At 40.0% G+C, this 143336-nt stretch overlaps 12 protein-coding genes and 3 long non-coding RNA genes across 19 annotated transcripts in view; 2 read left to right on the top strand and 13 right to left on the bottom strand.

Annotated features, from left to right (window-relative positions):
* Nucleotides 1-9190: 9190 nt before the first annotated feature.
* On the bottom strand, nt 9191-11011 carry LOC101483910 (chemerin-like receptor 1). The gene is made up of 2 exons (XM_004541569.4): nt 10908-11011; nt 9191-10807 (listed from the first exon to the last, which is right to left on the bottom strand). Exons 1-2 carry the CDS (start codon nt 10915-10917, stop codon nt 9732-9734), a joined length of 1086 nt encoding a protein of 361 aa, XP_004541626.1. The 5' UTR covers nt 10918-11011; the 3' UTR covers nt 9191-9731.
* An 11727-nt stretch (nt 11012-22738) lies between these two features.
* On the bottom strand, nt 22739-28190 carry LOC101470556 (chemerin-like receptor 1). The gene is made up of 2 exons (XM_012924073.4): nt 28175-28190; nt 22739-24577 (listed from the first exon to the last, which is right to left on the bottom strand). Exons 1-2 carry the CDS (start codon nt 28182-28184, stop codon nt 23499-23501), a joined length of 1089 nt encoding a protein of 362 aa, XP_012779527.2. The 5' UTR covers nt 28185-28190; the 3' UTR covers nt 22739-23498.
* A 12105-nt stretch (nt 28191-40295) lies between these two features.
* Nucleotides 40296-41821, bottom strand: LOC106676100 (formyl peptide receptor 2-like). The gene is made up of 2 exons (XM_014412036.3): nt 41812-41821; nt 40296-41419 (listed from the first exon to the last, which is right to left on the bottom strand). The coding sequence occupies exons 1-2, from the start codon at nt 41819-41821 to the stop codon at nt 40347-40349; spliced, it is 1083 nt and encodes a 360-aa protein (XP_014267522.2). The 3' UTR covers nt 40296-40346.
* Nucleotides 41822-55739: 13918 nt separating this feature from the next.
* On the bottom strand, nt 55740-57281 carry LOC112431649 (formyl peptide receptor 2-like). The gene is made up of 2 exons (XM_024800313.2): nt 57272-57281; nt 55740-56879 (listed from the first exon to the last, which is right to left on the bottom strand). The coding sequence occupies exons 1-2, from the start codon at nt 57279-57281 to the stop codon at nt 55807-55809; spliced, it is 1083 nt and encodes a 360-aa protein (XP_024656081.2). The 3' UTR covers nt 55740-55806.
* Nucleotides 57282-59051: 1770 nt separating this feature from the next.
* On the bottom strand, nt 59052-61650 carry LOC112432093 (chemerin-like receptor 1). Its single transcript, XM_024800730.2, has 2 exons — nt 61525-61650; nt 59052-60873 (listed from the first exon to the last, which is right to left on the bottom strand). The coding sequence occupies exons 1-2, from the start codon at nt 61532-61534 to the stop codon at nt 59825-59827; spliced, it is 1059 nt and encodes a 352-aa protein (XP_024656498.2). The 5' UTR covers nt 61535-61650; the 3' UTR covers nt 59052-59824.
* A 3790-nt stretch (nt 61651-65440) lies between these two features.
* On the bottom strand, nt 65441-66409 carry LOC143421068 (uncharacterized). Its single transcript, XR_013100797.1, has 2 exons — nt 65701-66409; nt 65441-65611 (listed from the first exon to the last, which is right to left on the bottom strand). It is a non-coding gene; the product is annotated as an uncharacterized LOC143421068 (long non-coding RNA).
* Nucleotides 66410-67838: 1429 nt separating this feature from the next.
* Nucleotides 67839-69602, bottom strand: LOC101471719 (chemerin-like receptor 1). Its single transcript, XM_004541697.3, has 2 exons — nt 69593-69602; nt 67839-69303 (listed from the first exon to the last, which is right to left on the bottom strand). Exons 1-2 carry the CDS (start codon nt 69600-69602, stop codon nt 68252-68254), a joined length of 1062 nt encoding a protein of 353 aa, XP_004541754.3. The 3' UTR covers nt 67839-68251.
* Nucleotides 69603-70179: 577 nt separating this feature from the next.
* Nucleotides 70180-72025, bottom strand: LOC101484182 (chymotrypsin-like protease CTRL-1). The gene is made up of 7 exons (XM_004541570.5): nt 71917-72025; nt 71549-71652; nt 71344-71423; nt 71182-71263; nt 70902-71082; nt 70571-70701; nt 70180-70375 (listed from the first exon to the last, which is right to left on the bottom strand). The coding sequence occupies exons 1-7, from the start codon at nt 71960-71962 to the stop codon at nt 70214-70216; spliced, it is 786 nt and encodes a 261-aa protein (XP_004541627.3). The 5' UTR covers nt 71963-72025; the 3' UTR covers nt 70180-70213.
* A 468-nt stretch (nt 72026-72493) lies between these two features.
* Nucleotides 72494-77041, bottom strand: hsc70 (heat shock cognate 70). The gene is made up of 9 exons (XM_004541571.5): nt 76894-77041; nt 75554-75758; nt 75188-75393; nt 74721-74873; nt 74093-74648; nt 73771-73973; nt 73451-73649; nt 73107-73339; nt 72494-72915 (listed from the first exon to the last, which is right to left on the bottom strand). Exons 2-9 carry the CDS (start codon nt 75756-75758, stop codon nt 72721-72723), a joined length of 1950 nt encoding a protein of 649 aa, XP_004541628.1. The 5' UTR covers nt 76894-77041; the 3' UTR covers nt 72494-72720.
* A 970-nt stretch (nt 77042-78011) lies between these two features.
* si:dkey-238d18.4 (TBC1 domain family member 15) lies at nt 78012-91068 on the bottom strand. 2 transcript variants are annotated; one of them, XM_076889913.1, is made up of 10 exons: nt 90553-91068; nt 89195-89380; nt 88941-89059; nt 88548-88651; nt 80196-80263; nt 79928-80074; nt 79402-79492; nt 79100-79248; nt 78857-78995; nt 78012-78772 (listed from the first exon to the last, which is right to left on the bottom strand). In XM_076889913.1, the coding sequence occupies exons 1-10, from the start codon at nt 90758-90760 to the stop codon at nt 78604-78606; spliced, it is 1380 nt and encodes a 459-aa protein (XP_076746028.1). In that variant the 5' UTR covers nt 90761-91068; the 3' UTR covers nt 78012-78603. The 2 variants fall into 2 exon arrangements, with proteins under 2 accessions (XP_076746028.1, XP_004541629.4); XM_004541572.5 differs by having other exon boundaries at nt 78857-78998; nt 90553-91067.
* A 2103-nt stretch (nt 91069-93171) lies between these two features.
* LOC101485021 (uncharacterized) lies at nt 93172-96199 on the top strand. The gene is made up of 9 exons (XM_004541573.4): nt 93172-93254; nt 93390-93450; nt 93725-94111; nt 94208-94228; nt 94321-94371; nt 94455-94575; nt 94920-94994; nt 95254-95332; nt 95434-96199. The coding sequence occupies exons 2-9, from the start codon at nt 93390-93392 to the stop codon at nt 95506-95508; spliced, it is 870 nt and encodes a 289-aa protein (XP_004541630.3). The 5' UTR covers nt 93172-93254; the 3' UTR covers nt 95509-96199.
* A 1950-nt stretch (nt 96200-98149) lies between these two features.
* LOC101485316 (uncharacterized) lies at nt 98150-100896 on the top strand. The gene is made up of 4 exons (XR_190941.3): nt 98150-98239; nt 98357-98409; nt 98501-98834; nt 98921-100896. It is a non-coding gene; the product is annotated as an uncharacterized LOC101485316 (long non-coding RNA).
* Nucleotides 100897-101710: 814 nt separating this feature from the next.
* On the bottom strand, nt 101711-102593 carry LOC143421067 (uncharacterized). The gene is made up of 3 exons (XR_013100796.1): nt 102292-102593; nt 102070-102143; nt 101711-101846 (listed from the first exon to the last, which is right to left on the bottom strand). It is a non-coding gene; the product is annotated as an uncharacterized LOC143421067 (long non-coding RNA).
* Nucleotides 102594-120255: 17662 nt separating this feature from the next.
* On the bottom strand, nt 120256-123106 carry LOC112429707 (E3 SUMO-protein ligase ZBED1). Its single transcript, XM_076889907.1, has 3 exons — nt 121723-123106; nt 121275-121425; nt 120256-121169 (listed from the first exon to the last, which is right to left on the bottom strand). Exons 1-3 carry the CDS (start codon nt 122991-122993, stop codon nt 120723-120725), a joined length of 1869 nt encoding a protein of 622 aa, XP_076746022.1. The 5' UTR covers nt 122994-123106; the 3' UTR covers nt 120256-120722.
* Nucleotides 123107-132068: 8962 nt separating this feature from the next.
* LOC101485496 (sialic acid-binding Ig-like lectin 14) overlaps nt 132069-143336 on the bottom strand; it is a 17506-nt gene continuing 6238 nt past the window's right edge. Inside the window, exons 2-10 of one of the 4 annotated variants that reach the window (XM_076889910.1) lie at nt 143157-143332; nt 142598-142960; nt 141692-141982; nt 136015-136263; nt 135255-135515; nt 135060-135150; nt 132595-132684; nt 132426-132489; nt 132069-132333 (exon numbers count right to left, since the gene is read on the bottom strand). In XM_076889910.1, the coding sequence (XP_076746025.1) occupies nt 132298-132333; nt 132426-132489; nt 132595-132684; nt 135060-135150; nt 135255-135515; nt 136015-136263; nt 141692-141982; nt 142598-142960; nt 143157-143202 (1491 nt within the window). In that variant the 5' untranslated portion in view covers nt 143203-143332 and the 3' untranslated portion in view covers nt 132069-132297. Of the gene's footprint in view, nt 132334-132425; nt 132490-132594; nt 132688-135059; nt 135151-135254; nt 135516-136014; nt 136264-141691; nt 141983-142597; nt 142961-143156 lie in introns of all 4 variants that reach the window. The other 3 variants (XM_076889909.1, XM_076889908.1, XM_024804212.2) reach the window with 3 other exon arrangements.

The raw sequence follows: 143336 nt of genomic DNA, 5'->3' as shown, positions 1-143336 counted from the left end.
ATATACTGGGGAGCTTCACCGTGCAGAGCTCTAAAAGTTACAACTAAAATTTTAAAATGAACCCTAAAATTTACAGGCAACCAATGAAGAGAAGCCAAAACTGGAGTAATGTGTGTTTGTAGCAGTTAAAAGTCTTGCTGCTGCATTCTGTACAGACTGAAGGCGATCCAGAGCTGATTTGTTGAGACACGTAAAAAGACCGTTAAAATAATCCAAACGAGAAGAGATAAAAGCATGAATAATCATCCCAAGTTCTGCCTTTGACACCAGTAGCCTGAGTTTAGAAATGTTTCTTAGATGATAAAAACAGTTCTGGACAAGTTGTTTACAGTGTTTCTCAAGAGACATTGAACTGTCAAATAAAACACCTAAGTTTCTGAGACTTGACTGAAGTGAAGGGTCTAAAAAACTGATATGCTGCCTAATTTCTGAGAGCATGTAATCAGGTGCAATAATCAAAGTTTCACTTGCTAATTATAAACTCAGTTTATCAAAGCACCAAACCCCAGCACTCTGTGAGGCTGCCACTATTAACTGTCAGTACAAATAGTAACATCCAGTAAAATATTGATTCTGTATGGAAGTACTCATGAATGTGCTGCATATTCTGCATGTGTTTGTAGATTAGCTATAAGTGATAATTTGGTTAATCCCATTTTGCAGGTAGTACATGCTGACATGCATGGATCAGGACTGAATAGAGGCAGAACAGTCTATTGAAGGTAGTGAGGGGTTGTCTAATGGCACATTAGAAAAAGTGAAGTGTAATGTCCAAGTTAATGCTCATAGTTTGTTAATCTTTAACAAATAAAACCATATAAAATAGGGTTACGGTTAAAACAAATCACACCGACGATGAGGTGTGAACAAAACTAAACAATTTTTTATGCAAATTTACAATTTGGACATAAGTTCACAGGCATGATGGACTGAAGAAAACAAACGAGAGAAGGTTTATGGAACATTTCTTGTATTGTTATAGGACATACTATAAGTGTCTTATGACACACTGCAGTGACAACCTTGTACTGGTTAATTGGGAAACAGAGTGGAATCCACTGCAATCCTGTATTAAAGAAGATGCATATGAATCCATGTGGCAAAAACACAACTTTGTTTTAAAATGTACTTTCCTAGTTAAGTGAAATATTTATTCTCTCATGATGTTTGGTTTAAAGTTGGTTGTGAATTTGATGTTGTAAAATATTTTACAACTGTGCTGTAGAGGCTCACATGAAGCTATGGACTTGAAAATTGAGAAAGTTGATGGTGAAGCCACAAAGATTTTGATACGCTTTATTGCCAAAAGTATTTGTAAAGTGTAATCAAATGAAAAAGTCTCTTTATAAAACTAGTTTTATTAGTTTTAATCTTTTAATTTTATGCATCAATCATAAATTAAATTATATGCAACATTCTCTGACTGGAAGAAATTTGTTTAACATTTAAACCTATTTTCAAATAGATGCAAGTAAAACACAGTAGAAAATAAATAAAATTAAAGATTTAGCCGTCCTGTTGCTTTATTTTCACCTGTATAGCAGAAGTGGCGCAGGCGGATGTTTGCCACAGCGGTCACTGGAAGGATTTGGGGGTTTCTCTGTGAATTTCCCATTCCGTGGTAGCGTACTCTGTGCTGGCTTGGAAATTTAGTTTTTTTTTTTGCTGTACAAAGTTTTCTTCCCATGCAGTGTACAGCGGATGCTAATGTTTTTGTCACTTTTTATGGAATCAAACTCAAAATAAGGTCAGTACTTCCACGCTTTAACCCTTTAAGACCTACCATAGAACCAAGTCCGCCAGAGCTTATATTATATTTTTACATGCTGTGGAGCCATTTTTGGGAGCATTTCAAGTTGCTATACTGTGGCCTATACGGTGGCCCCTAGAGACAAAGCACGTACAAACTCCAAAACACTTGCAAACTCCAAAACACTTGCAAACTCAAAAACACGTACAAACTCCAAAACACTTGCAAAATCCAAAACACTTGCAAACTCCAAAACACATGCAAATTCCAAAACACATGCAAACTCCAAAACACATGCAAATTCCAAAACACTTGCAAACTCCAAAACACATGCAAATTCCAAAACACATGCAAACTCCAAAACACTTGCAAACTAAAAAACACATGCAAAATCCAAAACACGTACAAACTTCAAAACACTTGCAAAATCCAAAACACTTGCAAACTCAAAAACACGTACAAACTCCAAAACACTTGCAAACTCCAAAACACATTTAAATTCCAAAACACTTGCAAAATCCAAAACACATGCAAATTCCAAAACACATGCAAAATCCAAAACACGTACAAACTCAAAAACACGTACAAACTCCAAAACACATGCAAATTCCAAAACACATGCAAATTCCAAAACACTTGCAAACTCAAAAACACGTACAAACTCCAAAACACTTGCAAACTCCAAAACACATGCAAATTCCAAAACACTTGCAAAATCCAAAACACATGCAAATTCCAAAACACATGCAAAATCCAAAACACTTGCAAACTCAAAAACACGTACAAACTCCAAAACACTTGCAAACTCCAAAACACATGCAAATTCCAAAACACTTGCAAACTCCAAAACACATGCAAATTCCAAAACACATGCAAAATCCAAAACACGTACAAACTCCAAAACACTTGCAAAATCCAAAACACTTGCAAACTCCAAAACACATGCAAATTCCAAAACACTTGCAAACTCCAAAACACATGCAAATTCCAAAACACTTGCAAACTCCAAAACACATGCAAATTCCAAAACACATGCAAACTCCAAAACACTTGCAAACTAAAAAACACATGCAAAATCCAAAACACGTACAAACTCCAAAACACTTGCAAAATCCAAAACACATGCAAACTCCAAAACACTTGCAAAATCCAAAACACTTGCAAACTCAAAAACACGTACAAACTCCAAAACACTTGCAAAATCCAAAACACTTGCAAACTCAAAAACACATGCAAACTCCAAAACACGTACAAACTCCAAAACACTTGCAAAATCCAAAACACTTGCAAAATCCAAAACACAACGGAAGTGCTCCAGGATGCTAGGGGCAGTGTTGAGCTTTTGTTACCTAGTAACTACACAAGCCAGGAAGTACCAATGACCGGATTTGGGGTTTGCAGCCTTAAAGGCCGCATTTTAAGGCCGATTACGTCACAGCGACAAGAGAAGGCTTTCCCAATTCAAAGGCTGCTCTACATGCGGCCCTCAAATGCGTCCTTAATTTCCCTGAATTTTAAGGATGGGTCGGTGTAGCCTTCATGGCCCAACATATCCCAGATTTCATAGCGCGGCGGTAGTGTGGATAATTTTGCCGAAAAAAAACGGTGGAAGCGGAGCGGAGGAAGAGTAAACTTTCAGAAGTAAGTACTGAATATTATGTCACTTATTTATGCGCAAATATTTTTTTAATGAAGAACATTAAACCATTATTGTTGGCCACATGTTGGGAAAGTTATGTGACATTAGCAATGTCTGTACTTTCAGAATTAACTTGGTTTTAAAGCCTTTACTTTAAAAAAATATATATATAGTCGACCTTAATCTTACAGAGATTGTGATGATTTTGTGGATAATTAAAGTCAGTCATATATCCACAAACACAACAAGCTGAAAGTCAGTGATGTTGCTCGGTTTGCAGTCCTGAATATCACGGCACAAGCAGGATCCACTGCACTGTTAATGTTAGCTATGTTATATTGCTGCCTCTGTTCGGTGGTGTCGAGCCAAACGGACTTTAACGTGTGTTTGAACGAGCTGACGGTTCACTCGTGAAGCTGAAAGAAAGATGCTTTAATCACAGGAGTCACACGTGTGTTCACTGTACCATCTGGGAACTCCTCTTGTTTCGTAATAACACAAACACTAAATCCTCCTTCTTTTGTGCTGTTTTGTAGCAGTGTGTACACCTGAGACTTTCACCTGTCTGTCTGTCCTGCACTCGCTCTCTGTTTCTTTCTCTCTGATTGTGTAATAAAAGTATGAACATGTGTTTATAAGTCACACTTGTGTTTGAATCCTGCAGCTTATCACACATTTGATTTCCATGTGTGACAACTGCAAATGTCCAGAGTGAGGACAGACTGAGGGACCCACTGCTGCACATCATCTGTGAGGCTTTGCACCCCTGATGATCCACCAGGACAAACTCAGCAGTGTGTGAGGAAGAGGAGGAGGAAGAGCCAGCAGCAGCTGACAGATGGAGAGAATAGACAGACTGTTCCCTGTTTGTGAAGGACTGCTAGAAAAGTTTAACATAACTAACTGTCTGTGCTGAATCAGTCTTATTAGGTAATGTTCAAATCATTTTATCATTCCAGTGTTTTCAGTGTGGGAGAAAGTACTCAGGGCCTTCAAGTTACACACTATGAAAGGCAGCAACAAGTTTAATATTCAGAAACCTAAAGTATGTATCAGCAGCAGAATGGACCTAAAAATAAATGTTTGTTTCAGTTCTATGAAGCTTTGAGTATTTTGGATTAGTAGCACTGCTGTGTTTGTTGCATCATATTGCTGTAATTGTTTATATGCTTTATATATTCTGAGGTAAGTTGATCTATAGTGTTACATCATATTCTATAAGGATGTTATGTGTTTGTATACTTTCTGCCCAGTTTGACCCATTTAGCAGAAGCCAGCCTGTTTAAGGTTCTGATATCTATTCTGTATGACTTAAAGCAGTGATGACATGGTCTGATTTTCTCACCCAATAGTAGACTGATATTTAATACATCAGTCTACTCTTCATTCTATCAGAAACAGTTATCACAGCTCGTACATTTGCTTTTTACACATATATGTAAGCATTGAGCCAAATTTAGAAATGCCAACATACTGAAGGAACAACATTTGTCTCTTATATATGATACACCTATATATGCACTGTCAAAGATACTTGTCTTTGAGTGAAGATTTAAGGTGATAAGACATATAAATAACTGCAACTTGAATCTGTACTGAAGCTCAGTATTTGACACAGAGTTCATGTTCACTGCTGTAATAGCTAATAATGATTAATATAATAACTATAATATTGGCCATATTATATTTACATTACCAAAGTGATATGACTTTAGTCTCATGAACAACATGAGCTAATTGTTATTTACTAACTAATCTTGAAATAACTGTTCAGTACAGAAATGAAGCCCAAAAATCATGTTTTACTGTCCTGTGGTCTCAGCCTCAGATACTTATCAAATCACACAAAGCTCTTGTAGAAACAAACAAACAAACAAATGAACAAAATATGTTCTCCCTCATTTCTGTCAAACCAAGTTGTATGACACGTTTCCAGCGGTTAGTATCATGGTTGCTAGGCAACCTGGGAAGCGCGACGGAGACTAGACCGTCCCATACAGACAAACTTGCCGTTTATTTTGCAAATCGAGCTCAACACTGCCCCTAGCGTCCTGGAGCACTTCCGTTGTGTTTTGGAATTTGCATGTGTTTTTGAGTTTGTTCCCGTTCCTGTCAGCGGAGATCGCATTGACCACCGATGCTTCGGATGTAGCAGTGGGCGCCGTGTTGGAACAACGCGTCTCCAGCATCTGGCAGCCCCTTGCCTTTTTCAGTAGCACGCTCCGTGATACGGAGCGCAAGTACAGTGTTTTTGACAGAGAGTTACTGGCTCTGCATCTCGCGACGCAACATTTTCGATTTTTCCTCGAGGGCCACAATTTTACCGCATATGTTGACCATAAGCCTCTGACTTTTGCCATGTCCAAGGTTTCTGATCCTTGAAGCGCGCGCCAGCAGTGGTAGTTTTTGGCAATATCAGAGTTTACCATGGACATTCGGCACGTGGCTGATAAATCCAACCAGGTCGCTGATTGCCTGTCCCGCGCGCTGATCTCGCCAGTGTATGTTGGTGTCGACTACGCCGCCATGGTTGCAGACCAGAGTGCCGACCGGGACGTCCTCGCCCTTCGGTCCTCGCAGACTGTCCCCATGCTGGAAGACATGCCAGTGTGGGATGGTGGTCCGCGTTTGCTGTGCGATGTGTCTACAGGTCGCCTGCACCCCATTGTTCCTCTTTTGTGGCACTGTCGTGTTTTCGACTCCATACATGCTCTCTCTCACCCGGGCGTCCGCGCTTTGGTCAAGCTGGTCAGTGACAAGTTTGTTTGGCTGGGCCTGCGGAAAGCGGTAAAGAGTTGGGCTGCTACATGCGTTCCATGCCAATGCTCGAAGGTCCACAGGCACACTCAAGCGCCCCTGAAACCTTTCCGCATTCCTGGTAGGTGTTTCGAACATGTGCACTCCGATTTGGTCGGACTGCTCCCATAGTCGCAGGGTTTCACACACCTTTTGACTGTGGTGGATTGCACCACCAGGTGGCCGGAGGTGGTTCCCCTGGCTTTCACAACAGCTGAGGTGGTGGCCAGAGCGTTCGTGTCCATGTGGGTTTCTTGTTTTGGTCCCCCCGCTGACATTACCTCGGACAGAGGCCCTCAGTTCATGTTGGAACTTTGGTCCGCCATGGCTGACGGCCCGGGGGTCAAGGTCCATGGCATGGTATACCACCTGCAGGCTAACGGGATGTGCGAGCGGTTTCACCGGTCGCTCAAGGTCGCACTCCATGCTTCCTTAACGAGTGGTAACTGGGTCGACCGTCTGCCTTGGGTTTTGTTGGGGTTGTGCGGCACGGTTAAGGAGGACCTCGGGGTTTCTCCCGCTGAACTGGTCCTTGGGCAACCCCTCCGCGTCCCCGGGGAATTTTTGCCTGAGAGCCCCCACCCATGTTTTGATGTCTCGGTGCTGGCTCTCCGCCCCCCTGGAGCCCCCTTTTCTGTCCCTGGTCTCGTGCACCAATGCCTACCAGATGTTTTTGTTGGAATCTTCTCCTTTTGTTTTTGTTTGGCATGACGCCCATCAACCCCCTTTGCGTTTGCTTTATGACGGCCTGTTTCGGGTTATTGCACCAGGTCCCAATTATTTTGTTTTGGATTTTGGGGGCTGGCAGGAGGTAGTTTCAGTGTTCAGCCTGCACACGTTCTGCAGGATGCTCCTGTGGTGCCGGCCTGGGCCCCCCGCCGCGGCCGCCCACCTGCTGCCGGAACATTGGACTCTGACCCTCCTTCTTAGATTGCTCCGTGCCCGCTGGCACTTGTGTAGCCGGCGGAGGGTTTGGCCTGTCTTTCCCGGCCTGGTGAACCCACAGCCAGTTCTTGGACTTCCTGTTTCAGCCATTCTGGACGATTAAGCCCCGGGTCCTGGACTAGTGGACTGTTGTTTGGGTGTTTGGAGGGGGCATGTGTGACAACCCACTAGAGGGTTCCACTCACACCCAAGCTGGGAGGAAGGGTTCTGCTGTGTTTGGGCACAATATGCTCAGTTCATGTTTGGAGGTGAATAAAGTTGGAGTGTAAAACTAGAGCTCCTGTGTCGTGTGTCACATGCCTCCATAGTAACAATAGAAAGCCCAGGATGTCCCCTTGATCATAGCAGGACTTGTAAAGATTAGATAATTGGTGCTTGGTGTAGTGGTCTCAGACTCAGACAGAGGACAAAGTCTAATTGTTGGTTTTAGATGGAGATAATGTACTAAATCTCACGTTTTACTGGACTTTTGACTTTTTTGTCAAGGTCAATTAAGATCAAACTTCTATTCTTTTCTTTTACTCCGCTACAAACTTTGTAAAGTAGGCTATGTTTAAAAAGAACAAAACAAAAACAAATATTTAAAAATTACAGCACTATTTCCTTAAAAGTAAATGCTGCCCAGAGAGTGAACTGCGTTGGTGGAAGGGTGTGTTCTTGAAGTGCTTCTTGTATTTCTCTTCCAAGGAATCTGACTTTCTTGTAATGTTTTGCCGTTGATCAAGGGATCTTGAGCAATAGTTCTTCAGCCTTCCTGAAGGTTTTCCTTTTGACATCAGCTGCTTTTTCATTCACTTTCAGTTCAGTCCTTGTAGCTGATCATTTTCAGAGGATTTTTTAAAGCCATTTAACACTGACATATGAGTAAGATAGTAAGATAGTAAGTAAGATATGATAAGTATAAAAATGCATCTAGCTCAAGGAATGAATGAGTGTTGTGTCAACACATAACAGACAACTTAGCAACGGACTCATTTTAAATTGTTCCTTTCAGTTTGCAATTTGTTATTAGCAGACTCACAAAAACATAATTTGTTTTCATTTCTTTTGTTGGCTCTGTGAAAAAATGTCAATGATGACACAGTTTGACATTCATAAAATTGCATTTTTGTGTGCTTAAAAAATGAGGAACCGGAAAAGAAGTAGCAGGCCTACAGACTATTTGCAGTCAAATAGTGTAGTACTCTCTTTCAGTACTACAAAAAGTATCTGAAAGTCATGTCCTTAAGAGTTAGGAGAAAAAACAAGCATTTAATTGACACAAAACATTAGACATGCATCTGGCCCTTCAGCTGACCCATCTACTGCTCATGATGAAGGCTCATCAAGGTGGCTGTCAAGAAGCCACTTTTAAGGTAGGGAAACAGGGAAAAATAGCTGAGGAATGCTGAATTACACAAGGACTGGACTGAAAGATCCATCAAAAGCCACACCTCATTAAAACCACTGAAGAACTGTGCATTGCATTGTCACAGGAATGTGTGTATGATTGATGTGAGTGATTTATAACATATATAAAATGTTTTTACACTCCTTCTTCTTACTTCCTTTTATACTGCTAGAATTGCAGCTAGTAGAAGAAAGGACACAAATGATGAAGACCAGTTCAGAAATGTATGTTAAGTGCAGTGTAGTGTAGGCAAAGTGATAAATATATCAGTATAATATATAGCAATATATTGTATAATTTTACAGTTCTGCAGAATCTACTGGATATAAATCATAGAAAGTTTTGATGATGCTGACTTGGCAAATAACCTTGCTTACCTCTGGAAATCCTTAGTGAAAACCAAACATTACTGATATTTACTATGGCTTTTACAGTTCAATATCTTTCCTCATGAAAGGCAAACTTTTAGCAACTTTTTTAGTAAGAACATTTAGAGTGAATAGTGTAATTACTACTGCTCTGATATTGAGTCCCAGAGTGAGAAAGGCCTGTACAGTATATGCGTGCAGCAAGATACCTAGAACTAGCTGAGTGAATCTGTGGTTCATTTCCTGCACTTCATAGTTATTTAGATAGTGTGTTCCAAGTCAAATATAGAACACTGTGACATCCTGTTAGATCAGAGGTGAAGCAGTGTGTATGTCAGGTTTGTCATGAAGACAGACAAAAGCATTTAATCGGCATGTTTTTATTCACAGGTTAAAAATACATAGAGACCAATAAATGTTGAGTCTCTGACAGTGTAATAGATGCAGATACTAATAAACATGGTTTAACAAGCTCGAAGATGAAAAAGTTATGTACACAAATAGAAATCTTACCAAATGTAATCTTGAAAACCCTTAAAAAACACATTTCATGTAACATTGGTTGTTTTAATCAGTAAATCAATAATCACAACTTTAAGCTGAAGCAAAGCCACAAAGGGTTTCTGTTACTGTGACTAATCAGAAAAGTCGTAACATTTCTTTCTTACACTTGGAGGGAGCACAGCGAGATACTCCCTGCAACAGTAAGAACAATTTATAACAAAGTAACAATTTAACACACACTTTTTAATATCTATGCATGACTGCACTGTGTCAGTCAATTTGACACGAACAATTAAAAAAGATTTTTTTTTTCAGTTGAAATTACCTGATGTTGAAATCTTATTCAGTGCTCGGTGTCTCCTGAGTGACGATCACTTTGCTTTCTGTGAAGGATTTCAAATCAGCCGTGTCAGTCCTCTTTGAAGTTGCAGCAGCTTCTGACTTTTGGGCAGTATTTGAAAAGGTTGACATGGAGCGAGTGGACAAGAACGACATGTGGTCCTCTGCCAGAGCACTCTCAAGTACAAAACATACGGACTGCCGAAGCTTCTTCATGAATTCTTCACACATGAAAACATAAAGGATGGGGTTCAGGCAGCTGTTCAGAAAAGCCAGACTCAAAGTCAGAGAACCCATGATTCTAACAATGTTCCTGAGGTCTGGGTTAGTCACAGCCTTTATTTCTATAAAACTGCAAACATGGAAGGGCAACCAGCAGATGAAGAATGCAAAAATGATGGAGAAAATGATTCGGCGAGATCTGCGTCTCCTTGTTCTTGACATGCGCATTGCACGTATGCCTATGGCCACATAAGACACAAATATGACCAGGAATGGGATCACAAAGCCCATAACAAAGCGAAAAATGTGGAGACTCCATTTCTGTTCATGTGTCATAGAATAACCACAGGAATGTGCCCCATTGTATTCCACAACAGTGCGAAAAGTGGCATAAGGAGTGCTGCAGATCGCAGCAGTCACCCAGATACCAACACATATGAGCCGAGCTTTGCAGACTGTGCGCTTGTTGTGTGCCCACACCACCACCCAGATGGACAAACAACGATCCAAACTCATAGCTGTCAGAGTAAAAATGCTGGCAAACATGTTGACTAAAGTGACAAAGTTGTTGAGCTTGCACATGAATTGTCCAAAAGGCCATCGGTGACTCTGAGAGAGAGAAATGATCGAGAAAATCAGGAAGGCCGTGAAGAGGAAGTCAGCTATGGCCAGGTTGAGAAACCAAACTGTCTCCACTGTTTTCTTCATTTTTAACCCCGTCACATAGATAACCAGAGCATTGCCCAAAGTTCCAACTATAAATATCACACAGTAGATGAGAATGGAGGCTGTTTGTATGTGTCTCAAAGCTGATTCCAGTCCATGTGATGGATTTGCAGCCGAACTAATGTTACCTAAAACAAAAATCACTTTATTCAGTTTATCAAAAGTTCATATTATCTTTTAGCTGACATAGTTTAAAAGAAATGCTAATGTATGTCGAAAGTTTCTCACCAGACCCCATGTTCCTTTTAGCTGAGAGAGTCGGTCTTTAATCTACACTCGTCTCTGTCTTTTACTGCTTTTATTTGCTGCCATTACTCCTCCCTCTCAGTTTATGCAAAAGAGAAGAGAAACATCTCAGAATATGCTCATGCAGCAGGAAAGGCTGAGTGATATATTTGCTGGATATTATTTAATATTTCCATGATTAAACTGAAAGGTTGAACAAATCTTGGAAGAGCAGTATTTATTTCACTAAGAGTGTTATCATATTTCACTGAGAAATTATTTGTAGTTACATATATTTTATTAATGTTTTCCTGGAAACATTGCTGGAAACACCTTTTAGAGGTGTGAAAAATTAAAAAAAATAAAAGAGGTGTGAAATTAGAGGTGTGAACGTGCGAAGTCTCTGACTGATCAACTTAAACAGTCATGTGTACTAACAAGTCAAGGCAGTGCAGTCAACTGCTGCTTTTCCCACTCTGACCCCCAGTTGGTGCACCTGACTCAGTAACAACAGACTTTGGTGTGCCTAGCAAGACATGCTAAGGTACTAGCTACGATAACTATTGTTAAATGTCAAAGTCTGGCATTGGGCTCCAAGCCTCTGCCTGCCTTTGATGGTGGCCTATAGGCATTAAGCAAGTATAGGACAAAAGCACCAACAGGTCAATAATTAGATAAATAAATAAATACACAACATAGATCATCTTGTTAAATATGGACGGGTGACTCCTTAAAAGTGTTCACCTAAGCAAATACACATTTACCAAGAACTTTACACAGCATTATGACATCATTATTCTCTATGCATCTCAAGCTTCACCCAAGATAAATGCAAACAGCTTCATAGAAAGGTGGAAGTGAAACAGACAAGATGCATCAATGCTATTTCTCTAAAAGTATTCACTCACCCATCCAAATCATTGAATTTAGGTGTTTCGATCACTTTCATGTCAACAGTGTATATAATCAAGCAGGTAGCCATGCAGACTGCTTCAGCAAACATTTGTGAAAGAAAGTGTAGCTTTCAGGAGCTCAGGGAATTCCAGTGTGGTACCAGACTAGAATGCTACAAACTACTAACAAGTTCAGTCATGAAATTTCCTCATTACTAAACATTCCAGAGTCAGCTGTTTGTGGTATTATAATAAAGTTTAAGGGACAACAGCAACTCAGCCATAAAGTTGTAGGCAACGGAAAATCACACAGTGGGGTCAGTGTATGCTGAGGCAATTGGTGTGTAGAAGTCACTTTCTGCAGAATCAGTTGCTGCAGACGTTGAAACTTCACATGGGCTCCAGATGAGCTCAAAAACAGCACATAGAGAGCTCCATGGAATTTCCATGGCTGAGCAGCTACTTCCAGGCCTTAGATCACCGAGCACAATGGACAGCATTAGATGCAGTGCGGTAAAGTAGGCTGGCACTAGATTCTAAAGCAGTGAAGACTTGTGATAAGGTTTCTTAAAGGGACTCACACACAGGCCAGGTTTTCCTTAGGTGAAAGATAGTGCATTTATTTACAGTGAACACAACACCAAGTGAATATACACAATGTGCAGGGGAAAGGGGTCCGTGGGGAAACAGGTTGGGAAGAGGTGCTCCACACCTTCTGTACAAAACTCCAACTCCTTCTCCACTGCCACTCCTCTCGTAGTCCATAATCAGGTTCCAGAAAAGATCTACACACACAAAAGGTCCGGTTAGCAGGATAGTCACAACACGCACAGATACACAGGTTCAGATTTGCAGGTTTGACTGACGCCGATAGCTCAACGATTCAGCGAAGACTAGCGCAGATCCGCCATCTTAAATAGCAATCAGCTGGGATCAGCGACCGGTGTGGTGATGAGAGCAGGTGTGTGGGCCAGCAGCGGGAGCCCGTAATGAGCATCGCTGCGGCGAAAGACAGAGAGCGAGAGCGGGAGAGGAAGGAGGGAGAGAGTAAAAAACAGAAACAACTATGTTGCCTAATGGAGAGTCGACCAGCGAGGCACAAGGACCATGACAACTTGTTCTCTGGAGTGACCAATCACACCTCTCCATTTGGAAATTCCACTGACAAATCTGGGTTTGGTGGTTCCCAGGTAAATGCTACTTGTCTGATTGCATTGCAGCAAGTGTAAAGTTTGGTGTGAGCCAGGATTTCTCATCCTAATAAATCTGCTTCTGGAAGAATGGCCAAAACTTCCCATAAACACACTCCTAAACCTTGTGGATAGCTTTCCCTGAAGATTTGTAGGGTGGACCTGCTTCATATTAAACCTTATAGTTTGAAGAATGCGATGTCACTCGAGTTAGGGGTTTACAGAGAATACTTTTGGCAATGTAATGTATTAAAATCTTTCCGGCTTAACCCTCACCTTTCTGAATTCTGGCACCTTGTGACCAAAGTCCATAACGTCATGTGAACCTCTGCAGCACACTTGAAATATACTTTACAACATCAAATTCACTATCAACTTTAAACCTGAAAGAATAAATGTTTCACTTAACTATGAAACTACAATTCACTAGCTGGGCCCACGTCCTCATTTTAGGTTTGACAGCGTTTTAGTAGGTAAAGGTGAATGGCTTTGACATGAATTAAGCTGCAGTTTGGGGAAGGCCTCGAAGGGGACTGGCGATGTCTCCCGGGCCTGGCAGATCCCCATGTACTAAATAGAAGCGAAGAAGTTAAAGAATAGAGAACAAGGAGGGAGGGAGGGTGGGGCACGTAAACGAGAATGATCAGCTTGCAGAACTGGGGGAACCTATATAGATGACAGCCGGAAGGAGCGTGTTTGGAGGCATGGTCCTGCTCCTGAAATTCCGATACATAATCTCCAATAAACTGACAACATTGACAAACATTGATCCCTACTGCAACTCCCAGAAGTGTAACAATGACATCACAATTCTATTCCCCAGCACCTTCCTCTCCTACACGCTCTCTTACGGTGTGTTCACCCCGAACGCGATAGACGCGAACGAAAACGCCCCAAACGGCCCTAATTTGACGCGTGCACATTCGCACCTCAACGCGTGTCCAAGAAAAATCCATCGCGCCTCAAAATTGCATACTTTGACGCGCGTGAACCGGAAATGTGGGAGGGATGTGGGAGGAAGTTGTGCCAGACCGGTATCTTTGTCAGCTGTCGAGCTAGCGTTTGAAGAGAGAGTCTCCCTTCTCTATTTACTGTGGAGAGCAGAGCAGCAGCGTTAAGGACGTCCTCGCCGTACCTGGGTCCATCAGGTCCTCCAGACGCGTGAGCAGTTTGGTGAGTTTCAACACTTGCTCCAGGAGCTGCGCCTGGATGACGGCCGACTTCAGCGATATCGCCGTCTTCCCCTCGCCCAGTTTGAGGACCTGCTGTCCCGTGTTTGTCCAAGAATCGCCCGCCTAGACACCAACTACAGGCGCTCAATCCCACCTGCAGAGCGCCTGTCCGTCTGCCTGAGGTTAGTAAAAGTGTTTAATACGGTAATCCTTTATTGATACCTGTGCTAATATGCTAAACTATCGTTTATAGACTGCTAACATGGATGTGCTATGCTATCAATGAATGCCGTTGGTGTTTACTGATAGCAAACTGTGGTACGGAGACGACTGTTTATAATATTTCTAGTGATACTCGAAAGGTCTCATCAAGTCCTGATTTAATTCAATTTATGCTGTTATCAGTGTTTGCATTGATAGCATGGCTGTGGTGTCATACGTATGCTCTCGGTGTTTGCTGATATCAAACTGGTATTAGGACCACTGTAGGTTAATCTTTGTAGTGATACTCACTCCTTTTTTTATTTAGACCTGGTTTAATTCTGGGATAGTTGAATATTTGTATATAATCCCTGCAGCTGTCAGACTATAACAGGGGTCACCAGCCTTTATTAAAACAGAGTTATATAAAACTGAACAGTTTGGTTCATCTTTAGTTACATGGTTCTATCTTGATAAGATATGTCTTATCACAGATTAATTTTTCAAAAATATTAATGATTTAAGCAAGGAAAGGGTTACATGTCAACACACAACTCTTTATTTCTATTAATGTCTAACTTCATTCCTACCTGATTGACATGTTTAGGAATTATGCGTGATTGGCACACTGTAGTGGCAAAAGTTGCTACCAATCAAATTATGATATGTTAAAGTTAAACAAACAAAACACAACTGTTTTATCCTTGTAATTACAAAATGTTTTATGTAAGATTTAAGTTTTGTGATTTAAATCTGACATCACAAAAGTATTTTGGAATTTGAATAATGTATTTTGTAACTGCAGTACACATAATACTAATTTTGAACAATTTTGTCCAGGTTCCTTGTCACCGGGGACTCCTTCACGACCAAGCGTTCAGTTACAGAGTTGGTGTGTCCACGGTGAGCCAGATCATCCCCCAGGTAGCGACGGCCATCTGGGACTGTCTAGTGGACGACTTCATGGCTGTGCCTTCACCTGGAGACTGGCGGTCCATCACAGAGGGATTCCAGGAGCGCTGGAACTTTCCTCTCTGCTGTGGAGCTCTGGATGGGAAGCACGTCCAGACAAAGGCACCCATATATCATATAGGAGACACACACATTGATATACACTAAATATTTATTTCATTTCTTTTTTTGTGGTGCCCAAATTGATGCACCTGCTCGATTTTGTTTAAACAATTATTGCACACTTTCTGTAAATCCAGTAAACTTCTTTTCACTTTTCAAATATCACTGTGTGTCTCCTGTATGATATATTTAACTGACATTTTTTATTGTAACAACGAACGATTTATACAGGAAAATAATGTCTATTAACAAGGTTGCCCAAACTTTTGCATCCCACTGTATTGGTATATTCTGTCATTAGTATAATATGAAATAAATTCTACATGTGTCAAGTCGTGTGCCAACATTTGCTGTGTAGTAGAACTGAGACATTCGTCATTATAAAAATTTATTTGAAGTAATATTAAAATTCTCAAACAGAAAAACATTAAACATAAATATATAAAATATAAGAATTTACAGAGAGACAGGAATAAAAAGGACCAGCTGCTCTCCAGAGCAGGAACAAGGCTGAGGAGGAAATGCTCCATTGAAGACTGGTGTGGCCTCTTCAGGGACACCAGGATGGCCAGCTCCACCGCCGATGGACCGTCCTGGGACCCGTCCCTCATCTGCCTCGGAGCCGTCCTCCCCTGTGGGCCTGTAAAACAGCACAAAACACAAAAAACAAAACAAAAACAGGATATAATCAGATTGGTTGTAGATATTTAGTAAAGGTGATCACAAGGCAATCCCACCGACTAAAAAGGTATCAGTGCTTGCTCTACATACCTGTGGGTGCAGCAGCAGGAGCTCAGGGACTGGGCAGCCAGGAGAAGCAACAGGGGATGCTCTGCTGCAGAATCAGTTGGCTCTATCAATACAGTATTAAATGTTAACAGGTTGAATATAATCAGAGAAAGTATGTACAGTGGTCCCTCATTTATTGCAGCAGGGGTTCTCAGAATAACTAGCCCCTGGCCACGCACTTTATACACTGTTTTCCCCACACACATGAACATTGGTCACAGTTCTCACAATTGATTCTCAAAGTGCAAACCTTTGTAGATTGCAAAACGTAAAAGTATTATTATGCCGCGGTTTGTCTTCATCTGCCTGCCACTTTCGTGCGCCTTTTTCCCTCGCGGTGCAGGATGTCTATTTCCAAATGAGGGTCATAGTTATGGGTATTTTTGTGCTGTTTTTTCTATTGGACGTGATGGTTATCAAAACCAAACATGATAAATTTGGCAAGCGCAGGAGACACGACACGAAGGAGATTTGTCAATCAGGCTGCAGAATGCAATGCTGTACGGTGCAAAAAAAAGAAAAGAAAAAGAAAATCAGCGAAAAAGCGAAGCAGTGACGGATGAACAGCGGGACCACTGTGTGCTGTTTATTAATAAACAAAATATATTCCTATATGACAACATGCATAAAAGCAGAACGGTATTTGTACGTCAGTGGGAAAATAGCGGTGGCTTGCTAGCTTTTTTGCGGCTTCCCCGGGTCAGCGAAAACTTTCAAAAGAGAAATGAATGAACTTACCAGGTTGCCCGATCTCTTTACATATCTTCCTCCAAGCTCGGTCCTTTATATTCCTGTCTCGGTACAGAAAGCAGCTGGTGTCGTACAGCTCCGGGTTGTTTGCTATGGCGTTGATTAGCCTTCCTTCCATTGAAGAATGAAGGGCTTTGGCTGGATCTGCCCTTTTGACCTAGGTCACAGCCACGTCACCAGGCTCCTGATTGGTTGTTGCGGCGCGATTTGACGCTGGAGTTCAGATCTTTCCAACTCGAGCGGTAGACGCGTAATGCGCGTATGCACAAAATGCAACACAAAAACTCACGCGCATGTTTTTTTTCGCGAGTCAAACGCTCCAAACGCGGTAGACTGACGCGCGTTTCAGGCGTTTTCGCGACGCAAATCTGCTTCCGAATTTTCGCGTTAGCCGCAATCGCGGGTCATCGCGCTTTTCCATTGACTTTACATGTAAACCTGACGCTCTGTTCGCGTCTATTGCGTTCGGTGTGAACACACCGTTACACTCCAGGATGCGACAACGAGGGGAGCCGCAACCTGCACACACGGAAGATTACTGGGAGATTACTCGGAGGACACCTGAGAAGACAACTGACTTTAAGAGCCAGGGTTTCACTAACTATGTAAATCAACATTCCAGCGATGAATGACTGCCCACCCACACCTTAAGTAGGATCTGTGATTGATCATCTTCAGTGCTGTTAAAAAGTATTTTTGATGTCTTAACATTTGCACATTTGCCACACATATTTCAGATCGTTAAATAAATTTTAATATTACATAAAGACAATGTGAGGAAATCATTTTTTATGATTTTAATTTTTAAGGGGGAAATAAACCAAATAAACCAACCTAGTCCTGTGTAAAAAAGTAATAACTGGCTGTGAAGTCCTTGACACCAAGAACTATAAGTATTTCTGAGCATGACTGACTGAGCCGAAAAATCTCGATCGTATCTAAGTCCAGACTTTGACTAGGGCAATCGAAAACCTTCATTTTCTTTTTTTTAATTGCATCTAGAGAAATGTAAGGGAGGGTATGAATATATCCTCGTGGCAATGGACCACTTTACGTAATTTGCTCAGACTAACCCCTGCAGAAATAAAAGTGCCAAAACAGCTGTAGAAAAAATATTTGGAGATTTCATCTTGAATTTTGGTTTCCAATACGGCTCCATCAGGACCAGGAAAGAGAGTTTGTAAACAAACTCTTTGCCAAGCTGTAAGAATACAGTTGAGTTAAGAGATCCAGAACCACACTATACCACCCCTGGGGAAATGGCCAGGTAGAAAGATTTAGTAGAATACTGCTGGCCATGCTTTGCAACCTTGCAGATGGAGCAAAAGCAGATTGGAAAGCATCTGTGGTAAAGGCGGTCCATGCTTATAACTGTATGCACAGTGAGGCCAGGTTGCTTACTGTTGGTGCTTACAAGTTACTGCTTACTTCCTCTTGTTTTGGCGAAACACCAGACTCCCTATTCAGATGGTTTTTGGTCTCACAGCTAAAGCCCAAAGCCCTTCCCATCAAGACTATACTGAGAAGTGGAAGGCTTGCATGAAGAATGGTTACAAACTGGCCTCAGCAACAGCCTATAAGGAAAGTTGATCAGGGAAAATTTTCTATGGCAGCAAAACACTTGGTACGGAGCTATACCCATAGTGCAGATTAGTGGTCTGAAATTTCAGTGAGAAGATAGAGGACCAGGGAAATTGAGATCATTCTGGGAGGGCTAGGTGTTTTGGGTGACACACAGGAAACATAAGGATAGCCCAGTATATGAAATCAAGCCAGAGAATGTCAAGGGGCATATCAGGGTTGTCCACAGGAACCTCCTGCAGTCGTGTGACTTCTTGCCAGTGGAAAAATTCAACTGACATGCAGAACTGAGAAAGCAAAAACAGAAAAACAACAGGAACATAAGCAAGAGCACAGTTCAGAGGATGAGGATGAATAGAGAGGAATCAGAGGACCTCCGACAGAACAGGGGGAACATTTTAAACAGCCATGGTGGACAGAGGCGTCAGAGTTCAATCCAGAAAGTGGAACAGTGATACTAGAGCAACCAACATGAAGAGGATACAGAGACACAAGAGAACAATAAAGACACAGAACACATGCCCCAACTTGAGACTTAATGCAGTGACCGAGAGGAAAAAGTATCCTTTCAGAATGAGAACACAAAAGCTAATGTTTACTTACCACAAATTAGGACAGCCTACTTTAGCATACGAAGAAGTACCCCAGACAAGGTCATACATTAAATAGTGCAGTAAAATAGTTATAAAATGTAAAGTGTGCTGGTGTAGTTCTTCTTCCCACCAGCAAGAGTCACTACAGTTCTTTCATGCCAAGATTTGTTTGTTATTAGCTGTAGCGTTAGTAATGCAGCACACTTTGAGAAAAGACTGACTCAGCATGTTGTTCGGATAAACATCTGCATCCATCCTCTTCGTTGTTTTACAGAAAGCATCGCTTGTGAGTATTTAAGTTGAACAAGAGTTAATGCAACTATATTTGCTATTATTTATGCACTTTTATGGTTAAAGGTGTACTAGGGCTGCACGATTAATCGTTAGAAAATCGCGATCTCGATTCATACTTATGTGCGATCTCATTTCCAAATGACAACGATTAAAAAAAAAAAAAAGACGACGACGACGATTGTACCGCATTTTGATCCAGGACGTACTCTGCATGAAAACAAGCGCTCACTCTTCCTGCTCAACAAATGACATGGGCAGAGCCTTATACCACGTGATACAGAAGCTGTGCCGTGTGATGCTAAAATTAGCAGGGAAAAAACAACGGAGAGCACGTCAGGGATGACGAGAAAGTGACAGGAGAAAATCCGTCCCGGTCAACCAACCAAACATCAATAACGGGAACCTTATACAGCGCTTCCCTATACCTGTTGAACTCCCGCAGGCACAAAGAAATTACGGAGGCTATCACTTATCACCTGACCAAAGATATGGCTCCCATCAACACTGTGCAAAACGAGGGATTTAGGAAAATGATCAACACCCTAGACAAACGCTACACAGTGCCGTCCCGCAACTATTTTTCTATTGTTGCACTACCTGCTCTATACACGCAGTGTCGAGCAACGGTGGAGACGGAATTTCAAGCAGTACAACATTTTGCAGCAACAACAAAACGTGAGGCATTTGTTGTTTTTATGTTTGTTTATTGTTTTTATGTTCAGTCTCAACTGTTACGAAGTTGATGTGCAGTTAATAAGTGCAATAAATATTTATACTGGAAAAGAGAATCGTGATCTCAATTCTAAGCCAAAAAATCGTGATTCTCATTTTATGCAAAATCGTGCAGCCCTAAGGTGTACTGTATTCAGATTTACTTTCTTTCCAATGTTAGCTAGTTTAGTCAACTGATTTGCATTATCGTGTGAATATATAGACTGAATATTGCTTATTTCTTCTGTTTGTAGTTTCACTCTGTTGATAATTGAAGGCAGCGTCAATAAAAGGGTCAATACACCTGTCAGTTGTCGAGGAGTTTATCTATCTGCATAACTGTATCCAGTGTAGGAGTGAGGGCAGAATATAAAGTTTCAGGTTTTCATTACCGTTTTGTTAGGAGAATAGAAATGTTAATTTTGTAAAGTTAGGTGCTATTCTTATTTGTAATGAGAATAGCACCCTATGTTATTTAGCTAGGTTATGTCCAGGTTAGAGCATCTTACTCAGTAAAGATACCCATAATATGGATGGAGGTTAAAGATGAAATGAAAGTCCTGGGAATTTGGATTAGTGGAAAGTGTCACGATCCTGGGTCGGTGACCCAGTGTTTTCGGTTTTGTATTATTATTTATCCTCGGTTTTGTTATTATGTGTCATTGTTAGTGTCTTGGGTTTTGATTCTGTATTTCTAGTCTTGGTTTGCTTTTGCGATTCCTCCTCTGTTAGGTCTGTCTGCGTCTCTGTGTGCTTCCTGTTTTTCTTTGGTAGTCTTCAGTCTGTATCTACGCCTCTGTCAGTGCGCCCCAGGGCAGCTGTGGCTACAATGTAGCTTGCCATTGCCAGTGTGTGAATGTGTGTGTGAATGGGTGAATGACTGAATGTAGTGTGAAGCACTTTGGGGTCCTTAGGGACTAGAAAAGCGCTGTACAAATGCAGGCCATTTACCATTTACCATTCAGTCATCACATTCAGTTTAGCTTTTGTCATGTGTAATTAACTGCTGCTACCTCTTTCCCCTGTTACCCTCTGTATATGGTGTCTAGTTTAGTCTGCTCAGTGTCGCGCCGTCCCGTCATATATGTGTTCTGTGTTCTGTTCGTAGTATTGTTTAGTTCAGTTCTGTGTTTACTAGTGCCAGCAATAAAGCTGCTTTTTGACTTTAAGTTTCGCTTCCGTGTATGAGTCTGCATTTGGGTTCTTCACTCCTGCCTGCCGTGACAGAAAGTGGACACTGTCAAAACCCACAATGTATCAGGTGGTTCTCAATAAATTATGCGTTAAACTGATATGGGGAACAAATCGTGAGGTAACAAAAAGGTGAACAGTGTGCCTGACCTTTGAATTGAAAATCTCTTTTATCAAAAATGTGTGTAGTGCTTGTGTGAGCAGGAAAACAAACAAGAACAAGGCCCTGTGGGGCTAATTGAAAGGGAAAGCTATATACTACAAACTCCTTTTTGGAGATATCCTTGAGCAATGGCAATATCTTAACAGAAATTAGAATCAGAATCAATGTCCAAAACAAATTTATAGTATAATTAATGACAATAATAATGGAGGTTTAACACAGTATAAATATGCGAGTGAAGAAGAACATTCTCAAATTGTTAAAAATATCTATGACAAAGTTATATCTGAAAACTTATCTCTGTTGGGAAACTTCCTGTCAGAGCAGTGGATCAGTGGTGCTTTTATGTTACAACAAAGAAATGCCCCATGCTACACTGCAGAGGTGTGGACTCGAGTCACATGACTTGGACTCGAGCCAGACTCTAGTCATTAATTTTATGACTTTAGACTTGACTTGAAAAAATGTTCTAAGACTTGTGACTTGACTTGGACTTTTACACCAATGACCTGGGACTCGAATTGGACTTGATCCGGTTTACTTGAAAAGACTTGATATTTCACCCCAAATATAAAATTTAACACGCATATTATATAGAAAGTGTGCATCATTTATTCAAACCACACTCTGTACGTATGTGTGCGTGAGCTGTAGCACAGCCAATCAAATTAACCAGATTTTTTAAAAAAAGAAAAGGAAAAAAAAAAACCCTCAAAAATGCTGCAAGGAGTTATTTTTTTCAGGTACATAAACTATGAAGTAGTCAACAAAAAACCGAAATGCAGTATGCAAAACATGCAAGAAGAGAATCACAGACAGAGATGGAACAACTTCCAATTTTCTCCGACAGTTGAAGTTGCATAAAGAACAGTAGGTGGTCCTTCTCTTTTGCTACGATGAGATAGCTGACTTCATCTAACTAGCAAATGTTGTCCAGGCTACATTGGTGATACAGTTTTTTTTAATGTGTATGATATTTTTGTCATCCGATTTTAAAGCCGGTCCTACAAGCGCATCCAAGACTAACATGCAGCTTATCTCAGAACTGTCGGTGAAAATTATTCTTGGAGCTAAGTTTAATTGAGCTGCATTTTATAGAGGTGCAATTTCACAATTTGTGTATATTTTCTAAGTTCACTATTTCGTCATGTGTTGAGAAAAATACAGATTTAAAAATTACATGGTCTAATATTTACATTTAGCATAACTGCAACATTCTTTTTTTGTTTTTTTTAGGACTCTAAAGGACTTGAAATTCAAAGTTTCAGACTTGTGACTTTACTCTGACTTTTACACCAGTGACTTAAGACTCGACTCTGACTTGCCTGACATTACTTGAGACTTGACTTGTGACTTGAGGATAAAGACTTGAGACTTACTTGAGACTTGCAAAACAGTGACTTGGTCCCACCTCTGCTACACTGTGATGAAGACGACTTTGGACCATTTAATTTTAAATTGCTACAGAACACAGAGATAAGACAACAAATGGCTACTGTGGGTTTTGAGATTGATAACAATATAAAATCTGTAAGGTATGGTTTATTACGAATTTTTAAAGAAATGAGACAATTATTCTGGTTAATTATGTGCATAATTAATACCCCGTTCAGTGGATGCTGATATTAAAAAACATGAAATAATCTAGAGCATTAGAAACTCATATACACAAATATAAAGCTGTTCTTCAATCAAAAATGTTAATATGACTGTATGGATTACATAATTCATTTTTAACAAATTAAACACCACAATTCAAAGCTTCATAGGTTTTCTATTATAATGGCTAGTTTAGTTTTCTTACTACTGCATGGAGCATAGTGAGATTTCCCCTGGAATAGTTAGAAAAATCTAAAGAAAACAGTAGGGGTCACAAAAACAAAACAACAAAACATTTTAGATTTTTTTGCACAAATTTACAATCTGAATCATCCTGAGATTAAATTTTACATTAAAAAATTAATTCAAATTTACATTGCCAACGGTAAGTTTTTATTCGGGGTTTGGTGTCTCCTCAGTGATGACTACTTTGCTTTCTGTGCAGGATTCAAAAGCAGCTGGGTCGATCTTCTCCAAAGTTGCAGCAGCTTCTGACTTTTGGGAAATCCTTGAAAAGGTTGATGACACGGAGCGAGTGGACATAAACGATAAATGGTCCTCTGCCAGAGCACTTTCGAGTACAAAACATATGGACTGCCGAAGCTTCTTCATGAATTCGTCACACATGAAAACATAAAGGATGGGGTTCAAGCAGCTGTTCAGAAAAGCCAGACTCAAAGTCAGAGAACCCACGATTCTAACAATGGGCAAGGTTTTAGGGTTAGTCACAGCCTTTAATTCTATAAAATTGCAAACATGGAAGGGCAACCAACAGATGAAGAATGCAAAAATGATTGAGAAAATGATTCGGCGAGATCTGCGTCTCCTTGTTCTTGACATGCGCATTGCACGTATGCCTATGGCCACGTAAGACACAAATATGACCAGGAATGGGATCACAAAGCCCATAAGAAAGCGAAAAATGTGGAGACTCCATTGCTGTTCATGTGTCATAGAATAACCACAGTAATGTACCCCATTGTATTCCACAACAGTGCGAAAAGTGGCATAAGGAGTGCTGCAGACCGCAGCAATCACCCAGATACCAACACATATGAGCTGAGCTTTGCAGACTGTGCGCTTGTTGTGGGCCCACACCACCACCCAGATGGACAAACAACGATCCAAACTCATGGCTGTTAAAATGAAGACACTGGCAAACATGTTGACTAAACTCAAAAAACTGTTGAGCTTGCACATGAATTGTCCAAAAGGCCACTGGTGACTCTGAGAGAGAGAAATGATCGAGAAAATCAGGAAGCCTGTGAAGAGGAAGTCAGCTATGGCCAGGTTGAGAAACCAAACTGAGTCAACTGTTTTCTTCATTTTGAAGCCCGTCACATAGATAACCAGAGCATTGCCCAAAGTTCCAGCTATAACTATCATACAGTAGATGACAATAGAGGCTGTTTGTATGTGTGTGGAAGCTGCATCTTGTTCAGGTGACTGAGTTGCATTGAAACTGATGTTACCTGAAAACAAGAAGGAAAGTATTTTAAGAAAGATTATTATTTAACACATTATACATCATACACAGAAAAATGGGGCAAAAGAACAAAAAATAATATTTGATTACGTGCACTATACAGTGGGGCAAAAAAGTATTTAGTCAGCCACCGATTGTGCAAGTTCCCCCACTTAAAATGATGACAGAGGTCAGTAATTTGCACCAGAGGTACACTTCAACTGTGAGAGACAGAATGTGAAAAAAAAATCCATGAATTCACATGGTAGGATTTGTAAAGAATTTGTTCGTAAATTAGGGTGTAAAATAAGTATTTGGTCACCTCAAACAAGGAAAATCTCTGGCTCTCACAGACCTGTAACGTCTTCTGTAAGAAGCTTTTCTGTCCCCCACTCGTTACCTGTATGAATGGCACCTGTTTGAACTCATCATCTGTATAAAAGACACCTGTCCACAGCCTCAAACAGTCAGACTCCAAACTCCGCCATGGCCAAGACCAAAGAGCTTTCGAAGGACACCAGGAAAAGTATTGTAGACCTGCACCAGACTGGGAAGAGTGAATCTACAATAGGCAAGCAGCTTGGTGTGAAAAAATCAACTGTGGGAGCAATCATCAGAAAATGGAAGACATACAAGACCACTGATAATCTCCCTCGATCTGGGGCTCCACGCAAGATCTCATCCCGTGGGGTCAAAATGATCATGAGAACGGTGAGCAAAGATCCCAGAACCACACGGGGGGACCTGGTGAATGACCTGCAGAGAGCTGGGACCAAAGTAACAAAGGTCACCATCAGTAACACACTACAACGGCAGGGAATCAAATCCCGCAGTGCCAGACGTGTTCCGCTGCTGAAGCCAGTGCATGTCCAGGCCCGTCTGAAGTTTGCCAGAGAGCACATGGATGATACAGCAGAGGATTGGGAGAATGTCATGTGGTCAGATGAAACCAAAGTAGAACTTTTTGGTATAAACTCAACTCGTCGTGTTTGGAGGAAGAAGAATACTGAGTTGCATCCCAAGAACACCATACCTACTGTGAAGCATGGGGGTGGAAACATCATGCTATGGGGCTGTTTTTCTGCCAAGGGGACAGGACGACTGATCCGTGTTAAGGACAGAATGAATGGGGCCATGTATCGTGAGATTTTGAGCCAAAACCTCCTTCCATCAGTGAGAACTTTGAAGATGAAACGAGGCTGGGTCTTCCAACATGACAATGATCCAAAACACACCGCCCGGGCAACAAAGGAGTGGCTCCGTAAGAAGCATTTGAAAGTCCTGGAGTGGCCTAGCCAGTCTCCAGACCTCAACCCCATAGAAAATCTGTGGCGGGAGTTGAAAGTCCGTGTTGCTCGGCGACAGCCCCAAAACATCACTGCTCTCGAGAAGATCTGCATGGAGGAATGGGCCAAAATACCAGCTACTGTGTGTGCAAACCTGGTAAAGACCTATAGTAAACGTTTGACCTCTGTTATTGCCAACAAAGTTTATGTTACAAAGTATTGAGTTGTATTTTTGTTATTGACCAAATACTTATTTTCCACCCTGATTTACGAATAAATTCTTTACAAATCCTACCATGTGGATTCATGGATTTTTTTTTCACATTCTGTCTCTCACAGTTGAAGTGTACCTCTGGTGCAAATTACTGACCTCTGTCATCATTTTAGGTGGGGGAACTTGCACAATCGGTGGCTGACTAAATACTTTTTTGCCCCACTGTATATATATCGCTATATATATATATATATATATAGATAAATAGATACCTTCAAAAGTTTTAGAACACTCCAATTTTTTCAGTTTTTTATTAAAAATTATGCACTTTAATTTCTAATTGCATTCTGAAATGAAAGCATAGTACAAATAAACAATTGGAGTTAAAAACAAACAAACAGATAATGGAATCAATTTATAGACCAAAATGTTTTCTAAACCTTTGACTCATCAAAGCAGCCACCTTTGGCAAATATAACAGCTGAACACACCCGTGGCATTCTTTCTACAATAGAAATCAAATATTCTTCAGAAAGTTCTTCCCATATCTGTTAAAGAATTTCCCATAAACATGTGGCACTTGTAGGTTAGTTTGCTTTCACTGTTCTGTCCAGTTCATCCCAAACTGGCTCGATGGTCTGGAGACTGTGCTGGTGACTCCATGTTTCCAAGCTTACCATCTTGTTCTTTTTTCCTGAGGTAGTTAGTTTGGACTTATGTTTTGGGTCATTATCTTGCTGTAGGATGAACCCCTGACCAACTAGGCACATACCAGAGGGTATTGCATGGTGATGGAGAATGTTGTGGTAGCCATTTTGTTCAGGGTGCCTCTCACTCTGTACAAGTCACTGACCCTCAATCCAGCAAAACACCCAGACCTTCACACTTCCTCCTCCATGTTTGACATTAATGCCACACACTGTGGAACCACCACTTCGCCTTCTTGACGGCGTACAAAGATCCTGCGTGATGAATAAAGATTTCGAATTTTGATTCATCAGTCCATAATACCTTCTTCCAGTATTCAGTAGTCCAGTGGTAGTGTTTCATGGCCAAGCCTCTTTGTCTTATTCTGACATCTTTGCAATGGCTTTCTTGCTGCAACTCATCCTGTCAAATCTGCAGCTGGAAGTATTCTCCTTAAAGTTAAAACTGAGACTAATATTAAGCTGTGCTTAAAGCTGTTGCTGTGTGAGCTGTCTATCACGCAAGCTGTTAACTCTCTGTGCCAAACCTCTTCCTGTCAGAGTTTCCCCAGTTTCTGAGTGCCTTTTGATGGTGAAAGAAAAAGTACTCACTGACACCTAGACTTTCTTTGCAATTTCTTTGTAGGAAAGACCTACATTTTTAAGTGTTACAAGGGTCAGTCACTCTTCCGTTGCTAATTGCCTTTTTTTCCACAATTTTGTAGCAACACACTACTTTCTGCAGTACAATATTGTTCAACTGATGCTCACGAGGTTATGGTACCACAGTGTGTTCCAACACTGCTTTTATGCAGACAAAGGGGGTTGTAAGTACTCCAAAAAAGTTGGAACACCTGTAGGAATTAGTAGTACCAGCTTTCAAGGCATGACAACCTCCATTCCTGCAGAACAGCTTTAAATTGTTAACTCATTTTGTGTTTGCTGAAACAGGTCTTTTTGTGTAATTTTAAAATATACATTACTTCTCAGTTTTAGGTAACCTTACCTTTTTTTAACCCATGGCAGTCAACCATTTAGCTATGTACCACTTCAAGCTTGATCTGAACTGAACCGCAATAAATAACTGGAAAAATTGGGGTGTTCTACAACTTTTGATCGGTAGTGAGTGTGTGTGTGTGTGTGTGTGTGTGTGTGTGTGTGTATATATATATATATATATATATATATATATATATATATATATATATATATATATCCACTATGCAACCCTTACTTCCAATATGCTACTAGATTATGTCAAGTACTTTATGCAAGCTGAAATTTTGAATTTGTTTAACTTAATTTATGTTGTAATCAGAAATGATAACAGGCATGCATGCTCATCTAAATAACTTTAGCAGGAATTCATATCAGCATTCAATGCTAATACATTTTATATTTAAAGTAAATCATCTTACCCCCACTCATGTTTCTTTTAGCTGACAGACGTTATTCTAAATTGATCTCTATCTGTTGCTGCTTATACTTGCTCTCTATCTTCGATTACTCCTCCCTCTGAGTTGCTGCAGATGAGGCAATACTCACACAGAGAGATGAATAGACAAAATAACAGAAATGCCTCAATATACACTGATGAAGCAACAGAGGAGTGCATGACATTTGGTGAACCTAAATGAATATTTTTTGATTACTTTTAAAAGGTTACACGTCTTACTAGATTAGTATTTATTGCAGTGTGTTGTATTTGTATTTTGCATATTTCATTGTATAAGAGTAATTGCTTGTGGTTAAGTGTATTTTTTTCTGCTATATTATGCTAAATTTTAAACTTCCTCATACACTTTTACAACTCTTTGACCTATCAAACACTCACTAGCTGTCTGAGTATATGTTTCACAGATTAATCCAACAGCAGTGCAGTAGCTGTTTTGCAGACTATTATTAATTGTCAGTAAAAGTAGTACAATCCAGTGGGGGTGTTCGATATAAGGATATATATCGGATGACGATATAAAAACGTCTATCATTTCATTTTACACTATCGTTTGTTTCATGGTATCGCAAAATAAACTGTTTACGGCACAATTTTTTCATTGTTTTGATGGTCACTGTAGTGGCTATAATAATTTCTTAAAGTTCTCTCTTTCTCTTATATTTAATATAACCACACTAAGGAAGGACAAGCTCCTGTTTTTATGCGTTGTGGTTAGCAACAACGACGGTAACACCATCGCGTGTCCGCTTGTTTATGTTCCACATAAACCTTTCACAATAAAGTTCAAGATCCTGTTGAGACTTTTCAAAATAAACGGAATCACGTGACAGAGCAGATTATTTACGGATGAGAATTAAAAAAGAGCCGCCAGGTGCTAAAAAATAAACCTTAGACTCAAACTTTAGAACAGGCTTTTCCCCGCAGCACGCCGTGTAATAAATACTCACAAAGAAAACGGTGGCTGTTACAACTTATGTCTAAAAATGTATGGTTTCATACATCGGTTAAAACACTCAACTCCAGCTACATGATGCGCAGTCGAGATTCACAGAATTTACAGAAAATGTTACATTTTTGTGATTTAGATCGTTATTGGGACAATAGAATTCTTATATCGGGATATGAGATTTTGGTCATATCGCACAGCCCTACAATCCAGTAAAATATCAATGCTATACGGAAGTACTCATTGATGCTGGGATGAGAAACATGTAAAGGTGTTTTGGTTTCTTTGTTAAAATATTCATTAGCTGTGCTCTAAACTAATCCTTCCTGCATGTGTTGCAGCGGCTTTTATAAAGACAAAGACACCAGAGCTTGACAGACACACAGAAGGGATGGCACCAAGGCAAGACAGGAGGCATAGAAAGGGAATACAAAAGGGGATAAATAAACCCCACAGAAAAAGCAAACAGGAAACTAGAGGCACAGAACATAGCATCGTCCTAAGCCTGGGAATGTAAATATAATTTCATAACTAGAAGACTAAATAAGGAATACAGAACCAAAATACAAAAACAGAAATTCAGGAGAAGATATGGAAAACATGCTGCCTTGTTCTGTACTGAATAATCCAACACCATCAGAACTGAATGACTATAATCCAGTTGCCCCCATATCACATGTGACGAATGCACTAGAGAGACTTCTGTGCAATTTGCATACAGCTTAATTCTGGGAGTGGATCATCTATGCTGCAGTGAGCTTACAACTGCCTTGTAAGGATCAGCTTCTGTAATTTCTGTGCTTTTAAAAGGACTCAACAACATGAAGCTACAGGAAATGTCAGTAAAAACAGCAACACATCAGACCATCAGTGCAATAACTGCTACTGAAACTGAATAACACCTTAGATGGTGATTGACTTCTTAGCTGGAGGATCTTAGAAAAATGCATACACTATCGGTCTTAGAGCCACAAATCGACCACGCCCAAAAAAGTGCTATAAAAAATTTATATATTAATATTTTTTTCCACTTTAAATTAGCCAATCTTTTAGACCTACTTCTCCTTGAAATATTCATGTCAAGTTTTAATTACATTTCGCGGATTTTAACCCTTTATATCCCGGTTTCGTCACATGAGCGCACTGCTTTTTTTGCTCCAAAAAACAAAAAACTTGAATATTTTCCAAAAAAAACATTTGAGGTAATATTCAATTGTTATTATAATTAGGCCTTTAGATGGACTAAAGATTGGCACCAACAGTCATTTCGATCGCCTTTTATTTTTTTTCCAGGAGCGCATTTCATAAAATGCACACTATCGACCACGCCCAAAAAGTGCTATAAAAAATTTATATATTAATATTTTATTCCACTTTAAATTAGCCAATCTTTTAGACCTACCTCTCCTTGAAATATTCATGTCAAGTTTTAATTACATTTCGCGGATTTTAACCCTTTATATCCCGGTTTCGTCACATGAGCGCACTGCTTTTTTTGCCCCAAAAACATAAAACATAAAACATAAAATATTTTCCAAAAAAAACAGAGGCCATCCTGAGCTATCAATTAAAATCTATTGATGCCACTAGTGATGGGAATTCCAGCTCTTTTTAGAAAACCGGCTCTTTAAGCTTGGCTCACTAAAAAGAACCGGCTCTTTCGGCTCCCAAGCAGCTCTTCAGGTTGTTTTGTTGCTTTAATTAATATATTATCAACAACAATATAAAATTATGCACAAAATGAATGACTTTTTATTTATATATGTTTAATATATAAATATGCTTGTGACACAGGACCCCGGAACACACACACACACACTGGCGTTATGTTTGGGCAGCAGCCCTTTTATTTATGGCAACACAAACTGCAGCAGAACCGAGACCACACCTCCGCCACAATGGTTTTATTTATTCACTCCACACAAAAAAAATTATATATATATATATATATATATGTATATATATATATATATACACATTTATATATATATATATATATATATATATATATATATATATATATATATATATATATATATATATATAACAACTATTTATAATTCAACTTTGCAAAAACTGTCTCATAGAGCTCTGGGTTGGTTTAGGTGGTTGTATACTGCAGCAGCAGCAGCACCAACAACAACATTTGCAGTAGACACACTGGCACCTTCAATAATATCACGCTCAACTGACTGTGTTTTATCTTTCCATTGCACTGATGGGTGGACAGTTCTCAGGTGCCTGTGCTGCTGGTTGTTTGTAGAGCCGGCTCTACATGACACTCTTTTCTTGCAGACTCTGCAGACACTCTGCCTTTGTATTGTCAATAAAATTTAAATGGTTCCAGATTTTGCTTCTTTCTTGGTGTCATTCATTTTCTTTATTATATCTTTCTAATGTGTCGATGTTGTCTCTTGTTGTTGCCCCGGCTCTCTTTCTCTCACTCCCTCCTGCTCTGTTCGTGTGCTACTGCTGCTGCGAGTGTAACTACCGCCCCTTCCTCCTGTGATCAGCAAAAACACAAGGCACAAACACATATTGACCAATCACGTCCGGCGTGATGCGAAAAAAGGTGTGTGAGAGAGGGTGAGAGAAAGAAAAACAAAAACAAAAACACGGCTCCCAATGAGGAGCCAGCTCCCATCATTCACTTCAAAGAGCCGGCTCTAAGAGTCGTTTGGTTTGCGACTGACCCATCACTAGCCCCCATATTTGTGGGGGCTGGGCAGAGCACACAGATTAGATTTTCAAAATGACAAGATTTACAGCTTCCACATTTTATGGTGCAAAAGGTGGTTAAGTTATTAGATATTATAATTATGCTGGTAAAACTAAAAATTGGAGCTTCAGTTTGAGAACCTTAACTTTGATTTGGTAAGATTTCAGTAATGTTTAGTAATTTTACCTAAAAAAGTTTATTGAAATGGACAGAGAAGAATGCATGAGGGGAGTTGAGCAGCCTCAAATATCTGATGGTGTGAGTGAAGAAGATATCATGGAGCCGAGGGAACTGTTTATGTTCTGTTTTAACATAAACGGTTAAAGTTCCCAGGATGATTCTGATACATTTTGTGTTATCAAAAAGAGGAAAATACCATTTTTGGTTCCTTTATATAAAAAAAAGAATAACACTCTGTTCATTGTTCATTGTTTAAAGTTAAGAAAATACCACAAAGAGAACAAATTGTTATCCAATGTGCATAACCCTGACCATCACCCTCACCTCTACAGACAGACAGTAAAGCCCCTTCGTTAAAGGACAGATAGGGGAAATCTTTCATACCATGTGTTAGTATCCTCTGTCATGGTCCCTCTATCTCTTTGGCTGGTTCACACTGGCTACAGGTTTTGTTGTTTTTCTCCTTCTCTCTGTCTGGGCGGAGCTCGTTACAGGTTCTTGCTCTTGGCCCACGCACCTGTGATTGTCACCACCTGCTGCTCTGGCTGAGTTCCCCAGCTGCTATTTAAGGCAGTGGCACAGAGCAGCTCACCGCTGGAACGTTGAATCTCCTGAGTTCGTGCTCTCGGCTTCATCTAAGGATCTCATATAAATCATATACATAACAAAATTTCAAGAAGTGTCTCAATCGTAAGTAAAGTAAAACACATTCTGCACAAATCACTCCACATTCTCTATTGTTCCCTGATTGCACCGTATTTGAATTACTGTGCAGAGGTTTGGGGCAATACTTACAAATGTTCGCTATCATCAATCTTTATATTGCAAAAAAGGGCCATAAGGATAATCCATAAAACTGGTTACAGAGATCATACAAATCCACTATTCTTAAAATCAAAAATTCTAAAATTCACAGATCTGGTTCATTTTCTCACAGCACGAATTATATATAAAGCAATAAATAACCTGCTTCCTGACAATATTCTAAAAATGTTTTCTAAAAGGGAACGGGAATACAATTTGAGGGGGGAATTAAATTTAAAACATCCTCGTATCCATACAACATTTAAAAGTTTTTGCATCTCTGTGTGTGGAGTGAAGCTGTGGAACAGACTAAGTAAAGATATGAAGCAATGTCCAAGCATGGCGCAGTTTAAAAAGCGGTTTAAGGATATGGTTTTTACAGGGTACAGGGAAAAGGTAGAGATTTGATAGGGTGTTCTTGTCTAATATTTTCATGTGTGTGCGGGTGCACGGGTATGTTGGTATGGGTATATATATATATTTGTAGGTTGTGTATCCTTGAGGTGTTAATGGGGTTATTGAAAATGTGTATATGTGCGTATGTGTAAATACGTATGTATGGATAGATAGAAACATATATGTATATATATTTAAAAAAAAATGAGAAAAAAAAAATACACATGACATATAATGTAATTGCAAGGAGGTATTTCTGTAGTATATTGATACTAGATAGTGGAAAAGGGGTGGGATTAAAAAGGCTTATGCTTCTTCCTGCTCCTTTTTGAACATGAAAGTTATTTGGAGTTGTGGTTGCTCGTTTGCCTTTTGTTTTGCTTTGTTCATTTGTCTCTTTTAATTCTATTTTGTTGTACTTTTTCAACATGTTCAAAATAAAGATTCAATCAATCAATCAATCAATCAATCAATCAATCAATCAATCAATCAATCAATCAATCAATCAATCAATCAATCAATCTCCCTGTGAATTCTGTGTGTAGATACCCTCCTCCTGGAGCAGATTATGGACCCTTTCTGTGTGTGGCGGCATGAGTGGAGTTTTGGAGAGTGTGCGGCTGAAGAGGAGTGAGTGTGTGTGGATTATCCCTTCTCCCTTGAGCCCTGGACCCCCCTCCCAACTCACTGTACATATATATAGCACTGAGTTGTTCCCTGTTGTAAATAAATTGTCTTCTTTTGTTTGCAAAGAACTCTGCGCGTGAATCCATCCAATAGCCATGACACCCTCTATAATATAATATATCGATCTGGCAGAAAAGCATCTCCCAGATACTACTACTACTAATAATAGTGCATAAACATTTCAACTTCTGCAACAAAATAATTTAATTTAATGTAGAAACAACCAGTCCCGAGGTGAGAAAGACATGTACCCAAAATGTGTGCAGGCAGATACCTAGACCCAGCTGAGGGTTCCTGCATTTCCTCATTTATTGGTCTACCATTAATGTTAATGTATTAATGTGCTCAATGTTTTTTTACGAATTAATTTTTCCTTTTTGCTTTTAATTTTAATTTTTAACAGATGCTTTTGTGGTTTGTGCATAGTATGATTTACATAGTGTGACTCACAGTTAGAGGACCATGAATTTTAACAATGCCATGAAGATCTGGGTGAGTCATAGCCTTCAATTCTATAAAATTGCAAACATGGAAGGGCAACCAGCAGATGAAGAATGTAAAAATGATGGAGAAAATGATTCGGTTTCCTTGTGTCAAGATCCTCTCTCGATTTCTCTGATCCTTTTGTTACTCAGCTGTAAAAAATAAACACAATTGACTCCAAAACATGTGCGATGCAAACTTTCAAAGCACGCTGGCTTCACCCGATTCTTTGTTGGCAAATAGTCATTCACAGACAGTAAAGTTCAACTTCAACCCATTATTTAGCAAAGCATATGCATATGGAGATCACCCATGTCACACTCTAGGCCTGGCAGAGTATGCTCCAAGGAAGCTCTGAAGCATTTCCTCTTAATAGAGCTACATTTATACTTTTCCACTACCCGCCTCCACATCAATGGGGAGGGTGAGTTCACCCCCCTCTGTGAGCTTATCATAACATGTTTGATTGAGAGGGCTGTATGCATTTACTGTACAGCCATAGAAAGGGTTGCAGGCTTTTGCTGTACAGCCCTTTAAAGGGCCGCCTGCTGTTGCGAGATCGATCAACTTCAGACCAGACAACAAACGACGGAGGCTCCGGAAAAGTGCAATCAAACGATGAGTTTTATTATCACAGGAGAACAACCAACCGTCAGCATACGAATTGTTTTGCTCTGACAAAAATACAATGGGTTCTGGTTTTATAGGATAAAATATCACACCTACGTCAATACAGTTCAAAAATACATGGTGACAGACGGGCAAAAGTTCAACCCGTGCAGACAAGGGTACATCACGTACACTTCTAATAACCATAAACCGACATATAACTTCCCTTTTCTACATTACTTGCCTTTTAGGGTAATAACTTCAGGTCTCAGCATCTCTGAGAGCTAATAATGGACCCTCGTCATTAATCACTAAGTAGAGTACTTTGCAGCCAGTCTCAAACTGAAGCAGAAGACGCTTAGGCCTTCGCTCAGACCTGCTAGTAGATTAATATGTGTATCGTAAGCGTGCATGCAATTAACCTGCTATGTTCTCATCTCCCCTCAGCATGTATCATCTGGACACTCTCACCAGTGAAGCTTAAAACCTTCTAGAATGGAACATCAACTCTAACCAAGCACATTCATGCATTGTGTATAGAATGAACTCAACCTGTAAAAATAGAAAGGTCAATGTGATGACAGACATATTCAATGCAATTTTATAAACCCTGCAGGAAATATTACTGATAAATGATACTGTGAAACATGTTATTAATACATTCTTCATAAGGCAGATTATATGGTAGCAATAAAAGAATCTCTGAATCCCAACACTGCTTTTGCTGTACAGCCATCTAAACGGCTGTTGTACAGCCATGTAAAGGGCTGAACACGCAGTGAAGCACTACAGTTAAATGCAGCTGGATGCAGAGAAGGGGTCCGATGCGCATACTTTAGCAGTGCCAAGCTGAATTAACCCTATGTTAGACTAGTCACAGTTGGCCATAACACTATCAAAGGTTTCTTACTGATCCTCACTGTTACATTTTCAAACAGTACTGATCAGCATGTATTCATACAACAAGTGGCACAAACTTTTTCATTCATATAGTGGTAGATATATTTGACCTAAATATATGGGTCATGTGAGTTGAACATGCAGGTTAATTGCTTAACACAGTGACTCCACTATATAAGACACTTCATTGTAAGTGTGCATAGTATATATGATTGCACAGAATTTATCTGAGTAATTATGATTACATATCAAGTGTATATAGGTATATATGTCATAATAAAATCCATTTCCACTAGCCTACACATAATTTCATATCCTCAATGCCTGGCTCTTTTAACCTTTGAGCAACAACATCTATCTTGCTTAATATTTCCACACTTGTTATTGACATGCGCATTGCACGGATGCCTATGGCCACTTAAGAGACAAGTATTACCAGGAATGGGATCACAAAGCCCACGACATGAGCTGAGCTTTGCAGACTGTCCTCTTGTTGTGTGCCCACACCACCACCCAGATGGACAAATAACGATCCAGACATCCAGGCTGTCAGAAAGAAGATACTGGCAAACATGTTGACTACACTCACAAAAGTGTTGAGCTTGCACATGAATTCTCCAAAAGGCCATTTGGTGACTCTAAGAGAGAGAAATGATCGAGAAAATAAGGAAGGCCGTGAAGAGGAAGTCAGCTATGGCCAGGTTGAGAAACCAAACCGAGTTGGGAGTGAACAATGCGTAAATTGCGTAAATGCGTCCTGGCTCCGCGTCCCGATTAATACACTGTATATATTTTGTCCTTGTAAATACCTCCCCCTCACTGTAAATAAACTGTCTTCACCGCAACTGTGCCTCCGTGCGTTCTGCTTCCTGGGTCCATTTGCATTTGCTATAACAGGTGGAAGGAACAAAAATCCTGGAGGGCCAGGATTTCCCAAGGTGCTGTGTGTTACTCGTGGGCATAATATATGCTCTCAATCTGAGCTATTGCATGGATCTAAAATATACTTTTGAAGTTTTCAGAAGCTGTTCCTTGACCTGGATGGACTGAGAGCCAGTGGAAAGTCCCAAGAACAGTATTTTCTAAAGATGTCACTTGTTTTAGAGCACTAAGAGATTTTATTCAGATTGTGTTGCTTTGTACTTGGAAGTCCATTGGAATAAAATGATAGTGTTGACAAAAAACACAAGACAAAAAATGTTTTTTTTTCTTTTTTCTACCTAGCTGTTTTTGATATTATATTCAACAAATTGTGCCTTGGCAGTTGTTGTAAAACCTTTACAACTGTCCTTAACACCTATCCAATCTTTAATCCTCAGAGAGATGTGCTGATAAATGAGCCAGCATTACGTTAAAGATGCTGACTCTGTTTCAAAAAAACTGCTCCCATTCCCCATGGGATGGACGTAGAGACCTAAAATTCATTCCAGATACACAATATAACCATCCCTCCCAAACAGTGGTCACAAATCAGTCCAAATGTGTGGTAGTGGGCACATCTGCTATATTGAGATAATCCATCCCACCTCACAGGTGTGCCACATCAGGATGCTGATCTGACATCATGAGTAGTGCACAGGTGTACCTCAGACTGCCCACAACAAAAGGCCACCCTGGAATGTGCAGTTTTTTGCGCTATTGGGGGTCTGGGGACCCAGAACCGGTCAGTATCTGGTGTGACCACCATTTGCCTCATGCAGTGCAACACATCGTCGCATGGAGTCTATCAGATTGTCAATTGTGGCGTGTGGAATGTTGGTCCACTCCACTTCAATGGCTGTGCGAGGTTGTTGGATATTCGTGGGAACTGGTACACGCTGTCGTATACGCCGGTCAAGCACATCCCGAACATGCTCAATGGGTGACATGTCCGGTGAGTATGCTGGCCATGCAAGAACTGGGACATTCTCAGCTGCCATCTGCCCTGAACAATGTGAACCATGATTCATCCGTGAAGCGCACACCTCTCCAACGTGCCAGACGCCATCGAATGTGAGCATTTGCCCACACAAGTCTGTTACGGCGACGAGCTGGAGTCAGGTCAAGACCCCGATGAGGACAACGGGCATGCAGTTGAGCGTCCCTGAGACGGTTTCTGACAGTTTGTGCAGAAATTGTTTGGTTGTGCAAACCAATTGTTCCAGCAGCTGTCTGGGTGGCTGGTCTCAGACGATCTTGGAGGTGAACCTGCTGGATGTGGAGGTCCTGGGCTGGTGTGGTTACACGAGGTCTGCGGTTGTGAGGCCGGGTGGATGTGCTGCCATATTCTCTGAAACGCCTGTGGAGACGGCTTATGGTTGAGAAATGAACATTCAATGCACGGGCGACAGATCTGGTTGACATTCCTGCTGTCAGCATGCCAATTGCACGCTCCCTCATTGCTTGTGGCATCTGTGGCATTTTGCTGTGAGACAAAACTGCACATTCCAGGGTGGCCTTTTGTTGTGGGCAGTCTGAGGTACACCTGTGCACTACTCATGATGACAGAACTGCATATAACTGGAAAGCTAAAATGAGGGATATAAACCATATATTCAGCTATCATAATGGGCAGTGTTACATTCTTGGGCAATTACAAACCCAATTCTTGAAAGGTTGGAATGTTGTGCAAAATGTGAGAAAAAATCAGAATGCTGTCATTTGCAAATGTTTTCAAGGAACCGCTCAGATAATGTTCAGTGACTTTATTTACAGTATGAAGGTGAAACAACAATCCAAACACAAGTTCAACAATAGTGAAGGTCCTGATTCCACAGGGCAAGTTTCTTCAAAAGTCCAGTATCTCCACACATCTCTCAAGAAGCCATATATTAACATGATCTAGAAATGCTCCATCTTCTTTGGGTCAAAGCTCATTTAAAATGAACTAAATGAACTGAGACAAAGTCAAAAACTGTTCTGTATTCAGACGAATTGAAATTTGAAGTTGTGTTTGGAAAACATGCAAACATTTGCATCCTCTGGGTTAAAGAGGGGAGAGACCATCCATCTTGCTATCAGCAGTCAGTTGAAAAGCCTGCATCTCTGATGGTATGGTGGTGCATTACTGTCTGGAGAGGCACCATTAATTCTTTGTAGGACTATTGAGCTGACAATCATGTTCTCTCAGGAAATGGTAGAAAGAAAGAAAGAAAATAAGACAGCACTCCACACCCCAAGGCCTAATGACGTATTTAAAAAAAATCTCAAAAAAGGTTATTTGCATATTTAAAAAAATATACTTGAATACAGAGTAACTGAAATGAAGGCTTTTAAATGTTGCTAAATCTCAAGGATGTACATCTTTTCTAATCTCAGACCTTAAAGTCATAATTCAATTTTTTTTAAAACAGAAAAAGAAAATAAACAACATTTTCATACTAACTTCAGCACGCTGCTCCTTGAACTGTAACTATTGCATCTTTTTGTTTACATACTGAATAGTCAATGTAAGAAAACTGACTATTTAGCATGTTTTCTTTATACATTTCTTTATATTTTGTTTCCATGGTGTCAGAATTCATTACTGTAATTTTTGAAGGGGTCTCGAGCAATAGTTTTCTTTAGACATGGGCTGCTTTTTTACTCATTCAGTCTCTAACCATTTGTAATGTTTTTCGTAACACATTTAACACTGATCTATGAATCAATAAAGAAAAAAAAAAACTGCAACTAACTTAAGGGACAGACCAGTTCGGTGTCTACACATAACAGCCAACTAAGCAAATACACTATTGTAATTCATAAATTTTGGCACCTTTTTATTAGCATTATTTGTTCCCATGTATTTATCGATGAAAAAATGCCAAGGATTAGAGCTTGAAAGCTAAATGTTTCCCAAAAAGTAGCCAAACAACATATGAACTGTATCTTAAGGCCATGACATGAAGAATTACGAAAAAAAAAAGATTTATTGTATTTTTTGCTTTGCAACATCTACCTTCTAACATAAAAGTCACTTAAAATTAATTTAATGATGAAATCCAAATCATGGAAAAATGACAGCATCAAAGTAAAAAAACAGAAAACAAAACAAACAACACAAAAAAACCATTCATATGTTAAATAGTTTTAGTGAATTTTAATGCAGAGATGCAGCACGCATAAGTTTTAACGTATTCTGACTAATTAAAATTGTAACTCCTCTTTCTTACTATTATAAGTAAATATAGTAAGCATAGCTGACATTTTATATTTCTGTGAAAGAGTTTAAAGTTTAAAAAAACAAAAACAAAAAAACCATTTAATGCAATAAAATTCATTAGAAATTGATGTAAAATTCATTACATGAATAAATGAGGGTTTCATTCAAGTCCATATACATGTGAAGGCAGACGAGCAAATTATATTGTGTATGTCTGTTCATGAGCGTAAATATGTAAAACAAAAAACAATGATTCATTTCAAAATTCATTGTCTGGTGGGGCACTCTTATTCAGTTCTAGGAATCCCCTCAGTGATGATTACTGTGCTTTCTGGGATGTTTTCATAAATGGCTGGGTCGATCCGATCTAAAGTGGCAGCAGTGTCTGATTTTTGGGAAGCTTTTGAAAAGGTTGATGACATGGAGCGGGTGGACAGAAATAACAAATGGTCTTCTGCCAGTGCACTCTCGAGTACAAAACAAATGGACTGTCGAAATTTCTTCTGGAATTCTTCACACATGAAAACATAAAGGATGGGGTTCAAGCAGCTGTTCAGAAAAGCCAGACTCACAGTCAGAGGACCATACATTCTAACAATCCCCTGGAGCTCTAACTTCAATTCTATGAAATTGAAAATGTGGAAAGGCAACCAACAGATGAAGAATGCAAAAATGATGGAGAAAATGACCCGGCGAGATCTGCGTCTCCTTGTTCTCGGCATGCGCATTGCACGGATACCAATGGACACATAAGAGATCATTATTATCAGGAATGGGATCACAAAGCCCATAACAAAGCGAAAAATGCAGAGAGTCAATTTGTGTTCTTTGATTGTTGCAGAATAACCACAGGAACTTTCCCCTCCGTTCCCCACTGATGCAGTGCGAAAAGTGGCATAAGGAGTGCTGAAGACGCCAGCGATCACCCAGATCCCAGCTGATATGAGCTGAGCTTTGCTGACTGTGCGTTTGTTGTGTGCCCACACCACCACACAGATACACAGACAACGATCCAAACTCATGGCTGTCAGAGTAAAGATGCTGACAAACATGTTGACTACACTCACAAAGGTGTTGAGCTTGCACATGAATTCTCCAAAAGGCCATCGGTGACTCTGAGAGAGAGAAATGATCGAGAAAATAAGGAAGGCCGTGAAGAGGAAGTCAGCTATGGCCAGGTTGAGAAACCAAACCGAGTCGACTGTTTTCTGCATTTTGAATCCCGCCACATAGATAACAAGGCCATTGCCCAGAGTTCCAGCTATAAATATCACACAGTAGATGACAATGGAGGCTGTTTGTATGTGTGTGAAAGCTTCATCTTGTTCAGGTGACTGAGTTGCATTGAAAGTGATGTTATCTGAAAACAAAAAAGAAAATGTTTTATTAAACAAATCATGTTTCCACAATATATTATATGAACAGATAAAATAAGAGGATTTCATTACATTTGTTGCCAAATTATACAAATTAAGTAATTTTTAATTAACAAAATACAGCTATGCATTTTCATAGTTGGCTCCAACACATGTTCTATGCAATACTAGCTTCTACTTTTGTGATGCACATACAGAATTCTGTGTGCAAGTTGATATTTGCATTTATCTAACTCAGTTTCTTTTGTGATTAATAACATAATTAATACCAGGTATGAGTGCTCATTTTGAACAGTTTAACAAGAACTCAAATAACCTTTCACATATTGCTGCTTAAAGAGAAATAGTAATATATGTCTAGACTAAATTAACTTACCCGTCCCCATGCTCTTTTTAGCTGAGAGAGTCTGCCGTGGTTGTAAGTTGATCTCTATCAGTTGCTGCTTCTACTTGCTCTCTGTCTTTGATAACGCTGCCCTCTCAGTTTTTGCAGCTGCAGATGAAGCAGTATGCAAATACAGAAATGAGCAGATAATTTAATAGTAATGCCTCAGAATATGCTAATGCAACAACATTTGCCTGAACTGAATGAACATTTTTGTGATGGTTGGACAAATCTTACAAGAGTATTATTTATATCTGTATATTGTGCCAATGTTGTACATATATCACTGTAGACAATCACCGATCGTGGTTAGCTACATCGTTCTTGTGCTGCACTGTACTCACATTCATGCACCCTTACAGACACTCTTTGGCTTATCAGATGAACACAAAAGACAAAGAAGTGCTAAAAATGTAAGAGTTTATTGCATAAAGATTCACCAAATAACATTAAAGTGGCTGTTTGGCAAAGACTGTTGTTATTAAGTGTCGATGCAAACAGTAAAACTGTATATTATTTATTTTGTATGGAAGTAGTCACTGGTGCAGAGATGGAAAAAATGTAAATATGCTTTTGCTTCTTTGTTAGCATTAGCTGTGCTTTAAAAACACAGTAATGCTTCCTGCACACGTGTTGGAAAGTTTCTGTGTGTTTGCACATTAGCTGTAATTATCTGGTTGATCTAGATGTTCAGATAGAACTAAGTAGAGGTGCCCAAGGACACTTTTCAAATAATAGAATACCATATGTCTCAAGCAGTTGATTTTTCTCGGTGGTCATGCATTTAACAGTGTATACCAGTACTATGTAAATGGTAAATGGTAAATGGCCTGTATTTGTATAGCGCTTTACTAGTCCCTAAGGACCCCAAAGCACTTTACACATTCAGTCATCCACCCATTCACACACACATTCACACACTGGTGATGGCAAGCTACAGTGTAGCCACAGCCGCTCTGGGGCGCACTGACAGAGGCGAGGCTGCCGGACACTGGCGCCACCGGGCCCTCTGACCATGTATATCATTACTTTCTGCACATGGCACTGGGTAATCATTTGCATTAATAGTGGTTTGTTTATAATTTATTGATACGATCTTGCTATTTCTTTTGTAATTTCTGAACTCTGCACTGAGTACTTGACTTCAGTAATATCATTGAAAAAGATGACATAAATTGTCATATATCAGAATCATTGCCACAAGTGTCCATTTCACGATTCTACTACCACGGTGCCATCCTAAATGACAGCTCGTTACAGGAGTGCGTTTTTATGATGTTCTTCTGTTTATTTATTAATTTATTAGTTTTGCTTTTTTCTTAATCACATATTCAGTTATTCTTATTTCTTAGTAAATTTGTTACTTTATACCAGGGGGGTTGTTAGGGTTTTGAAACACTGAGCCCTTAGCCCAGCTCTGAAATGTTTTGGATTTTCCTTTGATAACAACACCTCTTTAAAGTTTTTTTAAAATTACATTTTATAGTATAATTCATATAACATATCAAACATTATGAACACTAAAGATTGAATTCTTAGAATGATTCAGAAATAAACAGTAAACAATAAAAAGTTCAATTTGAGTTCTTCTTGTTTGAGGCAATAAAAAAAATTAAGCAGCAGGAATAAAACTTTAAAAAAAAATGTTAGAATGTCGATGAAGTATTAATTTGAGAAAGTATTTATCTAGTAAAGTTTTTAAATTTTACCTGCCCTGGTCTCATAACTTCTTTCCTGTTATTTTGGTATCTCGTTGTTCAGCTCCTCTGCTCTCCGCACCTTTTCTTCTCTCCTCTGTCCTGCTTATAAGAAGAATGTAATATAAACCGTATACTAAACAGGTTTTCTTTCAGTGGATGGGAGGAGCTGTTAATGAGGAAATTAAAATAGTAAACAAAAACATGCCCACCAATCAATAACAAGGCCGGAGCCATCATACCTATTACGGTATTTATTTTTTGCTTTGCAGTTCTACATCTATCCTTGTGTAAGAAGAATGTGTTTAGTAGCCATTTTTAAAAAAAATAATTCTTGACTTAATTTTATTTTTAGTCTCAGAATGAATAGTGAGGCAATACCATTTTGATTTTGCAACAACCACAAGTCCTAATTGAGAAGGGCACAGCTCATCCGTGCAATAACAAACCTATAATAAGCGGAGGCTATCTCCAGTTCTTTGACTGTATTTCATAGTTTAATAGCCTACAAAAACCTAATGTGTTAATCTGTTGGTTATAATTTTAAAGGATTTATATAACAAAAAAAAAAAAGAAAACACCCAGCACGCCCCTGCGGGCGGTTTATCCTTCAAGCTCGGGTCCTCTACCAGAGGCCTGGGAGCTTGAGGGTCCTGCGCAGTATCTTAGCTGTTCCCAGGACTGTGCTCTTCTGGACAGAGATCTCCGATGTTGTTCCCGGGATCTGCTGGAGCCACTCGCCTAGCTTGGGAGTCACCGCACCTAGTGCTCCGATTACCACGGGGACCACCGTTACCTTCACCCTCCACATCCTCTCGAGCTCTTCTCTGAGCCCTTGGTATTTCTCCAGCTTCTCGTGTTCCTTCTTCCTGATATTGCTGTCATTCGGAACCGCTACATCGATCACTACGGCCGTCTTCTTCTGTTTGTCTACCACCACTATGTCCGGTTGGTTAGCCACCACCATTTTGTCCGTCTGTATCTGGAAGTCCCACAGGATCTTAGCTCGGTCATTCTCCACCACCCTTGGGGGCATCTCCCATTTTGACCTCGGGACTTCCAGCTTATACTCGACACAGATGTTCCTGTACACTATGCCGGCCACTTGGTTATGGCGTTCCATGTATGCCTTGCCTGCTAGCATCTTGCACCCTGCTGTTATGTGCTGGATTGTCTCTGGGGCATCTTTACACAGCCTGCACCTGGGGTCTTGCCTGGTGTGATAGACCCCAGCCTCTATGGATCTTGTGCTCAGAGCTTGTTCTTGTGCTGCCATGATTAGTGCCTCTGTGCTGTCTTTCAGTCCAGCTTTGTCCAGCCACTGGTAGGATTTCTGGATATCAGCCACCTCCTCTATCTGCCGGTGGTACATACCGTGCAGGGGCCTGTCCTTCCATGATGGTTCCTCGTCTCCCTCCTCAGTTGGGGCCATCTTCCCAATGTATTCTTGGATGTTCGTTGTCTCATCCTGGACTGTGGTGCTGACACTCACCAGTCCCCGGCCCCCTTCCTTCCGCTTAGCGTACAGTCTCAGGGTGCTGGACTTGGGGTGAAACCCTCCATGCATGGTAAGGAGCTTTCTTGTCTTTATGTCAGTGGCTTCTATCTCCTCCTTTGGCCAGCCTATTACCCCAGCAGGGTACCTGATCACGGGCAGGGCGTACGTGTTGATGGCCCGGATCTTGTTCTTACCATTCAGCTGACTCCTCAGGACTTGCCTGACCCTCTGCAGGTACTTGGTGGTTGCAGCTTTTCTAGCGGCCTCTTCATGGTTCCCATTCGCCTGCGGGATCCCCAAGTACTTGTAACTGTCCTCTATGTCTGCAATGTTGCCTTCTGGTAGTTCAATCCCCTCAGTTCTGACTACCTTCCCTCTCTTTGTTACCATCCGGCTACACTTCTCCAGTCCGAACGACATTCCAATGTCATTGCTGTATAGCCTGGTAGTGTGGATCAGTGAATCGATGTCTCGTTCACTCTTGGCATACAGCTTGATGTCATCCATGTGTGGCAGGATGAATGTTATCCCTCGGTCCAACCCACTTTCAGCCTGGCCCATTAGGGGGCGCTGGTATAAATAGTGGCCATTTGAGTGTCTCTGCATTGCTTGCCTGTGATCTCCTTTTTGGTCACCTGACTTCCTCGGTGTGGTAGAGATCGTTTGTGGGTTATTCTTCTGAAGCCTCCATCGCGGCTGGTCGTAGCTATAGAAGCCTCCTCTGAGCTATTCTGCTTACGTTCTGTGACCCGGCTTACTTGGTACGTAATCAACTTTTGTTACGCTCTCTGCCTTCTATTGTTCTTTTATAGTAATTATTTATTATGTTTCGCAGGAAGTGTGGACCGTAGTTTTGCGCCAAGCTACGCGAACTGAAGTGCTGCTGTTTTGCCTTGCTGTGCTTTTACCGTCTGTTCCCGTTGTGAGAATTCTTCCCTGCTGCTGTCAGCTTTTACAGTGGACGTCGGCGTGGACAACGGCCATATGCATGCCGGTTATCGGAGTCAGCTGGCGTGCATATTGATTGACTGTTAACTTATCGTCGTGTGGACGGCAAGTTGGAGCAGTACGGCGATTCCGTTTGCTCCAGATTTTAGAGTTTTATTCAGATTGTATGTTGTTTTATTGCTTTTGATTTGTAGTTTGGATTTTTGTTACACCACTGGTGGGAGGCCCTTTTTCTAGCTGTGGATCACCAGTGTGGTCCTGCAGTTGGGTTATCCCCCGGTGCTACACATTAGTTTGTTGTAATATATTAACATTTTCTTTGTTTCTTTTATTCAGATGCGGAGTGCCGACGTGGAGGAGACTAGGGTGCCTTGGTGGTGGGATCCCTTGAGTGTACACACCTGCCTTGTTTAGTTTATTAGCGTGAGTGTGTGTGATAGTGTGCTGCACTTGTGTTTTGGGTGTGTTTTCTTTCTTTAGTTTGTGTGTGGCATCCCTGCCCCTCCACTGGTAAGCCTCAGCTCTGAATACCTTTTTAAGCATATTTGAATATTTATGATTGTGCTTTTATATGGTGTTTTAAATAATTATTAATAAATTGTGAATTTGTTGATCATTGAACCTCGTCTCTGGACTGAGTATAGCGAACCTAAGTGCCTTTCTGGTGATTTAGTGTTACTTTCAGTATTCTCTGGGTGAAATTCCCAGGGTGGCGTTGTCTTTTTAAAACTGCAAAGAGTATTTACTTTATACCCCATCCTCGTCTCGCCACAAACTTGGCGTTGTCGGCAGGATATACTCTTTAAAACAGAGACGTGTGTTCTTCTTTTTTTGTTTGGTGTAATGTAAATTGTTTTTTTATATTATTTTTGTACAGAATAAAGGCAAAGCAGCAGCTACTTTGGTGTGGGATTTCACAGCTGTGTTACAGAGATGGAGGAAGAGTTACAGGAACTCAGGGACTTGATCGCGCAGCTGAAAGCAGACAATGAGAGGCTGCGTCAGGAGAGGGCTGTTGGGTCAGGTACTAGTGCTACACCTTCTACTTCAACTGCATCATCTGTTAACCCCCCAACGGCTGGTGTCTCTGTAGCAGAGAGACTAGTTTTTGTGCCCCGTGACAGAAAGTGCCCTATGTTTAGAGGAAAATCAGGTATAGGGTTGAATGAATGGTTGGAGGAAATAGAAGGTTGTGCTAGAGCACGCCATTTGTCTTTGGCTGATAAAGCATTTTTCCTGTTTGACCACCTAGAAGGAGAAGCACGTGAGGAGATTAAATATCGCTCTAGTGCAGAGAGGACTGATCCTGCTAAGATAATTACTATATTGCAAGAACTTTATGGCTGTTCAGACTCCTATGTAGCATTGCAGGAAGCTTTCTTCTCTAGAAAACAGCAGGAAAGTGAGACACTGCAAGAGTTTTCTCTCGCTCTCTTGGGTCTTATGGAAAAAGTTAAATCGAGTGCCCCCAATGGCATGCCCAATGCTGACGTTTTATTAAGAGATCAATTTGTTGAACAGGTCTTAGATAGTACCTTGCGGCGGGAGTTAAAGCAGCTAGTAAGGAGGCAGCCAACACTGACATTGCTGGAGATTAGAGGGGAAGCTATTAGGTGGGAACGTGAAGGGTTGCCTAGTGGCGTTAGGCATAGAAGCAGTTCTGTCCCTTCTGTTTATGGCATTCAGTATGGGGTCCATAGCGGTCCCTCAGGAATAGCTCAGTCTACCCATTTGTCTGAGATGAGCGAGATGAAGGAATTGTTAAAGCGCCAGCAGGAGCAACTTAATCAGCTCACTCAGAGCATTGCTCGATTGCAGGGCCCCCATCGAATGCCTCGCTCAGGACGGGGCGACTCCATTATATGCCGTCGTTGTCAGCAACCTGGACATGTTGCTCGGGAGTGTGATGGGGAACGCGTTCCTCGTTCCCGGCCTCCTCCGCAGGCCCCTCTGCATAATCGCAGGCACTCTCCTTTAAATACGGCTTCGGAAAACTAGCACCCTCCGTATTGCCGAGCCACAGTTCGGGTGGGGTGTCTATTGGCTCAAGGGTTGCTTCTAATGGTCCAGAGGCAGTCTCCAAATTAATTTCATCCTGTCCTCATATAGATGTGGACATGGGCGGTATAAAAGTACCTTGTTTGGTTGATACGGGGTCCATGGTCTCCACCATTACTGAAAGTTTTTTCCGCCAGCATTTTGAGTCCTGGGGTCAAGAGCGTCTCCAAGCTTGTCATTGGTTGCAGCTTAAAGCGGCTAATGGGTTGTCAATTCCTTACCTTGGCTATATCGAGTTAAGTGTAGAGCTCTGTGACAAGTTTCTTCCACAGTGTGGCGTGTTGGTCGTTAAAGATCCTCCAGGTGCAGGACCTCCCACGGTTCCGGGTGTATTGGGGATGAATGTCATTCGGAAGTGTTACCACGAGCTTTTTGGGCAACACGGTGAAGCATTGTTTAGTTTGGGCTTTGTCACAGAGGCCCCTAAACCCCTTGTGCAGGCGCTGCAAAAGTGCCATGACGTTAGTATAAGAGCCCCACTGGATTTGTCTGGCCATGTGAGAGTGAGGGGTAAGCGAGCATGTTGCATTCCGGGTGGTGTAATGAAAGTAGTGGCCGCCACCTGTTCTGAGCAATATTCAGGTGCCACTGTGTTATTTGAACCTACTGATGTTAACTTGCCGGCTGGACTTTTAGCGTCCCCTGCATTGGTTCGAGTGGTTCGAGGTACTGCATACATACCAGTTGTTAATGTAGGGACTACGGCGGTCTTGCTTTACCCTAGGACCGTTATAGGGACCCTGGAAGATGTTCATGTGGTCAGTTTGCCCGCTGGTGTGACAGAAGTACTCCCTAACGTAGCCACAATGGCATCTCACACCGCCACTCCTACTGTGCAGGATCAGATGGAAGGGATTGATTTGTCTAAACTGTCAGCAGAGGAACAGGGACAGGTGAGGTCTCTCCTTAAGAAATACAGCTCTGTCTTTTCTGCTCATGACACTGATTTGGGTTGCACTAACTTGATCTCCCATGACATTCCAGTCTTAGACGATATCCCCGTGCGGCAGCGTTATAGGCGCATCCCCCCTTCAGAGTACGAGGTTGTGAAAGAGCATATTAACCAGTTGTTAGGGGCCGAGGTGATTAGAGAGAGTAGCAGCCCCTATGCTTCTCCCATTGTGCTCGTTAAGAAGAAGGATGGCAGCCCGCGCATGTGTGTTGATTATCGGCAACTGAACAACAAGACAAGGAAAGATGCATTCCCCCTGCCGCGCATTGAAGAATCCTTAGATGCGCTGACTGGTGCCCGTTGGTTTTCCACCATGGATTTAGCAAGTGGCTATAATCAGGTCCCAGTTACGGAAGAGGATAGGCCCAAGACTGCCTTCTGTACTCCTTTCGGCCTATTTGAATGGAACCGAATGCCATTTGGGCTCTGTAATGCCCCTAGCACCTTCCAGAGACTAATGCAACGCCTTTTCGGTGATCAACAGTGCCAGTCTCTGCTTCTCTATCTTGATGACATTGTAATCTTTTCATCAACAGTATCGCAACATCTTGAGCGGCTGGATGTGGTGCTAGGTCGGCTTCAGCAGGAAGGTTTAAAAGCCAAGCTTGCCAAATGTGCCTTTTTCCAGCGGGAGGTTCGCTACCTAGGCCATGTCATCTCCGATCAAGGTGTCTCTACGGACCCTAGCAAGGTGGAAGTGGTGGCTAACTGGCAGCCTCCTAAGACTGTTTCGGAACTACGCTCCTTCCTTGGGTTTGCCAGCTATTATCGCCGTTTTGTGGAGGGTTTTGCCAAGTTGGCGGCACCTCTGCATAGACTGGTGGCAGAGTGGGGAGGCAGAAAATCAAAGAAGAGGTCAGAGCATGGTATCATGGAGAACTGGACTGCAGAGTGTGCTCACAGTTTTGAGGCATTAAAGACTAAACTGACAACAGCACCAGTGCTCGCTTATGCAGATTTCTCTTTGCCTTTTATTTTAGAAGTGGATGCCAGCCATGCCGGCCTAGGGGCAGTGCTTTCCCAGGAGCAGGGAGGTAAGGTGAGGCCAATAGCCTATGCCAGTCGGGGTTTGAGGCCCACTGAGCGCAATATGTTAAATTATAGCTCAATGAAGCTGGAGTTTTTGGCACTTAAGTGGGCCATGACTGAGAAATTTAGAGAGTACTTGTTGGGCCACAAGTGTATTGTTTACACCGACAACAATCCTCTTAGTCACTTGTCTTCTGCTAAACTTGGGGCTACTGAACAGCGCTGGGCAGCTCAGCTCGCTTCGTTTGACTTTGACTTAAAGTACAGGTCAGGAAGGAGTAATAAGAATGCAGACGCTTTATCTCGCCAGCATCCACCTGATCCTCAGGAGATTAAAGCCATGGTTCCTGGTACAGCCTTGCCTGGACCTCTTCAACAAGCCTTGCGGCTGGGACCAGCTGAGGTATCACAAGCTGCCATTACAGTTTTGCCCCATCTCACTACTCCTGATCTTCATACCCTCCAACAGGTCGACCCAGTGATAAAAGAGATCTTGGTGTTCTGGAGACGGAAGCAGCGACCCAGCTTTGAGGAGCGGCAGCAGCTTGCTCCACTTGCTCTGGTGCTGCTACGACAATGGGATCGTCTGATTGAAAGGGAAGGAGTTCTGTATCGTCAGGTTCATCGCCCTGACGGTGCCGAGGTGGTACTTCAGCTTTTGCTGCCTAGTGCACTAATTGAGCAGGTGTTGACTCATGTTCATCAGGAGCATGGCCATCAAGGTGTGGAAAGGACCCTAGCGCTTCTCCGCTCACGGTGCTACTGGCCAGGTATGTCTGCTGAGGTAGCTCGTTGGTGTCAGAGATGCGAACGTTGCCAAGTTGCAAAAGACACCCAACCAGCAGCTCAAAGTTTCATGGGACATTTGTTGGCTTCTCGACCAAATGAAATCTTGGCCATTGATTACACCTTGCTCGAACCTTCCCGGAATGGGCTGGAGAACGTTTTGGTGATGACTGATGTTTTCAGCAAGTATACATTGGCTGTCCCCACTCGTGACCAATGTGCGGCTACAGTGGCCCAGGTTCTCGTGACTGAGTGGTTTTCGAAGTTTGGTGTACCAGCGCGTATCCATTCTGATCAGGGTCGTAACTTTGAAAGCTCCCTGATCCAGCAGCTCTGCAGGTTTTATGGTATCGAGAAGTCCCACACTACTCCTTATCATCCGGCTGGAAATGGTCAGTGTGAACGTTTTAATAGGACTTTGCACAATTTGTTGCGGACCCTGCCAGTATCCAGAAAAAGAGACTGGAATGTATGTTTGCCCCAGTTACTCTACTGTTATAATACCACTCCCCATCAGGCTACTGGGGAAACCCCATTCTTATTGATGTTTGGGCAAGAACCCAGGTTGCCAGTGGACTTTCTGTTGGGCAGAGTACCGGACCCCATCAGTGGAGATGTGCACGAGTGGATTCAGGAGCATCAAGCCCGGCTACAGGTTGTACACGAAGGAGCCAAGGAACGATTGCAATTGGCTGCCGACCGCAGAAAGAGGCACCATGACAAAAAGGTGAAAGAGGCACCATTGAACGACGGCCAGTTGGTGTTCCTGCGCGATCTGAGTGGAAGAGGGAGATGTAAAATCCAAGATCGATGGAAACCCGTGGTATATAGAATCCTGAAGGCACCTAAAGGAGGTGGGGCAGTATATACCATTGCACCTGCAGATGATCCCAGCAGTGTGAAGCATGTTCATCGTACCTTGTTGAAGGCTGTGGTAACGGCAGCTACACCATCAGAAGGGCCTGCTCCAAGCAGTAGCTCACATGGCCCAGAAATATCCTCCCCAGAACCAGGACATGACTCATCATGTGACAGTGACCTGTTATTCCTGAGCATAGGAGCTCCTCAAGTAAATGTTTCACCATCTTACAGCCCAGTGGCAGTGATTCCAAGTAGCCCTGAGTTGTTGCTCCGGCCAGAAGACCGAACTTCCGATGTCCCAGCCACTTGTACAGTTACTCCGAGTGTAGCACCAGTTCCATCTAGCTCTCTTCCTGCTCCCTCTACGAGTTCTGATACAAGAAATGTGGTGGTGCGAAAAACAACCCGGTCCACAGCTGGCCAGCATTCAAACATCCATCATCTCCCAAGACCAACAGGGGAGGTGGCACAAGGGGCTGCTAACTCTATTTCTGAGCCTAGGGTACATGCTGTCTCTGCATTTTTTAGGCCTTGGGACTAATCTGGGTGTCTTTGTAATTCATCGTCGGGGCGACGATGCAAGAAGGAGGGGTAGAATGTGGCAGGATGAATGTTATCCCTCGGTCCAACCCACTTTCAGCCTGGCCCATTAGGGGGCGCTGGTATAAATAGTGGCCATTTGAGTGTCTCTGCATTGCTTGCCTGTGATCTCCTTTTTGGTCACCTGACTTCCTCGGTGTGGTAGAGATCGTTTGTGGGTTATTCTTCTGAAGCCTCCATCGCGGCTGGTCGTAGCTATAGAAGCCTCCTCTGAGCTATTCTGCTTACGTTCTGTGACCCGGCTTACTTGGTACGTAATCAACTTTTGTTACGCTCTCTGCCTTCTATTGTTCTTTTATAGTAATTATTTATTATGTTTCGCAGGAAGTGTGGACCGTAGTTTTGCGCCAAGCTACGCGAACTGAAGTGCTGCTGTTTTGCCTTGCTGTGCTTTTACCGTCTGTTCCCGTTGTGAGAATTCTTCCCTGCTGCTGTCAGCTTTTACAGTGGACGTCGGCGTGGACAACGGCCATATGCATGCCGGTTATCGGAGTCAGCTGGCGTGCATATTGATTGACTGTTAACTTATCGTCGTGTGGACGGCAAGTTGGAGCAGTACGGCGATTCCGTTTGCTCCAGATTTTAGAGTTTTATTCAGATTGTATGTTGTTTTATTGCTTTTGATTTGTAGTTTGGATTTTTGTTACACCACTGGTGGGAGGCCCTTTTTCTAGCTGTGGATCACCAGTGTGGTCCTGCAGTTGGGTTATCCCCCGGTGCTACACATTAGTTTGTTGTAATATATTAACATTTTCTTTGTTTCTTTTATTCAGATGCGGAGTGCCGACGTGGAGGAGACTAGGGTGCCTTGGTGGTGGGATCCCTTGAGTGTACACACCTGCCTTGTTTAGTTTATTAGCGTGAGTGTGTGTGATAGTGTGCTGCACTTGTGTTTTGGGTGTGTTTTCTTTCTTTAGTTTGTGTGTGGCATCCCTGCCCCTCCACTGGTAAGCCTCAGCTCTGAATACCTTTTTAAGCATATTTGAATATTTATGATTGTGCTTTTATATGGTGTTTTAAATAATTATTAATAAATTGTGAATTTGTTGATCATTGAACCTCGTCTCTGGACTGAGTATAGCGAACCTAAGTGCCTTTCTGGTGATTTAGTGTTACTTTCAGTATTCTCTGGGTGAAATTCCCAGGGTGGCGTTGTCTTTTTAAAACTGCAAAGAGTATTTACTTTATACCCCATCCTCGTCTCGCCACACATGTACAGGAGGTGGCTGACAACTGCTCCGTTCCGTAGTCGGTATCCGTAGCCAGTCTTGTTAATGATCTCACTGAGGGGGTTCAGGCCTATGCAGAACAGCAGTGGGGACAGAGCATCTCCTTGGTAGATCCCGCACTTGATGGTGACTTGTGCTATGGGCTTGGAGTTGGCCTCTAGTGTTGTACGCCACATCCCCATTGAGTTCCTGATGAAGGCTCTTAGGGTCCCATTGATCTTGTACAATTCTAGGCATTCCAGTATCCAGCTGTGGGGCATTGAGTCATAGGCCTTCTTGTAATCAATCCAGGCAGTGCACAGGTTGGTCAGTCTGGTCTTGCAGTCTCGGCTGATTGTTCTGTCTACCAGTAGCTGGTGTTTTGCGCCTCTGGTATTCTTGCCAATTCCTTTCTGTGTCCCGCTCATGTATTGACCCATGTGCCTGTTCATCTTAGCCGATATGATGCCTGACAGGAGCTTCCATGTAGTACTGAGGCAGGTTATTGGTCGGTAGTTGGAGGGGACCGGTCCCTTCTTGGGGTCCTTGGGGATCAGGACCGTCCGGCCTTCAGTTAGCCATTCCGGGTGTCTCTCGTTAACTAGCAGCTGGTTCATTTGTGCTGCCAGACGCTCGTGGAGTGCAGTCAGCTTCTTCAGCCAGTAGGCGTGAACCATGTCGGGCCCTGGTGCTGTCCAACTCTTCATACTGGAGACCCTTTCTTGGATATCTGCCACTGTGATGGTTACTGGACCCTGTTCAGGGAGGTCGCTGTGGTCAGCCCTCAGATCCTCTAGCCACTGAGCATTGCCGTTATGGGTTGCATCCTTCTCCCATATGCTCTTCCAGTATTGCTCCGTCTCCAGCCTTGGTGGTGCTGTTCTCATATTGTTCCCCTGCCACTGAGAGTACACCTTTGCTGGTTCTGTGGAGAACAGCTGGTTTATTCTCCTGCCTTCTATCTCTCTGGTGTACCTCCTCAAGCGGCTGGCCAAGGCTGTGAGTCTTTGCTTGGCAGTTTCCAAGGCCTCAGGTATGGACAGCTTGCTGTATTTCTTATGCACCTTCTTTGTCGCACCTTTCTGCAACTCCGTTAGTTGGCTAACCTCCCTCCGTGCTACTTTGATCTTGCCCTCTAGCCTCCTTCTCCATGGAGGGTATTGCCCCTTGTCGCTGTTCAACTTGTAGCCAAGCATCTCACTGATCACTGCTGCCGTATTGTAGATCAGCTTGTTAGTGTCGGTAATCGTGGTTGTAGGTATTGTCCGTAGTGCTGCATTAACATCATCTAGCAGACCTTCTGAGGGTACTTCACGTAATATATATATATATATATATATATATATATATATATATATATATATATATATATATATATATATATATATATATAAGGATTCCTTTTATTTTTAAATTTGCATAGTGTGTTCAATACTACACTGTGACATAAAGTATACAGCCTTATAAATATCCAGTGAAATAAAAGAAGAGTATGCAGAGTGTAAGCCAGTTTTGTCATGCAGACAACATCAGCATGTTTTTATTAACAGGTTGATCAAAAAAACCTTAATGATCAATAAAAAGACACAGCTCTCGTGTAAGAGTATGATGCATATTGTTTAAACATGGTTAGAAACATACATACAAAAAAGTGAAAGTAATTTAAAATGAAATGTCATAATGGTATTTCAAATCATGGAAATTGACAGCATGAAAGAAAAAAAAAGAAACTCCCTGGAGTTTGTTTGATGGTTCTCTGGAGTTATGAAACACACTTCTCAGTCTGGAAATCTAATGGATAAGTCTGGGTTTGGTTGTTGCCAGGAGAATGGTAATTTTCTGACTGCATTGTGCCAAGTGAAAGGAACTGTAATGAATATTTAATCCTCCCAAATTTTTTGAAACAATTTGGGGATGGCCCCTGCCTGTTCCAATATGACTGTGCAAGAATGCACAAAGCACTGTGTCCATAAAAACATGGATGAACGGGTTTGGTGTTGAAGAACTGGACTGGCCTGCACAGGTTCCTGACCTCAATAGAACATCTTTGCGATGAATTAGAGCCGAGACTGCGAGTCAGGCCTTCTCATCCAACATCGCTGTCTAATCTCACAAGTGGTCTTCTGGAAGAATGGTAAACACATTCCTAAACATCTCAATGAGTTGAAGGGTGGGCTGACATCATCTTAAACACTATACATTAGAATGGGATTTCATTCAAGTTCATATACATGTGAAGGCAGACAAGCAAACACTTTTGGAAATATTGTGTATGTCTGTGCATGAGCGTAAATTTGTAAAACAAAAAACAATGATTCATTTCAAAATTCATTGTCTGGTGGGGCACTCTTATTCAGTTCTAGGAATCCCCTCGGTGATGATTACTGTGCTTTCTGGGATGTTTTCATAAATGGCTGGGTCGATCCGATCTAAAGTGGCAGCAGTGTCTGATTTTTGGGAAGCTTTTGAAAAGGTTGATGACATGGAGCGGGTGGACAGAAATAACAAATGGTCTTCTGCCAGTGCACTCTCGAGTACAAAACAAATGGACTGTCGAAATTTCTTCTGGAATTCTTCACACATGAAAACATAAAGGATGGGGTTCAAGCAGCTGTTCAGAAAAGCCAGACTCACAGTCAGAGGACCATACATTCTAACAATCCCCTGGAGCTCTAACTTCAATTCTATGAAATTGAAAGTGTGGAAAGGCAACCAACAGATGAAGAATGCAAAAATGATGGAGAAAATGACCCGGCGAGATCTGCGTCTCCTTGTTCTCGGCATGCGCATTGCACGGATACCAATGGACACATAAGAGATCATTATTATCAGGAATGGGATCACAAAGCCCATAACAAAGCGAAAAATGTCGAGAGTCAATTTGTGTTCTTTGATTGTTGCAGAATAACCACAGGAACTTTCCCCTCCGTTCCCCACTGATGCAGTGCGAAAAGTGGCATAAGGAGTGCTGAAGACGCCAGCGATCACCCAGATCCCAGCTGATATGAGCTGAGCTTTGCTGACTGTGCGTTTGTTGTGTGCCCACACCACCACACAGATACACAGACAACGATCCAAACTCATGGCTGTCAGAGTAAAGATGCTGACAAACATGTTGACTACACTCACAAAGGTGTTGAGCTTGCACATGAATGTTCCAAAAGGCCATCGGTGACTCTGAGAGAGAGAAATGATCGAGAAAATAAGGAAGGCCGTGAAGAGGAAGTCAGCTATGGCCAGGTTGAGAAACCAAACCGAGTCGACTGTTTTCTGCATTTTGAATCCCGCCACATAGATAACAAGGCCATTGCCCAGAGTTCCAGCTATAAATATCACACAGTAGATGACAATGGAGGCTGTTTGTATGTGTGTGAAAGCTGCATCTTGTTCAGGTGACTGAGTTGCATTGAAAGTGATGTTATCTGAAAGCAAAAAAGAAAATGTTTTATTAAACAAATCATGTTTCCACAATATATTATATGAACAGATAAAATAAGAGGATTTCATTACATTTGTTGCCAAATTATACAAATTAAGTAATTTTTAATTAACAAAATACAGCTATGCATTTTCATAGTTGGCTCCAACACATGTTCTATGCAATACTAGCTTCTACTTTTGTGATGCACATACAGAATTCTGTGTGCAAGTTGATATTTGCATTTATCTAACTCAGTTTCTTTTGTGATTAATAACATAATTAATACCAGGTATGAGTGCTCATTTTGAACAGTTTAACAAGAACTCAAATAACCTTTCACATATTGCTGCTTAAAGAGAAATAGTAATATATGTCTAGACTAAATTAACTTACCCGTCCCCATGCTCTTTTTAGCTGAGAGAGTCTGCCGTGGTTGTAAGTTGATCTCTATCAGTTGCTGCTTCTACTTGCTCTCTGTCTTTGATTTCTCCTCCCTCTCAGTTTCTGCAGCTGCAGATGAATCAGTACGCAAATACAGAAATGAGCAGATAACAAAACAGTAATTTCTCAGAACACACTAATGCAACAACATTTGCCTGAACTGAATGAACATTTTTGTGATGACAAGTCTTAATAGAGTATTATTTTATAGCTAACTATTGTACCCTTCTTGCATATTTTGCTGTAGAGAGTCCCATTTGTGGTTACCTACATTGTGCTTCTGCTACACAAAAAGTCACTTGACTTATCAGATGGACATGAAAGACACACATATGCTAATAGTTTTAGAGATCATTTAAAAATCGTTCATAGATTTACCAATTAACATTATAGTGTATGTTTGGTATGTTGTTAACAAGTGTCAATACAAACAGTAAAATTCAGTTAAAAAAATGATGCTGTTGAGTTCAGTCTTATATTTATTGTCAAGGCTGAGTGGCCGGTGTATGGATTGGACCCTAACGCACACAGTCGTGTGATGTGAAGGCCCTGAGTAAATGTGGTTATCCCAGCTGGACTTTTGTCAAAGCTGGGAAGGTGCCAAAAGAAAGCTGCTACAGGCCAGTGGACACTCTTTCAAGGATGAGGATGTACTCATCCTGGACAGGGAGGAACGCTGGTTTGACTTATCTAATTACTGTGTCAGAAAAGTAACTTAATTACTAAATAAGTAATTTAACTAAATACTTCTTAAAATCCCTATAAACCTTGAGCGGGCAAACAATAGAAATTAAACTCTTTAAATAATAAATACTTTTTTTTTTTTAAAGACGGAGACTCTACTGTACGCAGCGGTAGCATCTCTTCCACAATGTAGACTGCAATAATTTTTTTAAGATCACCTTCAGACGCTTTCTGTGCTGCTGAAATAAAATCAGGTTTTGCCTGCTTAGCAGGAGTTGTCCATGGATGATGAACAAGGATCACTCAGAAGTGTTCGTCTATGCTCTCGTGTCAGGCGCTTCAGTAGATTACTCATGCTATTAACAGCAGCCGATAGTTTTTTCTCCCTAGGACATAGCTTACATATTACTGTAATATTCTTGTCTGCTTGTTTCAGAAAAGTGAAGAGACGGGAATATTTCTATTTCAAAAAACAGCCACTCGCTTCAGCCGAGTCCTACATATTCTGCTTTAGAATACGACTATGCAGCAAAGTGGCGCGAAATGACGTGCAGCTGCACTACAGCGATGTTAAAGCGGCAGAGTTTACGTCTACATTTAGAAGACAAATGATTGAAATTAAATGATTTCAGCGAGTTTAATTATTTTACAATGTAACACAAGTACATTGTAAGTAACTGTAATTAAAATACCTAAAAATGAACAGTAATTAGTTACTCTCCTTTTTCAGTGGAAAAGTAATTTAATTACAGTAACTCGTTACTTAGTAACGCATTACACCCAACACTGCTCATGGCCTTTGATCGGTGGGTTTTGGTCAGTGGTTGTTGATCAATGGTCATGAGAATCTGCATAATTAAGATTAAGAAACTGACCTCCCAGCCCACTGTTCCTTCAGTGGGCAGGTTTCAGTCATTATGCAAATATACTGTTTAAAAGATTGGGGAAAACTGCAGCCAGCTGAGACTGAAGAAGACAATGGGATGAGTGACGAAACATTTCTCCCACTGAAAACGCTACGTCCAGATAAACAGAATCACACTCAGAATCAGACTTCATCAGAATGTTTTTATTCTTTTATTTTATATACAAGTGTAACAAAATCATAATGCTCTATTAAAGTTCAGTGTCTTCTGACATCATTATGAATTCTGATCATAAAGAAAAAACTGGTTGATGAGCAGGAGTATTAAAAGCTTACTTAGAAACATATATAACTTTTCTCAAAGGAAATTTAATGATGGCAATCCAATTTCTATGAACAATATAAAGTTCAAAAAAAGAAACAAAAACAACCCCCTCTCCAAAGAAAGAAAAAAAAAAACGCTTCATGTAATACTTCATGTCATCCTTCTCTCACCCCAACCGGTCGCAGCAGATGGCCGCCCCTCCCTGAGCCTGGTTCTGCCGGAGGTTTCTTCCTGTTAAAACGGAGTTTTTCCTTCCCACTGTTGCCAAAGTGCTTGCTCATAGGGGGTCATATGATTGTTGGGTTTTTCTCTGTATCTATGAAGCGCCTTGAGGCGACTTTTGTTGTGATTTGGCGCTATATAAATAAAATTGAATTGAATTAATCCTTTGTTTTAATCACGAACTCAATAGCTATAACTCCAAGCTGCAGCACAATAACATGGGTTTTCAGTTACTCTGACTCTTTCTTGCTTGTCTAATAATATGACAAGACAAAAACACGTGCTTTGTGTTTCTGTGCATGAATGTACTTTATGTTATAATCTGATGTGAAAGTTTTGGATTAAAAATCAATGAATTCCTTTTTACATTGCCTTTTGTTACACTGGATTTTGTTGCTGTGTGTTGATTTTACTCGGAGACCGGAATCTCCTCAGTGATGATCACGTTGCTTACTGGGATGTTTTCATAAATGGCTGGGTCAATTATTTTTAAAGTTGCAGCAGGATCAAATTTTTGAGACATTTTTGAAATGGTTGATGACGTACAGTGACTGGACACATGATCCTCTGCCAGAGCACTCTCAAGTACAAAACATATGGACTGCCGAAGCTTCTTCGTGAATTCTTCACACATGAAAACATAGAGGATGGGGTTCAGGCAGCTGTTCAGAAAAGCCAGACTCAAAGTCAGAGGACCCATGATTCTAACAATGTTCCAGAGGTCTGGGTTATTCACAGCCTTTAATTCTATAAAGTTAAAAACATGGAAGGGTAACCAGCAGATGAAGAATGCAAAAATGATGGAGAAAATGATTCTGTGAGATCTCCTTCTCCTTGTTCTCTGCATGCGCATTGCACGGATCCCTATGGCCACATAAGAGATGACTATTACCAGGAATGGGATCACAAAGCCCATAAGAAAGCGAAAAATGTGGAGACTCCATTTTTGTTCATGTGTCATAGAATAACCACAGTAATATGTCCCATTATCTCCTAACACGGTGCGAAAAGTGGCATAAGGAGTGCTGCAGATCGCAGCAGTCACCCAGATACCAGCACATATGAGCCGAGCTTTGCAGACTGTGCGCTTGTTGTGTGCCCACACCACCACCCAGATGGACAGACAACGATCCAAATTTATAGCTGTCAGAGTAAAGATGCTGGCAAACATGTTGACTAAAGTGACAAAGTTGTTGAGCTTGCACACGAATTGTCCAAAAGGCCACTGGTGACTCTGAGAGAGAGAAATGATCGAGAAAATCAGGAAGGCCGTGAAGAGGAAGTCAGCTATGGCCAGGTTGAGAAACCAAATTGAGTTGACTGTTTTCTGCATTTTGAAGCCCGTCATGTAGATAACCAGGGCGTTGCCCAGAGTTCCAACTATAAATATCACACAGTAGATGACAATGGAGGCTGTTTGTATGTGTGTGGAAGCTGCTTCCAGCCCAGATGACTGACCTGTTGCGAAACAAAAAAACATGAAAGCAATGCATCACAGACATTAGTTGAAACTTATAAAAACGCTTCTTTACTTAAGTGTACATGGCTATGTAATTGTTATGGTTGTATGTTATAGTGCTTGATTCTAACACATATTCTGTGCAACACTAGCTTCTAGTATAGTATCCAGAATATGTGACATACATACTTCTTTTATCATAAAAAAATCACATAAAATATCAGAAAAACAAGATAAAAAAAGAAACAAAACAACAAAAAAGGTTTGATTGTGTTAGCAGGTTAAAAACATTATATATATATATATATATATATATATATATATATATATATATATATATATATATATATATATATATATATATATATATATATATATAATTTTCAAGTGCATATAATTCTATATTACAGTGCTTTGGCCTGGCACATGGGCTACAGTAGTTGCTCAAGATAGAGTACCACATTATGTGAAGTACTCACAGAATTCCTTGTGCAATTTCACATATTTATTTATTAATTTCTTAATTTCTGTTGTGATCAGAACTAATAACAAGCAGGCATACTCATATTAATCATTTTAGCAAGAAATCCTAATGACATTCACTTAATGCAATTTAAAAGAAATGCTCATAGATGTTTAAATTGTCTTACCTGTCCCCATGGTTCTTTAGCTGAGAGAGTCTGTCTTTACTCCAAGTGGATTTTATCTTCTTTTTGCTTGCTGTCTGTCTTTGCTTAACCCTCCCTCTCAGATTATGCAGCTCTAAATGAGGCAGTATGCACATGCAGAAAAGAGTTGGGAAAAGAAAACAGGAACACTCTAGAACATGCTAATTCAGCAAAAACGGCTGCCTGCGAGTGCGCTGTTGGAGAAACGGAGCCAGGCAGACAGAGGAGAACTGAAGTTCGACCAGGTACCAAAGCAAATCATTCGTACTGTACAAATAATGTAAATATGACGGTGTATCACAAAAGATCGATATCAAACTGATCACTTGACCCATATTACGTTACTTGCTCTTCAAGTGAATTAACAAATGGCGAAATGAAAAGCCGAACAACAACAATGCTGTTTCTTTAGAGAGTCTTAGCTTACATGTGTGTCTATTTCATATTTTCAGTTGTTACTCTCCACGGCTAAATAAATCGGATTCAGTAATGCACTGATATACAAGAATGGACATAAGGGGCTTCTTTCAAAGAAAAAACTCTGGTAGTATTTTATATATTATGCTTTGTATGTTGTTCAGTATATACCTCAAAACAAGAGGAATTTCAATACACAGCAGTATATTCACAGTTGAAACCAGATATTTACATACACTTTATGGAAAACACAAGAACATTTTTTTTTACTGTACAACATGAGTAAACTTGTTTTGTTTTAGATAAATAAATATTGAAATATCTTTTGAATTAGTTAATTGTCAGAATAAAGAGAGACAGAGCTGTCTATTTTTTTTATCACTTTCATCAAATTTAGGAGTACATATACACTAAATTTATTGTTAATTAATAAGAAACTCCAGACGATTCCATTCTGAGCTGAAGAAGCTTCTGATAGGTTAGTAGAGTCCATGTGAGTAAATTGGTGGCACAGCTGTGGATGCTGTGGGATAAAAAGGGGGTGTTTTTCCTGTTATTTTAGTATCGGCATTATTAGTACATCAGAATCATATAACCAGCTTTGCATTAAACATTTATTGAAGCTTTTGACATTACATTTGTCATGATCTGGCTGTGTGGAGGCAGAAGAGGACCCAAACGCAAAACTCACGGAGACAAAAAGCTGAACTCAAAATCACTGCTTTATTGCAGGCTTCACAAAGAAACAGAACTAAATTGGGAATGCTAACAGAAAACCGAGGGAACACAGAAAGACACACAGGTCCAGGGAGGAGACATTGACAACGCGACACTGAACTGAGGGAGACATGAGGGAAGTGGGAGCACACGGGGAACACAGCTGACACAGATAATCATAACGAGACAGGGCAGGAGTGAACACAACATGACACATACTGACGAGAGACTGTCAAAGTAAAACAGGAAGAGAGGTTCAGACAGGAGGAGAGAGCACAGACATAACGAGCTGGGGAAAACATTGAATGAAACACAAGGAGAAACGAGGACTCACAGATACACAGAGGGGCACACAGGGGGTAATCAAATAAGGAACATCTTAACAGAAGCTAGGAACCACGGCATAAATAAGGAACAAAATACAAAAATACAAGAAAACTAAGAATGCTGGGCCAATATGGCCCAGGATCATGACAACATTAACATTTGTATTACAATGATTGTTATAACCTCAGGTTAATCTTCTATTTACAGGTGGCAGAATAATCATATGATCTTTCATTGCAGGTGTAACCATGATCATCTCATACATATTGCAGTTTGTTGCTCATTATAGAGTTGTGCTCAAGTTAATAAGGGTTAAAAGCTACAGTCAGCGCGATGTCTGGCTGATCTATGGAGGGGAGAGGCTTCGAGCATGGAAGGCCGCACGCGCTTACACAACACTGATATCATGTTATTCTTTGTGATCTTATATTCAGTTATATCTTTTGTTATGTTTTAAGTAGTGGCAGTTGATTAAACAATATTACATACTTGCTTCAGAGCATTACACACTGATCACCTTAACAAACCTGGAAATCCTTGTAGCTGCAATGTTGTGTCTCCATAGGGGACGGTTGGCTCCAGGAGATAAGCGGGAGTCAGTGCCTGTCCTCGGGATGGAGAGAATGTTCCTTTGCTGTGTCAAATAACTGTCAACATTGATTGTATTGTACCTGTCTTACGCATGAGGGGGCGTTCTAATACCCTGATTTCATAAAACTATTGTGATGTGGTTTTTGAGGTGAGATCTGATGCTGTCTGCGTGCGGTGTCCATCTCCCACGCGTGTGATCATTAAAATCATCGTTTGATTCAACCCGGCCGGACCAGTGTTGTTATTTTGGTTTTTCCTCTTGTATCCATCCCCAATATTTGAATTCGTAACAATGCATATAAGGCAAAACACAGAGCCTGTTTCTTTGAAATGGGAAAATCAAGAGATGTCAACCAAAACACCAGGAAAAGAATCGTGGAGCTCCATAAGTGTGGCTCCATTTTGAATACAATTTGGTGCCATTTACAATTAAGAAATACAGATAGTTTCTCTCTTTACTCTTAAAGTTAACAAATATGTTTTTATATTTATCAATCTAAAAAAAAGAAACATTTAGTCTGATTTGATATTACAATTAAAAAAGTATATCTGTTTTTATCTGAAGAGTGTGTAAATATCTGGTTTCAACTGTAGATTTGATGATTGTCAGCACAAAGAGGGAGAGAGAGGAACAGAGATGGAACAAGAGCAGGTGAGACACACGTTAGTCAAATGGTTGTTTACCAAAAGTATCACCGTATCACAGGTCCTCATGTATCTCGTACCTAGTGTTCCTTTTTAGGTTTGTTATTTTTCAAGTTATATATTTATTAAGTTATGCAGGCTTGTTTGCACAACAAGGCTAAATAATTATATGAACTTTTCTCAATCTAAATAGTGGACTTTGGTAGAATTAAAAACTAACCTGAGTTTTTCAGAAACTACTGCAGAAACTGCTGCATATTCTACAGTAATTTTCCCACACAGCCATCTTTAGGATTTACAGAGAATCATCTGAAAAAACGTAACGTGAGTTTTCATTATGTGGTTCGGAATCACCAAGATGGAGATGGATAACGTTCCCAGCAGCACGTTTACTCTCTGCACCTCAACAACATAAAAAACAGTTCCTGTGTAAAGCCTTCATGATAATCCTCTGGCCACTCAGAAGCCAAAAAGCTTTGCCAGGTCTGATGAGCCTCAGTCTCTGTTATAGGATCAGAATTTGGTGTAAATATTATGACAGAATGGATCCACCCATTTTTTTGCACACTTAAATACACTAAGTACCAACCGAGCATTGTTTACATTCCACAGACTACTGGAGGATTGCTGTAGTTTCTTGAACTAGTTTAACATGAGTTCACTGTACTCAAATGGCCTCCACAGTCACTAGATCTCAACCTACGCCGACAGATTGGATGTGCAAGCATTATTAAAGGTCATAAAACCTGTCTTGGTGGATAGAAGGCTGTCACATTATATTGGTCAAATTAACGTGGGAGGTACTAAATGACTCATATGAAATATTTTATTTTCACAATAAGATTAATCTTTTATTTACAGATTTTTCCTGGAGATTCTTTAAAAGGCCCACAATTTCATTTTCTCAATAGTTAACACAAACTTCTCAAGATCATCTGTGCATGTCTGAGTACAAATCCAATCCAGAAAATGAGTGGGTGACAAAGAGGTAACAAATACTGAACTTACTGACCAGCTACACATAGATCCCAACAGGACAGCTCCAATACCACAGTTGCAAATGTGTCTGCATTCATTTTTAGTATTTGTGCTTTTCCTTGTTGTCTTTTGTCGTGGAATTTTGTAAATAAAGTCTGCAACACTGAAAGAGCTGTGATCAAACTGTCACGGACTGTAGTAGGACTCCGGCACAGAGCAGAGGTCAATGCAAGAAACAATGTTTATTTACAAAGTCACCAGGTACAGATATATAGAGTGAGGGAATAGCGGTGGTCCAGGGTCATAAAGGAAAGTCCGGGAAGGGAATCACGTTCACTCTTGCTCCTCTCTTCACAAAGGTTCACACGTCGGGTTGGTCACGGCTCCGGGGAAACTGTGCACAGAAAAAGGTGGGTTACGCTAACGCAGAAATCACAGACAAACTTCACAGAGCTAGAGATGACAAAGCTGAGATTCACTAACGTGTCTCACACAATCATCCAGCGATGAGACTGTCTGCGTCCCTGCCTTAAGTGTCCAACCTGTAATTGGTGCCTGATGAGACACAGGTGTGTACGCCGAGGGCGGGAGCCCGCAGTGAGCTCCGCCCTGGTGGGGAGGCAAGAGGAGAACGTACACAAAAACACATGTGGCCTTGTCGAGCCGGCCGGGCAGACACGGGGACCATGACACAAACTATTTATTACTGCGCAGGAGAATACACATACACACTCCCAAACATGACAGGTTCATAGTAATGAGCATTCTAACCTCGGGACAAGCATGTTTATAACATCCCACAAACTGTATATCGTTTCAGTTACAACAGTCTTTTGTCCTGCCTGGGCTGTTGCTGCACAAACAAGACTCCCACTATCCTTTCCCAGGCCACCACCTGGCGCTGGCCGTGCACTTCATCCTTCTGAGCAAAACAGTTAACAGATAACATAGTGAAACATTGTTAGGCCTAGCTAAGCAGTTTTCACAAGCTCATGCTGACACATACTTGCTTCATCTTAAGCAGGTTATACAAAAGTTTATACAGAAATCATACAGTGAAGATGTACCAAAAGCAGCATTAGAGCTTGTGAAGCTTCAGATACTTTAGACACAATAGCCTGCAGAGACCTGGCCTGATGAAGTAGCTCGCCAGAATCGCAATCACAAACAAAATTACATTTATCACCAAGGTTTTACCAAGGTTTGTCTGCTTGTCATAGTGCGCCAGTGGTACAAAACTGAATACATGTCTCTCTCTCTCTCTCTCTCTCTCTCTCTCTCTCTCTCTCTCTCTATATATATATATATATATATATATATATATATATATATATATATATATATATATGTCATCAAATTCCTGTAACACTATTTCCTATAAAGACAAAGGCCCAGTCAGCATTTACTCACATTTGCACAGAAGCCTTCTATATGGTGTTGTTTTGTTTCCATGGCCACTGTGTCTATGGAGATGGTGTTTGCTTGGTATTGCAGTTCTGTGTGTCTCAGTGCATATTGAATCCTTAGCCAGATTCTAAGCAGTACCAAACATTGCAGTGATTTGCTGTCATGTGATTGACTGGTTAGAAATTTGCCTTAACACGCAGTTTAACAGGCGTGCCCAATAAAGTGGCTGATGAGTCTAGGTTGTTGGCTTTCCAAAATCTAATTTTACTGACACTTCAGATCCTCCATGAATGCCACCCGTTAACTTGCTTATATAGAATTAAAGAAACATTAGACAAAGACAATTGCAGTCTTTGGCATTTCGAGTTTTTATATACACATGTTTCATTTCTAAACAGCTTGACAAAGGGAGTGATCACAGATGACCAGTTTTGGGACAATGTGTTCAAAAGGATGGGTTGTCAGTGTTGAGCTTGTAAGCCAACTCTGAATACACTGCTTGTCCTTCTTCTAACATTTTCACACTGGAGAATGGAAAACTGGGTGTGAATGTAGCATTTGTGGAATTGTTTTTCTTGAGCAATATTGGATTTATTGGAATTTTAACAATGACTGAGTTTAATGTGCTAAAGGGACAGATAAATATTGTATAATTTTACAGTTTTTGAATCTAATAATGTAAATCATACAGTCGCCATTGTAGGATTGTAGTTTTGCGTTTAGCGATATTGCAAAATGTTTTTCAGCAACATTGCGGTAAGAAAAAAATGTAACAATGTTTTTATTGCTACTGAGTTCCATTTTTAGTTTTAGCATGAATAGTGAAGCAGGTGTTGTTCTGATAATAAAAAAAACCACAAGAAAAAAGAAGCAAGCACAGCACATCTGTGCAGCAAGATAAGATAGATGCTGTTTAAATCTCAGGTTCATGTACCACACTTCATGGTTTAATAGCTTACAAATAATATTAATGTTGGTCATTTTTGGGACCTGTTTTCATCGTTGTTTTGTTTTAAAAGTGATGTTTTTGTGGTTTGTGGTGTACTTCGATTTACGCAATGTGTTCCATTTTGCAAATGCAAGAAGTATACAGCACCATGATATCCTGTAAGATAAAACAGCGGTTGCCAGGGCGCAAGTAAGGTTTGTCAGTCAAATGCACCCTTTTATCATGTTTTTCTTTACCAGACAAAAGAAAAATGCAAAAAACTCAATCACTGTTCAGTCACTTGTCACAGTTTTATAGATGTTGATAGTGATTTACATGGTTAAAGAAGCTGGAGCAATAAAATGTAGATATATATATACAAATATAAAACTGATGTAAAAATTTTGACATTCAAATGATAGAAATCCAAGACCTTCAAAACCACAGTATAGAAGTCTTATTTTCTTTTTAAAAAACTTGTGTTATATGTTACATTAATTGATTAATCAAGAACTTAATCCGACTGATTTGATTGGATTATGGTTTCATGCATAATTATATTGTGCCTTACCCCAACAGACTTATAGGACACCCATAATAATCAGAGCCAGGGTACCAACATTATACTGTATGTTTCAAAGAGATGAGATGAACATCTTGCATTATTGATTTATTTCATCATCTATTGGTGAGATCTTATTAAGTGCTAAGTGTCTTTTCAGTGATGACTACTTTGCTTTCTGTGCAGGATTCAAAAGCAGCTGGGTTGAGCTTCTCTAAAGTCGTGGCAGCGTCTGACTTTCGGGAAATCCTTGAAAATGTTGATGACATGGAGTGAGTGACGATAAATGACACGTGGTCCTCTGCCAGAGCACTCTCAAGTACAAAACATATGGACTGCCGAAGCTTCTTCGTGAATTCTTCACACATGAAAACATAGAGGATGGGGTTCAGGCAGCTGTTCAGAAAAGCCAGACTCACAGTCAGAGGACCCATGATTCTAACAATGTTCCTGAGGTCTGGGTTATTCACAGCCTTTAATTCTATAAAGTTAAAAATATGGAAGGGTAACCAGCAGATGAAGAATGCAAAAATGATGGAGAAAATGATTCTGCGAGATCTCCTTCTCCTTGTTCTCTGCATGCGCATTGCACGGATCCCTATGGCCACATAAGAGATGACTATTACCAGGAATGGGATCACAAAGCCCATAAGAAAGCGAAAAATGTGGAGACTCCATTTTTGTTCATGTGTCATAGAATAACCACAGTAATATGTCCCATTATCTCCTAACACGGTGCGAAAAGTGGCATAAGGAGTGCTGCAGATCGCAGCAGTCACCCAGATACCAGCACATATGAGCCGAGCTTTGCAGACTGTGCGCTTGTTGTGTGCCCACACCACCACCCAGATGGACAGACAACGATCCAAACTTATAGCTGTCAGAGTAAAGATGCTGGCAAACATGTTGACTAAACTCACAAAGTTGTTGAGCTTGCACACGAATTGTCCAAAAGGCCACTGGTGACTCTGAGAGAGAGAAATGACTGAGAATATCAGGAAGGCTGTGAAAAGGAAGTCAGCTATGGCCAAGTTAAGAAACCAAATTGAGTTTACAGTTTTCTTCATTTTGAATCCAGTCACGTAGATAACCAGAGCGTTGCCCAGAGTTCCAACTATAAATATCAAGCAGTACATGATAATGGCGGCTCTTTGTATGTATGTCGAAGCTGATTCCAGTGTAGATTGACCTGTGAAGTATTGTATTATTATTTTAACACATAATATAATATAATATAATATAATATAATATAATATAATATAATATAATATAATATAATATAATATAATATAATATATACACGCACACACAAAATAAGTGCTTTGCAGATTTTATATATGTATATTAAAGTATTGGCACATGATCTATGCACCATATCACAAGATCATGCGTTTCAGTTTGTGTAACTTAACATGTGCACAGCTTTAACTAAATTTCTGTTTTAGTGAGAACTGACAACAGGCATGTAAGTATCTTACCAGTCCCCATGTTTCTTTTAGCTGAGAGATTCTGTCTTTACTGCCTCTTCTAGAAGTCTTTGATTACTCTTCCCTTTTAGTTTACGCGGTAGCAAATGAAGCAACGCACGCAGAAATGAGCTGATAGAAAACCAGCAACACCCCAGAATATGCTAATGCTGCAACACTTTTGTAATTATGCTTCAAAAGTGGGAGACGCCTTACATGTGTAATACTGTACAAGGTCTGTCTTGTTATAGTGTGTGGTTTCCAACATTTTAGTTCTGCTATGCAGTCTTTAGTAACCACTTTCACTATCCTACCCAATCACCCTCACTCTCTGGCTTATCAGATGGGCATGAAAAACAACAAACCAACAGTAGCTGTTTTAGAAATCTATTGTTCTGTTTGTCACAAATTCACCAAACATCAGTATTGTGGGATTTGCTAACATCAAATGTCAGTTGTAATAGTAATAACTAGTAAAATACTAGTGCGATTGTTATTCATTTACCGATAATATTGTAATCATTGATGGAAAGATGGGAAACGTGGTGTGCTCTTATTTATTTTGCTAGCAGTATATTAAAGGGAAGCCTACACATGTGTGTTTTGCTGATTTATTTATTTTTTTCTTAAGCTTCAGTTATTAGCAATTGTTTGGTCGACCCAGCTGCGCAGGTAGGACACACGAGAATACACAGCAGGGGTGTAGACATTGCAGTTAGAGGTTCCCCAGGACACAATACCAGTGAGGTACCATACACCACTGCTCTCACAGACCAGAGGGCCACCAGAGTCACCCTAAAGTAGACAAAGGGGATGTTTTTACTTTGTTGATATAAAAGAAAATATTATATTTTTATCATGCTCTTGATATTATTCAGCAGTGATGCATTTAATTTCTGCATTTTCTGAAAATTCTGAGCTACCCCCTAAAATTTGACCTTCTAAGAGTATTTCTGATCATTGTCATAATCATTTTGAAGTGGTTGTTACCTGACAGGAAGACACTCCAGAAGCACCAGCACAGATCATGGCATCAGTGATTCTGTTGTAACCCCAGTAGCTCTTGCACTGATCAGGGCTGATCAGAGGCAGGGCGGTCTGCTGGAGGAAGCGAGGGCTTGCTGAGAAAAACAAAAAAAAGGATATGAATAAAAAGAATTAGTCTAATTGCAAACAAAGTCTTTCACATTTTTCTCCAGGAACTATGCAGCAGTGTATATTATTCATTTATTTATCTGCATTACCTTTTTGTAAACTAAGTTTTTTACACCAGTGTATTGTGAGATGATTATCTCAATTTACCCGTTGGAAAAAAACTCACATGTTACTCCAGTCCGGCCCCATCCAGTGGTGACACATTTGGTTCCAGAGGGGATGCTGCTGGTGGAAGACATCAGGCACACAGGTGACACACGGGAAGTATACTGTGCTGGGGAGGACAGCCTCAGAAGAGTGATGTCATTGTTAAAGTTCTGGGAGTTGTAGTAGGGGTGAGTGATGGCCTAGATGAAGAGGTGAGGATAAACCACACACAAATATAATACGATTCAGACAAGGGCTTTGATGAAGACAACTTTCATTTGTGTTGTATTATAGCTCACCCTAGAAATGTACATGACCTGAATTGGCTCGCTATTGTACTGCCGATCATGTTCTCCCAGGATCACACGGTGGCGTGATGGACTAAAAAAAAGAAATAAATCAGGTGGATGATCAAAGTGTTGGAAGACTTATTGTGTTGCTACAGCACTCAAGTGACTTACTTCACACCGCAGTGAGCAGCAGTGACAACCCAGTACTGGTTGATCAGTGAAGCTCCACAGAAGTGGAATCCAGTGCTATCCTGCAATAAAGAAAAAAAAAATCTGTAACAAACTTCTACATTTTAATTTAAAATGAAATAAGTTGTTGTAAATTGTGACTGTAGCAAAACCACATTGTTTGTGAGTAGTAAATAACTGAAACTACCTGAAGCGAAACCTGCCAAGGCCAGGAGCCAGACACAGCATTTTCCCCGTTCACAATCTTGTTGTATCCACTCACTTGGGGCTTGATAGCAGGCACTCCACACCCTGAGACCCAGTGACATAAAAAAAGCTCAAAGTTATTTGACAAAAAGTGTCAGAGTTAATTCTGTATGTATTTTTGTACTTGTCTTTTTTGGTGGTGCACAAAATGCTTAACTGTGTTTCCCATTTTCGCACACAGCTGACCAGTGTGTAAAGTATTTACTTTTGTGCAGCTAGTCAAACAGCAAGAGTAAAATCCACAACTACCACCACAGATCTCAGAGTGTGGTAGCAAATTTCTTTGTCATGAAATCACAAATCACTCACCCAATGCAGAGGCCACAAGAGCAAAGCAACTGATGATCAAGAACATGTTTGTGTTTCGGTCGTGATTCCCGAGTTTCAGATGTGGGGCACACTTGCTTTTATATGCACATCCAATACGCTTGACCCTGAACTGCATGTGTAGGTCTTCATGCCCCACCCACAATCCCCCCTTTCATGTGCCCACAGTATGGGAAAATGGCATCTGGTGATAAACTCAGTTTTTGCTGAATTCTAAATTCATTTTGCTAAAAGGCAAAAGCACCAAGTTGTCATGTAATAGACAGGAAAAACCTTTCATTGACCTTTGATCAAGATGTTCCAAGGTACATGCTCTTGCTTGCATCTTATCTTTCAAACTCACACATTTACAGTCAACATCTCACCTCTTTTTAACATCGACCTTCTTTCATTGTGGCAATATTTCCTGTAAATATTTCTTGTTAATAGGCAGGAAAAAGATACTGATCAGATTACATGTGGTTCGTTTACAGGAACCAGTTTTATCTGCACTTTTCTACAGCTGCAAGTTGAGTGTCTCTGTGCATACCTTAGTTTCACAAATGAGAAGATACACACGTTAAAGTTTTCAAATCAGAATTTTACTGTTGATATTTATTGATTTTTTGCATAAAAAAGCATTGATACAAAGGTGTGACTTTTAAACTATCTAAATATGCATCTGGATATTGAATGTGATGTGTGCTTAGATATTGCAAAACATTTGTTATAAACTTGACTAGATATTTATCAGATGTGTACTAGGTAAGGTGAATATCTATTGGCAAATAGTAAAAAACACTGAGTTCAGTCAACTTCCTCGATAGTTGGGCCAGAAGAGGAGCCACCTCCTGCACCGCCAGGGAAGCCACCGGGCATTCCTCCTGGCATTCCTCCTGGCATTGCTCCTGGCATGCCCCCTTGATATAGTTTAGAGATGATAGGGTTGCACACCTTCTCCAGTTCCTTCTGCTGGTGATCATACTCCTCCTTCTCTGCCATCTGGGGAAAGAAAAGAGCAAATATACTCTACTATGACAGAAGGCTTTGTGGGTCAGGAGTTGACAGGAAGCATATGACAGGAAAAGGAAAAAGGATATTGATTCATAACTTTGATACAATGTAATGCTCACTGCTTTCACAATTTTAGATAAAGAGGAACCTCGGTCTACTTTTAAGGCATGGCTTTTTACCTGGTTTCTGTCCAGCCATGCAATGACTTCGTTGCACTTGTCCACAATAGTCTTCTTGTCCTCTGGGCTGATCTTGTCTTGGAGTTTCTCATCCTCTACGGTGCTCTTCATGTTAAAGGCGAGAGATTCAAGGGAATTCTTGGCTGTCACTTTCTCCCTCTGGACTTCATCCTCAGCCCTGAACTGCTCTGCTTCCTGCACCATGCGCTCAATGTCTTCTTTGCTCAACCGGCCTGTGACAGAATTAAATTTTTTTCCCCTGCATTCATGTATAGGATTTGATTTTTTCATAATAAATTTGCTGCTGGATATATGAATTAGTATGTATTTTTTCATAATTGTACCTTTGTCATTGGTGATAGTTATTTTGTTCTCCTTTCCAGTGCTTTTGTCCACTGCAGACACATTGAGAATGCCATTTGCATCAATGTCAAAGGTCACCTCGATCTGAGGAACCCCTCTTGGAGCAGGTGGAATACCAGTCAGTTCAAACTTCCCAAGGATGTTATTGTCCTTAGTCATGGCTCTCTCACCTTCATACACCTGAAAACAATTATTCATATTGTAGCTTAATGTATCAGAGTCAGGTTTTAGTGTACACAAGTACCTAGAATGCAGCTGGGCATAAGGGTTAAACAGTTACACAACTTTAACCCTGATGTACCTGAATGAGCACACCGGGCTGGTTGTCTGAATAGGTGGTAAAGGTCTGGGTTTGCTTAGTGGGGATGGTGGTGTTTCTCTTGATAAGGACAGTCATTACTCCTCCAGCTGTCTCGATTCCCAGGGAAAGGGGTGTGACATCCAGCAGGAGTAGGTCCTGTACATTCTCAGACTTATCCCCAGCCAAGATGGCGGCCTGCACAGCTGTGGAGATTTTCCACAAAGTTAAACTGATTATGGTTTCAGTCAGCAGCTCTGTTTTATTGAGCCATAGTGCCAATAATATAGCCAAATATATAGTGATAAATGCTGCAGAGACCCACCTGCACCATAGGCGACAGCCTCATCAGGGTTAATGCTCTTATTGAGGTCACGACCATTAAAAAAGTCTTGGAGCAGCTTTTGAATCTTAGGGATACGTGTGGAGCCGCCCACCAGGACAATATCATGGATCTGTGTCTTGTCCATCTTGGCATCCCTCAGGGACTTCTCCACAGGCTCGAGGGTTCCACGGAACAGGTCTGCATTGAGTTCTTCGAAACGGGCCCTGGTGATGGAAGTGTAGAAATCTGTACCTTCATAGAGCGAGTCGATCTCGATGCTGGCCTGGGTGCTGCTGGAAAGGGTACGCTTGGCGCGTTCACAGGCTGTGCGGAGGCGACGCACGGCTCGCTTGTTGTTGATGATGTCCTTTTTGAACTTGCGTTTAAACTCAGCTGTGAAATGGTTCACCATGCGGTTGTCAAAGTCCTCACCGCCCAAGTGTGTGTCACCAGCAGTGGCCTTCACCTCAAAGATACCGTCCTCAATAGTCAAGATTGACACATCAAAAGTACCACCTCCGAGGTCAAAGATAAGCACATTGCGCTCCCCACCGACCTAAATTGAGAGGAGAGAATTACAAAGAGGAAGCCAAAATAGCAAAAGCTGAACATTTTAAAATTAGCTTACCTTCTTATCCAGTCCATAAGCAATAGCTGCAGCAGTAGGCTCATTGATGATGCGCAGTACATTAAGGCCAGAGATGGCCCCAGCATCTTTGGTGGCTTGACGCTGGGAATCGTTGAAGTAAGCTGGAACTGTGATGACTGCATTGGTCACAGGCTGTAAAGAGAATAAGACACTAAGTTAATATTGCTTCTTTTTTTTAGATCTGAAACTGCAAACATGAAAACTGTAAGGAACCACTTTATCTAACTATAATTTACTATACAGACACCACAGACACTAGATAACCTGGGGAACCTGCTTCATGTCAAAGTCATTAAACTTCAGTGCTATTATATTTTCGAGAAGTATTCATATTTAGAAAGATTAGCCAGTTTAGTTTGCTGATAGTTGCAGGGTTTTTTTCCTGCATAAAACCCAACTTTTCCACCTAATTTCAACGATCCTGTTATCCATTCACTTTTATCTACCTTGCCAAGATATGCTTCAGAAATCTCCTTCATTTTGGTGAGGACCATCGAGGATATCTCCTCTGCGTAGAAGGTTTTGATCTCACCCTTATATTCAACCTCCACTTTAGGTTTGGATGACTCATTAATGACTTTGAAGGGCCAGTGCTTCATATCAGATTGTACCACGAGATCGTCAAACTTACGACCAATCAGACGCTTTGCATCTGGAAATAGATTTAATGGAAAAAATTCGAATTGGTTAATGTAATGTTCAGTTTGGAGTGTATCGACAATATTTACGTGGTTATAAAGTGAGGACACAAAGAATACTTTTATTTGATCACTGCTTCAACCGATTTGTCGGTTGGGTATTGGAGTTCTTACCAAATACAGTGTTGGTTGGGTTCATAGCCACCTGGTTCTTGGCGGCATCTCCAATAAGTCTCTCTGTGTCTGTGAAAGCCACATAACTGGGTGTCGTCCTGTTTCCTTGGTCATTAGCAATGATCTCCACTTTGCCATGCTGGAAGATTCCCACACAGGAATATGTGGTGCCTAGATCAATACCCACTGCTGGTCCTTTAGACATCTGTGACACAGAAGAGAAACGTAGTACTGCAATCCCACATTTTTGCACATACTCATCATTATTGAGCCAAGGATTATTATCTGTTTGTATTTTTATAGTTCTAACATTTTCTGTGTGAAAATGTTATTTAAAATGTTACTGTAAGCATCTAGAAAGGTGAACCTGGTGCTGTTACATAAGCCCAGACACCACTACCACGTGAGGTCCGGTTTGCGGTGGTGTGCTGTCACAGTACCACAGTGACTTAAATGACCAGCTGACACTTGAAACATATACTACTGCTCTTCTGCCTTGGCAACATAATACTAGAGTGTCTTACTCAAGCTTTTAAATGTGCTACACTAATCCTGCAGTAGTGACCGGTGTATCTATTTTCCGACAGCTGGCTCTAAATAGCTTTCACTTATTATATAGAGTATCCTCATGTCTGCATAGTAATGAATGGACTGTGACAAAAAATCTTCAGGGATCAGTTAATCAGAGACTCAAACCTGGCCTGGTTCCTTTTAAAACTAATGATGTGAAAAAAGAAATGGACAGCATTGACATTCAGAAGGATTAGCAAAGTAGTCCTCTTATTATCACAGTTCTTGGAGTCGTGTTTTGAATTAATTGCCAAACTAAGGGAGCAAGACCCTTTTAGGAGCTGTGAAAATCACAAACACCCAGTTGATTATTACACTAAATCACAGAGCATAACGTTTCTTGGCTTATCTCCTGTTTTCTTTCTGCAAATGTGTCAATCATTGTTCCTCCAAGGCTCCAGATATGTTGCAAACAGAACTTATTATTGAATTATCACTTGTTATCCAGTTGGGTAACACAGAGCAGAAAATGCTGACAAACTGTTGTGGCAGCACTGTACCAACATCTGAAACTTGTTGCAAGACTGTTTTTACATGGAAATTAACCACCCACACAGAAACCACCCATGACCTTTGTGGAAATTTGAGAAACGTGAGCACTTTTCTTCATAGAGAATTAGATTTATTTTGTCATGCGATTGTTTGAAAAGAACCATGCAAGCCTCACTTGTTTGTGAATTTGACTTCTGCCAGTTAGACGTTGAAAGCAGTAAGCAAGACAGACTATGAAGCAAGGCCAGAAAGCAATTTATGCTTTTTATTCTTGTTACCTTTGCTGTTGAATTTTCAGCGCTTGACAGTTTACAGAATTAAAATGCTTTTTTTTCGCTCAACACCCAACACAGCCGTCTGAGCTTCTCTCCAGCACTCCTTTCCCCTCTTCTGGCAGGCAGACTAAGAGGACGAGTGTCAGTTCCCCAGTGTATAAAGAGCACTGTGCAAGGAGAGAGTGTGTCAGGTGATCCCATTGAGGAAAGTTCTCGATCCACGTCTTCTCTCTCCGAATCTCCAAATAGATTTCTATGTAAAAGCCTCTATTTTTAACTCTGTGGTTCTCTCCCAGTTTTACAGAACATAGGCATTACAGAACATGCTCTGTAATGAAGAAAGGTAGTTCCTGAACATTGATAATTAGGTTCACATACTCCATAAATGGTGATGAGTGAGGACAAAGTTTTTATTAAAAACAGCTTGTAAATATTGCATGGTGCACATTACCATGTGTCCCGGTCCCGTACCAGCAGACTGAGAGACAGCTTTTTCCATCAGGCCATCAGACTGCTGAACACGTCATAGACACCTCAGCTTCACTACTGGAACTTCAACATTATGCACTCCACACTGTATATAAATGCCACTTGTTTTGCACATATTCAACTCTGTATATTTTATATATTTTATTATTATTATTTTATTTTTTTACTATTTAATTTGTAAAAATGTGTATACACACACACACACACACACACACGTAGGAAAATATTTAGTATACACATCCAGAAATGCATACACTATTATATATTGTACATATATTTATTAGTTTCAGGTTGGCCATTCTTGTATTTTGCTCGTTTGTGTTGTTGTGTTTGCACATCTCTGTTGCTTGTGGGGCTCGCACACAAGAATTTCACTCGCATGTGCTGTGCCAGTGTGCCTGCACATGTGATGTGACAATAAAAAGTGATTTGATTTAACTCACTTTAGCAGAACTATTTTTTATAGCACTGACCTCATTTGTGATAATCGCCTGTAAAGTCCATCTTTTTTGTGTCTGAAGTCGCACAGTTATTCAGATTTGATGTTAAGGCTTCTTAGAGGATCTTCTTTTGCATTCCTACATATCAAATGACTTTAATTCAGCTCAATCAATTCACATAGTAAAACAGGGTCTTTCAAAACACAAGGTCATCTTTTATTTAAAAAAATTCAAAAATGTAAATGAAACAGGTTTATTCACCAGCAGAATAAAAATCTTCAACACTTTTACTGAGGTACATTTTTTTAAAATTCATAGTGTAGTGTGCATGTTTGTCATTCTCTATTTAGGACAGTTATGCAATGTGGTTTCTTGGACACTTTGTGGTACACATACTGTAGGCCCCTCTGACACATGTATCATCTACCATTAAATATAACTGCCAGCGAAGAGACCGGGCCTATTTATAAACTGCTAACAACCTGGAAAAAAAATAAAACAAAGCTCCTACTGTGAAGTAATAAAAGATTAGACCTTGCATAAAAAAATAAAATAAAATAAAAAATCACCGCACAACAACTTGCACCCAGTGTTGGTCAACTATAAGACAATAAATAGTGTACACGTACTCATAGTGATGAGTGAGCAAATTTAAAGTGAGCAGCAACCAGCAGTACATTAGTGTTTCCCTCAGACAAAAAAGTAAGTGGCATCAAAAAGTGCATGTAGGGATTAACTGTCAGCTACAGATTACAACCTGTGAGATCATTAAAAAAAAATAAAATCATTTTAAAACAAATAAACTACGGAGATGATAAAAAAAGTCCTCGTGTTTGCTCCGATCAGGCCTGCAGCGACCATTCGTAAAATCCCAAGCACAGCGCTTGCAGTAGTTGTAGAAATGATGCTCGGCTTTCTTCAGTATACTGTTCAGGTCCAGTGTCCCCTGAAGGCTGCACAAAGCACACACACACACATTAACTAACACATGCACATCTTATTTGTGATGAGCCGTGTGATGCAGCACAAAAACAAACCCGTTAGTATATTGGAGGAGCTGAAAGTCATCTGGGCACTGCAACAGAGACTCTCTGTGCTCTAAAAGGATGGCTGCACAGATGAAGAGCTCAAAGGTGAAGTCAGTGTTGATCGCCTGCAGCTCTGACTCTGAACCGTCTTCTGGCAATATCACAAGGCAAGGGCATAATAAGAAGTAGCAAAGAGGTTTGTGTTTTTTGTGGGGGTTTTTCTACTTTTTCTTTTGTGTTTCCGGGCTTTACCTGTGCTGAATTTCTGAGCAACTCTTTCCTGGTAACGAGCTCGGTCGACTTGCTGTGAGATGAGCTCCAGGTGGTCACATCTCAGGATCTCGAACAAGCGTAGTGCTTCGCTGTGTTCAAACTCCCTCTGGAAACCAAGCAGCAGCCACCTTAAAGGAGGGGCAACATGTGCTTACATGTAAATAAGACGTTTGTGTGGGGGGGAAACAAAACAAAACAAAAAAACCTTGCAAAACTGCATTTGAAAACTCAAAATAAATAAATAAAATAGAGCACAGAAAAACAAAGCCTTGCAGATCTACCTGTGACAAAACGTAAACCTCTCCATGTTGCCTTTCATCAGATGAGCATAAAGCGGAGGGTCCAGTTCCTTCAGCAGAGCTGCCTCCAACTCTAGATGTTAAACAAAACTTTTATACTTTAACTAAACTAATTTATACAAAACATTTTTTTGTTTTTATAGAGACTTAATTCTATTTTAATTGGATTTTGGGCTAATATGATTTTGTTCTGCATATCCGACCTACCATCAAATTTCTACCCTGGAAATAAAGTTAGTGTCTTTGTTTGGCCACTAGGGGTCATAAAGTAACATATTACTCTTTAGATAAAAAGAAAAAAAGCAGGCAGTGCTTGACTGAACTATTAAAATAAGGGTGCATATGAGCACAACGGTGCAGAAGCTGAATGAAATTTATTATCTGAAACAGAAAAGGAAAGTTTAATTTACAGATCTTACACCATGACAACAGTGGGTGTGGCAGACATAAACAAAACACTATTTGGTGTCAAAGTATTTTTTTTAAATATCTGTTTTGTTATCGCTACCCATTTTCCTGTGTAGACCATCGGCCCTGAAGTCCCTGGAGAATTTCTCCATGTAGCACGAAAAACTCCAGAAAGTGTCAACCTCACAGTCGAGGACCTCCAGGAATCGGCTGCACAGGTCATTCATCCCCTGGGCATAACTGACCTCTGGATTTACAGCAAAGGGAGCAATGCATAAAGAGTTAGCCTCTTTTTTATAGCTCAACAAACAACCTTTAAATCCATCTGATCCAGACCGAGTCAGCAAACCTGACACAGGGTCGTTTACCTGGATGAAAAGCAGCATAAGTGATAAGAATTTCTCGCAGAACCAACAGATTGCCTAAGCCTTCATTCCTGCAAACATCCACAGACACAAACAATATTAGTATGTTATAAATAAGCAGAATTAGTTCAACACAGCTGCCAAAACTTGTTTTGATGCGTAACACTGGTGATGCTTTATGCCCCAAATTAAACCTTCACTCATGGAGAGATTGTCAGATGTGACATTTAACTACTAAGTCTTCAATTGAAAGTCAGTTAAATAATTTTAAGTTTCTAAGAAATAAAACGAAGCGAGGGGTTTTTATTCAGTGTTGTCCACTTAGTCATCATTTACCCAACTTCACTTTTCCTTAATAGAGCAAGCTGGATTCCTACCCAAAATTCTAATGTTTAAAATGATTAAGCTCGTCAAGAACAAAATGCAGGTGACAGAAACTGCAAAAAAGGCAGTTTAATTATGAACATTAAATGCTATTCATACCCAGTAACACTGATTTGGGTCATTTGCATAGAAAAGAGGAAAAATTTTGTCAAAATGCATTAAAAATGTACAACTAAATTTTTTAAAATCATCTGTTGGTTAACAGCATTTATTGGCTGTATTTAAAAGTGTGAACATAAATATCTTATTAATGAAAGGCCTTCAGAATATTTCCTTTTCTCCTACTTCCCACCCACTTTGCCAGTTCAGTGTCACACTGGTCTTGGAGCTTACCACCGCTCCCTCAGATATCTGTAGCCTCGATTCAAAAACTCATTTTAAGCCGCAGTTAGTCCAAATTTAGAATCTGAAATGTAGTTTAGACTGAAGAATCTACACATCATCATCTCTAACATGATGCCGATACATGACACATTTTTCCAATCAGTGAACAAATGATTATTCACTGACCATTGTGTCATGTGTCTAAATGTTGTCTCATGGTGAGATACAGGAGCTGCACTGAAGCAGAGAGGAGGCTACAGCACATCAATTAATACAGCTCAGAAGATCACCAGGTCCTCTCTGCCCCATTTGACTTGTTCACTTCCTGCTGCCTCAACAGTGTGTAAAATATTTTCAATTCAATTCTATTTATATAGCACCAAATCACAACAATAGCTGCCAAGGTGCTTTATATTGTAATGTAAAGACCCTACCATCATAGACCGAAAAACACCCCTATGAGCAAGCACTTTGGTGACTGTGGGAAGGAAAAACTTTTAATAGGAAGAAATCTAAACCTAAGTGGAAAGTTTTAAGCCTAATCTTAAAAGCACAGACAGCGTCTGTCTCCCGAATCCAAACTGCGGTGGTTCCACAGAGGAAGGACCTTAAAGCTGAATTCTACTTTTAAATATTCTAGAAACCACAAGTAAACCAAAAGTCTGAGGGTGCAGTACTCTAATGGGGTGACATGGTACTATGACGTCTTTAAGATAACATGTGGCTTGATTATTCAAGACCTTGTATGTGAGGAGAAGGATTTTAAATTCAATTCTGGATGGAACAGGGAAGCCAAAATAGGAGAAATATGCTTTTTCTAGTCCTGGCAGTAGTCTTGCTGTAGCATTTTGGAACAACTGAAGGCTTTTCAGGGAGTTTTAGGAAAACCTGATAACGAATTACAGCGTCAACTTGAGACAGGATATTTTTAATTTTGGAGATATTGCCAAAATGGAAGAAATCATTCCTACATATTTGTTCATTATGTCCATTGAAGGACATGGCCTAATTAATAAAGACTCAAAGATTCCTCACAGTGTTACTGGAGATCACGGTACATGCCATCCAGAGTAAGGATCTGGTTAGACATCACATTTCTAAGATTTTTAGGGCTGAACACAAAAACCTGAGTTTTATCTGAATTCAGAAGCAAGAAATTAGAGGTCAATAGAGGTCATTAGAGGCAAATCGTTACGTGTATTATCTGGTTTCATGGAGACCTGGGTATCATCTGTAGAGCAGCGAAAATGTATGCTATGCCTTCTGTGTAAACAGACTGTACAGAACTGGTTCTAGTGTGGAACCCTGTGGAACTCCATAATTAACCTTAGTGTTTGAAGAAGACTCCATTAACATGAACAAATTTGAATCTGTTAGATAGATATGACTCATACTACTGCACAGCACATTACCTTTAATACCTACAGGATTTTGTAATTACTGTAGTAAAACATTATGGTGAACAGTATTTAATGTTGCATTTAATGTTAAAGGTCTAGCACAGGGGTAGAGAACTCCAGGCCTCAAGGGCCTGTCCTGCAGGTTTTAGATGAATAAAGATTAATTCATTACAAGGCCTCTGGAGACTTCAAGACATGTTGAGGAGGTGTTTTGGCCATTTAAATCAGCTGTGTTGGCTCAAGGACACATCTAAAACCTTCAGTACACTGGAGTTCCCCACTCTAGCAGGACAAGCAGATGTATGAGTCCACTGTCAGAGGCCATAAGAATATAATTTGTAACCCTCACTAAAGCTGTTTTTGTACTGTAATGAGCTCCGAAACCTGACTGAAACTCCTCAAATAAACCATTCTCTGCAGATGATCTGTTCCACTACTTTGTAAGATTTTTTTATTTTTAGATAAAAGAAAGGTTGGAAATTGGGTTATATTTTAGAGGATCCATCACATCCTTGTTCTGACTGATTCAACTTGCTCACCTCTGGCATCAGCTACAGCGACTTGTAGATCAAGGGGGACCAAAAAGAAACTGTTTCTTCTCAAACACCAGTACAACGGTAAACTTTGCACTGACTCCCCTCTCTACCACCACTACCACATCCTCTTTTATTAAGAGTATTCTTCTTGGTGCATTAAGTTCTCTCCTGTACAGTACCACAATGAGTGGTATCTTAAATTTTTAGAATACTCTGTATATTATATTTATCTATACTCTGTGTAATATTGTATTGATATTTGTTAAGTCACTGTGAAATTACAAAATACTTATCTCTACAACTCTCAAATGTACAACTACAGTGGGGCAAAAAAGTATTTAGTCAGCCACCGATTGTGCAAGTCCCCCCACTTAAAATGATGACAGAGGTCAGTAATTTGCACCAGAGGTACACTTCAACAGTGAGAGACAGAATGTGGAAAAAAAAAAAAAAAAATCCATGAATCCACATGGTAGGATTTGTAAAGAATTTATTCGTAAATCAGGGTGGAAAATAAGTATTTGGTCACCTCAAACAAGGAAAACCTCTGGCTCTCACAGACCTGTAACGTCTTCTGTAAGAAGCTTTTCTGTCCCCCACTCGTTACCTGTAGGAATGGCACCTGTTTGAACTTATCTGTATAAAAGACACCCGTCCACAGCCTCAAACAGTCAGACTCCAAACTCCGCCATGGCCAAGACCAAGGAGCTTTCGAAGGACACCAGGAAAAGTATTGTAGACCTGCACCAGACTGGGAAGAGTGAATCTACAATAGGCAAGCAGCTTGGTGTGAAAAAAATCAACTGTGGGAGCAATCATCAGGAAATGGAAGACATACAAGACCACTGATAATCTCCCTCGATCTGGGGCTCCACGCAAGATCTCATCCCGTGGGGTCAAAATGATCATGAGAACGGTGAGCAAAGATCCCAGAACCACACGGGGGGACCTGGTGAATGACCTGCAGAGAGCTGGGACCAAAGTAACAAAGGTCACCATCAGTAACACACTACAACGGCAGGGAATCAAATCCCGCAGTGCCAGACGTGTTCCGCTGCTGAAGCCAGTGCATGTCCAGGCCCGTCTGAAGTTTGCCAGAGAGCACATGGATGATACAGCAGAGGATTGGGAGAATGTCATGTGGTCAGATGAAACCAAAGTAGAACTTTTTGGTATAAACTCAACTCGTCGTGTGTGGAGGAAGAAGAATACTGAGTTGCATCCCAAGAACACCATACCTACTGTGAAGCATGGGGGTGGAAACATCATGCTATGGGGCTGTTTTTCTGCCAAGGGGACAGGACGACTGATCCGTGTTAAGGACAGAATGAATGGGGCCATGTATCGTGAGATTTTGAGCCAAAACCTCCTTCCATCAGTGAGAACTTTGAAGATGAAACGAGGCTGGGTCTTCCAACATGACAATGATCCAAAACACACCGCCCGGGTAACAAAGGAGTGGCTCCGTAAGAAGCATTTGAAAGTCCTGGAGTGGCCTAGCCAGTCTCCAGACCTCAACCCCATAGAAAATCTGTGGCGGGACTTGAAAGTCCGTGTTGCTCGGCGACAGCCCCAAAACATCACTGCTCTCGAGAAGATCTGCATGGAGGAGTGGGCCAAAATACCAGCTACTGTGTGTGCAAACCTGGTAAAGACCTATAGTAAACGTTTGACCTCTGTTATTGCCAACAAAGGTTATGTTACAAAGTATTGAGTTGTATTTTTGTTATTGACCAAATACTTATTTTCCACCCTGATTTACGAATAAATTCTTTACAAATCCTACCATGTGAATTCATGGATTTTTTTTTTTCACATTCTGTCTCTCACAGTTGAAGTGTACCTCTGGTGCAAGTTACTGACCTCATCATTTTAAGTGGGGGAACTTGCACAATCGGTGGCTGACTAAATACTTTTTTGCCCCACTGTATATAACTCTGTACCATAACCACATTACCTCATGATCATGACCTCAGTTATTGTCATTCTGATGGTAAGCATAATTACTCAAAAGGACTTCTTACAAGCATGTTTTGTATTGTCAAAATAAATAATTTACCATATAAAGATTTAAAATATGTTAGATTTAAACTCTTACCTCTCCTCCAAAGTCAGACTGATTTGAAGGTCAGCGTGATGATAATAATGCTGTATAGAGTTATTTAAAACAGTTTTTCTTAATGCCATTGTTTGTATTGCCAACATAAATAGGCATATAACTAATGATATATGGGAATTCTAAATATCAAGTTATAGCTTGCATACAAATATCATGTCACATTTTACCTCCGACCTCACTTTTACATTTTCAATCTGTCTACATATCATGCTGAAATTAAAAAGTGTTTTACTTTAAAAGTTTGTTTTTTATGACTTTTATAAAGGGGAATTAGTATGCGTGTTGACCTATATACCCCATTTATGTTGGCCTACATGCGCAGGTTTTATCTATATTTACATCATATGTTATACTACTTATGCTTGAACACCTGTTGATGCACAGCTGTTATTTTTCAACCTAATAATGGGTCACTTTTGGGTAACTGTGACAGTTTTGTGTTCCATTTTGACAGCAGCTTGCTGTATAATGACAATGAAAGGCCTCTAATTCAAAAGCTTTATACAGTTTTATTTCATTTAAACAGCAATTGGTACAGTAATAAGCAACAAATCTATGTAATATTGAAATCTCAATAAATTTCAGTGCAGGTGTGGACTACCTGATAGCTGTCTCAATGCCGACAAAGTATCAGTGTTAAAAAGATGGAGACCACAGACTTACAGATTCTGAACTCAAAATAAATATGTGACGCCCAGCAGTGGGTGTCTCTGACATTACACTGATGACTCAGTGTTAGTAAAACCCTTGTTTGAAACACACACACGCACAGAGAAATACAGGGAGTGCAGAATTATTAGGCAAATGAGTATTTTGTCCACATCATCCTCTTCATGCATGTTGTCTTACTCCAAGCTGTATAGGTTCAAAAGCCTACTACCAATTAAGCATATTAGGTGATGTGCATCTCTGTAATGAGAAGGGGTGTGGTCTAATGACATCAACACCCTATATCAGGTGTGCATAATTATTAGGCAACTTCCTTTCCTTTGGCAAAATGGGTCAACAGAAGGACTTGACAGGCTCAGAAAAGTCAAAAATAGTGAGATATCTTGCAGAGGGATGCAGCAGTCTCAAAATTGCAAAGCTTCTGAAGCATGATCATCGAACAATCAAGAGTTTCATTCAAAATAGTCAACAGGGTCGCAAGAAGCGTGTGGAAAAACCAAGGCGCAAAATAACTGCCCATGAACTGAGAAAAGTCAAGCGTGCAGCTGCCAAGATGCCACTTGCCACCAGTTTGGCCATATTTCAGAGCTGCAACATCACTGGAGTGCCCAAAAGCACAAGGTGTGCAATACTCAGAGACATGGCCAAGGTAAGAAAGGCTGAAAGACGACCACCACTGAACAAGACACACAAGCTGAAACGTCAAGACTGGGCCAAGAAATATCTCAAGACTGATTTTCTAAGGTTTTATGGACTGATGAAATGAGAGTGAGTCTTGATGGGCCAGATGGATGGGCCCGTGGCTGGATTGGTAAAGGGCAGAGAGCTCCAGTCCGACTCAGACGCCAGCAAGGTGGAGGTGGAGTACTGGTTTGGGCTGGTATCATCAAAGATGAGCTTGTGGGGCCTTTTCGGGTTGAGGATGGAGTCAAGCTCAACTCCCAGTCCTACTGCCAGTTTCTGGAAGACACCTTCTTCAAGCAGTGGTACAGGAAGAAGTCTGCATCCTTCAAGAAAAACATGGATTTTCATGCAGGACAATGCTCCATCACACGCGTCCAAGTACTCCACAGCGTGGCTGGCAAGAAAGGGTATAAAAGAAGAAAAACTAATGACATGGCCTCCTTGTTCACCTGATCTGAACCCCATTGAGAACCTGTGGTCCATCATCAAATGTGAGATTTACAAGGAGGGAAAACAGTACACCTCTCTGAACAGTGTCTGGGAGGCTGTGGTTGCTGCTGCACGCAATGTTGATGGTGAACAGATCAAAACACTGACAGAATCCATGGATGGCAGGCTTTTGAGTGTCCTTGCAAAGAAAGGTGGCTATATTGGTCGCTGATTTGTTTTTGTTTTGTTTTTGAATGTCAGAAATGTATATTTGTGAATGTGGAGATGTTATATTGGTTTCACTGGTAAAAATAAATAATTGAAATGGGTATATATTTGTTTTTTGTTAAGTTGCCTAATAATTATGCACAGTAATAGTCACCTGCACACACAGATATCCCCCTAAAATAGTTAAAACGAAAAACAAACTAAAAACTACTTCCAAAAACATTCAGCTTTGATATTAATGAGTTTTTTGGGTTCATTGAGAACATGGTTGTTGTTCAATAATAAAATTATTCCTCAAAAATACAACTTGCCTAATAATTCTGCACTCCCTGTAAGTTAAACAGGACTGTAATGTTTGGGGGGGGGGGTTGAAGTTATTCTGTGTTAATTGTGACATGGTATTGTATCAGAAGAACATTCTTAAGGGAATGTTTAGCTGCTTCAAACTGCTGAGATAATCAGATGATCAGAAGTGTGAACAACAACTGCCATGATGCCTTACCACTGCTCAAAACTATTTCCAAGGTGCTCCAGGGGACATTTAACCGCATTCTTTATGCTTTGCAGCCTCCCCAACATGGATAATGTGACAGACCCCCTCTGTAAAGTTTATTTTTTAGCACATGATGGCTCTTTTTGGCTATTCATCTGTAAACTCTCTCCATACTCTTTCACGTGATTCTTGCGTAGGTGGTAGAAGTTTGTCATGTTTGAGTCTGTGGTTAGGACCCATTTGCGGCATAATTTGCATAGTACAGTTTTCTGGTCTGTGTCAGACTTTTTATACCCAAACCATTTCCATGCTACAGAGGTAGCCCCTAGTTTAGGAATAAGGTCCTCAATTTGTTTTGACCGGTCCTTCTGTTTGGAGCTACTTGGTTCTGCCTCATCTTCACTGGCCATGCTGGTATTTTCTGTGCCTGCATCCACGTGTTGACTGTAAGCGCCATTTATAGTTACTTCACGTTTTTATTTGAGGTAATTTTTTTGATGCATATTCTGAAATTTAATATTTGCGAATAATGTATTTTCCCATCATTTCAGCTTATTTTGAAAAATTTCAACAGGATCTTGAGCTTTATTGTGAAAGGTTTATGTGGTAAATAAACAAGCGGACGGCAGAGATACACGATGGTTTTACCGTCATTGTTACTAATGAACCGATACATAAAAACAGTCGCTTGTCCGTCCATAGTGTGATTATTTTAAATATAAATAAAAAAATATTGCCGTAAACAGCTTATTTTGCGACACCACGAAACAAACGATAGCGTATAATATGACACGATAGATGTTTTCATATCGTCATCCGATATGTATATCATCATATTGAACAGCCCTAACTGTGGTGTTCTTTTTTTTATCGTCTTGCCCCGAACCTTTTAGAGAGCAGAAACTCACTTTGTCCTTCAATTTAAACAATTGGATATTGCCAAGTTTATTTTTTGCTGCTGGCTGCTGTGAAAGATATCTGGTGCTTGATCAGTAGTGACAGACAAACAAAATAAGTGTATGCAGACCTCTTTAAAAAAATTATCAAAGTTAGTTAAAAAAAAAAATACCATAACTGATAATCACTTACTGGTAATAGCTCAGGTCTCTGTTGGTTCGGGGCACATCTTTATCAATGATTCGAATGGCTTCCTGCAGCTCCTCACGGTCAAATGTGACCCGCTCAAACAATATCTGTTTATAGGAAAAGTTAGTACAAAGAGGTAGTAGGTAAATGGCAAACCCTTTAACAAATTTAGATCCTGTTGTTTCATTTGAATAAATATACTGCATTTATTTTATTTCCCTCACTTTAAACTGTTCTTATGTTCTACAAAGAAAAACCAAAGGGAACATTTTAAATATAACTTAACAAAAAACAATGCAGAACAATAGTGAGTAGAGACAAGTATGCGTAAAAGAAGCAAAAAGCCAGACATCAGACAGGTCACAATAATACTCACAGATGTTTAGTTGAACTGACCTGTGCCTGAAGCTCCAAAAAAGCCATTCTAACTCTGACCGCCTCTGACCTGTCCTGAGACTGTTGCTGGGTCTGTGCCTGTCTCTGGTCAAAGTACCTGACGGCTGCCAGCAACTCAGCTTGATCACATATAAGATATTTAGGGAAAAGAGTGAGAAATCACGGCAGTTAAAAACAAACAACAATAGAAAAAAAAATTGGAAAAAGAAGGAATCTACTGTACGTGGCTTTTAACTGACAGCCGTACAACTTACCATCAGTACCATTGAGGCGCATTCGCATGGCTGAGGGGAGGAAGTGCTGCCATTTTCTCTTCATCACCTGATAACGTACGGCCAACTGGTCCTGCAGCAACGAGCGCTCTAAAGCTGTTGAACCACACGGGTACATCCCGAACAAAAACCGCCACGCGAGACCACGCTCAGATGGACACACCCCACCTGGACAGAGAGTGCAGACCTTTCAATCATTGTCAGTGGACAATTGTGCTTGAAGATAAAACATTACGTGACCTCCTAACATTTAGTTAAACCAGTCACCACTGGTCTGAAAGAGAGCATGGGAAGATCAAACCTGAAAGGAACAAATTTTAGATGTAAATCAAAGCAACAAGACTGCAAATACATATTTTAGTGAGCTTGAGCCTGCTGAGACAAATATTTAAGAGGCCATTTGTAACGTCTTAGTCTCTGGTGGAGTTCAACATCCTCCACAAAGAGGACAGATTCAGCAGGATTGCTGAAGTGCTGATAAGTTCTGGCATGAGATGACAGTCTTCTTGCATTTAAGACACTAAAAATACAGCTAGAACACAGACGTATTCTGTCCGTTTTTGCTTCTTCTAGTTCACAGCATATGTTTATGGAGCCATTGACACTCATGTGATCTCACTCCTAGAAATCCTACCAACCCTATAAATGGAGCCGCTTTATCACAGTAGTCACGCTGGACTTCTTTGCTCCAGGCGGTCTGGTGAACAGTGAAATGTTGGACTTTACAGAAGCGTCTGGTTGTGCTTTTCCCCAGAGGCAAAGCGTCACCTGATTTAATCTTAAGAATGAAAACCCATTTAAAAAAAAAAAAAAAAAAATCATGTTAATTTTTACCGTACACCAAAACGGTGCTAAAATGGACACATGTATATTTTGTCAAAACACTATAGCCCATTTTTTATTTTTCCAAAGAGTCAAATTAAATTTCTCTAAAAACACACATTGAGCGAATGCAGTCACGCCTTTTATCAGCAGGTGCGGTGCATTCAGGTTTGTTCACAACAACCTGAGGCCTCAGCAACAGTCGGTGTGAGAAACTACAGCTTTAAATCCAGCTGCTTCATGGACTGCGCTGATTGCCAGCCCCTGTCCTGTTATAGTGTATCAATACAGAAAAACGCAATTATCTCTCAAACTTATAATGAACTAGATGAGAAAAGAGTTTGCTTTTCTAAACGTGGATAATTAGATATTTTAAGATTTCTGCTTGGCCTTCCGTACTCACTAAAGTATTAAAACGGAAGTGCGGACAAGCAGTCTTACTTCATGTCTCCTGCAAAACTGCACGAATCAAGTTTACATTAAAAACTACTTGCAAGTAAGTTGTGCGTTTTAGAAACCGTTTTTGAAGATATGCATCCTCAGTCTTGACTCGTCGACCCTCCCCTCGGCGTCCATGACTCTGGGTAAAGTGAGGCGCGCTACAGCAAGAGCAGGAGAGCAGATCGCTGCTACTGTCCTCTGAGAGCCTTCATCCAGCTGGGGGCTGCTGGCTGTCAACCGTTCCCCTGCGGTCTGCCTTGGATTTCCTGTGTTTAGATCTTCCATGTGTGGCTGCGGTTTTAAATCACGCAAAGATGAAGTTTGTCATTCGCGCTGCATCCACATAACAGGCAACATAATCATCCTCCTATGGCCCACCGCTTCCTAAACAACACAGCTCGTCTCCCTCCGTGAGCTACAACTGAAAGCATTCAAGACTCATTTCCAGCAGCGTGGTCGAGTCGTTTTAACTTTGCTAAACCCGTCGGAATGACTTTCAGGAAAGCATATCCAGCGAGCACAACTCTCATTCAGCCATCTGGGAGTCATATGACTGCACCTTTAAGATCCCAATTTGCCCCACATTCCAGGTGGAGTCAAAACCCATGTGCTAAAGTTCACAGTGGACTTGTGCGTATATCTTGCTCCATCTAGTGGTTGTATTTAGCAAATGTCCCCCAGAAGAGGGATTTCGCTAACTGGCTGATCTGAGTATTTCCCAAACCGTTGACCACTGGGGCTTTCACGCATAACCATCTCTAAGGTTTGCAGAGAATGGCCTGGGTAAAAAAAAAAAATAAAATATCCAGTGAGTAGCAGTTCATATCAGCTATTTCTTTGAAGTGATAAGAAGGAACTCCAATAATCACTTTACAGCCAAGGGATACAGACGAGCATCTCTGGACACCCAAGCACATGAACTGCAGCAGCAGAAGACCAAATTTTTCATTACAATAGAAAACTCTAAAAATGTCTGGTCAGAATTTGGAGAAAACAACATAAAAGCATGAATCCATCGTGTCTTGTATAAGTAGTTCAGGCTGCTGCTAGTAGCAAAATGGCGGGGGAAATATTTTATAACATTAAAAAAAACAATTTATGATTATTTAGATTTGAAAGCTAACTTGAATATTGATGCAGACCATTTTATCCCCCTGTGACCACAGTGTATCCATCTTGACTGCTACCAGCAGGTTAGCATACCATGTCAAAGAACTCTAATCATAACTGGTTTCTTAAACATAACGAGTTAATTCATATGAAGTCATTGTTATGTTTAATGACCCCTGCAGTCACCAGATCTCAATCTAATAGAGCACTTTTGGGAGGTGGTCGGCTGGGAGATTCTCATCATGGATGTCTAGCTGACAAATCTGCAGCAACTGCGTGATGCTGTCATGTCAACATGGACCAAAATCTCTGAGGAATGTTTCCAGCATCTTGCTGAATCTATACCATAAAGAATTAAAGCAGCTCTGGAGGCAAAAGGAGGTCCAACTCAGTATCAGCAAAGTGAACCTAATAAAGTGGCCAGTGAATGTTGCTACCACATATATTTTGTGCATAATCAGCCACTCCACACACCAAATAGTACCCAGCTTATGGTAAGAAAGCTGCCACTCTCTCCAAAAGTTGATTCTTTTCCTCTGGACGTAGCGTCTTCAGTGGGAGAAATGTTTCGTCACCCATGCAAGTGACTTCTTCAGTCTTAGCTGACTGCAGGTTTCCCCAATCTTATAAACAGTATATTTGCATAATGACTGAAACCAGCCCACTGAAGGAACAATGGGCTGGGGGATCAGTTCCTTCAACATAATTATGGAAATTCTAATGACCATTGATAAACAACCACTGATCAAAGACCACTGATTAATGGCCATGAGTACCTCGCTCAAACCAGCGTTCCACCCTGTCCAGGATGTTACATCCTCATCACTGAAACAGTGTCCACTGGCCTGTAGGTGTAAATAGACTGTAGAGTCCTGGCCTGACGAGGCCTCTGCAGTCTACTACCACTCATTCACAAGGGGTCACCAGAGTAGGTGGGTCCATATATTTGATTTGACCTCTACGCTGTGCAATTTTTGACATCAATACAAATATTTGTCTAGCTATAATTACTTCTTGTTACCAAAAATATCACATTACAAATTCACGGAATCTCTTCTGTGTGATAAGGAAAAACACAAACCAGGTCTAATCCAACTTGCAACTCAGTCTTTTTTTTTTTTCCAATAACATAATATCATCTATCCTTTGTTCACGTGCCATATAGTCAGGTGTAAAGCTCAATCCTCCTCAATTAATAGAAATTATAGTCTGGTTTAATATTTTTGACAGAGTGGAAGGTCAACTGTAAATGCACTAGACTACACTGTTGGGTTAGAAGTGACAGTTTTGCAAACACCTCTCTGCTGTTGTGACACTGACCTGCTATGTTTTTCACAAATGTTAATCAGAGAGAAAAAAAAGGGAGGAGTTCAGCAAAGTGCGACTTTTACACTTTGGTTAATATGTAAAAATTTAATGATATAAGAGAAGGAAGAGAGTGTTTCTGATATACAGTATATGTGCTTAAAATTTGAAAGTTGAACATAGTTATTGTGGGGACGGCGTTCACTTTTCTTTCCCAACTTCCTTTTTTTTTTTTTTTTTTTTCAAGTGATCATTAGAGTGCAACGGGAAACAGACCCATGTCATTTCACATCAGTGCAGAGATCTAATACATACTGAGAAAGCACAAAGGAACATCATTTTCTTACACCTCCCTCCTCTCATAGTGAGTATTTACTATGTGCTAAATAGTAGACTATAGGCAATTTGCTGTACAGTATGTTGGCTACATGTGATGGGAATTCTGTAAAACTAAATCGGGATTTTGTCTACTAACCTGTGACTGTCTTGCTTTGGCTAGATGCAGCTGCCAGGCCTTATTGGTTTCATTTCAGTATTGATTCTGGCTTGTAATTCAAAAGGTGAGTGAGATAATAAGCTCATGTGTATGATTTAAATTGGAAATGCACTTTCAGTATGTAGTAAATATGGTACTTGGAGCACTTTATATGCTTCTCATTCACCCATTTACACAGATTCATACACTAATGATGGTGAAGCTGTCATATAATGTGCTTTTCTAATGCTGGCCTTGCTTTTGTAATAAACAATTTGTTCTACAATGTAAATTATAGCTTTAAAATTAGCCTTTGAAAAATAAATGCAATTCCTGACTTGCTTTGTTTTTATTTGCAGATACAAAATGGAAAATAAATGTCGAAAGAAAGATCACAGCACAACCTGGATCAACCGTTACCATACAATGCAACTTTAGCTATCCAAAGGAAATCTCCACTAATAATGTTACAGTTTTTTGGAAAACGTCATCAGTAGATGACCAAAGTAACTGCAGTAACGGGGACAAAGACAGGAAGGCATTTGTTTTTAACCCAAATAATCACTGTGTGCTTGAGAAGTACCGAGGAAAGACTAAGCTCATTGGAGACCCGAACAAGGGCAACTGTTCTCTCCAGATCACCGACATCACAGATATTGAGCAAGCGATCTATGTAAGAATTGATGTGCAGAAAGATAAATACAGTTTCATCAAGGACCCTGTCCGTGTCTCATTTTCCATAAATGGTCAGAATTTAAATCAATTATTTTAAATTTTTAATTTAAACTATGCATTTATCAAAAAAAAAAATGAAATTAATACCTTGCTTGTTTCCTCCACAGAGACGGGGGCTTCTAAGCCAGGTATTAACTTCATTTCTGCATTATTTATATTTAAATTGAACAGAGCCTTTTAAAAAAATTTGCCATCATGCTGTGTAATATTTTTTCAACAGGTACCGATTCCTATACGACTCAAGACCTTTTAACCACTGAAACAACAATAAGTAAGTTTAATATTCACACAGTTTGTTGAGTATGTCACCCTCTGTACTTCAGCTTTCTTTACTGAACGTATTATTTTTTGCAGCAAAAGCAAATGAAAACGACACGAGCCATGCAACAATACTGTCTGTAGCCATCCCTGCAGCAGTTCTTGTGGTGATCATTCTTCTTGTTGCTGGGATATTTATTTTTATAAAATACAAGAGGTAACTTTTCCATCATTTGTAAACCGAATGTGTGGCCTACAAGCAGCAAACTTGAATGAGCTTTATTTCCCAGATTGATATACTTGATGTACATAGTTTATCATCTGGATACTTTTCAGGCAAATGTGTGGTATGTAAAGCAAAGCATTTATGTAATCAAAAGACATTTAACTGTGGAAATTTAACTTTCTGTGAAGCATATGTACAGTACGAGAGAGAAATAATCCAAAGCAGATTATATTCATTTATCATAAACATACCAGAGTGCTTCGAATGTTAACCTTGTTTAAATTTTAGTTATCATGTACAAACAACCGCAATAACAGTAATCATAATTGTCCCAGGTCACGCAGTCTCACCAGGGAGGACTCTGGATACTATGCAAACTTTAGCAGAGCACTATCAAACCCACCCAAAAGGTTTGCATTAATGGAAAAAGTATACCATACATGTGTACCCATCTAAGAAGCTTGACATTTCTTTTATTTTTAATTGAATGTGTCATTATGATGAATCCAAAAGTAATTATTGTAATTTGGTGTTGTACCATTTGATACATTTGTGTTATCAGGATATAATTATGCATTTATTTGTTGCACAGTGACAAAATTCTGATGACCTTTTCCCCAACCTGGCATTTTTAATTTCTTGCTCTCTTTCTTTTTTTGTTCTTTTTAGAGAAGTCAGTTGTGACAGACAAACTAAGAAGCTGCCTGAAGGGAAAGCTATTGATGATCCTGTTTACATCAATGTCAAGGTACAATGCCCACACTGACACAAGTTTTACTGTCCCAAGAAGTTAACAGCAAAGATAAAAATGACTAAAGCCAACTTTTATGTAACCTCTTGTCTCTGCAGGCTCCAACAAATCACTTGGCTCCAAACAGCAGTTGTGCAGACAATATATATGCAAATGTGGATTACAGAACTTAGAAGGACAGCTGCATGTCATTAGTGTACGATGCTTTCTACACATGTTCATGTGTTTGCATTACTATGTGCCTCTATACATTTCATGCAGGTCTTAATATTTTTTGTCTTTTTTGAGAGTGTTCACATATGCCCAAAAAACCCCTGACTAGTCGCTGTGGGTTCAACTGAAGGATGAAAGTGTGAAAACACTCTAAATGACCAAAAAAAAAAAAAAAAAGCCTGCACAGCATTGCAAAACAATGATAATTCCTTTTTTGCGTACTTGTGATTGCAGACCTTCAGATGGTCAGACAAGAATGTTGTTTCAAAACATGAATTTATGTAAAAATGATATAGCATAAAATCATAAGTGAGATGTCAGTGTTAGAGATGGGGAACAGTAGACACACAGTAACAATAATCTTTCTCCAACCCTAACAACATTACCTTTGTCAGAAAAAGTCTTCTCCTAGCCTTACTTGTGGCATATTGTGTAATTGGAGAATGAAAACCTGTTAGGATTGAAAATTAGGAAGGATTTCATTTTTTTGTCAAATGCTTTGGGGTTTTTTTCTTTTTAAGAAATCTGCCATTGCAATGTTCTTGCCCAGTTTGCCTAATACAGGCAATATATGCTGGTGAGCATAACAATACTGTAACCAATACTGATGACAGTAACTTTGCCAAATAGTCTGTAGCAATAAATAAAAACAGCAACTTTATTAATATACTTGATCTTATGCAGTTTTTTTTTTTTTTTTTGCTTTACATCAGTGTCTTTGACCTTGGTAAATAAACCTGCCAGTGTTACACCACCAAGTAACTAAGGAAATGAAATCAAGCATCAGTTTTGCAACTTTGCGGCAATATCGCTTGAGTGGAGTTCTCTTTTCGTTGGAACTTTGGAACCCATTTTAACTAAACTAGTTAAAATACAGAAGTGAGGGGTGAAAATTACATTCACTTTGGGTACATCCTGTGTCATGTCTGCTGAAACTTATTTAAAGGGTTGAAAAAGATGGATGCACTGCAGTTTTAAAGAGAATTAGCGAAAATGTGTAGAGGCTATTTGTAATTTAAACTGAGTGAAACTGTAACTGCTGCTAATACCTTTTGCTTTCTGTTTTAACTTTGATGGGCAATGCTTACTGAGAGGCAGAAGTCCTGGAACGTTGCATTACTTAAGAAGTGTAGTGAAAACTCTGTTATCTACATGCACTGACTATTCAGATAAATTGAAGAATATACAGTCATGACGGAGTGTACATTATTTTAGTATCACTGAAAGTATTGGCTGCATACATTTAATTGCATTTAGCAGCGAAATGTAATGTTTGGATGTTCTTGGACTCAAAACCAAGTTCAAGACAAACAACACGTGTCCTTGTATCCACTTTTAGCCAGTTCAAAGGGCATTAAAAATGAAGCACTGATTGATGTTCGAATAATTCAAGGTAATCTTGCCACAAGCAGAAGTAAGATCTCATCATTGAAACAAACCCATTCAAGTCCATTCACTGATATTTTCATGTAAACCGACATTGAAAGTAAATACAAGGAGCCTGACAAGATTGTGCTGACGACTCAATGTTCTCGACCTTGGCTGTATCAGTGCCCTGATTACTGGCACTGGCTCATCATCATAGATGGGATTAAGATAAGATAAGACAAGATAAAATAGAACTTTATTAATCCCTCAGGTGGGTTCCTCTGGGAAATTCGATTTCCAAAAAGCACAGCACCGACAAAAGTTACAGTTACAGAATATTATATATATATATATATATATATATATATATATATACATACACACACACACACACACACACACACACACATATAAATACAGAGACAAATATAAATAAAATATACAAAGGGGATAAATAGAATAAATAGGAATAAAAATAAAAATACAAGTGAATTGCACATTTCAAGTATTGAGGTCTATTGCACCATTGACTATTTACAAAAAGTATTGCACAGGCTGTTTTCATGCACTAAACTAAAGAAATGTACAGGTCAATATTATCTTCAAATGTAGAAAAGTTAGTTACATTCATTATTTACACATTTACTTTATAAACACTAACAAGAAAACTGTGTCCAGAGAAACATACTTAATTGGCCATCAATGAAAAATACTTACAATAAAGAATATTCTACATCTTCTATGAGAGGGTTATATTATGTAGAATGTTGACTTAAAAATGTAACACAATGCATACAACAAAGGAAGCTAGGACAAGAAACACTTACTTCCTCTGATTTAAATGTGGTAAATGTATCTTTTCTAGTACCACATTTAGATGTGGTAACATTATAAATGAACAGTTCATTACATCATTATGCAGCTTTTAGTTTTAAAAAGGCCTGCAGTAACATCACATGAGAGCCTTTTTTTAAACAACACATCTTTGTATACACATCTTTGTAATTTGTCACATGGTATTTTTCATGAAACTGTAGCTTTTGTGCACTCCTGGGTCTCAGTGTTCTCTGAAATGTTCATTTGCTTGCAAAAAGACTAACCAAAATGTAACAAGTTAAATGCCAGACTGCTGGCTACATTTCACAACTTTCTTGGTATCAAAAGCATCTGCTGGTGAACACATGGTATGAGCAATCAAAAAACAAAATTGGTAACACAGTTTTTGAGCGTAAAAATAGACTATAAATATGGCATCCAAATCTCACACGACTCCAAATCTCACAAGGACTACAAGTTCAGTCAGTGATTAAAACAGATTCAGAGGTGAGTGAATAACTGAAATATTTGCAAAAAGTACAGCAGTGGAAATCTGCCTTTAATACACCTATGTGTATTTTTTTTTTATCACTCCTTTATGCTTTTTAACTATTTTATTTTCAGGTCCTCATCAGTGATGGAACTAAAGTTGTGCCTTTCATTTCTGATGTTTTTTGGTGAGTGTCTAACTTTAATGTGGTGGAACCGCACACTACTTTCTACATAACACAACATAATAGTATAATTCAATGCTATCTTTTTTATTAGTGATTCATGATGTCCAGTCAGCCAAAAGCCAAAAGTGTGGTTATTCCCTGCACCTATAATTACCCCAGACCTAGCTCCAAAAAGATCATAAACAGCTGGTTAGGATTCTGCAAGAAAGGGAACAAGGTTGTGGCAACCTCTATCCAAAAACGGAAACTGCCTGTGGAGTACAAAAAACGAACTCAATTTCTGGGAAAACTGAGAACACGGAACTGCACGATGCTACTGGATAGTGTCCGGAGCACTGATGTTGGACCTTTTTACTTCAGGATTGAAATGCCACAATACAAAAGCTTTTCCTACACACAAAACGCTGTATCCATTGATGTTATACGTAAGTAAGTTATCGATTTATAAAGAAAATGCAAATTTAAAAAAATGATGTTTTTATAATAGTGGTGTCATATTACAACTCTGCAGGCAACCCCCCACCGCCAACTCTGTCTGTGGAGGTGAATAATCAGGCATATGCTACCTGCTCTGTTTTTCACTCCTGCCCATCTATTCCTCCTCAATTCTCCTGGAGTCACACTGGAGTCATCAAAAGCCAGTGGAAGAAAGTGAATGCATGGAACTGGCAAACAGTGTCAACTCTGACCTTTCCGCCTTTAGCCACCGATTTCAACAAGCCTTTAAACTGCACAGTGCGACACAGAGGGGGGGAGGAGGCACAAAGCTCCATTATTCTTCTAATATGAGCCCAGTGCATGATCGAAGTATAACTTCTTACTCTACACAATAAATTAATTCAAGGTTTTAATTTAGCATTTGAGGTATATAGCGTCTTTAAACTACTTAAAGTGAATCTTAAAACAGATAGCTTTGCTATTTGTGAAGCCCGAAGGGGTTTTGTGATTGTTTGGTTTAAGTGGATGTCAAAGAGTGTGTCTGCACTAAAAACACATGTTTTAGTGTTATCTATGGTGAATGATAAGTGATCAACAGCTTCTCCTTCTTAAAGTTGTATTTCTCCAAATGTTTACGTTAAAATACAGTTAAAAAAATTGATACATATATATTCTTAAATAATATTCTTAGAAAGAGGTGTTGTTATGTGACAATGTGAAAATAATAAGGTAGTTATGAAACATATTTTGCAATTCAGAAACTTTTGTCCACAAGAGTACTGCCAGGGACTATAAAGAGAGCATATTTTGCCATAATCTGTAAAGATCTGTATAGAAATACAAAATTTATTAATTTTTTTCATGTATGATTTAAAGTAAATCAAATGAAAGCAAAATGGCATCAGTATGAATGCCTTGGATCAGACAGTCACGGTCCTGGGTCGGTGACCAAGTGTTTTATGTATTGTTATTTTATGATTTAGTGTTTAATGTTGTTTTTGTTCTGTGCCAGTTTGTTTCCTGCTTTACTTTGACAGTCTGTGCCCTACATTAGCGTTTCTAGTTTGGTGTCTCCCTGTCCTGTTGATGTCAGCTGCGTCTTCCAGGTGTTTTCCCTTTGCCCTGCTTTCCTCTTGTATTCAATGTCTGTGTCTGCTCCTGCTTGTCGTCACATCGTATCCTCATTCTGACCAGTTTAGTTCAGTTTCATGCCCTCATCGTTCTGTTCCATTTCCTAATTTAAGCCTGCAATAAAGCAGTCGGTTTTTTAGCTTAAATTCCACCTCCACGAGTCTGCATTTTGGGTCCTTTTTCCTGCCTGCCCGCAAACAGCCATGACACAGACCTGTTTCATCCATCCATCCATCCATCCATCCATTCGCTTTCACTAAACCTAAAATAGTCAGAAATGCCAAACACAGTTGTTGAGGTCTCCCAGCACCTTTCTCAGATTTCGAAACTGTCCCAGAGTTTTAGATGACTTGATTATGGACATTTATTACAAATCCATCTGAGTTTTCTGACCTTCCCCTCTGGTTCTGGGTAGTTATTAGGGGTGCAATGATACTCGTATCGATACTGAACCGTTCGATACAGTGCTTTCGGTTCGGTACGCATATGTATCGAACAATACAAAATCTTTAATTTATTTTATCAACTTTTCTTCTGACGATGCTGTCTGTGTTGAGCGCTCAGTGGATCTGCGCTCGACAGTGCAGCCTAGGCGGTGTAGTCGAACGCAGATTCACTGAGCGCAGGGCAAGCTAGCCAGACAGAAGTTAAGCTCTCGTTGCAACATGGCAAATTGAACCTCCCCCACCCTAATTCAGATCTGGTGTTTGGAACTATTTTGGTTTTCATGTGAAGCATGACCCTGAAGGTAAGGACTAAAGCAAAATAGTATGTTGGATGTGCCACGCAATGCTCAATTACATGGTGGGAACTACTGCGTTAGCGCAGTTAGCTCGTTAACGTGTTGGCCGTCCAGCCCCATGCACGGGGCGATCCGCGGTAGCTCGTTAACAGAGATTTGCCGTGTTGTGGGGTTAACGTCATTTCAACGAGATTAACGATGACAGCACTAGTGGGAACACAATGAATATGACTGCACATTTACTCCGACATCATCCTAGTGCAAAGACAAGTGGAAGCAGACAAAAACAACAAGCACGCATGCTACAAACTTTACCCGAGTCATTTAGACAGCCGTTAGCACATGATTCTCCTTATGGGGACCTGATATGTTTAATATGCTGCTGAGAATATAGCCCAGAAGAAGCGTATAGTATAGCTTTTATTTTGGAAAGAGACATTTCTCTGTAATAAACTCTCTTTTCCAAAGATGAGTGATTTCGTGATCTGATATTTATTTTTTTATTACTTTGTTATTTCAGCAACATTAAATTTAAAAACTGTACTTTTGAGTTAAAATATATATTTATAATTTTAATAAATGACAAATTAAAAAGGCATGAACAGTTTTTGTTGCATCGAAAAAATATTGAACCGTGACACCAAAGTATCGAACCGAACTGAACCGTGAATTTTGTGTATCGTTGCACCCCTAGTAGTTATATGAGCAGAGGATCACAACTAATCAACCCAGGAGACCTTTCACTGAGAATGGCACATCAACTGTCTAAGATGAGCTTTCTGTTTGGGGATCTGTGATAAAAGTGCACAATGAAATATGATAAAGTGAAGCACAGAAATAAAACAGCCAATAAGACAAGAAGAGCCTAAATGAATGGCAAAATACAGAAAAGCTTAACTAATACTGAAAATATTCTGGACAAGAACTATGAACAGGACAAAAACCTGAAGAGCAAAGATCATTGCAATACCATCTTAACAAACATGGTGTGGCTGCTTTTATTTCCTTTAGATAAGAGGTGACTGTAGCTGTCCACTTGGAATTACCACTCGTGACGCAGAGAGCTATGACTGATGCAACTTTATTCTCTCCTCTTTAAACCACCGACAATATGGCACCGTGAAAACTATAAAGATGCACAAACAAATACCATTAAACATTTAAGTACAAAGTGCAGAAATGTTCACATTTTACTATATAGAAAATTATTTTGATGAACTCAAATCGTGACATTGACATAAATCAATCGCTTTTAAACAATTTATGTTACAGCATTTAATAAAATGAATTAACGATAACCTTTCTGTCTCTTAAATACATAAACAATCATTTGCAATTATTAAACCAACCTCTTTCTGGTTCCAAGGGTGCTAATCATGCTGAACCAGCTAGCAACCTCCTCCATGCGCATCTCTTAGCCAGTCTTTCCACACCACAAACAAATGAGATGCATATACACAAAAAACGAATTCAACCACATTGTGTAAACTTTCCAAAGTTATAGCATGTGACAGGTAAATAAAATACATGGTTTTGCATGAGTATTTTCAAAAAATAAATGCCTTACTCACTCTGAAGCAACGTGTTTGTGTCGTTTCACTGAGAACAGAACAGGGAGTCTGACACAATAAAAGAGGAAGTGCTAAGGTACTCTTCAAAATAAAAGCGCAAAGTAAAGTGGCTTTGCCGGCATTTTACAGTGACTTGTATGGTTTACCAGAGGTGGGACCAAGTCATTGTTTTGCAAGTCTCTAGTCTTTATCCTCAAGTCTCAAGTCAAGTCTCAAGTAATGTCAGGCAAGTCAGAGTCGAGTCTCAAGTCACTGGTGTAAAAGTCCGAGTCAAGTCACAAGTCTGAAACTTTGAATTTCAAGTCCTTTCGAGTCTTTAAAAAAAAAAAAAACAACGAAAAAATAATGTTGCAGTTATGCTAAATGTAAATATTAGACCATGTAATTTTAAAATCTGTGTTTTTCTCAACACATGACAAAATAGTGAACTTAGAAAATATACACAAATTGTGAAATTGCACCTCTTTAAAATGCAGCTCAATTAAACCTAGCTCCAAGAATAATTTTCACCGACAGTTCTGAGATAAGCTGCATGTCATTCTTGGATGCGGTTGTAGGACCGGCTTTAAAATCGCATGACAAAAATATCATACACATTAAAAAAAACTGTATCACCAACGTAGCCTGGACAACATTTGCTAGTTAGATGAAGTCAGCTATCTCATCGTAGCATATTTATATGCATATTTATAATCATACGGTTCTTGGAGTGAGTGCATACACTCATGAAGTTTAGTAACTTCCGGTCACTGCAACAAGCCCAGGTACAGTTTACCGACGGATGGGTGCAGGACCTTGAAATGCACCGTGTAGAACGAAAGACCATCGTACGTATCATAAGTTTACCAGTCTCACAAATCGTCGTCATAAATACACATTCGTTAACCGTTTATTAATAGGACCTTTGAGCTCAACGGTAATTAATTAGTAGTGGAAATAATTTCTGGTAGCATCACAGAAATGTAGCAGTGACAATAATACTGTATGCTGTAATCGTACTGGGCAATTAGTGATACAAAAAACCTGTTTTATCCTGTGAATAAAAGTATATGTTTTTGTCAATGTACCATAATAACAGAGGCGAAACGCAATATTGTGTCAGGACAATTCACTATTTATGCACAATAAATAAAGGAGCATAGCGCGACAATTTCTGTTCAGCGCCAGACTTGCTTGTAACCTATATCACCAGTTATGTTATGAAAGTGACATATTAACTACTAAAAAACACTGACCTTTGTGTAAATGCTTGGAGCAGACTAACCTGTGAGCTGGAGGGTTCTGGGACGTTATATTTGGTCTTTGAATGGCTGCAATCCAGTCGCCTCTTTGTTACTTCGGAAACATGGCTCGAACAATTTCTCTTCAACGAGGTAATCCGATAACAACCGATCTCTTTACCCGTCGGCTTCCCATGGCTGTCATGCGACCGGCTATTGCAGTTAATAATACAACGGCTTCTTGTGTTTCTTTTTATCGCTGTATAACTGATTTTAATTGAAAGCCTGCGTGCGCTAGTACCGCTTGCCACGAGTTCCCAGAATCCTTTGCGGTTCTACCCGTGAATGACGTCACATTTTCAATCTCTATATAATATGCATGCTAAATTTTGTATTTGGGGTAAAATATCAAGTCTTTTCAAGTAAACCGGTTCAAGTCCAATTCAAGTCCCAAGTCATTGGTGTAAAAGTCCAAGTCAAGTCACAAGTCTTAGAACATTTTTTCAAGTCAAGTCTAAAGTCATAAAATTAATGACTCGAGTCTGACTCGAGTCCAAGTCATGTGACTCGAGTCCACACCTCTGTGGTTTACATTCTGCTTTTAATAGTCACTGCATCCACTTTATCACAAACAAAATCTATCTTTTGTCTCATATGCCACAGAGTGAAGATGAATTACATTATTTTCAGTATTTTTGAATTAGCAAATTAGTACTTAAATATTTTTCTGTGAGATCACTATTGAGGCTACTTTCAATTTTGGTGAAAAAATGTTTCGATTTTGTTCTTTATTTTTGCCCCCCAAAATATTGTGGTAATACATTTATCTCTCATGTTCTGCTCATTTGTTTGTTTGTTTCTGCTCAGCAGAAGTAGCTGTAGTGGTGATGTGTAAGAGACACACATTAGTGTGATACTGCCATGACTGGATTAACTATACTTGAACAAAGTCTACAGCTAAGAAAGTCAAAGATGTTCTATTTCTGCTTTTGTCTGAACTTTTTATTACCAAGATAGGCCTGAAGCAATTAAAATATTGTATCTTATAGAATTATTTCACTGGACATGCACAATGCCAAAAGAAAGACATTTTATCTTTGAGCTCATTTAAGAAAAAGGAAGAAAAAAAGGTGATCCAGCTTATCTGGTTTCAGTTCCTCCTCAGTGTTTATGCCGAGAGAATCTCTTTTCATATGAACTCTGTGTTATTCACACATGCCTCCCATCTATCTTCCTACACAAACCATTTCACATATGTGCCTCATATTGATGCACTCCTTGGCTAGTTTGCGAATTAAAGTGAGAAACTAGTGTTCAGGCTTAACTTCTATTGTTCTTGCAAGATTGTTCACTGTTCTTAGCCTTAGTCATATAATCCTGCATTAGCCACAACCTCCATTTAGCCATACCCTGACTGCCCTTTGCTGGAACTTATTTCCATTCTGACCTTTGGTTGCAAATTATATTGTGAGTATGTTTTAATATTGTTGATTGTATTATTATTTTTTGAATCACCTCCACTCTAATATAAGCAGCAGCATCACATTGTAACTGAAATGTTAATCAATGAAGATCTCATTAAACTGTAAATTTAAAAAAAGATTTATTTCTTTTTTGCCTTACAGCACCATCTTGTGACAAATATTAATATTCTCACTAAGTACTGAAGGAGTCATGGAGCGTCCAAAGTTTTCCCATTTTTGACACACAAAAGGTGAAATTTAGCACACAGTTCTAAAAAAAAGAGGCCTTTATGCGTCCTCAAACACAGTTTCAAAAGTGGAGGAGGAGATAGCAGCACAGAGGTTGTTACACAAGCAGAGAAGGGCAGGGTTATAGAAGGGCATCAGCCTCACAGTGGGACCGGTATCTGTTCATTGGTGCAAAAAAGAAGAGTGTCATCATGTATTGTTGTTCACTGTACCTACACTTATCCCATATTGAGCTCCAGAAAAAGCTCTACAAAATTTCCTTCCGTGGGCTATTGATGTGCACATTTGTGACAAAAGCATGGTCAAAAGTTCCCAGTGTCCTTTAGTGGGATGTGTGCTCAAAGACCATCATTATGCAGTTTAACTACTGTGGTATTTGATTACCCACAGCAACTCATAAAAACAAACAAACAAACAAACAAACAAAAAAATACAATAAAACAATATTACTGAACACAAATAATGAACAAAATAGATATCAAACATATTTATAACCGGGTCATCTTAATTTTTACAGAATATTACCAATGACAGAAATATTGGATAAACCTGGAAACTGAGGACATGTTTATTAAATGAGAAAGAAAAAATCAAAGAGATATGTGATAAACTTGCACAAGGATGCTTTTCGTGATACATATCATACGACACAAACATTGCAGGTAGTTATAAGAGCAAGGGATCACCACACATGAACCAAGGAGACCTTTCACTGAGGATGGCAACTTTACAGTCCAAGATGAAGCTTCACTTTGAGTAACTGTAATTAATTTGACAGTAAAATGAGATTAATTGAAGTAGAAAAACAGAAACACCAGTGAGAAGAAGAGAGCTTAAATATATCACCTCACGTTGACTGTCACGGTCTGCGGAGTGTGTGGAGGACCCAGGTGCGGACAAAGGCAAGAAGACAAAACTAAACTTGAACACAAGGCGCGCCTTTATTTTGGAGCTGATACTCACAAGCATGAAATAAGGCAGAATGAGGGAAAACCAAAACATATACTTAGAAGACTAAACTGTGAGAGAACTGAAAAAAACTGCAACTACGACTCTATAACAAAACAATAACCATAACTCAGAAGTACGACTTTAGCTCTGAAAATAACTAGGATCACGGCTAGGATAACTGTGACGTGATGTGGGGTAGTTAGCACAGACGACATGACAATGAACAAAGGAAGGCACGCAGACTAAATACATGACCAGGGGACGGGAAACAATTGGGGATACAGCTGATACAAATTAGCATGGCAACGCCACCAGGGAAAGTGAAACTACAACAATGAACACAGAACACAAGACCTCTTTCAAAATAAAACAGGAAACATGGAGACTTAGACATGACACCATGAGCCTAAGAGACCTGAAACACATGACAGACGAGACAAGCAACCAAACACAGAAAACAAGGACACAGATGATAAGTAATGGCTAACCTTAACCTCCACTAAAACCTAAATAAAAATAACACACTAACTTATAATCACCAGCCTAACAAGACAACCTTCAAAATACAAAATAAATCCCTGTGACAATGGGAAAGGAAAAAAAGAATTATTTGCCTTCGAGATAAAGATACAACCACCCACCACCAACAACAAAAAACCCAACAAAAAAAACAGACTGCTTAACTCTATATAATACAAGAAATCATACAATATACAGAACTCATATACCTTTAGTGTAAATGCACACGAAGAACGAAACCCACTGTAGAGTACTCATCTCCTCTTCTTCTCACTGCCACATCAGCAAATACAGCAATGAATATTCGTAAAGCTGCTTTTAGTTCATTTTGGAGAAACTTGACTTGTATGGTTTCTACTCTGCTTTTACTGCTCATTGCTTCAATCTTATCAAACACACAATCTCACCTTTTTCACATATACTGTAGAGTAGGGATGGGTACCGGTGTCCGGTGCCATGATGGCACCGGTTCTGACATAAACGGTAGTAACCAGACCGAAAAGCAGCGCACATTTCGGTGCTTTATTTCGGTGCTTTTTTTTCCTGAGCTGTGATACACTTTAGATTCTAGCCAATCATTTTACGTTTCCGAGGATAGTAGGCGGGGCCAGGTACGTACGTTCTGTTAGAGCAGAGCTACAGATTAAAAATGCCCAAGGCGAAGCGGTCAAAAGTCTGGCTGTACTTCATAGCAAAATATGCAAACTCAGCAGCCTGCAACAAGTGCTTTAAGCTGATACTGTGATACTGTCAAAGGAGGTAACACCTCAAATCCGATGAAACACCTGGCGACGCATAGCGTTTTTTTTTAAAAGCCGAGAAATGCACCGTATTTGATAGCTTGCTGCGAGATCTCACACCGAGCACATCTACTGCCGGTGGGTTGCCTGTTATGCAACATCCCCCAAAAACACGAAGAGGAGAGTCCTGGCCCCTAGCCCTGCCAGTGTAGCAGAAATGATGACGGATGATGGTGTCAGCAGCCGTTCTTCTCTGCGTGACCACGTTATTACATTAATGCATGTAAGGTGAACTAGCAAACATCATCATAGCTACATGCAGCTGTCTTCTTGTTTGATGGCAGATACTCCCTTCACCCTGGCTAAAAAGGATAAAATGACCAAAGAAAAAGTGGAAAACAGCTAAACATGAGAGGTTTTTGGACAAAGTTTGTGTTTTTTCCATTGTTTAAGCACTGCTTCCAGCCAAGAGTGATGCCATATATGCCCCATAGCTGCAGAAAAGGCTAACATTGTTATATTTTTACAAAAAACAGCTGAACATGAGAGGTTTTTGGACCAATTTTGTGTTCTCCATTCTTTAAGCACCGGTTTGAGCACCGTTTGAGCACCGGCACCGTTTCAAAAGTACCGATTTGGCACCGGTATCGGATAAAACCTAAACGATACCCATCCCTACTGTAGAGTAATGTCATATTATGCTGCTTTTTTAAATGTGCATTTTCTTCTGCTTTTACTTTCTTCTTTAACTTTTTAAAGCCACTAATTTGATGCTAACTATGAAATGTAGTCTCACAATTATAAACTTTTTCCGTTTGGTTATGCCAGTAATTCTCAAAGTGTGTGGTGCGCTGTTAGGTTTTGTATTGTTGATTGTCATTTATGCTTAGAAATATTTAACCATATATGCTTAGAAGTATATAATCATTTGTAGATTGGAAGAATGTCTCATCATAGGAGGTCTGTAACAACTCTGTGTAGCAGGAAGAGGGGAGTGCGTTCACTCCTCTACAGAGTATTCTGGCATAGATCACACACCTCCTAGGAGAGGTCGTATCTTCTCTTTTGCTGATATATGGTTTAGCAAACACACGTATATTTCTTTAAGTATAAGAGCCTTTTGTTCAGATGGAGCCCTAGACTCCTGGCACCAGCCTTTGGGGAGTCTTCACAGGGTCACATCTTGACCACACACACACACACACACACACACACACACACACACACACACACACACACACACACACACACACAGTATTCTTTGTTCACATGTATACCTATGTAAGATGTTATATGTTAATGACCCTATGCATATTCATGTAACCACAATAAAAGGAGTGCTATGGGGGACCTGGCTGAGAGTCTGACGGAGGTCAAGTGGTGGAACGACACTTGGCTCCAGGCAGGACTCCCTCATGCATGAGTAACATGAAGAACTTTGCCTACTCGTGTCTTGCTTTGCTGTGTAATTATATTGTCTTCAACGTTCCAGCGGATAGGTTCAAGCTACAAACCTATCATGCGCCCCCCCTGTGTGGGGCAGAAGTCTGACAGGTGGGGCGCAAGTTACCTGGCAGAAAAGTCATGTGGAAGTCATGTTTAGCATCGGAATCACTTTTAAAGCCGAACAAAGAAATTCGCAGCAGTCACATTAATAATATGGGCACCCACTGCATCTGCTGAAAAACCGCAGCCGCGTGTGTAAGTCAACAGCCGCAATAAAAAAGTGTACTGAAAAGTGCGAACATGTGGTCGGGACTGTCGTGCATTTGTTTACAGTGGTGCCAAAACCAGGATTGGGGCATGACAGACCTGACCACATGTACTGTATTGCTCTTTCATTGTGATTTCTTATGTTTCAGTCATTTTTTGCAGGGTTTTAGTTTGTTTCTTGTCTATTTGGGAGCTGACACAGTCTCTAAGGGGATGGGGTTCTGGGGATAACAGGATGAGAGAAGCTGCAGAGAGGCATGTAAGACTGCAACTCTGCTTCCTCGTCCCAACTCTGGATAGTCACGTTTGGGAGGTTTTGATTAATTTGGCCAGATTTCTAAACATGAGATCTGCTCCATCCAAAATGGGATGGATGCGGTCCCTCCTAATAAGGGAGGTTTCCTCCAGAAAGTTTCCCAATTATCTATCAAGCCCACATCATTTGTGGGACACCACTCAGGCAGACAGGAATTTAAGGAGAACATGCAGCTAAACTTGTCATTCGTGGTCCAATTGGGGAGGGGACCAGAGAAAACTACAGAGTCCGACATTGTTTTGGCAAAGTCATCCTTTCAATATTGATTTTAGTGTCCTCTGATTAATGTAACCAGGTGTCATTACTGCTTGGAATTAGGATTTTAGTGAATTTACATTTACCCTTAGCCAGCAGTTTTAAATTTCCCTCAATAAGATAAGATAAGATAAGACTTTATTGATCCCACAACGGGGACATTTTTGCGTCACCTCAGCTCAGGTACAGATATCAGAAGGAAATACAAAAATACAAATAAGTACAATCAATGAAAAAAGTAAGATAATACACTACATACAATGGTAGCATACACAGTATGTGATTATGGATATGGTTGGAAATATGGAAGACATAAACTATATAGCTTGATATAGCTATTGTAATATGATGGAATTAGGTGTTTTTTGTTCGGCAGTTGGCCCTCGAGTGGTTGTTTTGTGTTTTTTCACTCTGCAAGATCTAGTCAGGGGCAGTTTCACCTGTGTTAATCTGTTGACATCCATGCCTTCACTGTTGATAAACAGCATTATCTATAATTAATATAGTTTGTTATCACTGAAACAACTTGCGCGCGTTATTATTTATTGTGAAAGAGTGATATAGTTTGTGGTTTGACTCTAATATGCGCATTGAAGGCTCTGGCCTCTGGAAGACAATTGGCTATGGTTGCTGGTGTTTCTAGCTTCACATCTCAGAACAGAATCGCCAATTACTGGAATTTAATCCTTGGATGGTGTGTCGCCGAGTGGAGAAGACACATGAACATGTTGGTGCTACCTCTGGAGCTTCTGTTTAAGACTATGCTTCCTCATCACCATCACCCAGCGGTCCTGTGCTTGGGACAGTTTTCTTGGGACAGCTTGCCAGGGGTCAGCAAGCGTTACAATCAGCTACAGGGGCCTGGCTAGATAGGGGTTTTTCAAGGGTTTGAAGCAAACTCTCCAATTCAGGGATACTGGCCTCCAGAGCTGCAAATATTTATCAAAAGTTTATCTGTATGTTTTAGCTAATAGTAAATCATATTTATTTTTAATCAAATTTATAAATAAAGTGTAAGTCTGATTAAAAAGATACCATCCATGCTTTATTACTGATGAAATGAATGATGATGATGATACAGACAGCACTGTAAGCTCTATGTGCAGGCAAATACCATTGCATCAAATGATGAGTACATAACCAGGTCTCTGGAGAACTTCAAGACATGTTGAGGAGGTAATTTAGCCATTTAAATCAGCTGTGTTGGATCAGATCACATCTAAAACCTGCAGGACACCCGCCCCTGCTTTGAAACGTATTGCACACCGCTATGTACTGCCCCCTTGTGGTCCTCTTACAATCACTGTTGCATGCAGAAGCTGCATGTTGCATGTAGTGATGCAATGAGAATCTTCTATAGGATACCTAGAAGGTAGTAGTGTCAGTCAGATGTTTGTAGCTGTGGGTTTTTGCACTTTTAAAGCACTTAAAAAAAAAGTTCGTGTTCACTTTTAGAGAACAACTTGATGGTTCCTGAGGTTGAAAAACAAAAGCAAGCCTTTATTTAGGCTGATACATGAATAACAAAACCAAAACCGACAACTAAGACTAGACTATGAGTTTGACTATGATTTTAACTGTGACTATGACTATAACTATGACTGTGACTACAAGGGGGGGAACATAAGCAGACGACCTGACAACAGTAAGAGACACAAGACTTAAATACACAGGAGTGTAACCAGGGGCGATTTTAGCCCATTTTTGGGGGTGCTTCAGCATTTAACCTTCAGTTACTCTTTATATAGTTAGGTAGGAGTCAGACCATGTTTGTTTTTAGCTGAAAAACATTACACCCAGGTAACCTGCTGTGTTGAAAACGTGTTTCCTGACTATGTTTGCTACCCTACAATCCGTCCTAATCTGTAGTAAATTCAGCGATATTTGACCGTCCTGTTGCTCCCATTGAAATTTATACAGCCTATTTAAAATCTAAAACTTAACATTATCCATAGCCTGCTGCTGTTACCACTGTCTTGTTTGAAATATAATGAGAGAAACTGGTTATTTTATCATATGTGCCGATATTGAACCCAAGGTACTAACTAGCTAACTGACTGGATGCGCATTAACCTTATAACTCCTGTTGTGTGTGTGTGTGTGTGTGTGTGTGTGTGTGTGTGTGTGTGTGTGTGTGTGTGTACAGAGAGACAGCCAGGTTCATATTGGATATGAGGACGTTTTTTCAAAAACAGGAGCCACATTCAGGTAAAAGTGTAAGATCAAATGATCCGTCAATAAAGGATAATGTTGGATCAGTGTTTCAATATTTATATCCTTTATTAGTTGTACATGTGCTTTGGTTATTTGCCTTTTGGTTGAAAGTACAGTGAGAGAGGACTTTTTTATTAGTGATCTTGATATATATTTTTTTTAAATCTAATTGAATACAATCTATTTGTGTATGATTGTCAGTCCAAAGAGGGAGAGAGGAAAGAGGAGAACATGAGGAGAAAGTACAAGATCAGGAAGAACCAGGTAAGAAAACAGACAGGGAGTACTAACAGGTGTGGAGATACAGAAATTATTTTACTGCAACAATATAACCTGCATTATTAACATTGCATTAATAATATACCTTACAGCATTGATATTGCATTAAAGATGTTTATGAAACTTACTGCTATTAACCTTTTTCTTACAGGTGCAGCCCTAGTCAGTTTATACACACATTGCATGTCTGTGCTTTATTCAGAGTTGATGCTCAGTCTCAGTCTATTGAAGGTTTCAAGCTTCGATAAGCGCGATGTCTCAGTCGATATATTGTGGGTGACTTGGAGCATAGAAGGATAGACACATACACGCTTACAAACACATATAATCCAAAAACCTGCCAGACCAAAGGCCTGAAACTCATTTAGCTTCTGACTGCATTTTAGTCTACTTGGTAACAGATGACAGAAGACCCGTCAAGAAGAGGACAAGCCCTCAGGGACCATGTAGGCTTGAAATTTATTGCCATGTATGGAAGGTGTTATAGAAAAGGGAACTTTGGTGTCTGTTTTTAGCCATTTAAGATGTACCATTTACTGCAAATCGATGTATCTGATCTGTAATCGAAGCGAGAAGGGGCGTGAACCCTGATGTTATAAAACACTTCCACGTGTATTCTTAGCAGGAGACGTTTTGCTGGTGTGGTGCTGTATACTTCTCCTCCTGCGTGTGTTTAATAAACTCCTTGTCTGATTGCACTCTCCTGAGCCTCTGTTGGTTTGTTCTGTTGCTCAACATTTTCGAATTCGGGACACAGGCAAAACAGAAACTGTTAAACTAATTTTACTCGTACAATCTGGAAGTTGTGTTCTCCCTATATTAAAGCTGCTGTACAGAATCTGCAAAACAAACTGGGTTGTCAGCCCTGGCACTGCATTACCATATTGAGCTTCAGTCAGAGGAAGTCACGGTTGCCAAAAACTTTTTGAAGCTCAAGAATGAGGCTGGTGCCATCCCAGATATGTTAACATTGTACAATCTTCTGGATAATCAGATCGTCCCCACACTGAAAACTGTTATTCAGGTTGCCCTAACAAACCCAGCTAGCAGCTGTAGCTGTGAAAGGGCTTTTAGTGTCTTGAGTCAGCTCCATACCTGGCTGAGAAGGACCATGGGTCAAAGCAAACTCCAGCACCTGGCTGTGATGTCAGTTGAGAAATGCTTGAGAAACTTGACCACCAAAATGTGATAGACAGATTTACCAACCTCAAGGTGAGGCGACATAGGATAAAAGAAAAGAACAAATCTGCAGAGCCATAGTAGTATCTGCAGTAAAGATCTTTTCATACATTGTATACATTGTACCAGAGGCCAAGGTGTCTCAATTTTTCTAATTTTGTAATAATATTTTGTACATTTCAAGGACTCTTCTATTTTTGGAGTGTAGGACCCAGGCACAGAGAGACTTGATGAATTTAAGAATCTCATGATTTAATAAAGAAATTTGCAGACTTGCACAGAGAGGGTACAATTATGATGAGTGATAATGGAGATGAAGACAACAGACGATGAGGACAGGGAGGAACAGGGGTTTAAATGCACCAAGGAGACAGTCAGAGGGAACTCGGGACAACTGGAGACATTTAAGGATGCAGGGACTGACAGAGACGGGGAAGAAGTCTCATCGTGATGACTAAAGTTTACCTTGCCAGGATGGGCAGCTCTCTGGGTGCTCAGCACCCCCAAAGCTCTGATCCTAGAATTGCCCCTGAGTGTAACAGAGGGAAGTGAACACACATGGAGAAACAGCGGACACAATTGACCATAATGGCACCACAGTGGAAATACGCACATAGAACATGGAAACAAGACTTTCAGAATAAACAGGAAACAGGACAACAAGAACCACACAGGCAAGAACCATGATAGGTAGACACACAAACCAGGGAGACTTACTACAGGGGCAGATGACACAAAAGGATCTAAAAAACAAAGGACTAAAATGGCAGAAATTAACTAGATAAGCTAAACTGAAACTAGAACACAAATGAATAACAAAATACAACGAAACTGGGTCACCCAGTACCGTGACACAACCCATCATTATACGTGATTGTGAATAAGAGAAATGGTATTAGGTATTTTTTTTTTCTGATAGTCAATTATGCTTAATTGCTTAATACTGATCAGAATATAATCAGGTATGTTTAACCGTTTCACGCATAGTGGTCACTACAGTAGACAGCTATTCAAGGGCTATTTTCTTGTATTTGTGTCAGTGTCGATGGTATACTTGCACATAAACCACTACACTGGACATTGATGTCTCACTCTATACACTATAAATTGTCCACCTAAGTGAACATGTAAAAAACTCTTTAAAAAGTACATGTTTAAAAAATGAAGTTCTAAAATGTTCTTTTTATGCCTAAAGATGAATAAAAAATGCTTAAATATATATCTAGAATATCTAGAATATGAAAATATCAGAAAAAAATGTAAACAAAAAAGGAATTATGTTATTTTTTTACTTAACCTTTTGTACTATTCTTCATTGTGTTCTTCTTCCCCTTAACTCTGATTTCCAGCTTCCTGAATTCCTGAAAGTTGTGGTGGTGGTTAATTTCTGATGTTTTCAGTTTGTTGTTTTCTGGACTGATGGTGTCCGTTAGTTTACATCACCTTCATATGACTTCAAATATTAATCACTTTTTCTTTCTTTTTTTTTTACACACATGCTTTACTCTGTGACTTTTGAGCATGTTTTTCTTGGTTTTATTTTGTGCTTTGTAATGTTTAATGAAGAATAAACCATATTCCATTTTATCTATTGTTGCATGTTCATGTTTTTCAATATTTCAAATTCAGATTTTTTGCTGAACCTTTTCAGGAACTGCTATATTTAAATTTTGGTTAACAGCCCCATCTTCTGACCAGTATTAATATTTTCATTGACTACTGAGTCACAGTCTGTTTAAATATCTTTGATATAAAGGTCTGTGTTAACTTGAGTTGAAAGCAAGCTGTCTCTGGCACAGATGATTGTTGTAAGTCTTTGAATTAAACCTTTTCCACACATTTCTAACAACAGAAAGATCAAACTAATAAAACTCTGAGCAATTCCACTAATCTCGATCAAATATTCAAAATCATTTTTTCAAAGCAGCATTTACTACATTTGTTCACCTTGGCATGCTGGCCTGCAAAATCCAGACCTGATTACCAATTAGTCTTACTTGTGTTGCAATTGAATTGCAAGAACTTTGGTCATGTATCAAAATATAAAACAGGCCGTGAGTATATTGCAGTGGTAATAGGAAACAGAAGGAAATTAGCATAGAATGTGTAACATGGCTTCATAAAGCAAAAACATACATGAATAATTCTGATGGTAGTTTTTTAAATTTTTTTATTTTAAAACATCACTGTGTAAACGATTGTGTAAGACATTAAATATGGTTGAATAACACACTTTTTTTGTTCTTTATTTCATTTTGCATAAATGCTCAAGACTAATCTATAGTTATTCTCCACAAATACCCACACCCCATGAAGGTCAAACATCCTTCAACTAGACCTGTGCTGATAGACCAATATCATATAACTTGACTGATGTTGTATTTGATAACCCATAACAGCTCTTAACAAAGGTAATAATAAAGAAAAATGATATTGAGTATAAATAATGAACAACATAGTTTCAAAACATTTTTAGTAATTTGACAAGTTTGCACATAATTTAATCAGACAATATGTTGCGATAATTTTGAACATGAGTACATTCTTAGTGTAGATTTTTACAAACCTACAGTAAGAATGTACAAATGTGAATTACACATTTGTGAAAAAAAATATGTCATATATTATATACTTCATAATAATAATTTTGCGATTGAATTTTTTTAAATCTGCAACCTTTGCGACCTAGCAACTTAAAGATTTTTACAATACGTTATTGGTAATTTTTTAAACAATATAATTTGATAAGCCAAAGGAAATGTTCTAGATGAGATTAACAAGAGCACTTTAACAAATACTATTTACTTACTCTATTTTCCAAAGAAAGTGTGAAAAATATATGATAGAAATATGTGATTAAGTTGCAGAAGGATGTTTTTCTTGATTCATATCAGAAGACACAAACATGGACTGCAGCTGGTTTTCCACACGCTACACATTGTTGTATATTGACTCATCGCAGTCAGTCTGCACAGAGAAACAAGATTAATTCACTCCCCTTTTCATGCATGCACAAAATGAATGAACTAATGAAGGAAACATTACTTATCCCTACATTGCCATAGACAGGAGGGTTGTTGTACATGTCAGGGCAAGGGATATCGTTACAGCGGTTTTTTCTGGAGAAAGAATGCAAAAGGTAAAGATTAAATCTAATTGCATATCTTCTTAAATCATATTTAATCATCAGTAAGATTTGTTTGTTTTTAAACAGAAGTGAAGAATTAAAACCTTTTTTGTGGGGCACTATGAGGGAGCTCCACAGGTCTGTCTGACATCATGTTGCTCAGGTTAGTGGTTGTTGTGTCTCTTGATCTCCCCCTGCTGGCAGTAAAATGTTTTTAATTAAATGAGAAAGGAAACTGACACTTTTCACAGCCTCTAACCAAAAAGACATACATTTATTTAAAATATCTATCTATCGATCTATCCATCGATCGATCGATCGATAGATAGATATGCACACACACACATACATTCTGGTGTTCATTTGGTTGTAATTATGACTATTATTTCACAAATGATGCAATAATAACAAATGCTTATTTTCAATGATTATGTTCATGACAACTTACCATTTTTTAACAACTCCCAACCCACTTCCTATCAGAATAATCAGAAAAATCACACCTGCTCCAGATGAGATAAGAATATTCTGCATGTTGTCTGTCCAGATAGAAACCATAATGAGTGTTTTTGTCATGTAAAAACAGAGAGATCAGTGCATCTTAAGTCTTTCTTACCATTAACAGGTAAAGAGAGCAAGATGTTGTCATATCCCACCACGTTGTTTGCCAGGCACTGCACACGCCTGAAAGACCCAAAGTCTGTCTGCAGAGTCTCAATAGTAACAGAGCCATTTTTCTCTGCTTTGTTGCTTTGCATGACTCTGTCACCCAAAATAAAATAGACCATGCTGGGAGGCTCGGACTCTACGATACAGTCACACTTTATGATGCCGTTCTCAGAGGAGCACTTTGAGGAAGTCTTGATGTCAGGGGCAGCTTTAAGGACAAGAAATATAATTAGTGGGGATTTATCATATCCTGTTAGCATCACTGGAGAACTTCAGGTGTACAGATTCTCCCTCATTTACATCTGACTTATACTCAACCTTTAAATTAAAGCTTTAAAATCTAAATCAAATCAAAATGTATTCCTATATCACATTTAAAAGCAACAAAGTGTTTTACAATTAATTAAGAACAAGAGAAAACAATAGAAAAAAAATGCATTAACAAACATAAAACAAGCGTGATGCTACTCAAACTAAACTTGAATTAAAAGCCAACACTAAAAAAGTGAGTTTTAAGATACAATTTAAAAAGACTGAATAGACTCTGAAGTACGAATATCATCTGGCAGATTATTCCAGAGTCTAGGCACTGCAACTGCGAAGGCCCGATCTCCTCTATGCTTCAATCGAGACCTTGGCTGTAGTAAGAGCATCTGGCTAGACGATCTCAGTGCTCTTTTGGGGTTATACATGTTGAGGAGTTTGCTTAAATAACTGGGCGCCATATCATTTAACTTTAAAAGTAAGTGAAAGAATCTTAAAATCAACATGATATTAGACAGGGAGCCAGTGTAAATTTGCTAAAACTGGAGTGATATGTTCATACATTCTAACACTAAAAGACGTGCAGCAGCATTTTGGTCTACCTGCAAGCAATGGAGAAATGAGTGTTGAAGACCCAAATAGAGAGAATTGCAGTAGTCCAGTCCAGAGGTGATGAAGGCATGAAAAGGTTTTTCTAGGTCTTTTGGAGGAAGATAAGGCTTTGCTCTGGCAATTTCACATAACTGATAAAAACGGGTTTTCACCCGTTTTCACCCGTTTCACCCGAATTTGATTATCTGCACTGGTAGAATTATCTGCTATTAGTATAAACTGATACAGTATACTTACATTTTACTTGAAGTATCTTAGATGTTTCCAGGTGCAGCCCTCGATGGTATGTTACTCTGCATTTTAAAGGCTTGTTGTGATCAGAGCGGTTTGGGCGAAAGGTCAGAGTAGATGTTGAATTCCACTGGCCTTCATGAAGCTGCTGTGTTTGATTTTGCTGTTCTCCAAAGTGACTCCAGATGAAAGAAGGTGGATATGTGGGGCAGGAGTGAAACACGGAGCAGGATGCAGACACATTCTCACCCTCCTTTACTTCCTCTTGCACAGATAAATCAGGTTGACCTGTGTTAACAAAAAAGATTATAGTCATAAACCAAATGCAGTTGTGAAGGTAAGTGTACTGTATTGGAAATACAAATGCACTTAAACAGTATAGCTGCTGATGTTGTGTTTTATGCAGCTATCAATTTTGATCAAGTGAATTGATTTGATAAGTATTTAACTGTAAAAAGTAAAATAGATTAAAAACAGTGACTGGGCATAGGGATTATTTAATGGAGAGATATTTCCTATTTTATTGCAAACAAAACAGTGAAAACATCCGTTGGATATTACTGATGTTATCTTTTCACAAATATAGTTATGCTAATATTCACAACATGCTTACAATAATTTTTAAAATAAATTATTTTACATACTGACTGAAATAGAGACTTTGTTATTTTTGTAGGAGTACTGGTCATAGCCTTTAATTTCAATCCGGAAATATAAAGGCCCCACATCACTTTGTTGAAGATCATCAATCATCAGAGAACAGTTCTTCTTGCTGAGGTCTCCCAGCAGCTTTGTCCTATTCCGAAACTGACCCGGAGTTTGAGATGCATCAGAATGATAGACGACTTGATCATTGTCATTGTACCAAATCCCTGTAAAGCTTGTGGTATTGGTTTTTGGATCTGGGTAGTTATAAGAGCAGGGGATCACCACACATGATCCAAGGAGACCTTTCACTGAGGATGACACAGCAGCAGTCCAAGATGAAGCTTCAGGTTGAGTCACTGCAATAAATTTGAGAGCAAAACGTGATGAAGAAACAAACAAAAACAGGGTAAACAATGAGAGGAAGACAATGCACAGGACAAAATCTTAATAATGAAATTTTTTTCCTCAGCTAAATAAGATAAAAAAAACAAAACACATACTGTTTAACTCTGTATATTTTAAGAATTTATACATTATACAGAACACACATACCTTTGGAGCAAATGCACATGGACAACAAAAGCCACTGTAGAGCATTCATCTCTTCACTTCAGCAAATAAAGTGATAAAGCTGCTGTTTTTTCTCTTTGTAAAAATATGACATGATAGTTTCTGTTCTTCTTTTGACACAGTACATTTAAGTCAGACCTTCCCAAAGTGTGGGGCCCGCCCCCCAGGGGGGGTGCAGAGCCATTGCAGGGGGGGCACGGTATGAAAAGGGGGGGGAAGAAAAAACAAAACGCTTGGACACTGCTAGCACAGGGCGCCCACAGAAATGCAAAGCAGGAGATGAAGCATCGCTGAATATGTTTTCAAACCAACTTCATTCTAAGCCAAAGACTAGAAAATATGGCGAAGCATATCTTCCCTTTGGCTTCACCTGCACAAGTGCCAAGGTAGGTCTCCCCTGCAGGATTGGTTTTCCCTGCGTCGGGAGCATGCACTGGGGCCTGTTCTTCGTACGTCGCTTACTACATCCAAGATCAAATGACACATCCAAGATCAAATCATCGCGCTAACCGTGAGCTCGCTAATCCGGTTCCCCGAACACACCTGCTGTTGACGATTACTACAGCTGGACGCAGGAATGTGACATCACTGGGTGTCGTAAAAGGGGCTACGCATTAGGGCTGGGAATCGTCACTGATTTCTAGAATCGATTCGATTCCGATTCACAAGGTCCCGAATCGATTCGATCCACGATTCGATTCAATTCGATTCGATTCGATTTTGAATCAGTCCGAAATATTATTATATGAACCATAATATATATAAAATTATGATAATTCACCTTGTATATGTACTGTCAAAAGAACCCTCTAAGCCTTGTGAATGAATTACATAAATTTCAAAATTAAGAACAGATACTAAAGCAGTTAAATAATGTAATTTTTAATTAACATTAGTATATATATTTTTTCATACATACATTTCAAGTGGATCAGGGATCCAGTGCAAATAGAACACATCTTTTGTAAACATCAGTAAAACCTCAGAGAAATAGTTTTGCTGTTAGTGTCTCACACAGCTTTTCTGAAATCCACTATTGTGTTTTGGAGACACACAGTATAACACAGCATGTACAAGTGAACTGACAGAAACTGACCGATCAGAAAATGAAAAACTGCCTTTTAAAATACTTCAAAAAATGAAAACATATTGAACAGTATTGTAAAACCTCTGTGAAACTAATGCAATTTAGCCTTATTTATAACTACCCTCTCACTTCTTTGAGACTGTAAGGTTTTTCTGCAAGAAGAGAAGCTGGTCTACATGTTGTGGAGTCAGGCAGCTCCTTTGTGCGGTAACAATGTCACCAGCAGTTGAAAACACTCGTTCAGAAGGAACACTGGTCCCAGGTATGGAAAGATACTGCTTTGCTTGTAGAGCCAAGAGAGGATACTCCCTTTCATGGTCCCTCCACCAGATCAAAGGATCCTCAGAAAGTGCAACAGGCTCAACGCCCCTGTATCGATTCACTTCTTCCTTTGCCTTCTGAGTTGGTGTTTTCTGTGGTGCTGTGGTTTTTGTTGAGTAGGCTGGCCCAAGGAGAAAAATTAATGCAGAGTCCTTTGACCTCTTAATTGGAGGGGCATAATCCACTTCATCAACACCACCAAGAGAGATGTCAGGGACAGTTTCCTCAGATGTGTCACCATCAGACTGTCGCTGTAGAAAAATGAAAACTTAATTAATAAAGAAATTACTATTTATATTCTAACTCGAGTAGTGCAAAAAAACCAATAATTTTTTGTTTTTGTTTCTGTAACTCACAATAGCTGTGTCCACGTTCTCCAAACCTGCTGCTTCCAACACCAACTGAGAGAATGTGTTGTTACAGGTCTCTTTGGACAAGAATGGCAGGGCCTTAAAGCGAGGATCTAATGCTGATGCAATGTAGAGCTTGTCCTTTAGGGCCACATATCTTGAAAAGAGATTTTGCACATTTAACTCAGTTTATTATGTTGGATATACATGTGCATGGTTACATACACTCATGCAAGATCAGAAACATTAATATACGACTTTGTTTCCATAATTTATATATAAACATCTATAGATAGATAGATATAAAATCAAAAGGCCTATTACTAGACAAGAGGGCTTAACTAACATTTTTATAATATATAGATTTTTTCACTATAATAAGAATTTTCATGTAATACATGCATCCATACAGTTACACTCATTCATGGCATATACACACAATTCATAAACATACCTTGACTTCAAGTTGTCGTATACAGCAGTCTTGAGGTCTTTAATCAGTGAGGAGTCATGAGAGACACTGATCATCTTCTCCAGCAGCTGTGCATGCAGAGGTGCAATGATGGAAAGGGTCGGGGACTTTTCTTCAGACATAACCAGTGTGGCTGCTTTCAGCGGCTTCAGAGCTTTCACTATATCTTCTCCATCAGTTATGTCAGCCTCTGTAAGACTACAGAGATTACTGTCATTTCTCCTCACTTCAGGTGAGAGTAGAGCTGCAGAGATTGCTGGTTGTTGCTCTAGGAAGCGTTCCAGCATCTCCAATGTGCTGTTCCATCTGGTCACCCCATCATTCACCAGCTTATGGGCAGGTAGATTCAGTATCTTTTGCTTCTCTTTAAGCTTGCGACTTGCAACAGTGCTGCGATGAAAAAAGGATGCTATGCGTCTCACTCGGCCAAGCAGCTGAGCAACAGCTGGAACTTTCAGTCCTGCTTGTGAAGCTAAATTGAGTGTGTGGGCAAAACAACCAATGTGCAACCAGCCCGTTATTTCTACAGCTCGCACCATATTTGCAGCATTGTCAGTTACGATGACTGGATTTTTGTTTGTAAGCTCCCATTCTTCGATTGCTTTGAACATAATTTCAGATAAATTAGCTGCTGTGTGGCTTGCTTCGGTGGTTCTTGTCTGTAAGACATGAGACACGAGTCTCCACTCCTGGTCGATATGGTGTGAGGTGATAGTCAGGTAGTTATCTGTTGCTCTGGATGTCCAGCTGTCACAGGTTATAGCGACTCTCTCTGCTGACTTGAGTGAGGCTGTAACATCGTGTTTCACTTTTTCATACATGTTTGGGATTACCACTTCACTCAAATGTTTGCGTGATGGTAAAACATAGCGTGGTTCTAGCGTATTAATGAGGTTTTGGAAGCCATCATTTTCAACAACGCTGTACGGACGTATATCTTTACATATGAAAGTTGCCACAGACTGGGTTATTTTTTGGGCACGTGGAGAAGTGGATTCAAACTTCACTGCAAATGCCTTTTCGAGTGAGCGTTGCTTGGTGTCGGCCGTTTTTGCTAGCAGGATATCTGGATGATGCCTCGTTAAATGATTTCTGAGATTTGTGGTATTTCCACAGTGCTTTACCTCCATTTTGCACATCTTACATACGGCTTTGCTTTTGTCCGGCTCTTCACTGTCTTCACAGTTCTTAAATCCAAAGTGTTGCCAGACATCTGCCTTTAGGCTCGGTGGCACATTCCCGGGAGTAGCCATGATGGTTCATGCGTCCAGGTCACTTAACTCTCGCGTGACTTCCTCATGTTAACCGCTTGCAAATTTCATACGCGGCAAACTACATATGTATAAAAAAAAAATCGATTTCCGGATTTAATGAATCGATATCGTTTTATTCCAGTTAGAATCGATTTTAATCGATGAATCGATTTTTTAAACCCACCCCTACTACGCATCGATAGTAGAAACATTGATCGGCAACCCGCTGATTGGTCGGCGAAAATGTCGAAGGGGCGTGCTCGGTATTTTCCGGCAGCAGAGCAAGAACTCATGAGTGAGGGATTTCAGGAGTTTCAGAGTTTAATTAAAACGCAAGAGAACACTGCAAAGGCTGCAAAAGCAAGGAGAGAGGGCTGGCAGAAAGTTGCTGACAAATCAAACTCGTAGGTAATTTAATAATAATAATAATAATGGATTGGATTTATATAGCGCTTTCCAAGGCACCCAAAGCGCTTTACGATACCACTATTCATTCACTCCCACATTCACACACTGGTGGAGGCAGCTACGGTTGTAGCCAGGCTGCCATATCGCGCCATCGGCCCCTCTAGCCAACACCAGTAGGCGGTAGGGTAGATCTATCATATGACACTATATTGTCCAATATCATATGGCATTATATTATATTATAATATGTTATATTATATCCCCTTTCACATTAGAGCCACAACAGGACCCACAAGAAAATGGGAACAAGTAAAAGTGGAATACAGGAGTATTCTACAGAATGGTAATATTTATCTCTTAGATTGCTTTGCGTCTCTTGGCAAGGTAATACTGGCCTGTAATACTCTGTTAGTTTGTTCATAACAGCAACCAAGAAAAGGGCAGAGGAAAAAAAGACAGGTGGTGGTCCTGCACCCCCTCGTCAACAAGTTGGTTAAGTAAATAATACCCTCACGGGAATATCGATATCTCTCTATGAGCACACTGTCGCGCTGAGGTAAAGGATCCTGTCTGTCCCGCAATATACGCTGAATTCTGAGGACTCTCCTTATCAATCTTGCACCTTCCGCAATGGGTTGGTCGCGTATACGGACAGGACATGGCTGCGACAGGCTTCCCAAATCCACCTTCACTTTTATAGCCGTGGTCTCTCATCTTGATTACACGAAGTAATTTACAATTACTACTCTGAAATATGAATTACATCTGTAATAATCACATACATGTAATAGAATGTTAATAGTTCATTTCCCTTTTTTAGGAAATGACCTGTATGTATCTGTGTGACATCAATAAAAGGATCAAGTGCTGCATTACCTTTAGTTACATTGATAATATTTATTTATGGTGAAACAGTGGAAAAATATCGCTGTTGCTTTCGTATAAATGAAGCGGACATACCTGCGTGGCCGCGATCTAATCCTGTTTACATAAAGTAAACCTGCTCCCGAGCAGGTTTACGCTTACGGCTCTGTTGCTATGACAGCAAGTCCCGGATGAGCTTCGGGGAACCGACTGATCCAGGATCACGCGAAATCGTCAACAATCTAATCCGGCTAACCTACTTAGCGAGGTACGAAGAACGGGCCCCTGGGCTCTCCAAATCACGGACAAACAGTATCCTACAGTTGTTTATGTTTTTAAGCCCATTTTGCACAGAGAGGCATTTTTTGAAAAATGCATTGATAGCAATGTTGAATATTATTACACACATACAGTAAAATAATTACACCGTGACGCCTCTGCCTTTCTAAATGGAGGGACAGTAACTGCGTGTGTATATGTTAGTGTGTAAAACTTGAAGACAGTAAGATTAACAGTATTTTGTCTCTACCTGCCATTCTGTAATTCATCTCATGTAAACCATAACGTGGCGCACAGCGTGACGTGAAAAAGGCACATACCTTTGACGTTGCGTGACCAACTCTGTATTCCTCGTCCACACGTAAACAGAAAAAAAGGAGTTTTAAAAAATCTGCGTTTTCGGTGATTCGAAACGCCGTTTACGTGTGGAAGAAACAGCTGCGTTTTCAAAAATACCCGTGTAGGTGTGGACGTAGCGTAATAGAGTTAGTAGTTTACTTTCTTACTACCTGTAATTTATTGCAGATTACTTGTATTTGCTTAATTGTTTACTAAATGTTTGAGGTGTGAAAGAAACCGCAATGGAGCAAAATATGGGTGTGTGTGGTTGGAGGATGTGTTTGTGCGTGTGCGTGCATGCGTGAGAAAGGGGGGGTGCGAACATTTTTCTTGTAAAACAAAGGGGGCCTAGCAAAAAAAGTTTGGGAACCACTGATTTAAGTCAAACACAAAATCTAACCTTTCTTTCATATATTGTATGTCTGTGAAAGGTCTCAGTGATCCAGGTCATCTTAGTCTAAGTAGCTTGGAAAGAAAAGTGTCTGGACTTCTTTAAGTTGCTTTAAGACCTTTCACCTCTCATTCAAGAAGGTCAAATGGTGGAGAGTCCCAGATTTTAAGCCCTGTGGGAGTGTCCCCAAGAGGAACATGGACCCCCTATTTGTCCTCTACCTAATCACATGAGCAAAGGTGTGAAAACGGGTGTGGGTCACAATCAACCAAGGTTTCAGGTGAACCCACCATGAAAGCTAGCCCCACCCTATCATGTGATTTACTGAGGTCAAATGGCCCAGGATGTAGGTGGGTGTTAAGGTGTCTGGGGAGGGATCTCAAAACTGGATTATAGATGGCAGAGAATTGGTGTTGTAAGCCACTAACCTTGTTCAAAGATGGCCGTTCACAGAGGACATAGATGGCTTCTTTCACTCTTCTTTTAAACCATTTGTTTTCTCTTTCCAAAATGTGAACATTGGCATCCTTGAAAGAGTGACCTTTGTCCTTTAGGTGCAGATGAACAGCTGAGCCTTGTCCCACCAAGGTGGCTCTTCTATGCTGTGCCATGTGGCTCTTCACCCTCCACATTTTCTGGAGCTTTTCTCTGAGCGCTTGGTACTTCTCCAGCTTCTTGTGTACATTCTTCCTGATGTTGCTGTCATTCGGTATCGCTATGTCTATCACTGTGGCCGTCTTACTCTGTCCAACACTACTATACAACCACTATACCTAAGATAATATAACTATATTTATACACACACACATAAGCACATGAGCGTGGCACAGAAAGGAATTGGCAAGAATATCAGAGGAGCGAAACACCAGTAGAACAGTCACCTGAGACTGCAAGGCTAGACAGACCAATCTGTGCATTGCCTGGATTGGTTACAACAGTGACTCCAAAAACTTTTTTTGCTGGGCCCCCCTTTGTTTTTACAAGAAAAATGTTCCCCTTTTCATACTGCGCCCCCTGCAATGGCTCTGTGCCCCTCCCTAGGGGGCGGGCCCCACACTTTGGGAAGGTCTGGGTTACAAGAAGGATTATGAAATGCCTGGAATGCCTAGAACTGTACAAGATCAACAGGACCCTAAGAGCCTTCATCAGGAACTTAATGGGACTGTGGCATACAACACTAGAGGCCAACTTCAAGCCCATAGCACAAGTCACCATCAAGCCAAGGCGATGCTCTGTCCCCAGCGCTGTTCTGCATAGGCCTGAACATCCCACCAGCCGCGTGCTCAGTGAATACCCTAAGCAGAAACCCAAGAAAGAGGAGGAAGAGGAGGAACTACCATGGAAGGACAGACCCCTGGACTGTATACATCATTGGCAGATAGAGGAGGTGGCTGACATCCAGAAATCCTACCAGTGGCTAGACAAAGCTGGACTGAAAGAGGCACAGAGGCACTAATCATGGCAGCACAGGAGCAAGCTCTGAGCACAAGATCCATAGAGGCTGGGGTCTATCACACCAGCCAAGACCCCAGCTAAGATACTGCACAGGACCCTCAAGCTCCCAGGCCTCTGATAGAGGACCTGAGCCTGAAGGATAGAACTGTTCAAAAGACGCAGGAATTGGATCTGAGGTGATTCTGAGGTTGAGGTGGATATTGTAAGCCCATTATTGTGCCATCAAACAGGTTAAAAAACACACACATAAAAGCACTGTTTAATGAGGCTTTGTGCGCTCAACCTTTTGGCAAAGCAATTGGCAGTCTGTGATGAGTGAGCACAAGGAGAATAAAAGTTTACAGGACAGAAGACCTTTCAGCAGAGAATGAGGCCACGAGCTGGTCCATAAATGCTGACTCTTAACTGGAAATGATGGGATGCAGTTGTGTTGGGAAAAGAGTGGGAAGCTGGACTAACCAGGAGGAAGGAACCTGGATTTTGTGGCAGGAACAGAAAAAGACTGTCCCTCAACTTAACACTCAGCCTGGACTTCGCTACAGCTGGGTTCATGCAGCGTTTTCTGCTTTTTCAGAAACAAAGGCAATCTGTACTTAAGTTACAATCATTTAAAGATTAATTTCAAATTACTTCGGGTTTTTTTGTTTTACTAGTTTATGTTTGTGGATTTGATGTATTCTATTACATGCGTATGATATGAAGATTAACTTAAGAAGAAATAGCTGTTTCCTATTAGTCCACAGACCTAGATTTGTCTACATAGAATAGGAAGAAATAATTAGCAGAAGACAAGTTTTTACTAAAGGTGTCTTTACTAAAGGAAAGTAATAGAGAAAGCAAAAAGATATTTCTGTACGATGCTGTATTTTGTGTTGTGGATCTTACCGAGGGCGGCCTCAATGGTAATGTCACGGTCTGGCTGGCAGACCATGGGGATGTGGGGAAAGGAGGACCCAAAACGCAGACTCTGCGATGCAAACAGTGCTCTTTATTCACAGTGAAAAACTGTAAACACAATAACTCCCCGTTGCTCCCTTGAACCCCGTGTGCGTGCTTCCCTCCGACGTCTGTGCTCGTGCTCCCCGCTGTTGTGTTTCCGCACACCCCGTGCGTGCTGCCTTTCTGGACCACTCTTCCTCCTGCAGGGAAACCATAGAGGCAGCCGTCAACACTAACCCTCGGCGGGCATATACGAACAACACAGACATATGCTGACACACTAACTTGGTACGATAACTCAATGATCCCGCGCCGGTGGGAGCTCCAACACTCTCCTAAGTAGCTCCCCCGACGAGCCCTGATCACCAACAGGTGTGGCAGGAACTTCAGGTGTGGCCAGTCCTTCGCAGGGCCACACCCATCAGGCCTGCAGGTGGCTGTGCTCCATCCTCCAGCCACACCCGCAGACATACACACGTATACACCCACACCCTGCCTATACATACGAGTGGGACACAGACTAACACAGCATTGTGGAGAAAACACACATCACCAAATAATAATAATACTAACAACAATAACAACAGTCAAAACTGGTCACGGACCCCCGAGTCCTCCAGAGCTGGGTCCGTGACAGGTAAAGTGCAGACAAGAACCCTGGAGGAGGTCCTTAACTACAGGAATCTGAGTAAAACCTTTCTGTAGAGCTGATTAGAATTCAGCTTCAAGTCAATGGTACTTTCAACTGTTCTGTTAAAATGTTTAGATTCTTGTTTAAGCCCTGTTCGTTGTTTACTTATTTTTATTTGAGTACTAAATTTGTCTTCAGCTCATTTGTTTCTTAAACAGCAGAAGTAGCTGCTGTGGATGCGTAAAAACCCCTCACATGTCTTGTAGTCCCATTTCTCCTTTTGTCTGAGTTTTAAATTACCAAGACGATGTTAAACCAATTAAAATTATGTGTTATTCACTAGACCATACACAACTGCGAAAGAAATTTGCACATTCATTTCAGAATAGAAAAAAGTGACACAGCTCACAGTCTCAGTTCCTCTCCAGTGTTTATAGTGAGAGAAACAGTTCGTGTATGAGCTCTGTCCTGGTTCACATGTGCCTCCTAAATGTCTCTCTACTTATTGAGCCATCCCTTGACTTTTTGTCAGATAATTAAAGTGACAAAAATTTGTGTTCAGGCTCAATATCTATTGTTCTTGAAAGTTAAAATATCAGTGAATCAAAATCAAATCTCTTGTTCTTTTTCAGTGCACCTGACCTTTAGTGTGGGTCAGCCAGTTGCAGCTTTTTGCCTCAGTCACAAACTTCTGCATTAACATTTAGCTATACCTTGTCAGCCCTTTCCAGACCTTTTTCCCCTCACCACATCCTGACTTTCCTTTCCAAGTGATATTGTGAATATGTGTTAATATGGTGCTACGGCTAATTGTAGCCACATCTGTCACTGCAGCCATCTTCCTCTGCTTGTCCACCACCACTATGTCCGGTTGGTTAGCCAACACCAGTTGGTCTGTTTGTATCTGGCCACAGGATATTAGCTCGTTCATTTTCAACCACCCTAGGGGGCTTTTCTTGTTTTGCCTTAGGGACTTCCAGGTCATACTCAGCACAGATGTGTCTGTATACTATGCTGGCCACTTGTTTATGGCGTTCCATGTATGACTCGCCTGCCAGCATCTTGCACACTGCTGTTATGTGCTGGATTGTCTCAGGGGCATCTTTACACAGCCTGCACCTGGTGTGGTAGACCCCAACTCCTCTATTTCTTGTGCTTAGAGATTGTTCCTGTGCTGCCATGACTGGTATGTCTGTGCTGTCTTTCAGTCCAGGAACCGGCAGGACTTCTGGATGTCAGCCAATTCTTATATCTGTCTGTAGTACATACCATGCAAGGGCCTGTCCTTCCGTAGTGGTTCCTCCTCTTGCTCCTCTTTCTTTGGTTTCTGCTGCCTGAAATATTCACTAAGCATGTGATTGGTTGTGACCATCCTCCCGATAGATATATAGATATGTAGATGAATATGTATGTATAACTATGTATCTACTGTATATCTCTTGTGTCTCTGCTGAAATTTCCAATGGTGGACTTCTGAGATCCAATCTTCTTAACTGCTCATCTCAAAGGTTATTTCATGTCTTCATTTTATGTTACTTTACTTAGATTTGTCCTTAGCACATTTTCACAAGAATATTTATTTTACCATTTGTTATTTATTGTACTCCCTTTTAAACCAGTTGTAGTAACATTTTGTCTTTAAAACTGTTTGTCTATCAGACTTTACTCAATACGTTTATTAAATCATAGACATTTTTAAAGTAGACATTCAGAGATCAGAGTGCCACACACAGTACATACGCTTCGTCATATTTCCCGTCTTAGCTTTCAGGAGACTTTCGTTTGGCTCATTATCTCCGTCTCTCTCCACCTTTCTTTTCGTCACCGTTAAATATTTTTTCCATTTTTCTTGCAGGTTTGTTTACGACACTTCATATCTCCTGCTCTGTGTGTGTGTTCGTGCATGCTTGGTGCCAAAAACCCTGCCACCTACTGTAGTAGACCTGCAATTACAGTTTATTCTAGGGGAAAAGAAGCATGTTCCGCGGGGTCACAGATGGCGCGCCCCACTATTTGAGAAGGACTGCCTGAATCTACTGGTCAGGTTAAACAGATTCATATTTACTTAGTTATATTCTGATCAGTAGAAGCATAATTAACTATCAGCAAAATTTGATTCTTTGTTTGAGCATTACAACACTTAATGCTATTTCTCTCATTCAAAATCATCTATAATGATGGGCATGAATGAATTTGTGACACAGCCTCTTCTCAGTCCCAGGTGTGAATATAAAAGCTGGATCGTGTCTACACACAAAATCCAGACATTAGACCAGACATGTTCACTACTCCAACCACATTTCTCAGTAAAAATATTGATCAGGCTTATATTTTTGATTTTTCTTGTGGTTTTTGACTAAGATTAAAGATCTTAATCTACCATTAGGATATATGGAAAAATAATAAATGAGAATGGTTCTGTTTCAGCCTTCAGATCAACTTTTATACATGGGTGGGGCGACTTCAAGCATGACCCCATATCGCACAACAATTTATATTAGGCCTGCACTTTTGCAGAACAGTTTTCAAAGTCTGAAAGGTTTTGAGGGAAAAAAACTAAACATTTTGGTTTTTTGGTTCACTCGCTGTTTTGAAATTTGCATGAACAAAATAAAAAAATAAAAAAAAATAAAAAAGTGAAAAGAAAAGAAAAAAAGAAATTGTGTTTCAAAACCAAAAAAGAACAAGAACAAAAGCAAATTAACAAGAAACTCAAAATCCTGGGTCCAAGACCCAGGAGACCCAGGAACCATTACTTTTAGTTCCAATCAGGCTATCTTCAAAGTAGCCAAATGTTTCAAGTCTATTATCAAATGTGCCCCATTTTATACACAAACATTGAAATTAGGCACACGGTTCTGAAAATACAAAGTCATGTATCAACATCATGACTCCAAACTGCTACACTCTCCACTGGTCTCACTCAAATAATATAAATCAGGCAAATGATATAGTTCAGGCAAATCTCTGAATACACGGCTGCCTTTCCCAAGACAGCCTCAAGAATGAAGGAGGAGATACCAGAAGACAGGCTGTTACACAAAGAAAGCTAGGCAGGCCATAAAAGTAATACCAGCAGGACTGGCATCTCTTCCTTTCTATTCCACTTGGGCATATTTATGATTAAGTTATTAGAAACAGGCTCCAAAACGGTGGCATGAAGGCCCCACATCCTTTAGCGGAACCTGTGCTGACAGACCAGCATTATCCACCTTAACTGGTTTTTGATAACCCATGACACAAATAATAAAAGACATGATTGAACTCAAATAATGAACAAAATAGTTATTGACTTAGCTAACTTAATAATTCATCTTAAGGGTAAATAATTCATAGCACATTACTGTCAGACACTATGCTGCAATAATAACTCAGAATTATTATTATTAGTTATTATTAAAAATGATCTATTTCTTATATTTTGTTACATAAGAAATTATTTAGGGCAGCACTGTGGTGGAGTGGCTGGCGCTGTTGCCTCACAGCAAGAAGGTCCTGAGTCTCCACCACCTGACCGGGCCTTTCTATGTGGAGGTTGCATGTTCTCCCTGTGTTTGCATGGGTTCTCTCTGGGTACTTTGGCTTCCTCTCACAGTCCAAAGACATGCAGTTAGTGGGGTTGGTCTAAATTACCCGTGAATGTGAGTACGAATGGTTGCCTGACTCTATGTGTTAGGCCCCCCCACCCCCTTTTTTTTTTAAATTACACTCATTTATATAATGAGTTAAATAAAAATCAAAGCTTAAATATGTTTAGTAACCAGACAACTTTGGTATTATTAGAGTACTTTATTGGTAATAATTCAAAGCACATCATTTAATAACCAGTAAAGAAATCCTCTGAGAGCAACAAGCACAAAGATTAGTATTTACTTAATTGTGTTTTAGAAAGAAAATGACAGATGACAGAAATAAACAATTAATATTTCAAATTGTTTAAGGTTTTTCTTTTTTCTTGACTCATATAACAACATGGACTGAAGCTGATCTTCCACACACTACACATTGTTGTATATTGACTCATCGCAGTCAGTCTAGACAGAGAAACAAGATTAATTCACTCAATTTGTTTATGCATGCACATTATGAATGAATTATTGAAAAAAAAATCATTACTTGTCCCTACATTGCCATAGAGATGATCATTGGCATAAATGTCAGAACAAGACATATCCTTCCTGTCCTCTTTCCTGCAGAAAGAATGCAAAAACATTAAATCAAGTTACACATCTTCTTAAATCATGTTTAATCACGAGTGAGATTGTTTGTTTAAACTTAAGATGAAGAATCAAAACCTTTTTGTTGGGGCATAACGAGGGAGCTCCACAGGTCTCTCTGCTTTCATGGTGCCCAAGTCTGATGTTGGCGTCTCCCCTGATCGCCCCCTGCTGGCAGAAAACAATAAAATAAATAAGAACATGAGAAAGACAGCTGTCAGTTTTGGTAACCTCTTAAGTAGAACCACATTTGGCTGCTATATTTGGATGGGCAAACAAAAATAAATGAATTTCAGATGCAAGCTCTGAGATAAGTTTTTTTGTACATGTTGGGTGACAAAAATAAGCATCATTACAATGATCTCATGGAACATAGCAGCCTATGATGGTCTGAACTGAAAGAGCAGCAGCAGCAGTTTCAGGAGTCAATGTGTGCATGTTTCATTTATAGAGAGATTATATTTTGAACATTTTTATTTTTGTCAACATACTTCTCATGAGTAATGCTACTGAAGTAAAAGCACAATGAATAGAATCAGTGGATTTTGTTTTTATTAAAAAGAAGAAGAACACAATTAGCCTGTTTTTTTTTCTCTCTTCCCCAACTAAACCTGAAGAGAGAGGAAGAGGGGTGTGTGTTTGTGATTTAGGATAATCTGTTTTTAAAGGAGCATTTTTAAATACCACAGTTGTCTTTGATACTAGTTGTTAATGTTGCTATGCTGCTCATTTAACAGTCTTTCTATAAATGAAAATAACAAAGAATTCAACACCATAACACACATCTAAAGGAAAAGTTGATCCTCACAGCAGCAGCTTCTCTCTGTGCTGATACTCAGAAAAGATGCAAATAACATCTGAGATAGATTTCACTAAAGTATTGACTGTTATAACTCACCAAAGTAGAAGTAAGAAATGAATGTGTGTGACTTCTTCTTTCAAGCTACAGGATTGTGTCTGTGTTTTATTTGTAGCTCTGACTTCATAGTTAATCAGCTCTGTACTTTCCAAGAGACATGGTGCTCTGCTTCTTACTCTGAATACTTTTTTTTAACTCCTGTGTTATGTGCTGCTTTTTCTATTAACTGAATAACAAAGGACATAGGCAATATACCTTGTTTAGGTGGTCTGGCTGTCAAAGCCTCAAAAAAATGTCTGTTATTGTGTAGATTTTTTTTCCAACCACCATTTCAGAAATACAAATATTTTTTTTTTTTTTTTGCCTGTCCCGTTTGGCTCTTTTGCCATCAGAATTATTGTCTAAAGGCAAACAAAGATGCCCAATGGATTTACTTTACCAAATTGACCATCCCAGCCTTGCCGTAATGGTCCATTTGATTCACCTTTTATTGTTTCTTTTATTTTCACTTACTGAATACGGGACAGACTTGACTGGGGGAAAGAAGGGGAGAAAGAAAGAGGGAAAGAGAAACAGCTGAGAAGAGGGACGGGGGAGAAGGGCAAAAGACAAAAACCAACAGAACGGGCAGAGAAAAAAAAATGCATATATCAATCACCTGGATCACCTGCTGAGAAAGAAAAAAGAAAGCAAGCAGAAGAGAACAAGAGTAATAGAATAAACAACATCACAATGATATATGGGAATATGACAGTAAATACTAAATATTAAACATTATTGTGCAGCACATAAGATCAACAGAACACAGTGTGCTTTGAGGTAGGAGCCAAAAAGGGTGTAGTTTGTGGGTGTGATCACCCGTGTGTACACCTGTGAGCATGGACGCGCTTGTTTTTTTTTTTTTTTTTTTTTTAAAGGTTCCTTCATGTAATCATCTGCTAGAGGGTGTGGGGGGGCCACAGCCCCGTCCTCCAGGGTATGAAGCAGGTATGGAGGAGATCAAAACTCCAGACATCCAGAGGCCCCCAGAACACAAGAGACCAAGGAAGACCAACATAGGGGCAGCCGCGCCACTGTCCCAGAAAGAGCTGAGGAGAGTCCCAGATGAGGGCTCACTCAGCAGCCGCGGAGCAGAAGCCAGGGGGAGTTGCAGTGACGCGCCCGTGAGCTCCGTCGGCAGCCAGCCGTGCCTGAGTGACCGAGCCCCAGGGCGAGAGGCCGGGGGCACCCCACCTCCGAAGTGGCCCGAGCGAGCCCCAGGCTCCAGGCCCCGATAAGCGGCTGCCAAGGAGTGAGCCGGTGTGTACCTGGACGCCCATCCCCGGACACAAAGAACCACCAACGCACCGATGTCTGAGGGAGTCCACCACTGGCAGGGGAAGTAGTGGTAGGGGGAGATAGGCCTCCAAACCTTGGAGGGCCTAAGATGTCCCCAGAGAGGTGGCGTCTGACACCCAAACTGACATATAGACACAGAAATACAGGCACACACAGATACAAACATCCATTCCCACCCTCATGCTCTCATATGCACTTACTCCACACACCAACGTGGAGACAGACATAAAGAGACGCTGTACACACAATCACACTCCCCAAGCGTACTCTACAAACCGGGTCTAGGTACCCTTGCCCCTGGAGGGGGGAACTGCAAATACAAATACAAATATTTTCCAAAACTCACCATTTTCTAACAACTCCCACTCCAGTGGCTATCAGAATAATCAGAACAATCACACCTGCTCCAGAGGCTATGAAAATATTCTGCATGTTGTCTGTTCAAAAAGAAGGCATATTGAATATTTTTTGTTTTGCCATGTAAATATAAAGTGATAATAATTAATGCTTGAGATTCTTGAGATTGAAATTTTTTTCTTACCAGTAGCAGGTAACAAGAATGTGAGGTTAGCATTTCCCAGTGTGTTGTTTGCCAGGCAGTGAACAAACTTAAAGGACCCAAAGTATGTCTGCAGAGTTCCAGTAGTAACAGAGCCAACTGTCTCTATGCTGGTGCTTTGCAGGACTCTGTCACCAAGAACAAAATGGACCATGCTGGGAGGCCTGGACTCCACGATGCACTCACACTTTACCACATCATCCTCTGAGAAACACTTAGAGGAAGTCCTAATATCAGGGGGATCTGTAAGGACAATAGAGAGCTATAATTAGGAGATAAAAGATAGTTGTGCATTTATTATATACATTATATGGATAAAAGTAGCTGCTCAGCAATCTAAATTTATGCCATGTTGCCATGATGTAAGCAGAAGTTTTGAACTTTGGAGTTATTGAGTCAGATGACTCAATAACACTATGCGCCTCAGTACTTGGTGACACTGCTTTGTAACTTTATGTTAATTTTGAAATTTCTTCCTCCTAGATATTCCAAAAACTGGCTTCTCAAAACAGTAACATCCTATTACAGTACCACACTCAAGTTAAACGATCTCTCGAGAACGACCCATTCTTTCACAAATGCTTGTAAAGGCAGACTGTACGGCTGGGTGACTGATTTTATGCACCAGTGGCAACGGGACTGAAAACACCTGAATTTAAGGATTAATAGGTGTCAATAAAGTTTATCTTTGACTCACATGAAAATCTATTTTGTTGTTATATTTCTTCCATTTTGTACTCACATAACACATTGAGCTTCATGGTGCTTGATCTGTCTTGTCCTTCCTCATTGACAGCAGTGCAGTACACGGACTCTATTGAATGTCTGGAGACATTTGACATTGTGTAGGTTTGTCCCTTATTCAGCAGAGCACCAGTTTCACTGTGCCACTCATAGCTGCTGACAGGGTTAGCATCACTGGAGCACTTCAGGTGTGCAGTCTCTCCCTCATTCACTGACTGGTACTCAACCTTCACATTCACTGGAGCATCTGCATAGAAATATTAATCCTATTATGTTACTGTGCAGCATGTTATCTTATTTTACATACTGTCAGGTCAAGGTTGAGCTTATTTCAACATTCTGACATGACGGTGGCACCAAATGAAAAAGTTCAGGAAGTCGATGAAAGGCACCAATATTTTGGAGATGATGAATATACTGACAAAATATCAAAGCAGTCAATCCAGTAGTTGTTAAGACTAAATCGACTTTCAGTCAGTGAGTCATTGTCATACCACTAGACTGACGTCGCTGTTCATTAAACAAACAAACAAAACAAAAAATAAATAAATAAGAGAGAAAAACGAATTTATAAATAATTCATAAAAACATTTTAAAAAGGATGCATATAGAAAGGCATAGAATTTACAGTTCTTTTTGGCACAAGCTCATTCAGTGCAATTATCAGGCAACTGAAAGATGACTTATCGTGTCAGCAAGCAGAGGTTTTGGCAGTTTGCAGGTCTGTAGCATTTTGGGTGTGTGTTAACCCAGCGGTCCCCAACCCCTGGGCCTCGGACCGGTACCGGTCTGTGAGTTGTTTGGTACCGGGCCGCGAGAGTTGAGGCTCAGGTGTGAAATGTATAGTTTTCAGGGTTTTTATCGGTTTTCAGTATTATTTTGTTATCGTTTTTATCGTTTACTCGGTTTTCCTTGGTCTTTTCACGTGTGTTATGAATAAATTTTCTTTTTTTCGGTACCGGTACTAGTTTTATTTTGTTGTATTTATGCGCGACACCTTAAAGGCCGGTCCATGAAAATATTGTCAGGCATAAACCGGTCCGTGGCGCAAAAAAGGTTGGGGACCGCTGTGTTAACCACAACACAAAGGAAGAAATACATTAGCAGCTAAATTAGATAAGTGGTTGTTTTTGCCCATCATTCTGAAATGGATCATAAGGCCATTTCCAAATAAGTTTCTCATTCTGCAGTGTGAAAGCTTATTCTCACTGTAGGAAACATTCAAGAAAGTTTGCAGTCTTTCCAGGAGTTGATGTCCCAACAAATTCACCCCAAAGTCAAACTACAATGCTAAAAAAAAACAAACTAGTAATAAAAATGCAGTGTTAAAAAAAAAAATGAATAAATCAAAAAACCCACCAAAAATCTGGGCAGCATGACTGCAGTCATTCACTCAACCATGAACTCCTCAGTATATCAAAGTATTCTAGAGTCAAACATGAGGCTACAGCTTGTTTGCAGCTTGGTCTTAACTAGTTAATAATCCCAAGGACATTACCTACCAAAGAATGACTGACAAAGAAAAGAATCAAGGTTTTGCAGTTGCCTCGTCAAAATTTAGATCTCAGATTTAAATTGTGTGGTGACAATTTAAAAGAGAGCTGTGCATAAAGAAGTGTCCACAAACCTCAATGAAATGAAGCAACCTTCTAAAGATGTGAAAGATTTCAAAATGATGTGAGAAACGGCTACTTACTTTACAAGTCATTGTAGCCAAAGGTGGTTGTACATGCTACTGGGTTTTGCTTAGTTTTCAAATTACTTTGGAGTTTTATGTAAGTGTTCTTTAACATGATTGCACATACAGTGGCATGCAAAAGTTTGTGCAACCTTGTTAATAGTCAATATTTCCCTGTATTAATCGTTGGTTGTTACAATAAAAAAAAAATGTCAGTTAAATATATCATATAGGAGACACACAGTGATATTTCAGAAGTGAAATGAAGTTTATTGGATTTACAGAAATTGTGCAATAATTGTTTAAACAAAATCAGGCAGTTGCATAAATGTGGGCACTGTTGTCATGTTATTGATTCCAAAACCTTTAGAACTAATTATTGGAACTCAAATTGGCTTGGTAAGCTCAGTGACCCCCGACCCTACATACACAGGTGAATCCATTAATGAGAAAGAGTATTTAAGGGGGTCAATTGTAAGCTTCCCTCCTCTTTCAATTTTCATTGAAGAGTAGCAACATGGGGTCTCAAAACAACTCTCAAATGATCTGAAGACAAAGATTGTTCACCATCATGGTTTAGGGGAAGGATACAGAAAGCTGTCTCAGAGATTTAAGCTGTCTGTTTCCACAGTTAGGAACATATTGAGAAAATGGAAGACCACAGGCTCAGTTCAAGTTAAGGCTCGAAGTGGCAGACCAAGACAAATCTCAGAAAGACAGAAACGACGAATGGTGAGAACAGTCAGAGTCAACCCAAAGACCAGCACCAAAGACCTACAACATCATCATGCAGCAGATGGAGTCACTGTGCATCGTTCAACCATTTGCCACACTTTACACAAGAAGATGCTGTATGCGAGAGTGATGCAGAGGAAGCCTTTTCCCTGCCCACAGCACAAACAGAGCCGCTTGAGGTATGCTAAAGCACATTCGGACTTCATTATTCATTCTGGAATAAGGTGCTGTGGACTGAAGAAACTAAAATGTAGTTATTTGGGCATACCAAGGGGCGTTATGCATGGAGGAAAAAGAACACAGCATTCCAAGAAAAACACCTTCTACCTACAGTAAAATATGGTGGTGGTTCCATCATGCTGTGGGGCTGTGTGGCCAGTGCAGGGACTGGGAATCAGAGGTGTGGACTCGAGTCACATGACTTGGACTCGAGTCAGACTCGAGTCATTAATTTTATGACTTTAGACTTGACTTGAAAAAATGTTCTAAGACTTGTGACTTGACTTGGACTTTTACACCAATGACTTGGGACTTGAATTGGACTTGAACCGGTTTACTTGAAAAGACTTGATATTTTACCCCAAATATAAAATTTAACATGCATATTATATAGAGATTGAAAATGTGACGTCATTCACGGGTAGAACCGCAAAGGATTCTGGGAACTCGTGGCAAGCGGTACTAGCGCACGCAGGCTTTCAATTAAAATCAGTCACACAGCGATAAAAAGAAACACAAAAATGTCAAGAAGCTGTTGTATTATTAACTGCAATAGCCGGTCGCATGACAGCCACGGGAAGCCGACGGGTAAAGAGATCGGTTGTTATCGGATTACGTCGTTGAAGAGAAATTGTTCGAGCCATGTTTCCGAAGTAACAAAGAGGCGACTGGATTGCAGCCATTCAAAGACCAAATATAACGTCCCAGAACTCTCCAGCTCACAGGTTAGTCTGCTCCAAGCATTTACACAAAGGTCAGTCTGCTGTTGTAGTTAATGCGTCATTTTTCTTAACATAATTGGTGATATAGGTTACAAGCAAGTCTGGCGCTGAACAGAAATTGTCGCGCTATGCTCCTTTATTTATTGTGCATAAATAGTAAATTATCCTGACACAATATTGCGTTTCGCTTCTGTTATTATGGTACACTGACAAAAACACATACTTTTATTCACAGGATAAAACAGGTTTTTTGTATCACTAATTGTCCAGTACGATTACAGCATACAATATTGTTGTCACTGCTACATTTCTGTGATGGGTACCAGAAATTATTTCCACTACTAATTAATTACCGTTGAGCTCAAAGGTTATATTAATAAACGGTTAACGAATGTGTATTTATGACGACGATTTGTGAGACTGGTAAACTTATGATACGTACGATGGTCTTTCGTTCTACACGGTGCATTTCAAGGTCCTGCACCCATCCGTCGGTAAACTGTACCTGGGCTTGTTGCAGTGACCGGAAGTTACTAAACTTCATGAGTGTATGCACTCACTCCAAGAAGCGTATGATTATAAATATGCATATAAATATGCTACAATGAGATAGCTGACTTCATCTAACTAGCAAATGTTTTCCAGGCTACGTTGGTGATACAGTTTTTTTTAATGTGTATGATATTTTTGTCATGCGATTTTAAAGCTGGTCCTACAACTGCATCCAAGAATAACATGCAGCGTATCTCAGAACTGTCGGTGAAAATTATTCTTGGAGCTAAGTTTAATTGAGCTGCATTTTAAAGAGGTGCAATTTCACAATTTGTGTATATTTTCTAAGTTCACTATTTTGTATGTGTTGAGAAAAACACAGATTTTAAAATTACATGGTCTAATATTTACATTTAGCATAACTGCAACATTATTTTTTCGTTTGTTTTTTTTAAAGACTCGAAAGGACTTGAAATTCAAAGTTTCAGACTTGTGACTTGACTCGGACTTTTACACCAGTGACTTGAGACTCGACTCTGACTTGCCTGACATTACTTGAGACTTGACTTGAGACTTGAGGATAAAGACTTGAGACTTACTTGAGACTTGCAAAACAATGACTTGGTCCCACCTCTGCTGGGAATCTTGTCAAAGTTGAGGGACACATGGATTCCACTCAGTATCAGCAGATTCTGGAGACCAATGTCCAGGAATCAGTGACAAAACTGAAGCTGCGCCGGGGCTGGATCTTTCAACAAGACAACAACCCGAAACACTGCTCAAAATCCACTAAGACATTCATGCAGAGGAACAAGTACAACGTTCTGGAATGGCCATCTCAGTCCCCAGACCTGTATATTATTGAAAATCTGTGGTGTGAGTTAGAGAGAGCTGTCCATGCTCGGAAGCCATCAAACATGAATGAACTAGAGACGTTTTGTAAAGAGGAGTGGTCCAAAATACCTTCAAACACAATCCAGACTCTTGTTGGATCCTACAGGAAGCGTTTAGAGGCTGTAATTTCTGCAAAAGGCGGATCTACTAAATATTGATTTCATTTCTTTTTTTTTTTTGTGGTGCCCAAATTTATGCACCTTCCTGATTTTGTTTAAACAATTACTGCACACTTTCTGTAAATCCAATAAACTTCATTTCACTTCTCAAGTACCACTGTGTGTGTCTCCTATATGATACATTTAACTGACATTTTTTTTTATTGTAACAACCAACGATTTATACAGGAAAATGACTACTAACAAGGTTGCCCAAACTTTTGCATCCCACTGTACAACATTTTTCTCCTAAAAATGAGCACTCTGTGCTTTTTTTTACTGTTAGTCATATGAAGTAATTGACATACACAAATCAATTGGCACTTTGTTCTATGCCAGCTTGTAATAAATATATATTTAAAGATAAACAGTTTCACATTCTGTGTAAAAAAATAAAATAAAATAAAAAAATAAAAAATAAAATATGAGTAACAAATTAAACTGTAAAAGTTTTAACTTGTTCTGCTTAGTTTTTGTTTTGAATGTAATTCTCAATATTTATGTTTCTTTTCCCTAATTTCTTTCTAATTCTAACAACTGCAAACACATGTAACAAAGCAACCATGCCTAGTGTCGGAACACCCTTAATTTTCATTATGTTGGTTTGTGCTTTCTTAGCCTGGTTTGTTGCAATTTCACTCGTGGGTTTTACGATTTCTATAGTCTTCTCTTTATAACTATAAAGACCATTGTATTCTAGATTTTTTAAAAGTGATCATTTTTACAATATTTATAAGATTTTCTTTCATCTACATGTATTTGTCAGTGCACACTTACATTTTACTTTAAGGGTCTTGGATGTTACCCGCTGCTTTCCACCGTGGTATGTAACACTGCATTGTAAAGGTTTGTTGTGATCAGAGTGGTTTGAGCGAAAGGTCAAAGTAGATGTTGCATTCCACTGGCCATTTTGAAGCTTCTGTGTTTGATCATGCTGCTCTCCAGAGTGACTCCAGTGGAAAGAAGGTGGATATGTGGGGCAGGAGTGAAACACAGAGCAGGATGCAGACACAGTTTGACCCTCCTTTACCTCCTCTTGCACAGAGAAATCAGTGGGATTTGGTTCATCTGTGTTAACAAGAAAGATCAAGATGATTTTAAGACCCAAACTAACTGTGATTTTTTTTGCAAATCCAAAGACTAATCCAATTGTTGAATTTCCAAATACCATAATGCGTAGAACTAATATAGGAAATAGATTAAGGTGAGGAGAAGGGAATAAGAGAAAAAACAAAGCAAAACACCATTCTTATAAAAATCTAACAATATGATAATGTGGACTTCACTTTACTATGATTTGACTTTATGCTGTGTGGCAGGTAAGCCAGGACCCAGCAATGAAAGACCAAATAGTAAACTAAAGAAGCAGCTTTGTTGCTGTACGGAAAAAAAACTCAAAAATTCTAACACTAAGCTAAGGAACAAAACACAGAACTCTAAAACACAGAGAGATGCATACAACAGTGGGAAATGGGAAACTGAGGACATAAATATACACAACAGGGTAACAAGAGGATGGGTAGCAGGTGGAAATACAGCTGACACTAATTAGGAATCAACGAGGAATATTCCAATAACACTATTTAGTCCGGAAACATAGAAATAACGAACCAGTACCATAACACTTTCCACATGAGTGGATAATTTGAGTGTAACTGTATAGCATTCATTCAGTTAACTTACCGATCACTGAAACAGAGATTTTGTTCTTTGAGTAGGAAAATACGGTATAAGCTTCCATTATAATCCTGAAATGAAAGGTCCCTTCATCTCTTCTTGTAAGTTTATCAATCATCAGAGAACAATTCTTCTTGCTGAGGTCTCCCAGCAGCTTTGTCCGACTCCAAAACTGAGCTGGAGTTTGAGATGCATCAGAATGACAGATGACTTGATTATCATTATTATACCAAATCCCCGTGAAGGTCTGGGGGCTTTTTTGTGGTTCTGGGTAGTTATAAGAGCAGGGGATCACCACACATGAGCCAAGGAGACCTTTCACTGAGGATGGCACAGCAGCGGTCCAAGATGAAGCTTCTGTTGGAGTAACTGTAATAAATTTGAGAGTAAATTATGATGAAACAAAACAAATAAATAAGACTACCAACATAAGAAGGACAATGTAAATGTGTGTGAAAATAAAGAAAAGATCATGTAATACCGACATTATGTGTTACACAAAGATGTATGAAAATGTGAGAATTAAATTTTTCAGCTATACTTTAAAGGTCTATACTATCCATACCTTTAATGCAAATGTACATGAAGAACAAAGACCATTGTAAGACCATCTTTTCTTCTCACTGTCACGCCAACAAATACGGTGACAAGGATGTCTGTGTTTTTTTAAATTTCCTTCAGAAACATGTGACATGAAGTTGCCTCTTTACTTTTCACACATTTTGCAACCACTTTATCACACTCA

The sequence above is a fragment of the Maylandia zebra genome, linkage group LG11 (assembly GCF_041146795.1).
Source record: "Maylandia zebra isolate NMK-2024a linkage group LG11, Mzebra_GT3a, whole genome shotgun sequence".
NCBI classification, from domain to species: Eukaryota; Metazoa; Chordata; class Actinopteri; order Cichliformes; family Cichlidae; genus Maylandia; species Maylandia zebra.
The sequence above is the reverse complement of the archived record's forward strand: the minus strand, read 5'-3'. Positions and strand labels throughout refer to the sequence as shown.

Bases quoted from the DNA above. Each gene is read 5' to 3' on its own strand.
- LOC101484182 (XM_004541570.5), bottom strand. From the start codon at position 71,962: ATGTTCTTGATCATCAGTTGCTTTGCTCTTGTGGCCTCTGCATTGG. The intron at 71,424-71,548 runs GTAGTTTCAGTT...TCTTTATTGCAG, and splicing joins CTTGGCAGGTTTCGCTTCAG to GATAGCACTGGATTCCACTT. The intron at 71,264-71,343 runs GTAAGTCACTTG...TCTTTTTTTTAG, and splicing joins GCTGCTCACTGCGGTGTGAA to TCCATCACGCCACCGTGTGA.
- hsc70 (XM_004541571.5), bottom strand. From the start codon at position 75,758: ATGTCTAAAGGACCAGCAGTGGGTATTGATCTAGGCACCACATATTCC. The intron at 74,874-75,187 runs GTAGATAAAAGT...TTCTCTTTACAG, and splicing joins CTGAAGCATATCTTGGCAAG to CCTGTGACCAATGCAGTCAT. The intron at 72,916-73,106 runs GTAAAAAGCCAT...TTCTTTCCCCAG, and splicing joins CATGGCTGGACAGAAACCAG to ATGGCAGAGAAGGAGGAGTA.
- si:dkey-238d18.4 (XM_004541572.5), bottom strand. From the start codon at position 90,760: ATGGAAGATCTAAACACAGGAAATCCAAGGCAGACCGCAGGGGAACGG. The intron at 80,075-80,195 runs GTAAACGACCCT...CTGTAAATCCAG, and splicing joins TTATGCTGCTTTTCATCCAG to AGGTCAGTTATGCCCAGGGG. The intron at 78,999-79,099 runs GTAAAGCCCGGA...TGATATTGCCAG, and splicing joins TGCTCAGAAATTCAGCACAG to AAGACGGTTCAGAGTCAGAG.
- LOC101485021 (XM_004541573.4), top strand. From the start codon at position 93,390: ATGCAGCTGCCAGGCCTTATTGGTTTCATTTCAGTATTGATTCTGGCT. The intron at 93,451-93,724 runs GTGAGTGAGATA...TTTTATTTGCAG, and splicing joins TCTGGCTTGTAATTCAAAAG to ATACAAAATGGAAAATAAAT. The intron at 94,372-94,454 runs GTAAGTTTAATA...TATTTTTTGCAG, and splicing joins AACCACTGAAACAACAATAA to CAAAAGCAAATGAAAACGAC.
- LOC112429707 (XM_076889907.1), bottom strand. From the start codon at position 122,993: ATGGCTACTCCCGGGAATGTGCCACCGAGCCTAAAGGCAGATGTCTGG. The intron at 121,426-121,722 runs GTATGTTTATGA...TCTCTTTTCAAG, and splicing joins TACGACAACTTGAAGTCAAG to ATATGTGGCCCTAAAGGACA. The intron at 121,170-121,274 runs GTGAGTTACAGA...ATTTTTCTACAG, and splicing joins AGAACGTGGACACAGCTATT to CGACAGTCTGATGGTGACAC.